Genomic DNA, 144,179 nt, shown 5'->3' with positions numbered 1-144,179 from the left:
GACGGATTTGTCCGGCGGCGCGAGGTGGAAGGAGGCTAGGGTTTGGACTGCGGGATTTCGGGGAGGAAGACATATTTATAGATAGAGGGAGCTAGGAGAGTCCAAATGAGGTGCGGTTTTCGGCCACGCGATCATGATCGAACGACCGAGAGCATGGAGGGGAGTTAGATGGGTTTTGGGCCACTTTGGAAGGGGTCTTGGGCTGCACACAAAAGAGGCCTCTACGGTTACCCGGTTAACCGTTGGAGTATCAAACGACCTCCAAATGGCACGAAACTTGATAGGCGGTCTACCGGTGCTATACCAAGGTCGCTTGGCAAACCTCGGGCCATTCCGAGAACGTTTAACACCCTCACAAGAGAAGAGGTCAAAAGGGACCGCCGGATGACATAGGAGTGTCGGATTGCAAAACGGACAACGGGGAAAAAGCTCGGATGCATGAAACGAACATGTATGCAAAATGAGATGCACATGATGACACAATATGAAATGCATATGATGACATGGCAAAGCGCAACACGCAAGCAAATGACATGGCAACGACGGCGAATAACTGGCAGACACCTGGCGCAACGAATCCGGGGCGTTACAACACTCCTCCACTAACAAGAGATCTCGTCCCGAGATCTTAGGACTAAGATGGAAGGGAAAGGGATTAGGTGAAACAAGAACTCAAGAGAAGCAGCAAAGAATCGGGAGCACTCGAGAAGAAGAGAGGAACGAGGAGAATGACGAGAATCAAAAGCTCACGGAATCAGAGAGACTATGAAATCACTCGTTCTAACCGGAGTGGTTAGAATGAGAAAAGAAACGAATAAGACTGAAACGATTTAGGAAGCACTCTGGCTGAAACATGGAAAGAATAGAACACGAGCTAGAGAGGATGGAATGAAACTTGATGACTTCTTGAAGAACGAATTGAATCACGAAGAACCACCATGAAGAACTCCGTTAACAAAAGGATGGTGAGGATAGAATGAAGGATGAAAGAATAAGATTAAATCTTACGATGATTTAGATAGAGGTTCCGACGAGATGGCCGAGGAAATTTGAACTCCAGAAAAGAAAAGATGAAATACTTGGAACTAGAATTTATTCATCAAGAACAAACTCCGAAGAAAAAGGATTACTCACTTGGATGAAATAAGAATAAGATTTATTGTATGCTTATCCTTCATCAAATTAAATTGATGACAAGCAATGGATTTAGCATACTACTTATTCTTCTTGAGAAAGGATTGAGAAGTGACATATCGCAAACTTGAGAAGGTCTTCATGAACCACCGGTAGGATAGAAAGAATGAATGAATTTAAATGATGATAAAGGAAAAAGAATCTGAATGAACCACTGTAAGAATTCAAAATGACTGATGAAATAGAATGAATCACCGGGAAGAATTAGAAGAACAAATGTGCTTGAGGGGATTTAGATGCAAAAGAACAAAGAGATCATGAGCTGATTGAAGAATACTTAAACGAAGCACCGGGATAAATAGAGAACGATAACTGGAATGATGGCCTCCGGTGAAAAAGAAACGGGAAAACAACTCCTGAAATACTCCAGATGGGTAAGAAAAGAATATCTGACAACCGGAATAATTCGAGAGGATAACATGAAGCTAGAACCACGAAACTTCGAGAGAACGGACAAGATTTAGAGGAAAAACTCTTCTTCGGTCTTCAAATGACGACGAGAAGCACCACCAAAAATTACTAAGATACTCCGGGAGAATGAGAATCGAAGAGGTTGAGCCAACAATGAAAAGAATTTGAAAGCGATCTTGGAGAAGGCATGTGACTGATGGAATCCATTCTTACGTCACACTTGAAAAGAATTGAGAATAACTCTGGGGGAATTAGAAGAGTCAGGTAAGATCCTGGGAAAAGACCTGTGAGTTAGGGCCCACTGAAGAGTACACCGTTGGAAAAGGATTGTTGAACAGATAGATGAAGCACCGGAACAATTGAAATATTCGAATGAGGTGACAACCTCGACTTAATTCGAACACAGACGAATCTTCTGAGATGTCTTGAACACTCTGGAAGGATAAACTGGCGAGAGGCGAACGAGCAGGGAGAACACTTGATCCGAGGAAAAGAATATAATCACTATCGAAAAACTTCAATTGAATCCACCGGAAAAGAAAAAGAGATGAAGAATGTCCACCGAGATGAGAATTCACCGGTTGAAATGATTGACACAAGATTGAAGAGGCTCCACACGAATGAAATAGATGGTCGAAAGAGACTCAGACTCCGGGAAGAAGAAAGGGTGGGAGGGCGGGAAAAACAAAGACAACTTGGAAGGGGAACCGACGAATATCTTGAAGACAAAACACCGGTTGAAATCATTGAGGAAGGAATGCAAAGACTTCGCACGAGTAGGATGGATACTCGATTACGGACTCCGGTTCCGAGAAGAAAAAGGGTGGGTGGGTGGGAAAGAAAACAACTGAGGATTGATCTCGCAAAAGACAAAGAGGTTCGAGTCCACGAGAAAAGCACCGGATCAAAAGAGCTGAGAACAACGATCAGAAAACCAACTGCGTGAACCTAAAGAAAATTTTGAATGGGAAGAGGAGTAATTCAAAACACCTACATCAAGATTCCTCACCAGAGCGATGAAGGGGCAGAGAAGTAAAAAGAATTCCTACTCTCCGATATAACTAGACTCAGAAATCAGTTTTCTTCTAGACTCAACAACGGCCAAACTACACGATCAATAAAGGGGGCTCCTAGGGTCGGTCGAGGCTCTAATACCAACTTTTCACGCCCAAGATGCGACCCTATCCTAAAGGAACTCGAAGGTCCCACCAAGGATAGAAGCGCATCTTGAAGACGCTTTTGCAAGGTGGATATCTTACATCAACATTACATAATAGTGGGGATACAACCGAGACATACAATGTCACAAGAATACAACAATACAACATACAAGAACAACATTCGACTACGGATGAATCATAAACAGAAACTCAAACAATATCCACCCTGCTAGCCCAGGCTGCCGACCTGGAACCTATCCCCTGATCGAAGAAGAAGCAGAAGAAGGACTCCAAAACAAGCAAACATCGCTCTCGCGTCATGATCATCGCATAAACCTGTACCTGCAACTGTTGTTGTAGTAATCTGTGAGCCACGAGGAATCAGCAATCCCATTACCATGGGTATCAAGACTAGCAATGCTTAATGGGAAAGGAAGGGGTAAAGTGGTGAGGTTGCAGCAGCGGCTAAGCAAGTATGGTGGCTAACATACGCAAATAAGAGCGAGAAGAGAAGCAAAGGAACGGTCGTGAAGCTAGCAATGATCAAGAGGTGATCCTGAACACCTACTTATGTCAAACATAACCCAGAAACCGTGTTCACTTTCTGGACTCCGCCGAAAAGAGACCATCACGGCTACACACATAGTTGATGCGTTTTAATTCAGATCTGGTGTCAAGTTATCTACAACCGGACATTAACAAATTCCCATCTGCCACATAACCGCGGGCATGGCTCTCGAAAGTTTATACCCTGCAGGGGTGTCCCAACTTAGCCCATGACAAGCTCTCACGATCAACGAAGGAATAGACCTTCTCCCAGGAAGACCCGATCAGTCTCGGAATCCCGGTTTACAAGACATTTCGACAATGGTAAAACAAGACCAGCAAAGCCGCCCGATGCGCCGACAATCCCGATAGGAGCTGCAGATATCTCGTTCTCAGGGCAACACCGGATGAGACATCCTACGAGTAAAACCAGACCTCGAGTTGCCTCGAGGGGGCCCCGCAGTCTACTCGGTTCGAACCAGCACTTAGACAAGCACTGGCCCGGGGGGGCTAAAATAAAGATGACCCTCGAGAGAGCGACTCCCAACGGAAAAAGTAGGTGGTGGTGAGGCAAATGGTAAAAACCAAGGTTGGGCCTTGCTGGACAAGTTTTATTCAAAGCGAACTGTCAGGGGGGTCCCACAAATCACCCGACCGCGTAAGGAACGCAAAATCCGGGAACATAATACCGGTATGACGGAAACTAGGGCGGCAAGAGTGGAACAAAACACCAGGCATAAGGCCGAGCCTTCCACCCTTTGCCAAATATATAGATGCATTAATAATATAAGAGATATTGTGATATCCCAACATAACCCTGTCCACCATGGAGAAATCTTCAACTTCACCTGCAACTAGCAACGCTATAAGAGGGGCTGAGCAAAGCGGTAACATAGCCAAACAACGGTTTGCATAGGAAAGGTGTCAAAGGTTAGAGGTTCATGGCAATTTGGGATGGCTTCATAAACAGGTAATAGGTAGCACAGCATAGCGATAGAACGAAGCAACTAGCATAGCAATGATAGTAGTGAGATCCAGGGTAGCGGTCATCTTGCCTGAAATCCCGCAAGGAAGAAGAACGAGTCCATGAAGAAGATGAAGCCACGAAGACGAACCACACGTAGACGAACGAATCCTCACGATCGCAACGAAACGGGAACTATCGAGAAGAAGCACACAACATAGTAAACACACCACACATGAACATGACATGATGCACAACAAGCATGATGCATGACAAAGCTACATGAAGCTACTCATGGCAATAGATGATGCAAACAAGAACAACACATCAAGGCAAGTTTAAATGAGGCCAGGAACAAAATATAACAATTCTGGTAAGTCCTCATACGCAAATTTCGAAATTGGTCCAGATCTGAATAAACATTATATTCAAGTTGTTAAACAGCAAATTAAGATGCACCAAGATGATCTACACGAAATTCTAGTCAAGTTACATATAAAGTTCATTAGGTTCGGAGCTACGGCCTAAAAGATATGAGCAAAACAAGTTAAACATGGCATTGATGCAAAATGCATACAAACATCAAACAAACACACCAAAACAAGGATGCAACATGATAATATGAAGCTACATGCAAAAACAAGCAAGTTTCATATAGAGCACACTCAAAACGGAGCAACGGTGCAACACATACACTCTATACAAGTCATAGCAACAATCTGTCCATAACAGCAACTAGGCATCTTACAAGCATCAAAACAATAAGCTACAGCAACCCAACGAAATAACAAAAGGCATGGGAATGAAGTACAGGTAAAGCATAACAAAACATGAACACTGAGCTATCTCCATAAACAAATAGAACATGCTCAAAAGACATGGAGATATTGCAAATTATAACAGTTCCAGACTTTGCAGAAATAACATCAGGTTGCAATGTTTAGAGCAAGCAAACAACATGTTTCAGGAAATTAACATGGCAAACAAAGGCATTGCATGAATCTAATAATTGCATAGATCAAAAGTCCCTTACTGACCATGAGCCAAAAAGGATCAGAAAATATGATGGCACCCACGTAAACATGGCAAGTTATATTACAGATTCATAACATGGCAGGAACAACAATAAGTAGGCATGTTCGTGAGCTTGAATCACTCACCACAGAGCAACACATGGCATGGCAAGGAAACCAACAGTAAGAATACATGATTATGAAGCTAAGCATGGCAAGAACAAGTTCATAGGGTGCATGGATCACTAGGAAACAATCATGGAAACATTGAACTTAATGTTAACAGGCTGACAGCAACATCATTTAGCAAACTTTAGAGCAAGATAACAACATGTTCCAGCAGGCTATGATTGCAACCAGCGGCATGAATGGATAGAGCAAGATGTGTAGATCAAGACATGTTTATAGAGCATCTCCACATTATGCATAGAACAACTAGTAGAAGCATGTTAACATAGCAACAAAATATAATAGAATCTGTCAGGAAAACAGCAACAGCAACTACCCTACTTAACAAGCTCGATTCACTCACCACAAGTCATTGCATGACAAGATAAGCATAGCATCATCAAGAAGACATGTTTATGAAACAAACCAAGTCAAGAACAAGTCCATATCATGCAAGACTACTCCATAATTGCAAACAAGGGCATGAATGGATAGACAATAACCATATGTTCAAAACACCCTTACTGAAGTATCACAAAAAATGCATGGATCTCTCTGTAGCATCAAGTTTACATGGCATCAAAATAACAGCAGAATAGGGACTAAAAACAGCAATATCACGAAGCCTAGTTTGCATGCTTGTGCTAGTCACCACATTGATCACAAAAATACATGACATACACCCCTGGAAAGATGGCATGGCATAGATCAAAACACATGAGACATCAACCTCATAGGATGCACACATCAATCATGGCAAAAATGACAAATGAGCATGTTATAACAGTTTCAGCAGATTAACATCAACATGCACTCTTCCAACAGCATTTCGGGCATCAAGATGAGCTCAAATGAAAATGATGCAATGGAACGAAATGAAGTACTCGTTGAGACGAACAATTTGACATATTACACGCACAAATTGGAGCTACGGATGCAGAGATGTGACATGTCAAGCATAGCATGATTATATGCAGAATCGGGGACTTAGAGGAAATATCGGGGTCAACCTCCAGTTTGCACGGTTCTCGAGGTTCGCCGGAGATTCCGCCGGTGAGCGACCGGGGAAGGTCGGAGGAGGCGGCCTCGGCCCGGATCTCGCCGGATCCGGCCGGTTGCGAGCAGCAGAGGCGGCGGGGCGACGAGGCGGAGTCGGGCGGCCGGCGAGGAGGCACTCCGGCGCGGCGGCCGAGGGCGGCGGAGGGAGCGCGCCGGCAGGGGCGGGTCGCCGGAGGACGGGGAGGCGCCCACGGGGCGGCGCGGCAGGACGGTGGAGGGCGGCACGGGCGTCGCTGGAGCGGCGCGCGGCCGGGCGGCGCACGGCGGCGGAGCAGCGGGTGCTCGGGGCGGCGGCGGCTCCGCCGGTGAGGCGGCGGAGGAGCGAGGCGGGGCGCGGGACGCGGCGGCGGCGCTCGGGCCCGAGGCGGCCCGGACGGGCCCGATCTGGGCCTCACGGGCCCGGCGGCGAAGTGGGGCGGCGCGCGGGTGACGTGTCGCGCTCTGAGTGGAGGGGAGCGGCGGCGGGGCGACGTGTCGCGACGGGATTGGCTGCAGCGACGTGGCTGGCGGACATGTCCGGCGCGGACGGATTTGTCCGGCAGCGCGAGGTGGAAGGAGGCTAGGGTTTGGACTGCGGGATTTTAGGGAGGAAGACATATTTATACATAGAGGGAGCTAGGAGAGTCCAAATGAGGTGCGGTTTTCGGCCACGCGATCGTGATCGAATGACCGAGAGCATGGAGGGGAGTTAGATGGGTTTTGGGCCACTTTGGAAGGGGTGTTGGGCTGCACACAAAAGAGGCCTCTACGGTTACCCGGTTAACCGTTGGAGTATCAAACGACCTCCAAATGGCACGAAACTTGACAGGCGGTCTACCGGTGCTATACCAAGGCCGCTTGGCAAACCTCGGGCCATTCCGAGAACGTTTAACACCCGCACAAGAGAATAGGTCAAAAGGGACCGCCGGATGACATAGGAGTGTCGGATTGCAAAACGGACAACGGGGAAAAAGCTCGGATGCATGAAACGAACATGTATGCAAAATGAGATGCACATGATGACACAATATGAAATGCATATGATGACATGGCAAAGTGCAACACGCAAGCAAATGACATGGCAACGACGGCGAATAACTGGCAGACACCTGGCGCAACGAATCCGGGGCGTTACAGGTGCGGTGATTGAAAAGATTCAGTCCGCTGAGAGTGGACTGAACGAATCTTGCCTTAGTCTTATAAAGGTCTTTGAGGTATGTTTTCTAAGAAACCTTTGAGGGATTGTCATAATATGAGTAGTAGCCCCTGATACACTGTCCAGCGAGGGAGAGAGAAAGCCGGACAGGGGATCAAATCATCCGCGTTGCAGGAGACTCAGTTAATGGCATGTAACCCTTTGTTTGAAAAACAGGCGTCTGCAGGGACGACCGCCGCTCATAATGCGGAGGTGTCCGAACTAAAGCAGCGTCTGTAACGGGCCAAAGAGGAACTTGGCCGCGTGAAGAAGCAGTTTGATGACAAACAAGGTATGTTGAAACCTTCTGCCAAGTTTGAGCACGAATTAGAAGTTGTGCCTGATTAAGATATCTTCATTGTATGCTCTAGGGGCGAGTGCCGAAATTGAGGCACTGAAGAAGGCTGTGGCCGAAGCCGATAGTAAGGCCGCCGCCGAACAGGCTCTTCGTTAGAAGCACGAGGCCATGGTCATTGAAGCTGAGCGAGAGCTCCTGGAGGCCGTGAAGAAAAGCGAGGGCTTGGAGCAGAGTCTAGTAGGGAAAGAATCTGAACTCGCCTAAGCTCTCCAAGCCGCGGAGGATGCTCGGGAAGACGCCCGAGGTGCCTTGAGGGACATTCAGGAGGCCCGGAAGGTTGCGGCTGGTAAGGCCTTTTGTATTCATGGCCATTTTTACATGATAATGGGACGAACTCTAAGCGATAAGCTGAATTCTTGTTTTTCCAGGGGCATTTGCGGATCTGCCTCGCAGCATATCCGATGCCGCCCAATTCCACCGGACCGAGGAGAAGAAGTCTATGGAGAGGGATTTCTGGTCGCAATATTTGATACCGAATTATCCGGTGCCCTTTATCGTTCAGCTGAAGCAGCTGGTCGAACTGCACCAGGTGGCCGAACTAGCCATGAAGGACTTGGTTGTCCGGCTGTGGCCTGCGGACCCAATTCGAAGCAGTTACTTCGAACTCGTGAAGCGGATTGTTGGCGCTTGCCCTCGGCTTGATGTCATTAAGCGATCGGTCTGTATAGAGGGTGCACGCATGGCATTTGCCCGTGCGAAGGTGCATTGGGGGAAGCTTGATGTTGAGAAGCTGATGACTTAGGGGCCACAGGAGGGTAAGGAGCATCGCAAGCCCGAGTTGTACTATGAAGGTGTACTAAAAGGAGCCCACCTTGTGGCAGATAAGTGTACCGAAGACATTGTATTTCCCTGAAGGCAGTCGTGCCATTCTTTGTAATGTGGGATAATGGCACTTTTATTATTTATTGCTTGTTTTGTTTGAACGTTTGTTCTTCCTGTGCGGCTGTGTAGTGCATGTAAATCTTGAGAGTTGGCTAGTCGTCGGCTTCTGCCCCCACGTAAAAAGTACGGGGGTGTTCGGGACATACCTGAACACTCTTTATCCCATTGTTGGGTCCTTTTAAGGAGGTGTTACTCACCACGAACCAGGCAATCAGACTATAGGGCTTTATCACTCTCACTTAGCCATAGGAATCCGAGTATGGTGGGCGCAGCCCCTAGTGTTCGGAAGGCCGAACTAGGGGCTCTATCGGCGCCTGATTGGAAGACTGATCCATCGCATTTTGCATTTAAAATGGCATTATGCGGAATAAATCTTTAAAGAGTTTACAACCTCTCGAACAGCTGACCAGCTCTCACTGTATCATGACAGTCAGTTTTCGGTTTTCTCTACTGAGGTGCTCGCTCGGAAGAACCGGGACACAATCGTAGTAGTTCTCCCAGCGCTATCTTAGTCGATGGGGCGGAACGTAAGGTACCAAAACATGGGAGCCGGGCAAACCCAACCAATGACCCAAGACCTGATTCGGAGCTGATGCATATAGTGCTATAAGTTCGGGGTGCCGAGCGACCAAAAAGGTGGTCGGACTGTATTATCGTACTATGAAGCCCCTGGCGTAATTGGGCATAACACAAGGCGTGGGTGCCATTTGTGACAAATTGGCGTCAATGAGAAACGATGGCCGGTAAGTGTTATTTAAGTCTACGCATTGTAGTAAAATGTCGTGCCTATGCATATGAGTGCGGTGTATGCTTATGAAAAGGAGTATTTTTGGCGGAACCTGTCGTGGACAGGCTGGAGGAGGCTGTGTGTGGATCTGAGGTGTATCTGGACTGCCTGCCTTGTGCGTTCGAGCTGATTCCGCGTTGCCAGTCCTGTTCTGCGCCAAAGTTAGTCTGTAAAGAAAAATGCTTAAAGGTAGCTTAATATACCGTTGTGGTTGAACCGCGGGTGCCTGAGCGGAGCCTGGCTGAACCATGTCGTAAAGTAGTTCGGATTCCTCAATTGGTGTCCGGGTGTTTGGATGCCAAATCAAAATTTGATAAACAGGCACGACTCGCTATTCCAGCGGCGGTATGATTTCCACTCTAATGGTGGGGTTCGACCTTGCCCATAGCTGTGAGTATGTCAAGCGGGACTGGCCTAATGTTGTACCTCATAGAATCTAGCCAACGTGGTTCGTCCCGGTAGTATGTGGTAATTACTATATAAGGGGATAATGCCAAAGACTTATTCTTCGGTGTGGCATTTGTTTGGTGATCCGAAGACAACCATTAGTATGGTGGGTCAGTTAAAACCTGGCCTTTGCACCTTGCATCTTTGAGGAGATGTTATTGATAGTTTTATGCCTGTAGGGGCTCATGTAAAATGGAGCCCCCAAGCTACTGGGTAGATAGTGAGTGCAATAAAATTGCTATGGCTGGTGTTATCCGGACAGTCGATGTGATTAGAGACGATCAGCCGTATTTTTGTACTGTGAGGGGATCTTCCTCACCATGTTTGACTGGTCCTTTGTTGTTCGAGACCTCCCTTCATTGTTTCCAGCGCAAGATCGGTCGTTTTGTTTGGAAGATCCTGCATTCTCTACTAGTATGATTGGCCGCCCTTCTGGGGGTACCATGAATTTCACATGGTTGATCGAGTATGCTGCCTGGGCCGGACGGGCCTAAGCTGTTCTTTTTCCGCTGACCGGACTGGGGACCGCTGAATTCGGCGCAAACTTCCCTGACTTGACATTTATGACGATTGCGCCGAGGCTTGAGGATGCCTCCTCGTGTATCCTTTGTATTGTCGTGGACCGTGGTGGTATGTTAACGTCAGGGTATGTGCCTGAGGTTCTCCTTCTTAGGTTGAGGTAGCAAATTATGTCGTGTGTGTCCTTTGTCGGGGCGGTCGAGTCCATATTCCTCGGTGGTCAGGACCTTGGTCCATCTGTCCACGCGCAAATCTTGGTTAGCTTTGAGCTATTGTTGCTTCCTTTGCAGGCTCCTCGCAGTGGCCATAAGTCGTCGCTTGAAGCGAATTTGTTCCACGGGATCCTCAGGTATGCCGAATTCGGCATCGTCGAGGCTTACCTCGTCTTCGGAGGGGGGCATATAGTTGTTCCTCTCCAAGTATCCGACCGTGCCCAGTCCGGCCTGCTTGAAGGCAGGCTGATCAGGGTTGTATTCATCTTTGGCACCATCCGGATTGTTTTTGTCTCCTGTGCCCGTATTGTTGTGGCGGGGCTTGGAGCGGCGTTGACGACGCCCATGCTTTGCTTTCTTCCCTGAGGGGTTATCCTCCATTGCCTCGTCGCCATTGGTTTCCTTCGGAGTGCCCACCATATATATATCCTATGAGGAGGTGGCTGTCCACCACCCTGTGAGCGGTGGTTCCTGTTCTTCTCCTGCATTGTCGTCCATACCGTCGACGTCTTCGGAGTTGAAGTCAAGCACATCAATTAAATCATCGACCCTGGCAATGAAGTGGGTGGTGGGTGGGCAACGAATTCCTTCATCGCCTGCTTCCCACTCGAGCCGGACATAGTTCGGCCAAGAGTCTCCTGACAAAGAGAGAGACTTTAACGAGTTCAGCACGTCGCCAAAGGGAGAGTGCTGGAAGATATCCGCATCGGTGAACTCCATTACAGGAGCCGAACCAGGTTCGGCGGGCTCAGCAGCGCGGACTGGAACCTACAGCCGGATACGAGTCCGGGGGTCCGGTGTCACAAGCGTATTTGGGGGAGAAGCCTGTGTTCGGCTCTACCACCGATGAGTGTGCGGCCCACGGGGCGGGGTCCATCCACCCGTCCTTGGGCAACGTAGTCTATTCCGGATTTAGGTTCAGGGCTACTGCAGGGGTGACATCCCGAGCATTGTCCGACAGCAGGTCTAAGCCGTGCTCATCGTGATTGTTCGGTGCTCCTGGCGCAGGCCCAAACCCGTTGAAGATCAAGTCTCTGTGGATACCGGCCATGTAATTTAGGTTTCCGAGCCTGATCTGGTGACCAGGGGCGTAGCTGTCGATCTGCTCCTGCTGGCCAAGCGAATTGGCCCGTAGTGCGAAGCCGCCAAACACGAAGATCTGTCCGGGGAGAAAACTCTCACCCTGGACCGTGCTATTGATGATTGAAGGAGCCATAAAGCCTTGCATCAACGACACAGAGGAACTCTCAATGAAAGCACCAATGTCGGTGTTAAAACCGGCGGATCTCGGGTAGGGGGTCCCGATCTGTGCGTCTTAGGCTAATAGTAACAGGAGACAAGGGACACAATGTTTACCTAGGTTCGGGCCCTCTCGATGGAGGTAAAACCCTAGTTCCTGCTTGATTGATATTGATGATATGAGTAGTACAAGAGTTGATCTACCACGAGATTGTAGAGGCTAAACCGTAGAAGCTAGCCAATTATGATTATGATTGTGATCGTCCCTCTAAGGACCAACCTCTCCGGTTTATATAGACACCGGAGAGGGCTAGGGTTTACATGAAGTCGGTTACAAAGAAGGAAATATAATATCCGGATTGCCAAGCTTGTCTTCCACGCAAAGGAGAGTCCCATCCGGACACGGGACGGAGTCTTGAGTCTTGTATCTTCATGCTCCAACAGTCCGGACAAAGTGTATAATCCGGCTATCCGGATACCCCCTAATCCAGGACTCCCTTAGGGAGTATGGCATATATTGTTACCTTCGGCCAGGCCATGGCTATCTGGGGACAACGACTAGAGAAGAGGCGGCGGGATGGGAATGAATGCAGCTACTGTTTGGGTTCACCGTCCGGCTTAAATAAATGCGCACCATCACATGTACCCGCGGGTGCACAAATTGTAACATACGGGTATGCTTAAGGGGGCGTGACGTAACTGGTATGTGTGTGAGATTCTGAGAGACAGAGTGCGTGTGTGTGACTCTACTCTTCTGACATGTACTCAACCTTTTGCATTGGGATATAAGTATAATGGTATTACACTTCAGCTAGTGATTTATGTGGCCATGTTAACATGGTTGTGTAAAAAAAATGTCAGTTCCTGCTCGTGATTTGCGTTATATAATTATGAGAAGTTTGCTAACTACAAAAGTAAAGTGGAATTTTTCCATGTTATACAAGTAAATTAAGGTGACTATTTATCATACGGGTAAGGTTGGACGAAGGGTGGTAGGAACAAATGAAGCACCTAGAGCATGTGTGTGAGATGGAGTCTTAGTGTGTGTGTGTGTGTGTGTGTATGTGTGTGTGTGTGAAGTGGATTCTTCGGTGGCGGAAGTAATTTAAGTGTGTGTGGCTTCATCGTAGAGAGGTGATGTGTATGGCAGAGGCCACCAACGAGGGGGTGCGAGAGAGAAGAGGGCCATAGAGAGGGAAGAGAAGTAGTGTGCGCATGAGAGGAGTCGGCATCGAGAGAATGTGTTTGTTCGAGAGACGCCGAGGAAGAATACTATATATTTATGGTGCATGTAGGCAGGAATTAAACGAAGGGATGGTCTTATTGGTTTCGGCGATATAGGGGAAGAGTGAGAGAGGGGGTAGCTAGAAGGAGATTGTTAAGTGTGGCTGTGTGTTTTACCCATCCAGTCGGAAGTTATGTGCACACAAGAAGAGAATGATTTGATGTGGGGTTAGGTCTGAGGGTAATTAACTACGTATGGAGACATAGGAGACCTTGGACGTGCATGTGCGAGAGTTATACATGTATACGTGGGATGAGTGTGTGTGTGCGCGCGCATGATCGAGATAAAAGAAAGAAGACATAAGTCATAAAATCAACAACATGGGAGAGACGGATCGGTATGACAATATGCATGCATGTGAGAGTGCAGGGAAGAAGGCCCGATAATTGAGGATGTGCTTTTGTCTTTAAGAGATAGTGGCGTGGGCTGGAGCATGCATCTATGGTGAGCAGAGGGAGCGAGACACAACGATTATGCAAAAGAGATCAACCTATAGATGCATGTATGGAGAGACATATATAGTGTGCGTGATAGGAAGCAAGAGAGCGTGCGAGAAAGAAATGTTGACGGAGAAACTACAGATAGATAGAGAGATAGAGATGCTAGCTAGAGGTACATCGGCTAGTTTGAGTGTTGGAGATGACCGCCGAGTGGTTCAGAGGGTGAAGTTATGTGTGTGTGAGAGAAAGATAAAAAGAGGGCACATGACTGCATGTAGAGAGAAACATATATAGTGTGCGTGATAGGAAGCAGGAGTGAGGGCGAAAAACAAGGTTGATGGAGAAACAGATAAATAGAAAGATAAAGATGCTAGCTAGTGTGTGTGTTAGAGATAAGAGTCGAGTGGATCAGAAGGCTGTGTTATGTGTGTATCTGAAAGAGATGGAGAGAGGGTGCATGTGAGTCACATACAAACAAATATCAGAGAGAAATGAGATCTCGAGAGATGGAGTTTTGTGTTTGAGAGAGAGAAAGATATTTCACAACGAGAGTGATAGCTAGAGAGACATATCAGGGAACACGTGATATCTCTAGGGAGATAGAGCGTGTGTGAGCGACATACAAGATAATGATGGAGAAAGAGACAAACTTTGTGTTCATGTGTGAGAAAGAAATATTTAAGAGGAAGATTCATAGCTTCTCGTACCTAAGGAGTGCAAGACATCTCTGTGTGAGAGAGGGTGTGCGAGCACTACAAAAAAATACACTTCCGTGATGATCCATGTTTGTCACAGTATGTCGCGTTTTTTGTCATGCATGTACATCCATGACGATTTTATGACAGAATCAAGATAGTCATACCCGTGCTGTCGTAGAAGTGTTCCATGACATTACCAAAATTATCATCACGGAAGTGTCCACTTCCATGATGATAAATCGCGCGTCACAGAAGTGCTTTCGTCAAGGGTGACCGACACGTGCATCCCCGGAACGCCGTTAAGCTATCGGGTCGGGTTTTGGATCCGATAACCCGTTAATAGCCCCGACCAATGGGGATTTTCCACGTGTAAAATCATCATTGGCTGGAGGAAACACGTGTCGGCTCATCGTTGGGACAGATGTCATCCACTCATTGGACAGAAGGCGCCTATGATACGTCGACACATGGCACGGCCAATCAAGTTTAAATGGGCTAGCCCAACTAAAGGCCCACAAGATTTTGGGGACCATAATGAGCCGACCCAGCTAAAGGCCCACGAGATTTTGCGGAACATAATGGGCTGGCCTAGCTAAAGGCCCACAAGATTTCGCGGGCCATAATGGGCCGGCCCGGGTAAAGTCCCACAAGATTTTTGTGTGCCATAATTGGCTGGCCCGGGTAAGTGGGAAGAACTACTTGGGTCAAGTCAAAGGACTTGACATGATTGAGTTGGGTTGAAGCCTACTCCCTTTATGTTGATATCTGTAAACAGTCCTTGTGGTTACTGGAATTCATATGATGCATGATTTACCAATTGTTGAACATGTCATAGCACAACAAAATTAGCTTCCTACAAAAATTCACCTATGTTATGCATTGTTGTATCTTGATCCAAAACATGGGTTGCTTGCGAGTACATTCAAAGTACTCATTGGCTTGCCACTGGTTATTTTATTGGCCAGGCATGAAAGACAAGATATATTGAAGAGTTCTTTGGTGACGATCGTGCGAGCTAGGACGCTTTCCCAGTCAGAATGCCTGTAGGGTTAAGGCAGATGGCATGGGTTCAAGTTAACGAAGATTTCTGCTGCGATGATATATTCAAGACTTGACCATAATGGTCACAATTGGTGTAAAATGGTATGTATGGATGTAAGGCTCTTGTTATTCATCTTCTGTGTGTTCAGTCAGCATTGATCTCTGGGATCACTGTACACGTGCATTCGATGATCATGACTTCCGAGTGGGGGTCCCCACAGAGCAGGTATCAGAACCATCCGGACTGTAGGAAGCCTTAGTTAACATGGTCGTTAGATAGGGTAAAACTATTTCCAAAGCTATTACTAATTTTCAAAACTATCTATACTTCTCTTCCCTTCTTAGTTTTTTGAAAACTAAGATAAACTTTCCTTATTGATCTCTTCCCCCTTCAAAAATTTTGGTCGCTAGAACCCTTATGCCCCTGACCACTGGATTCCTTGAAATCCTCGTGGATAGTCTAGAAGGAGGATGCCTTGTCAGACATTCACCCACATCTTCTAAACACAAGATTGGTAACACCACAACAAGACGATACCAACAGAAGAGACATCCTCGAGGAATGAGGACACGAAGACCAAGAAGATGGTGACACTGCCCCAAGATGATGCGACCTTAACCTATGATGCTCAGGGCATAGGAAATGAAAGATCATGATATACATCGCTAATGGAGCAACCATGTCCTCATAGTTGTTGCATCGGCAACCACCGGTGGATAAGAACCTAGCCATTTGGTCCGCCTCACTATAGTGAGCTGGAAAACGGTTCTCTTCATCCCTCGCTCTCGGTGACGATATTGTCAACAATGTGTTCTATTATGCCTTGTTAATGTCATTGCATAAAGGATTGTCACTTGGAACCGCCGACAACTTAAAAAGACAAAAAGGGATCATCATGATTAAGAAGACAACAGAAGACCGAGTCAATGCCTGCTACGAGGAGCCACCTATGCCCCATCACTTCAACAGGCAGGAAGTTGTTGAAGAATTTTCAGGCTCAACCCGGATTGTTTCATCAAACAACTACAAGAGACGTAGCAACACCTGAGGAAAACTCAGAAGACTGCACGAGCCACGGAGCAAAGCACGACTACTGAATCCGAGAACCCCTAGGGTAGGATGAGTCGTGTACCCCCCTATGCGCAGTCGAGTCCATATGATGGTTCGAATAGAACCATGATTGTGTGTTGCTTGTTTTTATTTGTTTGTGTTTTGATATAGGTCGCACTTTTGCCCTAGGCAACAAGTACGCGACTATATCACCTTCCTTGTTTTCTTTTGCTTGGCCAAATTTGCACCTGTTTGTTTGCATTGGCACTATAGAACCCCCTTCAGGCATCCCACCCCCTCTATGCTACTTTGCCCTCTCATCTCTCTCCTCAACCAAAGACCGGCAACACAAGGTACACCAAGGATTCTACTTCGACAACCAACTAGCGCGGAAGACTTTTGCTACAGCCTCCTCGACCAAGTGCAACCCCGTAGAGATATGTTTACTCCCCAAGATTAGAAACCCATCCCTAGACCCTTCGAGACTCCATGAGACACCCCAGCTCGAATCCTTAACCATGTGCTTAACCCGCAGAATTGCAAGAGAACCAGTTAAGCCTCCGTAACCATGCACAACAATGGGTTCATTATGGAACCAGTGGACATAGTGAACGAGCACATTATCATCCTAAGATAGTACCAGAACTGGCGATGCCATAGGGTAGACCAAATTGAGGGTATATGAACAGAGGACAAATGACTTGATGAGTTTATATCAATGACCTTGAGGGTTATGGAGACTTTGGTAGATCATGAGGCTTCCATGTTGGTAGATGAACTTGGTGGGATCAGTTAATAGAGTAGCGTAACTTTCAATGCCCCTGAGTAAATTGGATTTAATAGGACAATTATGATCGCAAGCTGAAGTTCTCGGAGGAATAGGGATTTGTCTTAGCCAGGGGATATTGATAGGAGATGTTGACATTACGAAAATGACTTGGGGGAAACGTGTACGAATTCTCGTAGGACATGAGATTTGGATTAATAGGTGATCCTTGTGGAGCAAAGATGCTGAGTAAGTCTACATGGTTTGGAGTAAATTGGATTTAGACTGAAAATCTCGATCATGATACCATGTTTCTCAGTGGACGATAAAACTAGGAGATTGGATTAATTGTCAGAGTTGATTTAGGGATCTATATACGCCTGACCTTGGAGTTTACTAGATCACAATAATGGGAATTGGTGGACTGACTATAGTAAGGTAGCTTTCAAGTATTTGGGGACTATAGGACATTAAGAGATCATGTGGAACACCATAGACATTGGATTTGGAGGATTAATGGATTGTGTAGTAATTAATGGAAGTTGATGGGCCGTTGGAGTTAATTCATAGTAAGGAAACAAGATTTTGGTGTGGCATACGACATGTTAATTTCCTTAGGACAGAGATGCTTTATCTTAGACCTTGGAAGAATAGGTTGAGCACTTGGATTGTCACGTTCAAGCTTAGTAGCTTGTATATTCTACCCATGGATTTTTAGGAGTAGACATACATATGAGTTTGGGGGTTGTAGACATATATGATTTTGTTAGACCTCCTCTCGAGAGTTATGAGGAATAATAATAGCATGAGTAATGATTGGAGCTGACCTACACGAGTTGGTACTTTCGGTTGTATAAGGTGATCTGTTTGGAGGACTAGATAGAACAATTGGCATCTCAGGAACTGTGCTCAAGGATGGGATGATAAACATTCACTCGCACACTAGAATCCTTGAAACCCTTACGTCTTACCAAGCCACATCATGGTCAGATCATGACCTTGGGCTTGACTCTAGGTCAAGAAGACCCTAACTAATACTCAACCGTGACCACCACCGATACCCCAACCTATACCCTGTGTACCATGTGGGCAACTCTTCACGGAGTACTCGAACCAACTGGATGTCATAGTTATTTGATGACATACTTGTCTACCCGAAGACGAAAGAAGAACCATTCAGCTGGTTAGGGGATTTCTGAAGACTGCCATGTCAAGGAGGAAGAACTATACCAGCCACCATCGTCAAGAAGTGAACTTCCTCATCGAAGACCGCGCGTATCTGCAAACCACTCCTATTAAAGAAACTGAGCATTTCCATGTCAAAAGGAAGCTCACACCAAGATTTACCGTCCCCCTTCGAGATCACTACAAGACGAAAAGTAGACAACTACCAGCTGGAGTCACCACCTGAGTTACCCACTGTGCGTAATGTTTCCACATGACACAACTCTAGAAGAGTTTTCGACTTCCTAACTAGCCCGATCACTAACAAGCACATCGATCACCGAGCCATCGACCTCCAGCCCTATCTAACCTACTGCAAGGAACCGGTTAGCAACCTGGATCAAGAAGAACGTTATACACGAAGCCACACCATCAAGTAATTCAAGTTCAATGGAGCACCACTCGGAAGTTGAGGCAGTATGAGGACACGAAGACTGCACCCCCCATCTAAGTTTCCGTATTCCTTTCCGCGCCCAGTTTGGGAATCTCAGGGACGAGATTCTTGTAAGGGGGTAGGTCTGTCACACCCTGATTTTCATGGCACAACACTTAAGATTATAAATCATGATAAACATTTCTGTCCATATATAGGAGTTTCAGCACATGGTCATGTTCAAAATATTGGTCAAATCCCTCAAAAACCCTATCTGGATATTTCAAGCTTTTGAAATATTTACAAAGGAAATATTCTCCAAAAATTCCATGAAAATTCTAGCATGTCACATATGACATGATTGATGATCTTGACAAGTATCATGTCATGGAGAATAGTATAACCCCATGAAATCCCCTCATAACCATTTCTGTCCATTTTGAAGTTTGAGCAACTTTACATTGCCAAACATGTCCAAATGTTCTCAACCCTTGCGAACATGCTCAAATGGTCTAATAAGTCATCTAGACCAAATGGCACAAGTTGGAGAAAATTTTATGTTGATCAAAGTGCCCCAAAACCCTTCCTGTCCACAACCAAATTTGAACAACTCTACATTGGCAACTTTCTCCTTTTGATCTCAACTTGTGTGGACATGTTCAGAACCTCAAATGATGACACTACACCAAGTGGTGCACCAAGGAGAACAAATTTGCATGACTAAATCTTGGAAAGTCCATTTCTGTTGATTTCTAGGGTTTACAAAAGTTGCATTGGCAACTTTGCACAAATGAATTCAATCTTGGTGGAACCACTTGATTTCTCATACCATTTGACCCTGTCAAGCCTCATGAAAAGGGAAGTCCATTTGCTTGCCCAAACCTCCATCAAACACCTTCTGGACGAAATCTAATATGCATGTTTTGTCCATTTCCACTAATCTCCATGAGCTCAACCTTTTCCCACAGACTCATCTGCTCCCCCTCTACCTCCTGCGTGCTCGGCTGCCCAAGGAGCAATGATTAAGGGGGGCAGAGACCCATTTTTCCCTCTCTAGACAGCAGCTTTCCTTCCATTTTCTCACCTCCCTCTCACTCCTGACAAGTGTCACAGCATCCAAGGCCTCCTCCCTTCTTGTTTATTCCTCCCGCATGCCTTTGACACAAGTGGACGCGCGAGTGCGCGCGGAAAAGCCGTGGATGCCGGCCATTTGCGCGCTCTGGAGCGTCTGGTAGAGCACTCGACCGTTGACGCCGCGCTCCCGTCCACCTCGAGCATCACACTCGCGCCAGTCGAGGTGCCTCGATGTCCTCAACACGCCACCGTGCTGGCCCCCTCCTCTCTCTTCCTCCTGTTGGCTCCTCTCGCACGTGCACCGGCCGCCCGAGGGCTCCAATGGGCAGCCTCACACGCGTGATGCCTCTGACCCGTCCCCGCTCCCTCTCTCTCTTCCTGGCGCCCTACTCCACCCCAACGAGAACCGCAAGCAACCCCTAGCTCTCTCCCCTTTCCGCCCAAGACGCTACCACGGCCACCCGTGCGCCGCGCCCATGGTGAGCCACGGGTCGGCTACTTAAGGCCACCCCAGAGCCCCCTCTCTACCCCTTTGGCTCTCTCCCCCTCCCGTGCACCCCTGGACCAGCCCACTCCCCTCCTCGTGCCCTCCATAGCCCTCCATGGCCGGAGAGCCGCCGCCGGCACCGAGCTAAATTCGCGACGCCCAAACACCGTCCCCTCCACCTATGTGTCGCAATCCATCTTCCCCGCCCCCCCGAAGCTCCCCCGCACTCCGGTTACTCCTCCCGGTGGTTGTAGTGCCATGCCCACCATCACCACTGGCCTCGCCGCCGCGGCCAACACCCTGCTCAGCCCGGTGCCCCTGGGCGATCGTGCCACCCATGGTTGGACGCGGCCGGGACCCCTGGGCACGCTGGTGAGCAAAGCATCGCCGGAGATGCCCTGTGGCGCCGGCAAGCCGCCGCTGACGCCGCCCCTTGCCTCTGCTCTGTTCGAGCGGGAGATTGGGGATGAACCCGACAGGTGGGCCCCGCGCGTCAGCGACCCAGCGGCTGGGGCCCTCCATTTAAGTGGAGACGGGCCGGGAGAAATGCGCCTTCGATGTCGCCCCTACCAACTGCGCAGCTGAGCCGCAGGGCCGGCCCATTGCTATCTCCTGCCTGTTCACAGGATAAGGGTAAAACCCCTTTTCCTTTTTCGTTTTCTTTTTCCAAAAACTTGTAAAATCTCCTAAATATTCATATTACCTCTAAATTTGATGATTCAAATTCCTAGTGACTCCATAAATTATGCTCTACCTGTTGGTGCAACATGCACATTTTTCCAGAAAACCTTCCTTCACACCTATTAATTAAAATCCCATTTTCCATTTTCTGTGATGAACTTTAGAAAATCACAGAGAGATCATCTTTGATCCAAATGCCATGATTCAAATTTCTAGATGCCTCTAAGTTCATAACTTAGGTTATGAACATTTTTATTAATACTTTCTGTGACACACAATAAATGAGACATTTCTTCATATTTGTCAACTTTGCAAATTCATAGGAATTTCATTTGAACTCAAATTCCAGTGAAACCAACTCCTAGATGCTTCTAAAATTATGATTTGTTAAATGGGTTCCTTTGCTCATTTTTTAAAAATATATTTGTGTACACTTCTTGCAAATCCACAAACCCCTTGATTCCATCATATTGAAATGTTAAGAAATATCCATCGATCAAATCCCAATGAAACCACCTTGGTCATTTCTCATATGACCAAATGTATCCAAAAAAGTCAAATTCATATTTTTAGAGCACTTTTATTTTTGCCTTGTTGTTATGCTTATTTTGATTGTTTCCGGCGTTAGTTGACGAAGTAGACGGAGTACTTGGAGAAGGACCAGAAGATTTTAAGACTCTGATGAACCAGGCAAGCAACCCTTTGACCATGTTTGAGTGCATGTATATAGCACTTCATTAATGTTCCATCGGAATCATGATGAGATGGTAACCACTTTGATGGGTTGCCTTCATTACTTCCTTGTTGACACTTGCAATGTGCATGACCCTACCTTCCTATGAGGGTTATGCCTGTGGGAGTAGATAGGATGCTAAAGTAGACGCTACGCAATATGCATGGTGATGAAAGCAAGATTGTTTTCAAAAACTTTTCGAAAACCCCATCGGGTGCAACTTATGCCCGAGGGAGATAATGAGTTGGGTAACCACTTTGTGACGAAGTGGTGTACCGAAGCCAGTGTGTGTGGTGCTTTCAAAACAGATTGGTTTAAGTTGCGACCGTTATTCCAACCTTACATGCACAACCACTCTACCCTTATATGGGAAAGGGCATTATTGATTACCTAGTCCAATACTAGCTTGGAGCCCGCATTACGAGTGACGGGGGAGAGTTGGTGCTATCTCTCGGGATGGGGTCGTGCCAGGTAGGGCGGCCATGACTGTTTTTATAGGGCGCCGAATACACCGTTGCGTCCCCTCTTGGATGTTACGATCTCGAGTGAGTCTCGTATGATGTACATCGTGAGGATACGGAACAACGAGTGGACTCCTTGTTAGTGTCGTCTAGGGAAAGATAGTGATCGGGTGCTTACCCCGGGTACTTGAGGTACCGCGGGTCGTGGATGACACGGAAGTTCCCCGGATCTTGTGGGTAAAGTGTGCAACCTCTGCAGAGTGTCAAACTATTCGAATAGCCGTGTCCACGGTCAGGGACAGTTGGGTAACCGCTCTTGGGCTACGTCCACTTGTTTACAAACCAGTGTGTGTTCTTGGTTAAGTGGGAAGAACTACTTGGGTCAAGTCAAAGGACTTGACATGATTGAGTTGGGTTGAAGCCCACTCCCTTTATGTTGATATCTGTAACCAGTCCCTATGGTTACTTGAATTCATATGATGCATGATTTACCAGTTGTTGAACATGTCATAGCACAACAAAATTAGCTTCCTTCAAAAATTCACCTATGTCATGCATTGTTGTATCTTGAGCCAAAACATGGGTTGCTTGCGAGTACATTCAAAGTACTCATTGGCTTGCCACTGGTTATTTTATTGGCCAGGCATGAAAGACAAGATATATTGAAGAGTTCTTTGGTGACGATCGTGCGAGCCAGGACGCTTTCCTAGTCAGAATGCCTGTCGGGTTACGGCAGATGGCATGGGTTCAAGTTAACGAAGATTTCCGCTGCGATGATATATTCAAGACATGACCATAATGGTCACAATTGGTGTAAAACGGTATGCATGCATGTAAGACTCTTGTTATTCAGCTTCTGTGTGTTTAGTGAGCATTGATCTCTGGGATCACTGTACACGTGCATTCGGTGATCACGACTTATGAGTCGGGGTCCCCACACGGCCATGTCAGTTAGACGCGGGCGTGGTGGTGGTATTGATTTTGAACCATTTCAGGTGTAGTACTAGTAGTTTGCAAAACTAGTCAATTATTCCACTCAGTTTCCTAAGAAATTGTGGTAAAAACGTTACTTGGAATGCATGCATGCATGCGTGACCAATTTAAATGACCAATAAAAAACTAGTATATGCATGCATTGATTTAGTGGACATTGTAATCTCAACATGTGATGGGGAGCTCTAAATATGAATTTGAAACTTATAAAACAAAAAAAATTCAAAACAAATAAACTGGAAGAGAGGGAGTATACCATAGATGTGTCCCATATGAAACAAGCCCCCTGGTTTGTCACCGCGAAGATGCGGCTAGAAAGGAGCACAGCGTCTTCGTACTCGTACAACAACAAATCGGCCGCAGACAGCATGGTACACCTTTGACCGCCATGTGTAGGGTTCGTGAAAGCAATCGAGATGTCGAACACCGTGATGAGAGTGTAATTTTGGTTGGCGGATGACCTTATCATGGCTTCCGGGATTGCTATCTTCTTCAATCCCACTGTGGTTCCATCGTACCAATTCAGGCGGTGGCCCGTTGCATGGCTGATCCTAATGTTGGACAAAGGTTCTACGGGAATGGTGTCACCATTGTAAATGTTGTGCAAATTGATGTTGGTCCCCTCCTGTACATATGCAAGCCAATCTCCACTGGCATCAAGCCTAACATGTGAAACAGTGGGCAGTGGGGGAATTAGGAAATGGACACGAAAGTAGTCTTTAGAATGCAGTTACCACATGATCAAACTCATCACTTACCTGCTCGTCAGAAAAAATCCGAGTGCCCCTCAATGTCAGCATCTCAAGGGGCATCAACTTGCAACTAGGGCCATGCCGTGCTGGAGAGACCCCCAAGGAAACATCCTCGTGCGTTGCACGTAACATCAAGATGCATTTGTATGAGTAGTTTATCTTGTGAGAGAAAAGGATGAACAAGGGAAGGCCTTATTGGCAAATGTGGAGAAGGGTGTGGGTATCTTTTGCAAAATTGCCATAGTTTTCTTCCTACCCGTCAGATATAAATCGGGTCGGACGGTGTATATTGTAGGATGGCAGGCACACCATCATCACCAACTCTGTTTTTATAAGATTAGTAGAAGAGAGATAGAGATAGATAGATATATTATTATTATTATTATTATTATTATTATTATTATTATTATTATTATTATTATTATTATTATAAGAGTGGAGATAGAGATTAGGGAGCTGGTAGGCGGTTGATTGTACGACACGTTCGCGTCCATCCACTATCCCGGAATAAAGCACGCCCGACATTTACAGCGACTGGGATTAGTTGTTTTTTGGGCGCATGGACCAACGCGTACTAGCAGACCTGGTCGCCCTTTTTCGAGCATGCCTTCGACAAGTACGTACGTGACATGCGTGCATGCAAATCTTGCGTGACCAAACTGTGCGAAGCGGAGCGGTAGGCTATCGAACTGCAGCCTGCATGTTGCGACCGTGTCATCCACACACAACCTAAAGGCCATTTATACTCCGCTGGACTATGCTATACAACTATGCATTGTTTGGCACGAACATTCCTTGGAGCTCGTGCTACAACTGGCGTACTCCACAGGCCGCTTCCCTTATCCTTCCTTTTCCACCGCCCGCGCACGTCCGCGGGAAGCGACCGATTAACCCTTATACAGAGTGCTAGCACAAAAAGATGCATGCATGACAACTAAAATTTCCTATCTCTTATCTCTATGAAATAAATGTGGTGGGAAACTCAAAGCCCTTTAAGTCTGAGTATAATGGAAATTGTCGTCCTCCTCCGGCTCCGCTTCGCCCGCGTTGTCGTCCTCCTATTCTAGCTCCGCGTCATCGTTCTCCTCCTCCAGCTCCGTCTGCTGCTCCGCCTCCAACGCCTCCTCGTCCGGCTCCGACTAGTCCGGACTCCTGAGGCAGAGGGGCTACGATCCGGGCTTCGCGCCGCCTCCAGATTAAAGCGCCACTCCGGAGGGAGTGTCGGTGTCAAAACCGGCGGATCTCGGGTAGGGGGTCCAATCTATGCGTCATAGGCTAATGGTAACAGGAGACAAGGGACACAATGTTTACCCAGGTTTGGGCCCTCTCGATGGAGGTAAAACCCTACTTCCTGCTTGATTGATATTGATGATATGAGTAGTACAAGAGTTGATCTACCACGAGATCGTAGAGGCTAAACCTTAGAAGCTAGCCTATGATGATTATGATTGTGATCGTCCCTCTAAGGACCAACCTCTCCGATTTATATAGACACTGGAGAGGGCTAGGGTTTACATGAAGTCGGTTACAAAGAAGGAAATATAATATCCGGATCGCCAAGCTTGTCTTCCACGGAAAGGAGAGTCCCATCCGGACACGGGACGGAGTCTTGAGTCTTGTATCTTCACGCTCCAACAGTCCGGACAAAGTATATAGTCTGGCTGTCCGGATACCCCCTAATTCAGGACTCCCTCTGTAGCCCCTAAACCAGGCTTCAATGACGATGAGTCCGGCGCATAGTTTTATCTTCGGCATTGCAAGGCGAGTTCCATCTCTGAATACTCCAAAATAATTATGGAACACTTAGACCGTGTCCGGATCTGCAAGATGATCCTCATACACCACCGTAGAGAGAATGATATTTCACAAATATAATCTGCTGACACCTTTAGACAAGGTGACATGACACCACGGTCGGGTTATTATTCGAACCGTTTTCGCACAACCAGCCTCAGCGCATATCACGAGGCGGTTTCCTCTGCACGTCTTGCCGAAGCAGAGATCATGTCCCCTTATTGCAGGATTCTCATCAATACGGGTTTGGTAACCCAAACGCACCGCTAATTGCGGCGAGTGGAGAACGATCCGGTTCTACCAGGAAAGTGGGGAGGCGCAAAAGCTTTTACCGCCCCTATAAAGAGATAAGATCTCTTCCTCTCTACCCACGCCTTTTCCCTCTGCTAATCCATTCCCCACTGCTCGAGCCCTAGCACCCAAGCACTCTTCTTCTCCACCAAAGAGAGGTTCTCCGAAGATGTCCAGATCTGGAGCAGGAGGCAAATGGATGGCCTCTACCATCCAGGAGAAGGATATCAAGAGGCTGCGAGAGGCCGGGTACCTGGCCAAAAAGATCGGCCACCGTCTTCCGCCGGCGGGACAGATCATCCCTACTCCGGATCCCCACGAGAGGGTTGTGTTACTTCCTCATTTTGTCCGCAGGCTCGGGTTTCCCCTTCACCCATTCATTCACGATATCATGTATTATTACGGGATTGACTTTCATGATCTGTCCCCCAATTCTTTCCTAAATATCTCGATGTTCATCATTGTGTGTGAGGCTTTTCTCCGAATTTCGCCTCACTTCGGCCCATGGCTGAAGATTTTCAATGTGAAGCCCAAGGTGGTTAGTGGAGAGCACGCCGAGTGCGGCGGCGCCATGGTGAGCAAGATGCCCAAGGTTATATGGCCGACAGGCGCCTTCAATGACTCCGTCAAGGAGTGGCAGCAGTAGTGGTTCTATATCATCGAACCGCGCGGCAAAAAGTTGGCTGGGGCTCCTGAGTTCAGATCCGGAGCCCCACTGCGGCTCACATCCTGGCCCAAGAAGGACCTGAACTGGTCCTCGTCCGATGAGCTGTCACTGCTCCAGACGCGCGTCCAGAGTATGGTCGACAAGGACGTCAAACTCGTCGACGTAGTCCAGGTGATGTTAGTTCGCCTAGTTCTCCCTTGCCAGCGTCGAGACTACAATTTGTGGGAATACGACCCAACCGAGCAATAGACCCTTCGGGATCTCTATGGTTCCTCCCACAAGGATATCTGGAAGGTGCTCTTTAAGTCCGGCAAATCATGGTCGGGCTCTGCAGAGGACCGTGGGTATCAATTATCCCATTCTGCAAGTTCGGTAAGTTATTGCTATGCTTTGTCCATCCATGCTTCAGTTGGCATGTCCTGAGGGAGATATTTTTGTCATGCTTTATCATAACCCCAGGGATGGATAAAAAAGGTGGAGCGGATACATTGTCCTGCCCCGGTGCCGGAGGAACCGGCTGGACCACTTCTGACGAAGATGCTGGTCCCAGCGCCTTACGAGGCGCCAAAGAAAGAGGCCTCCAAGAAGGTCAAAAAGACCCGGAGTGGCCTCCGTCGTTGCGATGCTTCGGATGCAAAATCCGAAGACTCCAGCGACCATCCTTCTTTTGAAGATGAAGAGGAGGAGGCGGAGGAAGACGAGCCTCCCGCAGGAGGTGGGAAGAAAAGGACGGCTTCCTCATCCCTGGAGGCCGAATCGCCCAAGAGGGGGAGAGGTTCCCTCCCAGAGGCATCCACCATGGCTGCCGATAGCAGCCCGGAGTGGGATCCCAAGGCCCAGCCCCTAGAAAAGTCGTAAGTATACGAAATCCGAACACGCATATGCATCCGGGGTTGTTTGGGTATAGTAGTTTTAACTGTCGCCATATTTCGTACAGCCCGGCGAGGTCCCATGCCGGACAGTCCCCATCGGAGGACTCGCTGAGCTCAGATGCCCTGGCGAGTGAGACGCCTCCAGAGGCCTCTTCCCCGAAGCCTAGGCGCGACCCCGAGGCGTCGTCTCGGCGGGACCTAGACCAGGGGGCATATCCCTGGGGCCAGACACACGGGAGCAGCGGCTCCCATGCGTTTCGATGGCGAGGGTGATCTTAGGTCCGGACCCCAGCCGGACACGGTCCTGGAGACCTTTAAAGCTCCAGGATCGGGTGAGCAGCCTCCTTTGGGAGGCTTGCCTACTCCGCCAGCGGCCTCTGTCCAAGCAGAGCTGCCGGGCGGCCTATCACAGTGCTAAGAAGCACGTCTATTGTCGATGAGCATCGTGCCCTCATGGGTGCTGTCACGCCCAAGATGCGACCCTATCCTAAAGGAACTCGAAGGTCCCACCAAGGATAGAAGCGCATCTTGAAGACGCTTTTGCAAGGTGGATATTATTACATCAACATTACATAATAGTGGGGATACATCCGAGACATACAATGTCACAAGAATACAACAATACAACATACAAGAACAACATCCGACTACGGATGAATCATAAACAGAAACTCAAACAATATCCACCCTGCTAGCCCAGGCTGCCGACCTGGAACCTATCCCATGTTCGAAGAAGAAGCAGAAGAAGGACTCCAAAACAAGCAAACATCGCTCTCGCATCATGATCATCGCATAAACGTGTACCTGCAACTGTTGTTGTAGTAATCTGTGAGCCACGAGGACTCAGCAATCCCATTACCATGGGTATCAAGACTAGCAAAGCTTAATGGGAAAGGAAGGGGTAAAGTGGCGAGGTTGCAGCAGCGGCTAAGCAAGTATGGTGGCTAACATACGCAAATAAGAGCGAGAAGAGAAGCAAAGGAACGGTCGTGAAGCTAGCAATGATCAAGAGGTGATCCTGAACACCTACTTACGTCAAACATAACCCAGAAACCGTGTTCACTTTCCGGACTCCGCCGAAAAGAGACCATCACGGCTACACACACGGTTGATGCGTTTTAATTTGGATCTAGTGTCAAGTTATCTACAACCGGACATTAACAAATTCCCATCTGCCACATAACCGCGGGCACGGCTCTCGAAAGTTTATACCCTGCAGGGGTTTCCCAACTTAGCCCATGACAAGCTCTCGCGATCAACGAAGGAATAGACCTTCTCCCAGGAAGACCCGATCAGTCTCGGAATCCCGGTTTACAAGACATTTCGACAATGGTAAAACAAGACCAGCAAAGCCGCCCGATGCGCCGACAATCCCGATAGGAGCTGCACATATCTCGTTCTCAGGGCAACACCGGATGAGACATTCTACGAGTAAAACCAGACCTCGAGTTGCCCCGAGGGTGCCCCGCAGTCTACTCGGTTCGAACCACCACTTAGACAAGCACTGGCCCGGGGGGGCTAAAATAAAGATGACCCTCGAGAGAGCGACTCCCAAGGGAAAAAGTAGGTGGTGGTGTGGCAAATGGTAAAAACCAAGGTTGGGCCTTGCTGGACAAGTTTTATTCAAAGCGAACTGTCAGGGGGGTCCCATAAATCACCCGACCGCATAAGGAACGCAAAATCTGGGAACATAATACCGGTATGACGGAAACTAGGGCGGCAAGAGTGGAACAAAACACCAGGCATAAGGCCGAGCCTTCCACCCTTTGCCAAATATATAGATGCATTAATAATATAAGAGATATTGTGATATCCCAACATAACCCTGTCCACCATGGAGAAATCTTCAACTTCACCTGCAACTAGCAATGCTATAAGAGGGGCTGAGCAAAGCGGTAACATAGCCAAACAACGTTTTGCATAGGAAAGGTGTCAAAGGTTAGAGGTTCATGGCAATTTGGGATGGCTTGATAAACAGGTAATAGGTAGCGCAGCATAGCGATAGAACGAAGCAACTAGCATAGCAATGATAGTAGTGAGATCCAGGGTAGCGGTCATCTTGCCTGAAATCCCGCAAGGAAGAAGAACGAGTCCATGAAGAAGATGAAGCCACGAAGACGAACCACACGTAGACGAACGAATCCTCACGATCGCAACGAAACGGGAACTATCGAGAAGAAGCACACAACATAGTAAACACACCACACATGAACATGACATGATGCACAACAAGCATGATGCATGACAAAGCTACATGAAGCTACTCATGGCAAGAGATGATGCAAACAAGAACAACACATCAAGGCAAGTTTAAATGAGGCCGGGAACAAAATATAACAATTCCGGTAAGTCCTCATATGCAAATTTCGAAATTGGTCCAGATCTGAATAAACATTATATTCAAGTTGTTAAACAGCAAATTAAGATGCACCAAGATGATCTACACGAAATTCTAGTCAAGTTACATATAAAGTTCATTAGGTTCGGAGCTACGGCCTAGAAGATATGAGCAAAACAAGTTAAACATGGCATTGATGCAAAATGCATACAAACATCAAACAAACACACCAAAACAAGGATGCAACATGATAATATGAAGCTACATGCAAAAACAAGCAAGTTTCATATAGAGCACACTCAAAACGGAGCAACGGTGCAACACACCACTCTATACAAGTCATAGCAACAATCTATCCATAACAGCAACTAGGCATCTTACAAGCATCAAAACAACAAGCTACAGCAACCCAACGAAATAACAAAAGGCATGGGAATGAAGTACAGGTAAAGCATAACAAAACATGAACACTGAGCTATCTCCAGAAACAACTAGAACATGCTCAAAAGACATGGAGATATTGCAAATTATAACAGTTCCAGACTTTGCAGAAATAACATCAGGTTGCAATGTTTAGAGCAAGCAAACAACATGTTTTAGGAAATTAACATGGCAAACAAAGGCATTGCATGAATCTAATAATTTCATAGATCAAAATTCCCTTACTGACCATGAGCCAAAAAGGATCAGAAAATACGATGGCACCCACGTAAACATGGCAAGTTATATTACATATTCATAACATGGCAGGAACAACAATAAGTAGGCATGTTCGTGAGCTTGAATCACTCACCACAGAGCAACACATGGCATGGCAAGGCAACCAACAGTAAGAAGACATGATTATGAAGCTAAGAATGGCAAGAACAAGTTCATAGGGTGCATGGATCACTAGGAAACAATCATGGAAACATTGAACTTAATGTTAACAGGCTGACAGCAACATCATTTAGCAAACTTTAGAGCAAGATAACAACATGTTCCAGCAGGCTATAATTGCAACCAGCGGCATGAATGGATAGAGCAAGACATGTAGATCAAGACATGTTTATAGAGCATCTCCAGATTATCCATAGAACAACTAGTAGAAGCATGTTAACATAGCAACAAAATATAACAGAATCTGTCAGGAAAACAGCAACAACAACTACCCTACTTAACAAGCTCGATTCACTCACCACAAGTCATTGCATGACAAGATAAGCATAGCATCATCAAGAAGACATGTTTATGAAACAAACCAAGTCAAGAACAAGTCCATATCTTGCAAGGATCAAATATAGCAACCTTGGCCAAATTGAATAACATGTAAACAATCTGCCAGGAAACATTTTGAAGCAAAAGTAGAGCACTCAAATGACATGCTAGACTACTCCATAATTGCAAACAAGGGCATTAATGGATAGACAATAACCATATGTTCAAAACACCCTTACTGAAGTATCTTAAAAAATGCATGGATCTCTCTGTAGCATCAAGTTTACATGGCATCAAAATAACAGCAGAACAGGGACTAAAAACAGCAATATCACGAAGCCTAGTTTGCATGCTTGTGCTAGTCACCACATTGATCACAAAAATACATGGCATATACCCCTGGAAAGATGGCATGGCATAGATCAAAACACATGAAGACATCAACCTCATAGGATGCACACATCAATCATGGCAAAAATGACAAATGAGCATGTTATAACAGTTTCAGCAGATTAACATCAACATGCACTCTTCGAACAGCATTTCGGACATCAAGATGAGCTCAAATGAAAATGATGCAATGGAATGAAATGAAGTACTCGTTGAGACGAACAATTTGACATATTACACGCACAAATTGGAGCTACGGATGCAAAGATATGACATGTCAAACATAGCATGATTATATGTAGAATCGGGGACTTGGAGGAAATATCGGGGTCAACCTCCAGTTTGCACGGTTCTCGAGGTTCGCCGGAGATTCCGCCGGAGAGCAACCGGGGAAGGTCGGAGGAGGCGGCCCCGGCCCGGATCTCGCCGGATCCGGCCGGTGGCGAGCAGCAGAGGCGGCGGGGCGACGAGGCGGAGTCGGGCGGCCGGCGAGGAGGCACTCCGGCGCGGCGGCCGAGGGCGGCGGAGGGAGCGCGCCGGCAGGGGCGGGTCGCCGGAGGACGGGGACGCGGGGGCGCGGGGAGGCGCCCACGGGGCGGCGCGGCAAGACGGTGGAGGGCGGCGCGGGCGTCGCCGGAGCGGCGCGCGGCCGGGCGGCGCACGACGGCGGAGCAGCGGGTGCTCGAGGCGGCGGCGGCTCCGGCCGGTAAGGCAGCGGAGGAGCGAGGCGGGGCGCGGTCCGCGGCGGCGGCGCTCGGGCCCGAGGCGGCCTGGGACGGGCCCGATCTGGGCCTCACGGGCCCGGCAGCGAAGTGGGGCGGCGCGCGGGTGACGTGTCGCGCTCTGAGTGGAGGGGAGCGGCAGCGGGGCGACGTGTCGCGACGGGATTGGCTGCAGCGACGTGGCTGGCGGACATGTCCGGCACGGACGGATTTGTCCGGCGGCGCGAGGTGGAAGGAGGCTAGGGTTTGGACTGCGGGATTTCGGGGAGGAAGACATATTTATAGATAGAGGGAGCTAGGAGAGTCCAAATGAGGTGCGGTTTTCGGCCACGCGATCGTGATCGAATGACCGAGAGCATGGAGGGGAGTTAGATGGGTTTTGGGCCACTTTGGAAGGGGTCTTGGGCTGCACACAAAAGAGGCCTCTACGGTTACCCGGTTAACCGTTGGAGTATCAAACGACCTCCAAATGGCACGAAACTTGATAGGCGGTCTACCGGTGCTATACCAAGGTCGCTTGGCAAACCTCGGGCCATTCCGAGAACGTTTAACACCCGCACAAGAGAAGAGGTCAAAAGGGACCGCCGGATGACATAGGAGTGTCGGATTGCAAAACGGACAACAGGGAAAAAGCTCGGATGCATGAAACGAACATGTATGCAAAATGAGATGCACATGATGACACAATATGAAATGCATATGATGACATGGCAAAGCGCAACACGCAAGCAAATGACATGGCAACGACGGCGAATAACTGGCAGACACCTGGCGCAACGAATCCGGGGCGTTACAACACTCCTCCACTAACAAGAGATCTCGTCCCGAGATCTTAGGACTAAGATGGAAGGGAAAGGGATTAGGTGAAACAAGAACTCAAGAGAAGCAGCAAAGAATCGAGAGCACTCGAGAAGAAGAGAGGAACGAGGAGAATGACGAGAATCAAAAGCTCACGGAATCAGAGAGACTATGAAATCACTCGTTCTAACCGGAGTGGTTAGAATGAGAAAAGAAACGAATAAGACTGAAACGATTTAGGAAGCACTCTGGCTGAAACATGGAAAGAATAGAACACGAGCTAGAGAGGATGGAATGAAACTTGATGACTTCTTGAAGAACGAATTGAATCACGAAGAACCACCATGAAGAACTCCGTTAACAAAAGGATGGTGAGGTAGAATGAAGGATGAAAGAATAAGATTAAATCTTACGATGATTTAGATAGAGGTTCCGACGAGATGGCCGAGGAAATTTGAATTCCAGAAAAGAAAAGATGAAATACTTGGAACTAGAATTTATTCATCAAGAACAAACTCCGAAGAAAAAGGATTACTCACTTGGATGAAATAAGAATAAGATTTATTGTATGCTTATCCTTCATAAAATTAAATTGATGACAAGCAATGGATTTAGCATACTACTTATTCTTCTTGAGAAAGGATTGAGAAGTGACATATCGCAAACTTGAGAAGGTCTTCATGAACCACCGGTAGGATAGAAAGAATGAATGAATTTAAATGATGATAAAGGAAAAAGAATCTGAATGAACCACTGTAAGAATTCAAAATGACTGATGAAATAGAATGAATCACCGGGAAGAATTAGAAGAACAAATGTGCTTGAGGGGATTTAGATGCAAAAGGACAAAGAGATCATGAGCAGATTGAAGAATACTTAAACGAAGCACCGGGATAAATAGAGAACGATAACTGGAATGATGGCCTCCGGTCAAAAAGAAACGGGAAAACAACTCCTGAAATACTCCGGATGGGTAAGAAAAGAATATCTGACAACCGGAATAATTCGAGAGGATAACATGAAGCTAGAACCACGAAACTTCGAGAGAACGGACAAGATTTAGAGGAAAAACTCTTCTTCGGTCTTCAAATGACGACGAGAAGCACCACCAAAAATTAGTAAGATACTCCGGGAGAATGAGAATCGAAGAGGTTGAGCCAACAATGAAAATAATTTGAAAGCGATCTTGGAGAAGGCATGTGACTGATGGAATCCATTCTTACGTCACACTTGAAAAGAATTGAGAATAACTCTGGGGGAATTAGAAGAGTCAGGTAAGATCCTGGGAAAAGACCTGTGAGTTAGGGCCCACTGAAGAGTACACCGTTGGAAAAGGATTGTTGAACAGATAGATGAAGCACCGGAACAATTGAAATATTCGAATGAGGTGACAACCTCGACTTAATTCGAACACAGACGAATCTCCTGAGATGTCTTGAACACTCCGGAAGGATAAACTGGCGAGAGGCGAACGAGCAGGGAAAGCACTTGAGCCGACGGAAAAGAATATAATCACTATCGAAAAACTTCAATTGAATCCACCGGAAAAGAAAAAGAGATGAAGAATGTCCACCGAGATGAGAATTCACCGGTTGAAATGATTGACACAAGATTGAAGAGGCTCCACACGAATGAAATAGATGGTCGAAAGAGACTCAGACTCCCGGAAGAAGAAAGGGTGGGAGGGCGGGAAAAACAAAGACAACTTGGAAGGGGAACCGACGAATATCTTGAAGACAAAACACCGGTTGAAATCATTGAGGAAGGAATGCAAAGACTTCGCACGAGTAGGATGGATACTCGATTACGGACTCCGGTTCCGAGAAGAAAAAGGGTGGGTGGGTGGGAAAGAAAACAACTGAGGATTGATCTCGCAAAAGACAAAGAGGTTCGAGTCCACGAGAAAAGCACCGGATCAAAAGAGCTGAGAACAACGATCAGAAAACCAACTGCGTGAACCTAAAGAAAATTTTGAATAGGAAGAGGAGTAATTCAAAACACCTACATCAAGATTCCTCACCAGAGCGACGAAGGGGCAGAGAAGTAAAAAGAATTCCTACTCTCCGATATAACTAGACTCAGAAATCAGTTTTCTTCTAGACTCAACAACGGCCAAACTACACGATCAATAAAGGGGGCTCCTAGGGTCGGTCGAGGCTCTAATACCAACTTTTCACGCCCAAGATGCGACCCTATCCTAAAGGAACTCGAAGGTCCCACCAAGGATAGAAGCGCATCTTGAAGACGCTTTTGCAAGGTGGATATCATTACATCAACATTACATAATAGTGGGGATACATCCGAGACATACAATGTCACAAGAATACAACAATACAACATACAAGAACAACATTCGACTACGGATGAATCATAAACAGAAACTCAAACAATATCCACCCTGCTAGCCCAGGCTGCCGACCTGGAACCTATCCCCTGATCGAAGAAGAAGCAGAAGAAGGACTCCAAAACAAGCAAACATCGCTCTCGCGTCATGATCATCGCATAAACCTGTACCTGCAACTGTTGTTGTAGTAATCTGTGAGCCACGAGGAATCAGCAATCCCATTACCATGGGTATCAAGACTAGCAATGCTTAATGGGAAAGGAAGGGGTAAAGTGGTGAGGTTGCAGCAGCGGCTAAGCAAGTATGGTGGCTAACATACGCAAATAAGAGCGAGAAGAGAAGCAAAGGAACGGTCGTGAAGCTAGCAATGATCAAGAGGTGATCCTGAACACCTACTTACGTCAAACATAAACCAGAAACCGTGTTCACTTTCCGGACTCCGCCGAAAAGAGACCATCACGGCTACACACACAGTTGATGCGTTTTAATTCAGATCTGGTGTCAAGTTATCTACAACCGGACATTAACAAATTCCCATCTGCCACATAACCGCGGGCATGGCTCTCGAAAGTTTATACCCTGCAGGGGTGTCCCAACTTAGCCCATGACAAGCTCTCACGATCAACGAAGGAATAGACCTTCTCCCAGGAAGACCCGATCAGTCTCGGAATCCCGGTTTACAAGACATTTCGACAATGGTAAAACAAGACCAGCAAAGCCGCCCGATGCACCGACAATCCCGATAGGAGCTGCAGATATCTCGTTCGCAGGGCAACACCGGATGAGACATCCTACGAGTAAAACCAGACCTCGAGTTGCCTCGAGGGGGCCCCGCAGTCTACTCGGTTCGAACCAGCACTTAGACAAGCACTGGCCCGGGGGGGCTAAAATAAAGATGACCCTCGAGAGAGCGACTCCCAACGGAAAAAGTAGGTGGTGGTGAGGCAAATGGTAAAAACCAAGGTTGGGCCTTGCTGGACAAGTTTTATTCAAAGCGAACTGTCAGGGGGGTCCCACAAATCACCCGACCGCGTAAGGAACGCAAAATCCGGGAACATAATACCGGTATGACAGAAACTAGGGCGGCAAGAGTGGAACAAAACACCAGGCATAAGGCCGAGCCTTCCACCCTTTGCCAAATATATAGATGCATTAATAATATAAGAGATATTGTGATATCCCAACATAACCCTGTCCACCATGGAGAAATCTTCAACTTCACCTGCAACTAGCAACGCTATAAGAGGGGCTGAGCAAAGCGGTAACATAGCCAAACAACGGTTTGCATAGGAAAGGTGTCAAAGGTTAGAGGTTCATGGCAATTTGGGATGGCTTCATAAACAGGTAATAGGTAGCACAGCATAGCGATAGAACGAAGCAACTAGCATAGCAATGATAGTAGTGAGATCCAGGGTAGCGGTCATCTTGCCTGAAATCCCGCAAGGAAGAAGAACGAGTCCATGAAGAAGATGAAGCCACGAAGACGAACCACACGTAGACGAACGAATCCTCACGATCGCAACGAAACGGGAACTATCGAGAAGAAGCACACAACATAGTAAACACACCACACATGAACATGACATGATGCACAACAAGCATGATGCATGACAAAGCTACATGAAGCTACTCATGGCAATAGATGATGCAAACAAGAACAACACATCAAGGCAAGTTTAAATGAGGCCAGGAACAAAATATAACAATTCTGGTAAGTCCTCATACGCAAATTTCGAAATTGGTCTAGATCTGAATAAACATTATATTCAAGTTGTTAAACAGCAAATTAAGATGCACCAAGATGATCTACACGAAATTCTAGTCAAGTTACATATAAAGTTCATTAGGTTCGGAGCTACGGCCTAGAAGATATGAGCAAAACAAGTTAAACATGGCATTGATGCAAAATGCATACAAACATCAAACAAACACACCAAAACAAGGATGCAACATGATAATATGAAGCTACATGCAAAAACAAGCAAGTTTCATATAGAGCACACTCAAAACGGAGCAACGGTGCAACACATACACTCTATACAAGTCATAGCAACAATCTGTCCATAACAGCAACTAGGCATCTTACAAGCATCAAAACAACAAGCTACAGCAACCCAACGAAATAACAAAATGCATGGGAATGAAGTACAGGTAAAGCATAACAAAACATGAACACTGAGCTATCTCCATAAACAAATAGAACATGCTCAAAAGACATGGAGATATTGCAAATTATAACAGTTCCAGACTTTGCAGAAATAACATCAGGTTGCAATGTTTAGAGCAAGCAAACAACATGTTTCAGGAAATTAACATGGCAAACAAAGGCATTGCATGAATCTAATAATTGCATAGATCAAAAGTCCCTTACTGACCATGAGCCAAAAAGGATCAGAAAATATGATGGCACCCACGTAAACATGGCAAGTTATATTACAGATTCATAACATGGCAGGAACAACAATAAGTAGGCATGTTCGTGAGCTTGAATCACTCACCACAGAGCAACACATGGCATGGCAAGGAAACCAACAGTAAGAATACATGATTATGAAGCTAAGCATGGCAAGAACAAGTTCATAGGGTGCATGGATCACTAGGAAACAATCATGGAAACATTGAACTTAATGTTAACAGGCTGACAGCAACATCATTTAGCAAACTTTAGAGCAAGATAACAACATGTTCCAGCAGGCTATGATTGCAACCAGCGGCATGAATTGATAGAGCAAGACGTGTAGATCAAGACATGTTTATAGAGCATCTCCAGATTATGCATAGAACAACTAGTAGAAGCATGTTAACATAGCAACAAAATATAACAGAATCTGTCAGGAAAACAGCAACAGCAACTACCCTACTTAACAAGCTCGATTCACTCACCACAAGTCATTGCATGACAAGATAAGCATAGCATCATCAAGAAGACATGTTTATGAAACAAACCAAGTCAAGAACAAGTTGGAGCCGCGCGCGGCCGGGATACATGACATACACCCCTGGAAAGATGGCATGGCATAGATCAAAACACATGAGACATCAACCTCATACGATGCACACATCAATCATGGCAAAAATGACAAATGAGCATGTTATAACAGTTTCAGCAGATTAACATCAACATGCACTCTTCCAACAGCATTTCGGGCATCAAGATGAGCTCAAATGAAAATGATGCAATGGAACGAAATGAAGTACTCGTTGAGACGAACAATTTGACATATTACACGCACAAATTGGAGCTACAGATGCAGAGATGTGACATGTCAAGCATAGCATGATTATATGCAGAATCGGGGACTTAGAGGAAATATCGGGGTCAACCTCCAGTTTGCACGGTTCTCGAGGTTCGCCGGAGATTCCGCCGGTGAGCGACCGGGGAAGGTCGGAGGAGGCGGCCTCGGCCCGGATCTCGCCGGATCCGGCCGGTGGCGAGCAGCAGAGGCGGCGGGGCGACGAGGCGGAGTCGGGCGGCCGGCGAGGAGGCACTCCGGCGCGGCGGCCGAGGGGGCGGAGGGAGCGCGCCGGCAGGGGCGGGTCGCCGGAGGACGGGGAGGCGTCCACGGGGCGGCGCGGCAGGACGGTGGAGGGCGGCACGGGCGTCGCTGGAGCGGCGCGCGGCCGGGCGGCGCACGGCGGCGGAGCAGCGGGTGCTCGGGGCGGCGGCGGCTCCGCCGGTGAGGCGGCGGAGGAGCGAGGCGGGGCGCGGGACGCGGCGGCGGCGCTCGGGCCCGAGGCGGCCCGGGACGGGCCCGGCGGCGAAGTGGGGCGGCGCGCGGGTGACGTGTCGCGCTCTGAGTGGAGGGGAGCGGCGGCGGGGCGACGTGTCGCGACGGGATTGGCTGCAGCGACGTGGCTGGCGGACATGTCCGGCGCGGACGGATTTGTCCGGCAGCGCGAGGTGGAAGGAGGCTAGGGTTTGGACTGCGGGATTTTGGGGAGGAAGACATATTTATACATAGAGGGAGCTAGGAGAGTCCAAATGAGGTGCGGTTTTCGGCCACGCGATCGTGATCGAATGACCGAGAGCATGGAGGGGAGTTAGATGGGTTTTGGGCCACTTTGGAAGGGGTGTTGGGCTGCACACAAAAGAGGCCTCTACGGTTACCCGGTTAACCGTTGGAGTATCAAACGACCTCCAAATGGCACGAAACTTGACAGGCGGTCTACCGGTGCTATACCAAGGCCGCTTGGCAAACCTCGGGCCATTCCGAGAACGTTTAACACCTGCACAATAGAAGAGGTCAAAAGGGACCGCCGGATGACATAGGAGTGTCGGATTGCAAAACGGACAACGGGGAAAAAGCTCGGATGCATGAAACGAACATGTATGCAAAATGAGATGCACATGATGACACAATATGAAATGCATATGATGACATGGCAAAGCGCAACACGCAAGCAAATGACATGGCAACGACGGCGAATAACTGGCAGACACCTGGCGCAACGAATCCGGGGCGTTACAGGTGCGGTGATTGAAAAGATTCAGTCCGCTGAGAGTGGACTGAACGAATCTTGCCTTAGTCTTATAAAGGTCTTTGAGGTATGTTTTCTGAGAAACCTTTGAGGGATTGTCATAATATGAGTAGTAGCCCCTGATACACTGTCCAGCGAGGGAGAGAGAAAGCCGGACAGGGGATGAAATCATCCGCGTTGCAGGAGACTCAGTTAATGGCATGTAACCCTTTGTTTGAAAAACAGGCGTCTGCAGGGACGACCGCCGCTCATAATGCGGAGGTGTCCGAACTAAAGCAGCGTCTGTAACGTGCCAAAGAGGAACTTGGCCGCGTGAAGAAGCAGTTTGATGACAAACAAGGTATGTTGAAACCTTGTGCCAAGTTTGAGCATGAATTAGAAGTTGTGCCTGATTAAGATATCTTCATTGTATGCTCTAGGGGCGAGTGCCGAAATTGAGGCACTGAAGAAGGTTGTGGCCGAAGCCGATAGTAAGGCCGCCGCCGAACAGGCTCTTCGTGAGAAGCACGAGGCCATGGTCATTGAAGCTGAGCGAGAGCTCCTGGAGGCCGTGAAGAAAAGCGAGGGCTTGGAGCAGAGTCTAGTAGGGAAAGAATCTGAACTCGCCTAAGCTCTCCAAGCCGCGGAGGATGCTCGGGAAGATGCCCGAGGTGCCTTGAGGGACATTCAGGAGGCCCGGAAGGTTGCGGCTGGTAAGGCCTTTTGTATTCATGGCCATTTTTACATGATAATGGGACGAACTCTAAGCGATAAGCTGAGTTCTTGTTTTTCCAGGGGCATTTGCGGATCTGCCTCGCAGCATATCCGATGCCGCCCAATTCCACCGGACCGAGGAGAAGAAGTCTATGGAGAGGGATTTCTGGTCGCAATATTTGATACCGAATTATCCGGTGCCCTTTATCGTTCAGCTGAAGCAGCTGGTCGAACTGCACCAGGTGGCCGAACTAGCCATGAAGGACTTGGTTGTCCGGCTGTGGCCTGCGGACCCAATTCGAAGCAGTTACTTCGGACTCGTGAAGCGGATTGTTGGCGCTTGCCCTCGGCTTGATGTCATTAAGCGATCGGTCTGTATAGAGGGTGCACGCATGGCATTTGCCCGTGCGAAGGTGCATTGGGGGAAGCTTGATGTTGAGAAGCTGATGACTGAGGGGCCGCAGGAGGGTAAGGAGCATCGCAAGCCCGAGTTGTACTATGAAGGTGTACTAAAAGGAGCCCGCCTTGTGGCAGATAAGTGTACCGAAGACATTGTATTTCCCTGAAGGCAGTCGTGCCATTCTTTGTAATGTGGGATAATGGCACTTTTATTATTTATTGCTTGTTTTGTTTGAACGTTTGTTCTTCCTGTGCGGCTGTGTAGTGCATGTAAATCTTGAGAGTTGGCTAGTCGTCGGCTTCTGCCCCCACGTAAAAAGTATGGGGGTGTTCGGGACATACCTGAACACTCTTTATCCCATTGTTGGGTCCTTTTAAGGAGGTGTTACTCACCACGAACCAGGCAATCAGACTATAGGTCTTTATCAGTCTCACTTAGCCATAGGAATCCGAGTATGGTGGGCGCAGCCCCTAGTGTTCGGAAGGCCGAACTAGGGGCTCTATCGGCGCCTGATTGGAAGACCGATCCATCGCATTTTGCATTTAAAATGGCATTATGCGGAATAAATCTTTAAAGAGTTTACAACCTCTCGAACAGCTGACCAGCTCTCACTGTATCATGACAGTCAGTTTTCGGTTTTCTCTACTGAGGTGCTCGCCCGGAAGAACCGGGACACAATCGCAGTAGTTCTCCCAGCGCTACCTTAGTCGATGGGGCAGAACGTAAGGTACCAAAACATGGGAGCCGGGCAAACCCAACCAATGACCCAAGACCTGATTCGGAGCTGATGCATATAGTGCTATAAGTTCGGGGTGCCGAGCGACCAAAAAGGTGGTCGGACTGTATTACCGTACTATGAAGCCCCTGGCGTAATTGGGCATAACACAAGGCGTGGGTGCCATTTGTGACAAATTGGCGTCAATGAGAAACGATGGCCGGTAAGTGTTATTTAAGTCTACGCATTGTAGTAAAATGTCGTGCCTATGCATATGAGTGCGGTGTATGCTTATGAAAAGGAGTATTTTTGGCGGAACCTGTCGTGGACAGGCTGGAGGAGGCTGTGTGTGGATCTGAGGTGTATCCGGACTGCCTGCCTTGTGCGTTCGAGCTGATTCCGCGTTGCCAGTCCTGTTCTGCGCCAAAGTTAGTCTGTAAAGAAAAATGCTTAAAGGTAGCTTAATATACCGTTGTGGTTGAACCGCGGGTGCCTGAGCGGAGCCTGGCTGAACCATGTCATAAAGTAGTTCGGATTCCTCAATTGGTGTCCGGGTGTTTGGCTGCCAAATCAAAATTTGATAAACAGGCACGACTCACTATTCCAGCGGCAGTATGATTTCCACTCTAATGGTGGGGTTCGACCTTGCCCATAGCTGTGAGTATGTCAAGTGGGACTGGCCTAATGTTGTACCTCGTAGAATCTAGCCAACGTGATTCGTCCCGGTAGTATGTGGTAATTACTATATAAGGGGATAATGCCAAAGACTTATTCTTCGGTGTGGCATTTGTTTGGTGATCCGAAGACAACCATTAGTATGGTGGGTCAGTTAAAACCTGGCCTTTGCACCTTGCATCTTTGAGGAGATGTTATTGATAGTTTTATGCCTGTAGGGGCTCGTGTAAAATGGAGCCCCCAAGCTACTTGGTAGATAGTGAGTGCAATAAAATTGCTATGGCTGGTGTTATCCGGACAGTCGATGTGATTAGAGACGATCAGCCGTATTTTTGTACTGTGAGGGGATCTTCCTCACCATGTTTGACTGGTCCTTTGTTGTTCGAGACCTCCCTTCATTGTTTCCAGCGCAAGATCGGTCGTTTTGTTTGGAAGATCCTGCATTCTCTACTAGTATGATTGGCCGCCCTTCTGGGGGTACCATGAATTTCACATGGTTGATCGAGTATGCTGCCTGGGCCGGACGGGCCTGAGCTGTTCTTTTTCCGCTGACCGGACAGGGGAACGCTGAATTCGGCGCAAACTTCCCTGACTTGACATTTATGACGATTGCACCGAGGCTTGAGGATGCCTCCTCGTGTATCCTTTGTATTGTCGTGGACCGTGGTGGTATGTTAACGTCAGGGTATGTGCCTGAGGTTCTCCTTCTTAGGTTGAGGTAGCAAATTATGTCGTGTGTGTCCTTTGTCGGGGCGGTCGAGTCCATATTCCTCGGTGGTCAGGACCTTGGTCCATCTGTCCACGCGCAAATCTTGGTTAGCTTTGAGCTATTGTTGCTTCCTTTGCAGGCTCCTCGCAGTGGCCATAAGTCGTCGCTTGAAGCGAATTTGTTCCACGGGATCCTCAGGTATGCCGAATTCGGCATCGTCGAGGCTTACCTCGTCTTCGGAGGGGGGCATATAGTTGTTCCTCTCCAAGTATCCGACCGTGCCCAGTCCGGCCTGCTTGAAGGCAGGCTGATCAGGGTTGTATTCATCTTTGGCACCATCCGGATTGTTTTTGTCTCCTGTGCCCGTATTGTTGTGGCGGGGCTTGGAGCGGCGTTGACGACGCCCATGCTTTGCTTTCTTCCCTGAGGGGTTATCCTCCATTGCCTCGTCGCCATTGGTTTCCTTCGGAGTGCCCACCATATATATATCCTATGAGGAGGTGGCTGTCCACCACCCTGTGAGCGGTGGTTCCTGTTCTTCTCCTGCAGTGTCGTCCATACCGTCGACGTCTTCGGAGTTGAAGTCAAGCACATCAGTTAAATCATCGACCCTGGCAATGAAGTGGGTGGTGGGTGGGCAACGAATTCCTTCATCGCCTGCTTCCCACTCGAGCCGGACATAGTTCGGCCAAGAGTCTCCTGACAAAGAGAGAGACTTTAACGAGTTTATCACGTCGCCAAAGGGAGAGTGCTGGAAGATATCCGCATCGGTGAACTCCATTACAGGAGCCGAACCAGGTTCGGCGGGCTCAGCAGCGCGGACTGGAACCTACAGCCGGATACGAGTCCGGGGGTCCGGTGTCACAAGCGTATTTGGGGGAGAAGCCTGTGTTCGACTCTACCACCGATGAGTGTGCGGCCCACGGGGCGGGGTCCATCCACCCGTCCTTGGGCAACATAGTCTATTCCGGATTTAGGTTCAGGGCTACTGCAGGGGTGACATCCCGAGCATTGTCCGACAGCAGGTCTAAGCCGTGCTCATCGTGATTGTCCGGTGCTCCTGGCGCAGGCCCAAACCCGTTGAAGATCAAGTCTCTGTGGATACCGGCCATGTAATTTAGGTTTCCGAGCCTGATCTGGTGACCAGGGGCGTAGCTGTCGATCTGCTCCTGCTGGCCAAGCGAATTGGCCCGTAGTGCGAAGCCGCCAAACACGAAGATCTGTCCGGGAAGAAAAGTCTCACCCTGGACCGTGCTATTGATGATTGAAGGAGCCATAAAGCCTTGCATCAACGATACAGAGGAACTCTCAATGAAAGCACCAATGTCGGTGTTAAAACCGGCGGATCTCGGGTAGGGGGTCCCGATCTGTGCGTCTTAGGCTAATAGTAACAGGAGACAAGGGACACAATGTTTACCTAGGTTCGGGCCCTCTCGATGGAGGTAAAACCCTAGTTCCTGCTTGATTGATATTGATGATATGAGTAGTACAAGAGTTGATCTACCACGAGATTGTAGAGGCTAAACCGTAGAAGCTAGCCAAATATGATTATGATTGTGATCGTCCCTCTAAGGACCAACCTCTCCGGTTTATATAGACACCGGAGAGGGCTAGGGTTTACATGAAGTCGGTTACAAAGAAGGAAATATAATATCCGGATTGCCAAGCTTGTCTTCCACGCAAAGGAGAGTCCCATCCGGACACGGGACGGAGTCTTGAGTCTTGTATCTTCATGCTCCAACAGTCCGGACAAAGTGTATAATCCGGCTATCCGGATACCCCCTAATCCAGGACTCCCTTAGGGAGTATGGCATATATTGTTACCTTCGGCCAGGCCATGGCTATCTGGGGACAACGACTAGAGAAGAGGCGGCGGGATGGGAATGAATGCAGCTACTGTTTGGGTTCACCGTCCGGCTTAAATAAATGCGCACCATCACATGTACCCGCGGGTGCACAAATTGTAACATACGGGTATGCTTAAGGGGGCGTGACGTAACTGGTATGTGTGTGAGATTCTGAGAGACAGAGTGCATGTGTGTGACTCTACTCTTCTGACATGTACTCAACCTTTTGCATTGGGATATAAGTATAATGGTATTACACTTCAGCTAGTGATTTATGTGGCCATGTTAACATGGTTGTGTAAAACAATGTCAGTTCCTGCTCGTCATTTGCGTTATATAATTATGAGAAGTTTGCTAACTACAAAAGTAAAGTGGAATTTTTCCATGTTATACAAGTAAATTAAGGTGACTGTTTATCATACGGGTAAGGTTGGACGAAGGGTGGTAGGAACAAATGATGCACCTAGAGCATGTGTGTGAGATGGAGTCTTAGTGTGTGTGTGTGTGTGTGTGTATGTGTGTGTGTGTGAAGTGGATTCTTCGGTGGCGGAAGTAATTTAAGTGTGTGTGGCTTCATCGTAGAGAGGTGATGTGTATGGCAGAGGCCACCAACGAGGGGGTGCGAGAGAGAAGAGGGCCATAGAGAGGGAAGAGAAGTAGTGTGCGCATGAGAGGAGTCGACATCGAGAGAACGTGTTTGTTCGAGAGACGCCGAGGAAGAATACTATATATTTATGGTGCATGTAGGCAGGAATTAAACGAAGGGATGGTCTTATTGGTTTCGGGGATATAGGGGAAGAGTGAGAGAGGGGTAGCTAGAAGGAGATTGTTAAGTGTGACTGTGTGTTTTACCCATCCAGTCGGAAGTTATGTGCACACAAGAAGAGAATGATTTGATGTGGGGTTAGGTCTGAGGGTAATTAACTACGTATGGAGACATAGGAGACCTTGGACGTGCATGTGCGAGAGTTATACATGTATACGTGGGATGAGTGTGTGTGTGCGCGCGCATGATCGAGATAAAAGAAAGAAGACATAAGTCATAAAATCAACAACATGGGAGAGACGGATCGGTATGACAATATGCATGCATGTGAGAGTGCAGGGAAGAAGGCCCGATAATTGAGGATGTGCTTTTGTCTTTAAGAGATAGTGGCGTGGGCTGGAGCATGCATCTATGGTGAGCAGAGGGAGCGAGACACAACGATTATGCAAAAGAGATCAACCTATAGATGCATGTATGGAGAGACATATATAGTGTGCGTGATAGGAAGCAAGAGAGCGTGCGAGAAAGAAATGTTGACGGAGAAACTACAGATAGATAGAGAGATAGAGATGCTAGCTAGAGGTACATCGGCTAGTTTGAGTGTTGGAGATGACCGCCGAGTGGTTCAGATGGTGAAGTTATGTGTGTGTGAGAGAAAGATAAAAAGAGGGCACATGACTGCATGTAGAGAGAAACATATATAGTGTGCGTGATAGGAAGCAGGAGTGAGGGCGAAAAACAAGGTTGATGGAGAAACAGATAAATAGAAAGATAAAGATGCTAGCTAGTGTGTGTGTTAGAGATAAGAGTCGAGTGGATCAGAAGGCTGTGTTATGTGTGTATCTGAAAGAGATGGAGAGAGGGTGCATGTGAGTCACATACAAACAAATATCAGAGAGAAATGAGATCTCGAGAGATGGAGTTTTGTGTTTCAGAGAGAGAAAGATATTTCACAACGAGAGTGATAGCTAGAGAGACATATCAGGGAACACGTGATATCTCTAGGGAGATAGAGCGTGTGTGAGCGACATACAAGATAATGATGGAGAAAGAGACAAACTTTGTGTTCATGTGTGAGAAAGAAATATTTAAGAGGAAGATTCATAGCTTCTCGTACCTAAGGAGTGCAAGACATCTCTGTGTGAGAGAGGGTGTGCGAGCACTACAAAAAAATACACTTCCGTGATGATCCATGTTTGTCACAGTATGTCGCGTTTTTTGTCATGCATGTACATCCATGACGATTTTATGACAGAATCAAGATAGTCATACCCGTGCTGTCGTAGAAGTGTTCCATGACATTACCAAAATTATCATCACGGAAGTGTCCACTTCCATGATGATAAATCGCGCGTCACAGAAGTGCTTTCGTCAAGGGTGACCGACACGTGACGGAACGCCGTTAAGCTATCGGGTCGGGTTTTGGATCCGATAACCCGTTAATAGCCCCGGCCAATGGGGATTTTCCACGTGTAAAATCATCATTGGCTGGAGGAAACACGTGTCGGCTCATCGTTGGGACAGATGTCATCCACTCATTGGATAGAAGGCGCCTATGATACGTCGACACATGGCACGGCCAATCAAGTTTAAATGGGCTAGCCCAACTAAAGGCCCACAAGATTTTGGGGACCATAATGAGCCGACCCAGCTAAAGGCCCACGAGATTTTGCGGAACATAATGGGCTGGCCTAGCTAAAGGCCCACAAGATTTCGCGGGCCATAATGGGCCGGCCCGGGTAAAGTCCCACAAGATTTTTGTGTGCCATAATTGGCTGGCCCGGGTAAGTGGGAAGAACTACTTGGATCAAGTCAAAGGACTTGACATGATTGAGTTGGGTTGAAGCCCACTCCCTTTATGTTGATATCTGTAAACAGTCCTTGTGGTTACTGGAATTCATATGATGCATGATTTACCAATTGTTGAACATGTCATAGCACAACAAAATTAGCTTCCTACAAAAATTCACCTATGTTATGCATTGTTGTATCTTGATCCAAAACATGGGTTGCTTGCGAGTACATTCAAAGTACTCATTGGCTTGCCACTGGTTATTTTATTGGCCAGGCATGAAAGACAAGATATATTGAAGAGTTCTTTGGTGACGATCGTGCGAGCTAGGACGCTTTCCCAGTCAGAATGCCTGTAGGGTTAAGGCAGATGGCATGGGTTCAAGTTAACGAAGATTTCTGCTGCGATGATATATTCAAGACTTGACCATAATGGTCACAATTGGTGTAAAATGGTATGTATGGATGTAAGGCTCTTGTTATTCATCTTCTGTGTGTTCAGTCAGCATTGATCTCTGGGATCACTGTACACGTGCATTCGATGATCATGACTTCCGAGTGGGGGTCCCCACAGAGCAGGTATCAGAACCATCCGGACTGTAGGAAGCCTTAGTTAACATGGTCGTTAGATAGGGTAAAACTATTTCCAAAGCTATTACTAATTTTCAAAACTATCTATACTTCTCTTCCCTTCTTAGTTTTTTGAAAACTAAGATAAACTTTCCTTATTGATCTCTTCCCCCTTCAAAAATTTTGGTCGCTAGAACCCTTATGCCCCTGACCACTGGATTCCTTGAAATCCTCGTGGATAGTCTAGAAGGAGGATGCCTTGTCAGACATTCACCCACATCTTCTAAACACAAGATTGGTAACACCACAACAAGACGATACCAACAGAAGAGACATCCTCGAGGAATGAGGACACGAAGACCAAGAAGATGGTGACACTGCCCCAAGATGATGCGACCTTAACCTATGATGCTCAGGGCATAGGAAATGAAAGATCATGATATACATCGCTAATGGAGCAACCATGTCCTCATAGTTGTTGCATCGGCAACCACCGGTGGATAAGAACCTAGCCATTTGGTCCGCCTCACTATAGTGAGCTGGAAAACGGTTCTCTTCATCCCTCGCTCTCGGTGACGATATTGTCAACAATGTGTTCTATTATGCCTTGTTAATGTCATTGCATAAAGGATTGTCACTTGGAACCGCCGACAACTTAAAAAGACAAAAAGGGATCATCATGATTAAGAAGACAACAGAAGACCGAGTCAATGCCTGCTACGAGGAGCCACCTATGCCCCATCACTTCAACAGGCAGGAAGTTGTTGAAGAATTTTCAGGCTCAACCCGGATTGTTTCATCAAACAACTACAAGAGACGTAGCAACACCTGAGGAAAACTCAGAAGACTGCACGAGCCACGGAGCAAAGCACGACTACTGAATCCGAGAACCCCTAGGGTAGGATGAGTCGTGTACCCCCCTATGCGCAGTCGAGTCCATATGATGGTTCGAATAGAACCATGATTGTGTGTTGCTTGTTTTTATTTGTTTGTGTTTTGATATAGGTCGCACTTTTGCCCTAGGCAACAAGTACGCGACTATATCACCTTCCTTGTTTTCTTTTGCTTGGCCAAATTTGCACCTGTTTGTTTGCATTGGCACTATAGAACCCCCTTCAGGCATCCCACCCCCTCTATGCTACTTTGCCCTCTCATCTCTCTCCTCAACCAAAGACCGGCAACACAAGGTACACCAAGGATTCTACTTCGACAACCAACTAGCGCGGAAGACTTTTGCTACAGCCTCCTCGACCAAGTGCAACCCCGTAGAGATATGTTTACTCCCCAAGATTAGAAACCCATCCCTAGACCCTTCGAGACTCCATGAGACACCCCAGCTCGAATCCTTAACCATGTGCTTAACCCGCAGAATTGCAAGAGAACCAGTTAAGCCTCCGTAACCATGCACAACAATGGGTTCATTATGGAACCAGTGGACATAGTGAACGAGCACATTATCATCCTAAGATAGTACCAGAACTGGCGATGCCATAGGGTAGACCAAATTGAGGGTATATGAACAGAGGACAAATGACTTGATGAGTTTATATCAATGACCTTGAGGGTTATGGAGACTTTGGTAGATCATGAGGCTTCCATGTTGGTAGATGAACTTGGTGGGATCAGTTAATAGAGTAGCGTAACTTTCAATGCCCCTGAGTAAATTGGATTTAATAGGACAATTATGATCGCAAGCTGAAGTTCTCGGAGGAATAGGGATTTGTCTTAGCCAGGGGATATTGATAGGAGATGTTGACATTACGAAAATGACTTGGGGGAAACGTGTACGAATTCTCGTAGGACATGAGATTTGGATTAATAGGTGATCCTTGTGGAGCAAAGATGCTGAGTAAGTCTACATGGTTTGGAGTAAATTGGATTTAGACTGAAAATCTCGATCATGATACCATGTTTCTCAGTGGACGATAAAACTAGGAGATTGGATTAATTGTCAGAGTTGATTTAGGGATCTATATACGCCTGACCTTGGAGTTTACTAGATCACAATAATGGGAATTGGTGGACTGACTATAGTAAGGTAGCTTTCAAGTATTTGGGGACTATAGGACATTAAGAGATCATGTGGAACACCATAGACATTGGATTTGGAGGATTAATGGATTGTGTAGTAATTAATGGAAGTTGATGGGCCGTTGGAGTTAATTCATAGTAAGGAAACAAGATTTTGGTGTGGCATACGACATGTTAATTTCCTTAGGACAGAGATGCTTTATCTTAGACCTTGGAAGAATAGGTTGAGCACTTGGATTGTCACGTTCAAGCTTAGTAGCTTGTATATTCTACCCATGGATTTTTAGGAGTAGACATACATATGAGTTTGGGGGTTGTAGACATATATGATTTTGTTAGACCTCCTCTCGAGAGTTATGAGGAATAATAATAGCATGAGTAATGATTGGAGCTGACCTACACGAGTTGGTACTTTCGGTTGTATAAGGTGATCTGTTTGGAGGACTAGATAGAACAATTGGCATCTCAGGAACTGTGCTCAAGGATGGGATGATAAACATTCACTCGCACACTAGAATCCTTGAAACCCTTACGTCTTACCAAGCCACATCATGGTCAGATCATGACCTTGGGCTTGACTCTAGGTCAAGAAGACCCTAACTAATACTCAACCGTGACCACCACCGATACCCCAACCTATACCCTGTGTACCATGTGGGCAACTCTTCACGGAGTACTCGAACCAACTGGATGTCATAGTTATTTGATGACATACTTGTCTACCCGAAGACGGAAGAAGAACCGTTCAGCTGGTTAGGGGATTTCTGAAGACTGCCATGTCAAGGAGGAAGAACTATACCAGCCACCATCGTCAAGAAGTGAACTTCCTCATCGAAGACCGCGCGTATCTGCAAACCACTCCTATTAAAGAAACTGAGCATTTCCATGTCAAAAGGAAGCTCACACCAAGATTTACCGTCCCCCTTCGAGATCACTACAAGACGAAAAGTAGACAACTACCAGCTGGAGTCACCACCTGAGTTACCCACTGTGCGTAATGTTTCCACATGACACAACTCTGGAAGAGTTTTCGACTTCCTAACTAGCCCGATCACTAACAAGCACATCGATCACCGAGCCATCGACCTCCAGCCCTATCTAACCTACTGCAAGGAACCGGTTAGCAACCTGGATCAAGAAGAACGTTATACACGAAGCCACACCATCAAGTAATTCAAGTTCAATGGAGCACCACTCGGAAGTTGAGGCAGTATGAGGACACGAAGACTGCACCCCCCATCTAAGTTTCCGTATTCCTTTCCGCGCCCAGTTTGGGAATCTCAGGGACGAGATTCTTGTAAGGGGGGTAGGTCTGTCACACCCTGATTTTCATGGCACAACACTTAAGATTATAAATCATGATAAACATTTCTGTCCATATATAGGAGTTTCAGCACATGGTCATGTTCAAAATATTGGTCAAATCCCTCAAAAACCCTATCTGGATATTTCAAGCTTTTGAAATATTTACAAAGGAAATATTCTCCAAAAATTCCATGAAAATTCTAGCATGTCACATATGACATGATTGATGATCTTGACAAGTATCATGTCATGGAGAATAGTATAACCCCATGAAATCCCCTCATAACCATTTCTGTCCATTTTGAAGTTTGAGCAACTTTACATTGCCAAACATGTCCAAATGTTCTCAACCCTTGCGAACATGCTCAAATGGTCTAATAAGTCATCTAGACCAAATGGCACAAGTTGGAGAAAATTTTATGTTGATCAAAGTGCCCCAAAACCCTTCCTGTCCACAACCAAATTTGAACAACTCTACATTGGCAACTTTCTCCTTTTGATCTCAACTTGTGTGGACATGTTCAGAACCTCAAATGATGACACTACACCAAGTGGTGCACCAAGGAGAACAAATTTGCATGACTAAATCTTGGAAAGTCCATTTCTGTTGATTTCTAGGGTTTACAAAAGTTGCATTGGCAACTTTGCACAAATGAATTCAATCTTGGTGGAACCACTTGATTTCTCATACCATTTGACCCTGTCAAGCCTCATGAAAAGGGAAGTCCATTTGCTTGCCCAAACCTCCATCAAACACCTTCTGGACGAAATCTAATATGCATGTTTTGTCCATTTCCACTAATCTCCATGAGCTCAACCTTTTCCCACAGACTCATCTGCTCCCCCTCTACCTCCTGCGTGCTCGGCTGCCCAAGGAGCAATGATTAAGGGGGGCAGAGACCCATTTTTCCCTCTCTAGACAGCAGCTTTCCTTCCATTTTCTCACCTCCCTCTCACTCCTGACAAGTGTCACAGCATCCAAGGCCTCCTCCCTTCTTGTTTATTCCTCCCGCATGCCTTTGACACAAGTGGACGCGCGAGTGCGCGCGGAAAAGCCGTGGATGCCGGCCATTTGCGCGCTCTGGAGCGTCTGGTAGAGCACTCGACCGTTGACGCCGCGCTCCCGTCCACCTCGAGCATCACACTCGCGCCAGTCGAGGTGCCTCGATGTCCTCAACACGCCACCGTGCTGGCCCCCTCCTCTCTCTTCCTCCTGTTGGCTCCTCTCGCACGTGCACCGGCCGCCCGAGGGCTCCAATGGGCAGCCTCACACGCGTGATGCCTCTGACCCGTCCCCGCTCCCTCTCTCTCTTCCTGGCGCCCTACTCCACCCCAACGAGAACCGCAAGCAACCCCTAGCTCTCTCCCCTTTCCGCCCAAGACGCTACCACGGCCACCCGTGCGCCGCGCCCACGGTGAGCCACGGGTCGGCTACTTAAGGCCACCCCAGAGCCCCTCTCTACCCCTTTGGCTCTCTCCCCCTCCCGTGCACCCTGGACCAGCCCACTCCCCTCCTCGTGCCCTCCATAGCCCTCCATGGCCGGAGAGCCGCCGCCGGCACCGAGCTAAATTCGCGACGCCCAAACACCGTCCCCTCCACCTATGCGTCGCAATCCATCTTCCCCGCCCCCCCGAAGCTCCCCCGCACTCCGGTTACTCCTCCCGGTGGTTGTAGTGCCATGCCCACCATCACCACTGGCCTCGCCGCCGCGGCCAACACCCTGCTCAGCCCGGTGCCCCTGGGCGATCGTGCCACCCATGGTTGGACGCGGCCGGGACCCCTGGGCACGCTGGTGAGCAGAGCATCACCGGAGACGCCCTGTGGCGCCGGCAAGCCGCCGCTGACGCCGCCCCTTGCCTCTGCTCTGTTCGAGCGGGAGATTGGGGATGAACCCGACAGGTGGGCCCCGCGCGTCAGCGACCCAGCGGCTGGGGCCCTCCATTTAAGTGGAGACGGGCCGGGAGAAATGCGCCTTCGATGTCGCCCCTACCAACTGCGCAACTGAGCCGCAGGGCCGGCCCACTGCTATCTCCTGCCTGTTCACAGGATAAGGGTAAAACCCCTTTTCCTTTTTCGTTTTCTTTTTCCAAAAACTTGTAAAATCTCCCAAATATTCATATTACCTCTAAATTTGATGATTCAAATTCCTAGTGACTCCATAAATTATGCTCTACCTGTTGGTGCAACATGCACATTTTTCCAGAAAACCTTCCTTCACACCTATTAATTAAAATCCCATTTTCCATTTTCTGTGATGCACTTTAGAAAATCACAGAGAGATCATCTTTGATCCAAATGCCATGATTCAAATTTCTAGATGCCTCTAAGTTCATAACTTAGGTTATGAACATTTTTATTAATACTTTCTGTGACACACAATAAATGAGACATTTCTTCATATTTGTCAACTTTGCAAATTCATAGGAATTTCATTTGAACTCAAATTCCAGTGAAACCAACTCCTAGATGCTTCTAAAATTATGATTTGTTAAATGGGTTCCTTTGCTCATTTTTTAAAAATATATTTGTGTACACTTCTTGCAAATCCACAAACCCCTTGATTCCATCATATTGAAATGTTAAGAAATATCCATTGATCAAATCCCAATGAAACCACCTTGGTCATTTCTCATATGACCAAATGTATCCAAAAAAGTCAAATTCATATTTTTAGAGCACTTTTATTTTTGCCTTGTTGTTATGCTTATTTTGATTGTTTCCGGCGTTAGTTGACGAAGTAGACGGAGTACTTGGAGAAGGACCAGAAGATTTTAAGACTCTGATGAACCAGGCAAGCAGCCCTTTGACCATGTTTGAGTGCATGTATATAGCACTTTATTAATGTTGCATCGGAATCATGATGAGATGGTAACCACTTTGATGGGTTGCCTTCATTACTTCCTTGTTGACACTTGCAATGTGCATGACCCTACCTTCCTATGAGGGTTATGCCTGTGGGAGTAGATAGGATGCTAAAGTAGACGCTACGCAATATGCATGGTGATGAAAGCAAGATTGTTTTCAAAAACTTTTCGAAAACCCCATCGGGTGCAACTTATGCCCGAGGGAGATAATGAGTTGGGTAACCACTTTGTGACGAAGTGGTGTACCGAAGCCAGTGTGTGTGGTGCTTTCAAAATGGATTGGTTTAAGTTGCGACCGTTATTCCAACCTTACATGCACAACCACTCTACCCTTATATGGGAAAGGGCATTATTGATTACCTAGTCCAATACTAGCTTGGAGCCCGCATTACGAGTGACGGGGGAGAGTTGGTGCTATCTCTCGGGACGGGGTCGTGCCAGGTAGGGCGGCCATGACTGTTTTTACAGGGCGCCGAATACACCGTTGCGTCCCCTCTTGGATGTTACGATCTCGAGTGAGTCTCGTATGATGTACATCGTGAGGATACGGAACAACGAGTGGACTCCTTGTTAGTTTCGTCTAGGGAAAGATAGTGATCGGGTGCTTACCCCGGGTACTTGAGGTACCGCGGGTCGTGGATGACACGGAAGTTCCCCGGATCTTGTGGGTAAAGTGTGCAACCTCTGCAGAGTGTCAAACTATTCGAATAGCCGTGTCCACGGTCAGGGACAGTTGGGTAACCGCTCTTGGGCTACGTCCACTTGTTTACAAACCAGTGTGTGTTCTTGGTTAAGTGGGAAGAACTACTTGGGTCAAGTCAAAGGACTTGACATGATTGAGTTGGGTTGAAGCCCACTCCCTTTATGTTGATATCTGTAACCAGTCCCTATGGTTACTTGAATTCATATGATGCATGATTTACCAGTTGTTGAACATGTCATAGCACAACAAAATTAGCTTCCTTCAAAAATTCACCTATGTCATGCATTGTTGTATCTTGAGCCAAAACATGGGTTGCTTGCGAGTACATTCAAAGTACTCATTGGCTTGCCACTGGTTATTTTATTGGCCAGGCATGAAAGACAAGATATATTGAAGAGTTCTTTGGTGACGATCGTGCGAGCCAGGACGCTTTCCTAGTCAGAATGCCTGTAGGGTTACGGCAGATGGCATGGGTTCAAGTTAACGAAGATTTCCGCTGCGATGATATATTCAAGACATGACCATAATGGTCACAATTGGTGTAAAACGGTATGCATGCATGTAAGACTCTTGTTATTCAGCTTCTGTGTGTTTAGTGAGCATTGATCTCTGGGATCACTGTACACGTGCATTCGGTGATCACGACTTATGAGTCGGGGTCCCCACACGGCCATGTCAGTTAGACGCGGGCGTGGTGGTGGTATTGATTTTGAACCATTTCAGGTGTAGTACTAGTAGTTTGCAAAACTAGTCAATTATTCCACTTAGTTTCCTAAGAAATTGTGGTAAAAACGTTACTTGGAATGCATGCATGCATGCATGACCAATTTAAATGACCAATAAAAAACTAGTATATGCATGCATTGATTTAGTGGACATTGTAATCTCAACATGTGATGGGGAGCTCTAAATATGAATTTGAAACTTATAAAACAAAAAAAAATTGAAAACAAATAAACTGGAAGAGAGGGAGTATACCATAGGATGTGTCCCATATGAAACAAGCCCCCTGGTTTGTCACCGCGAAGATGCGGCTAGAAAGGAGCACAACGTCTTCGTACTCGTACAACAACAAATCAGCCGCAGACAGAATGGTACACCTTTGACCGCCATGTGTAGGGTTCGTGAAAGCAATCGAGATGTCGAACACCGTGATGAGAGTGTAATTTTGGTTGCCGGATGACCTTATCATGGCTTCCGGGATTGCTATCTTCTTCAATCCCACTGTGGTTCCATCGTACCAATTCAGGCGGTGGCCCGTTGCATGGCTGATCCTAATGTTGGACAAAGGTTCTACGGGAATGGTGTCACCATTGTAAATGTTGTGCAAATTGATGTTGGTCCCCTCCTGTACATATGCAAGCCAATCTCCACTGGCATCAAGCCTAACATGTGAAACAGTGGGCAGTGGGGGAATTAGGAAATGGACACGAAAGTAGTCTTTAGAATGCAGTTACTACATGATCAAACTCATCACTTACCTGCTCGTCAGACAAAATCCGAGTGCCCCTCAATGTCAGCATCTCAAGGGGCATCAACTTGCAACTAGGGCCATGCCGTGCTGGAGAGACCCCCAAGGAAACATCCTCGTGCGTTGCACGTAACATCAAGATGCATTTGTATGAGTAGTTTATCTTGTGAGAGAAAAGGATGAACAAGGGAAGGCCTTATTGGCAAATGTGGAGAAGGGTGTGGGTATCTTTTGCAAAATTGCCATAGTTTTCTTCCTACCCGTCAGATATAAATCGGGTCGGACGGTGTATATTGTACGATGGCAGGCACACCATCATCACCAACTCTGTTTTTATAAGATTAGTAGAAGAGAGATAGAGATAGATAGATATATTATTATTATTATTATTATTATTATTATTATTATTATTATTATTATTATTATTATTATTATTATAAGAGTGGAGATAGAGATTAGGGAGCTGGTAGGCGGTTGATTGTACGACACGTTCGCGTCCATCCACTATCCTGGAATAAAGCACGCCCGACATTTACAGCGACTCGGATTAGTTGTTTTTTGGGCGCATGGACCAACGCGTACTAGCAGACCTGGTCGCCCTTTTTCGAGCATGCCTTCGACAAGTACGTGCGTGACATGCGTGCATGCAAATCTTGCGTGACCAAACTGTGCGAAGCGGAGCGGTAGGCTATCGAACTGCAGCCTGCATGTTGCGACCGTGTCGTCCACACACAACCTAAAGGCCATTTATACTCCGCTGGACTATACTATACAACTATGCATTGTTTGGCACGAACATTCCTTGGAGCTCGTGCTACAACTGGCGTACTCCACAGGCCGCTTCCCTTATCCTTCCTTTTCCACCGCCCGCGCACGTCCGCGGGAAGCGACCGATTAACCCTTATACAGAGTGCTAGCACAAAAAGATGCATGCATGACAACTAAAATTTCCTTTCTCTTATCTCTATGAAATAAATGTGGCGGGAAACTCAAAGCCCTTTAAGTCTGAGTATAATGGAAATCATCGTCCTCCTCTGGCTCCGCTTCGCCCGCGTTGTCGTCCTCCTATTCTAGCTCCGCGTCATTGTTCTCCTCCTCCAGCTCCGTCTGCTGCTCCGCCTCCAACGCCTCCTCGTCCGGCTCCGACTAGTCCGGACTTCTGAGGTAGAGGGGCTACGATCCGGGCTTCGCGCCGCCTCCAGATTAAAGCGCCACTCCGGAGGGAGTGTCGGTGTCAAAACCGGCGGATCTCGGGTAGGGGGTCCAATCTGTGCGTCATAGGCTAATGGTAACAGGAGACAAGGGACACAATGTTTACACAGGTTTGGGCCCTCTCGATGGAGGTAAAACCCTACTTCCTGCTTGATTGATATTGATGATATGAGTAGTACAAGAGTTGATCTACCACGAGATCGTAGAGGCTAAACCCTAGAAGCTAGCCTATGATGATTATGATTGTGATCGTCCCTCTAAGGACCAACCTCTCCGATTTATATAGACACTGGAGAGGGCTAGGGTTTACATGAAGTCGGTTACAAAGAAGGAAATATAATATCCGGATCGCCAAGCTTGTCTTCCACGGAAAAGAGAGTCCCATCCGGACACGGGACGGAGTCTTGAGTCTTGTATCTTCACGCTCCAACACTCCGGACAAAGTATATAGTCTGGCTGTCCGGATACCCCCTAATTCAGGACTCCCTCTGTAGCCCCTAAACCAGGCTTCAATGACGATGAGTCCGGCGCGCAGTTTTATCTTCGGCATTGCAAGGCGAGTTCCATCTCTGAATACTCCAAAATAATTATGGAACACTTAGACCGTGTCCGGATCTGCAAGATGATCCTCATACACCATCGTAGAGAGAATGATATTTCACAAATATAATCTGCTGACACCTTTAGACAAGGTGACATGACACCACGGTCGGGTTATTATTCGAACCATTTTCGCACAACCAGCCTCAGCGCATATCACGAGGCGGTTTCCTCTGCACGTCTTGCCGAAGCAGAGATCATGTCCCCTTATTGCAGGATTCTCATCAATACGGGTTTGGGTAACCCAAACGCACCGCTAATTGCGGCGAGTGGAGAACGATCGGGTTCTACCAGGCAAGTGGGGAGGCGCAAAAGCTTTTACCGCCCCTATAAAGAGATAAGATCTCTTGCTCTCTACCCACGCCTTTTCCCTCTGCTAATCCATTCCCCACTGCTCGAGCCCTAGCACCCAAGCACTCTTCTTCTCCACCAAAGAGAGGTTCTCCGAAGATGTCCAGATCTGGAGCAGGAGGCAAATGGATGGCCTCTACCGTCCAGGAGAAGGATATCAAGAGGCTGCGAGAGGCCGGGTACCTGGCCAAAAAGATCGGCCACCGTCTTCCGCCGGCGGGACAGATCATCCCTACTCCGGAGCCCCACGAGAGGGTTGTGTTACTTCCTCATTTTGTCCGCAGGCTCGGGTTTCCCCTTCACCCATTCATTCATGATATCATGTATTATTACGGGATTGACTTTCATGATCTGTCCCCCAATTCTTTCCTAAATATCTCGATGGTCATCATTGTGTGTGAGGCTTTTCTCCGAATTTCGCCTCACTTCGGCCCATGGCTGAAGATTTTCAATGTGAAGCCCAAGGTGGTTAGTGGAGAGCACGCCGAGTGCGGCGGCGCCATGGTGAGCAAGATGCCCAAGGTTATATGGCCGACAGGCGCCTTCAATGACTCCGTCAAGGAGTGGCAGCAGTAGTGGTTCTATATCATCGAACCGCGCGGCAAAAAGTTGGCTGGGGCTCCTGAGTTCAGATCCGGAGCCCCACTGCGGCTCACATCCTGGCCCAAGAAGGACCTGAACTGGTCCTCGTGCGATGAGCTTTCACTGCTCCAGACGCGCGTCCAGAGTATGGTCGACAAGGACGTCAAACTCGTCGACGTAGTCCAGGTGATGTTAGTTCGCCTGGTTCTCCCTTGCCAGCGTCGAGCCTACAATTTGTGGGAATACGACCCAACCGAGCAATAGACCCTTCGGGATCTCTATGGTTCCTCCCACAAGGATATCTGGAAGGTGCTCTTTAAGTCCGGCAAATCATGGTCGGGCTCTGCAGAGGACCGTGGGTATCAATTATCCCATTCTGCAAGTTCGGTAAGTTATTGCTATGCTTTGTCCATCCATGCTTCAGTTGGCATGTCCTGAGGGAGATACTTTTATCATGCTTTATCATAACCCCAGGGATGGATAAAAAAGGTGGAGCGGATACATTGTCCTGCCCCGGTGCCGGAGGAACCGGCCGGACCACTTCTGACGAAGATGCTGGTCCCAGCGCCTTACGAGGCGCCAAAGAAAGAGGCCTCCAAGAAGGTCAAAAAGACCCGGAGTGGCCTCCGTCGTTGCGATGCTTCGGACGCAAAATCCGAAGACTCCAGTGACCATCCTTCTTTTGAAGATGAAGAGGAAGAGGCGGAGGAAGACGAGCCTCCCGCAGGAGGTGGGAAGAAAAGGACGGCTTCCTCATCCCTGGAGGCCGAATCGCCCAAGAGGGGGAGAGGTTCCCTCCCAGAGGCATCCACCATGGCTGCCGATAGCAGCCCGGAGTGGGATCCCAAGGCCCAGCCCCTAGAAAAGTCGTAAGTATACGAAATCCGAACACGCATATGCGTCCGGGGTTGTTTGGGTATAGTAGTTTTAACTGTTGCCATATTTCGTACAGCCCGGCGAGGTCCCATGCCGGACAGTCCCCATTGGAGGACTCGCTGAGCTCAGATGCCCTGGCGAGTGAGACGCCTCCAGAGGCCTCTTCCCCGAAGCCTAGGCGCGACCCCGAGGCGTCGTCTCAGTGGGACCTAGACCAGGGGGCATATCCCTGGGGCCGGACACACGGGAGCAGCGGCTCCCATGCGTTTCGATGGCGAGGGTGATCTTAGGTCCGGACCCCAGCCGGACACGGTCCTGGAGACCTTTAAAGCTCCAGGATCGGGTGAGCAACCTCCTTTGGGAGGCTTGCCTACTCCGCCAGCGGCCTCTGTCCAAGCAGAGCTGCCGGGCGGCCTATCACAGTGCTAAGAAGCACGTCTATTGTCGATGAGCATCGTGCCCTCATGGGTGCTGTCACGCCCAAGATGCGACCCTATCCTAAAGGAACTCGAAGGTCCCACCAAGGATAGAAGCGCATCTTGAAGACGCTTTTGCAAGGTGGATATTATTACATCAACATTACATAATAGTGGGGATACATCCGAGACATACAATGTCACAAGAATACAACAATACAACATACAAGAACAACATCCGACTACGGATGAATCATAAACAAAAACTCAAACAATATCCACCCTGCTAGCCCAGGCTGCCGACCTGGAACATATCCCCTGATCGAAGAAGAAGCAGAAGAAGGACTCCAAAACAAGCAAACATCGCTCTTGCATCATGATCATCGCATAAACCTGTACCTGCAACTGTTGTTGTAGTAATCTGTGAGCCACGAGGACTCAGCAATCCCATTACCATGGGTATCAAGACTAGCAAAGCTTCATGGGAAAGGAAGGGGTAAAGTGGCGAGGTTGCAGCAGCGGCTAAGCAAGTATGGTGGCTAACATACGCAAATAAGAGCGAGAAGAGAAGCAAAGGAACGGTCGTGAAGCTAGCAATGATCAAGAGGTGATCCTGAACACCTACTTACGTCAAACATAACCCAGAAACCGTGTTCACTTTCCGGACTCCGCCGAAAAGAGACCATCACGGCTACACACACGGTTGATGCGTTTTAATTCGGATCTGGTGTCAAGTTATCTACAACCGGACATTAACAAATTCCCATCTGCCACATAACCGCGGGCACGGCTCTCGAAAGTTTATACCCTGCAGGGGTTTCCCAACTTAGCCCATGACAAGCTCTCGCGATCAACGAAGGAATAAACCTTCTCCCAGGAAGACCCGATCAGTCTCGGAATCCCGGTTTACAAGACATTTCGACAATGGTAAAACAAGACCAGCAAAGCCGCCCGATGCGCCGACAATCCCGATAGGAGCTGCACATATCTCGTTCTCAGGGCAACACCGGATGAGACATTCTACGAGTAAAACCAGACCTCGAGTTGCCCCGAGGGTGCCCCGCAGTCTACTCGGTTCGAACCACCACTTAGACAAGCACTGGCCCGGGGGGCTAAAATAAAGATGACCCTCGAGAGAGCGACTCCCAAGGGAAAAAGTAGGTGGTGGTGAGGCAAATGGTAAAAACCAAGGTTGGGCCTTGCTGGACAAGTTTTATTCAAAGCGAACTGTCAGGGGGGTCCCATAAATCACCCGACCGCATAAGGAACGCAAAATCCGGGAACATAATACCGGTATGACGGAAACTAGGGCGGCAAGAGTGGAACAAAACACCAGGCATAAGGCCGAGCCTTCCACCCTTTGCCAAATATATAGATGCATTAATAATATAAGAGATATTGTGATATCCCAACATAACCCTGTCCACCATGGAGAAATCTTCAACTTCACCTGCAACTAGCAATGCTATAAGAGGGGCTGAGCAAAGCGGTAACATAGCCAAACAACGTTTTGCATAGGAAAGGTGTCAAAGGTTAGAGGTTCATGGCAATTTGGGATGGCTTGATAAACAGGTAATAGGTAGCGCAGCATAGCGATAGAACGAAGCAACTAGCATAGCAATGATAGTAGTGAGATCCAAGGTAGCGGTCATCTTGCCTGAAATCCCGCAAGGAAGAAGAACGAGTCCATGAAGAAGATGAAGCCACGAAGACGAACCACACGTAGACGAACGAATCCTCACGATCGCAACGAAACGGGAACTATCGAGAAGAAGCACACAACATAGTAAACACACCACACATGAACATGACATGATGCACAACAAGCATGATGCATGATAAAGCTACATGAAGCTACTCATGGCAAGAGATGATGCAAACAAGAACAACACATCAAGGCAAGTTTAAATGAGGCCGGGAACAAAATATAACAATTCCGGTAAGTCCTCATATGAAAATTTCGAAATTGGTCCAGATCTGAATAAACATTATATTCAAGTTGTTAAACAGCAAATTAAGATGCACCAAGATGATCTACACGAAATTCTAGTCAAGTTACATATAAAGTTCATTAGGTTCGGAGCTACGGCCTAGAAGATATGAGCAAAACAAGTTAAACATGGCATTGATGCAAAATGCATACAAACATCAAACAAACACACCAAAACAAGGATGCAACATGATAATATGAAGCTACATGCAAAAACAAGCAAGTTTCATATAGAGCACACTCAAAACGGAGCAACGGTGCAACACACCCACTCTATACAAGTCATAGCAACAATCTGTCCATAACAGCAACTAGGCATCTTACAAGCATCAAAACAACAAGCTACAGCAACCCAACGAAATAACAAAAGGCATGGGAATGAAGTACAGGTAAAGCATAACAAAACATGAACACTGAGCTATCTCCAGAAACAACTACAACATGCTCAAAAGACATGGAGATATTGCAAATTATAACAGTTCCAGACTTTGCAGAAATAACATTAGGTTGCAATGTTTAGAGCAAGCAAACAACATGTTTTAGGAAATTAACATGGCAAACAAAGGCATTGCATGAATCTAATAATTGCATAGATCAAAAGTCCCTTACTGACCATGAGCCAAAAAGGATCAGAAAATATGATGGCACCCACGTAAACATGGCAAGTTATATTACATATTCATAACATGGCAGGAACAACAATAAGTAGGCATGTTCGTGAGCTTGAATCACTCACCACAGAGCAACACATGGCATGGCAAGGCAACCAACAGTAAGAAGACATGATTATGAAGCTAAGAATGGCAAGAACAAGTTCATAGGGTGCATGGATCACTAGGAAACAATCATGGAAACATTGAACTTAATGTTAACAGGCTGACAGCAACATCATTTAGCAAACTTTAGAGCAAGATAACAACATGTTCCAGCAGGCTATAATTGCAACCAGCGGCATGAATGGATAGAGCAAGACATGTAGATCAAGACATGTTTATAGAGCATCTCCAGATTATCCATAGAACAACTAGTAGAAGCATGTTAACATAGCAACAAAATATAACAGAATCTGTCAGGAAAACAGCAACAACAACTACCCTACTTAACAAGCTCGATTCACTCACCACAAGTCATTGCATGGACAAGATAAGCATAGCATCATCAAGAAGACATGTTTATGAAACAAACCAAGTCAAGAACAAGTCCATATCATGCAAGGATCAAATATAGCAACCTTGGCCAAATTGAATAACATGTAAACAATCTGCCAGGAAACATTTTGAAGCAAAAGTAGAGCACTCAAATGACATGCTAGACTACTCCATAATTGCAAACAAGGGCATTAATGGATAGACAATAACCATATGTTCAAAACACCCTTACTGAAGTATCTTAAAAAATGCATGGATCTCTCTGTAGCATCAAGTTTACATGGCATCAAAATAACAGCAGAACAGGGACTAAAAACAGCAATATCACGAAGCCTAGTTTGCATGCTTGTGCTAGTCACCACATTGATCACAAAAATACATGGCATATACCCCTGGAAAGATGGCATGGCATAGATCAAAACACATGAAGACATCAACCTCATAGGATGCACACATCAATCATGGCAAAAATGACAAATGAGCATGTTATAACAGTTTCAGCAGATTAACATCAACATGCACTCTTCCAACAGCATTTCGGACATCAAGATGAGCTCAAATGAAAATGATGCAATGGAATGAAATGAAGTACTCGTTGAGACGAACAATTTGACATATTACACGCACAAATTGGAGCTACGGATGCAAAGATATGACATGTCAAACATAGCATGATTATATGTAGAATCGGGGACTTGGAGGAAATATCGGGGTCAACCTCCAGTTTGCACGGTTCTCGAGGTTCGCCGGAGATTCCGCCGGAGAGCAACCGGGGAAGGTCGGAGGAGGCGGCCCCGGCCCGGATCTCGCCGGATCCGGCCGGTGGCGAGCAGCAGAGGCGGCGGGGGCGACGAGGCGGAGTCGGGCGGCCGGCGAGGAGGCACTCCGGCGCGGCGGCCGAGGGCGGCGGAGGGAGCGCGCCGGCAGGGCGGGTCGCCGGAGGACGGGGACGCGGGGGCGCGGGGAGGCGCCCACGGGGCGGCGCGGCAAGACGGTGGAGGGCGGCGCGGGCGTCGCCGGAGCGGCGCGCGGCCGGGCGGCGCACGACGGCGGAGCAGCGGGTGCTCGAGGCGGCGGCGGCTCCAGCCGGTGAGGCAGCGGAGGAGCGATGCGGGGCGCGGGCCGCGGCGGCGGCGCTCGGGCCCGAGGCGGCCTGGGACGGGCCCGATCTGGGCCTCACGGGCCCGGCAGCGAAGTGGGGCGGCGCGCGGGTGACGTGTCGCGCTCTGAGTGGAGGGGAGCGGCAGCGGGGCGACGTGTCGCGACGGGATTGGCTGCAGCGACGTGGCTGGCGGACATGTCCGGCACGGACGGATTTGTCCGGCGGCGCGAGGTGGAAGGAGGCTAGGGTTTGGACTGCGGGATTTCGGAGAGGAAGACATATTTATAGATAGAGGGAGCTAGGAGAGTCCAAATGAGGTGCGGTTTTCGGCCACGCGATCGTGATCGAATGACCGAGAGCATGGAGGGGAGTTAGATGGGTTTTGGGCCACTTTGGAAGGGGTCTTGGGCTGCACACAAAAGAGGCCTCTACGGTTACCCGGTTAACCGTTGGAGTATCAAACGACCTCCAATGGCACGAAACTTGATAGGCGGTCTACCGGTGCTATACCAAGGTCGCTTGGCAAACCTCGGGCCATTCCGAGAACGTTTAACACCCGCACAAGAGAAGAGGTCAAAAGGGACCGCCGGATGACATAGGAGTGTCGGATTGCAAAACGGACAACGGGGAAAAAGCTCGGATGCATGAAATGAACTTGTATGCAAAATGAGATGCACATGATGACACAATATGAAATGCATATGATGACATGGCAAAGCGCAACACGCAAGCAACATGGCAACAACGGCGAATAACTGGCAGACACCTGGCGCAACGAATCCGGGGCGTTACAACACTCCTCCACTAACAAGAGATCTCGTCCCGAGATCTTAGGACTAAGATGGAAGGGAAAGGGATTAGGTGAAACAAGAACTCAAGAGAAGCAGCAAAGAATCGAGAGCACTCGAGAAGAAGAGAGGAACGAGGAGAATGACGAGAATCAAAAGCTCACGGAATCAGAGAGACTATGAAATCACTCATTCTAACCGGAGTGGTTAGAATGAGAAAAGAAACGAATAAGACTGAAACGATTTAGGAAGCACTCTGGCTGAAACATGGAAAGAATAGAACACGAGCTAGAGAGGATGGAATGAAACTTGATGACTTCTTGAAGAACGAATTGAATCACGAAGAACCACCATGAAGAACTCCATTAACAAAAGGATGGTGAGATAGAATGAAGGATGAAAGAATAAGATTAAATCTTACGATGATTTAGATAGAGGTTCCGACGAGATGGCCGAGGAAATTTGAACTCCAGAAAAGAAAAGATGAAATACTTGGAACTAGAATTTATTCATCAAGAACAAACTCCGAAGAAAAAGGATTACTCACTTGGATGAAATAAGAATAAGATTTATTGTATGCTTATCCTTCATCAAATTAAATTGATGACAAGCAATGGATTTAGCATACTACTTATTCTTCTTGAGAAAGGATTGAGAAGTGACATATCGCAAACTTGAGAAGGTCTTCATGAACCACCGGTAGGATAGAAAGAATGAATGAATTTAAATGATGATAAACGAAAAAGAATCTGAATGAACCACTGTAAGAATTCAAAATGACTGATGAAATAGAATGAATCACCGGGAAGAATTAGAAGAACAAATGTGCTTGAGGGGATTTAGATGCAAAAGAACAAAGAGATCATGAGCTGATTGAAGAATACTTAAACGAAGCACCGGGATAAATAGAGAACGATAACTGGAATGATGGCCTCCGGTGAAAAAGAAACGGGGAAAACAACTCCTGAAATACTCCAGATGGGTAAGAAAAGAATATCTGACAACCGGAATAATTCGAGAGGATAACATGAAGCTAGAACCACGAAACTTCGAGAGAACGGACAAGATTTAGAGGAAAAACTCTTCTTCGGTCTTCAAATGACGACGAGAAGCACCACCAAAAATTACTAAGATACTCCGGGAGAATGAGAATCGAAGAGGTTGAGCCAACAATGAAAAGAATTTGAAAGCGATCTTGGAGAAGGCATGTGACTGATGGAATCCATTCTTACGTCACACTTGAAAAGAATTGAGAATAACTCTGGGGAATTAGAAGAGTCAGGTAAGATCCTGGGAAAAGACCTGTGAGTTAGGGCCCACTGAAGAGTACACCGTTGGAAAAGGATTGTTGAACAGATAGATGAAGCACCGGAACAATTGAAATATTCGAATGAGGTGACAACCTCGACTTAATTCGAACACAGACGAATCTCCTGAGATGTCTTGAACACTCCGGAAGGATAAACTGGCGAGAGGCGAACGAGCAGGGAAAGCACTTGAGCCGACGGAAAAGAATATAATCACTATCGAAAAACTTCAATTGAATCCACCGGAAAAGAAAAAGAGATGAAGAATGTCCACCGAGATGAGAATTCACCGGTTGAAATGATTGACACAAGATTGAAGAGGCTCCACACGAATGAAATAGATGGTCGAAAGAGACTCAGACTCCGGGAAGAAGAAAGGGTGGGAGGGCGGGAAAAACAAAGACAACTTGGAAGGGGAACCGACGAATATCTTGAAGACAAAACACCGGTTGAAATCATTGAGGAAGGAATGCAAAGACTTCGCACGAGTAGGATGGATACTCGATTACGGACTCCGGTTCCGAGAAGAAAAAGGGTGGGTGGGTGGGAAAGAAAACAACTGAGGATTGATCTCGCAAAAGACAAAGAGGTTCGAGTTCACGAGAAAAGCACCGGATCAAAAGAGCTGAGAACAACGATCAGAAAACCAACTGCGTGAACCTAAAGAAAATTTTGAATGGGAAGAGGAGTAATTCAAAACACCTACATCAAGATTCCTCACCAGAGCGACGAAGGGGCAGAGAAGTAAAAAGAATTCCTACTCTCCGATATAACTAGACTCAGAAATCAGTTTTCTTCTAGACTCAACAACGGCCAAACTACACGATCAATAAAGGGGGCTCCTAGGGTCGGTCGAGGCTCTAATACCAACTTTTCACGCCCAAGATGCGACCCTATCCTAAAGGAACTCGAAGGTCCCACCAAGGATAGAAGCGCATCTTGAAGACGCTTTTGCAAGGTGGATATCATTACATCAACATTACATAATAGTGGGGATACATCCGAGACATACAATGTCACAAGAATACAACAATACAACATACAAGAACAACATTCGACTACGGATGAATCATAAACAGAAACTCAAACAATATCCACCCTGCTAGCCCAGGCTGCCGACCTGGAACCTATCCCCTGATCGAAGAAGAAGCAGAAGAAGGACTCCAAACAAGCAAACATCGCTCTCGCGTCATGATCATCGCATAACCTGTACCTGCAACTGTTGTTGTAGTAATCTGTGAGCCACGAGGATCAGCAATCCCATTACCATGGGTATCAAGACTAGCAAAGCTTAATGGGAAAGGAAGGGGTAAAGTGGTGAGGTTGCAGCAGCGGCTAAGCAAGTATGGTGGCTAACATACGCAAATAAGAGCGAGAAGAGAAGCAAAGGAACGGTCGTGAAGCTAGCAATGATCAAGAGGTGATCCTGAACACCTACTTACGTCAAACATAACCCAGAAACCGTGTTCACTTCCGGACTCCGCCGAAAAGAGACCATCACGGCTACACACACGGTTGATGCGTTTTAATTCGGATCTGGTGTCAAGTTATCTACAACCGGACATTAACAAATTCCCATCTGCCACATAACCGCGGGCATGGCTCTCGAAAGTTTATACCCTGCAGGGGTGTCCCAACTTAGCCCATGACAAGCTCTCACGATCAACGAAGGAATAGACCTTCTCCCAGGAAGACCCGATCAGTCTCGGAATCCCGGTTTACAAGACATTTCGACAATGGTAAAACAAGACCAGCAAAGCCGCCCGATGCGCCGACAATCCCGATAGGAGCTGCAGATATCTCGTTCTCAGGGCAACACCGGATGAGACATCCTACGAGTAAAACCAGACCTCGAGTTGCCTCGAGGGGGCCCCGCAGTCTACTCGGTTCGAACCAGCACTTAGACAAGCACTGGCCCGGGGGGGCTAAAATAAAGATGACCCTCGAGAGAGCGACTCCCAACGGAAAAAGTAGGTGGTGGTGAGGCAAATGGTAAAAACCAAGGTTGGGCCTTGCTGGACAAGTTTTATTCAAAGCGAACTGTCAGGGGGGTCCCACAAATCACCCGACCGCGTAAGGAACGCAAAATCCGGGAACATAATACCGGTATGACGGAAACTAGGGCGGCAAGAGTGGAACAAAACACCAGGCATAAGGCCGAGCCTTCCACCCTTTGCCAAATATATAGATGCATTAATAATATAAGAGATATTGTGATATCCCAACATAACCCTGTCCACCATGGAGAAATCTTCAACTTCACCTGCAATTAGCAACGCTATAAGAGGGGCTGAGCAAAGCGGTAACATAGCCAAACAATGGTTTGCATAGGAAAGGTGTCAAAGGTTAGAGGTTCATGGCAATTTGGGATGGCTTCATAAACAGGTAATAGGTAGCACAGCATAGCGATAGAACGAAGCAACTAGCATAGCAATGATAGTAGTGAGATCCAGGGTAGCGGTCATCTTGCCTGAAATCCCGCAAGGAAGAAGAACGAGTCCATGAAGAAGATGAAGCCACGAAGACGAACCACACGTAGACGAACGAATCCTCACGATCGCAACGAAACGGGAACTATCGAGAAGAAGCACACAACATAGTAAACACACCACACATGAACATGACATGATGCACAACAAGCATGATGCATGACAAAGCTACATGAAGCTACTCATGGCAATAGATGATGCAAACAAAAACAACACATCAAGGCAAGTTTAAATGAGGCCAGGAACAAAATATAACAATTTTGGTAAGTCCTCATACGCAAATTTCGAAATTGGTCCAGATCTGAATAAACATTATATTCAAGTTGTTAAACAGCAAATTAAGATGCACCAAGATGATCTACACGAAATTCTAGTCAAGTTACATATAAAGTTCATTAGGTTCGGAGCTACGGCCTAGAAGATATGAGCAAAACAAGTTAAACATGGCATTGATGCAAAATGCATACAAACATCAAACAAACACACCAAAACAAGGATGCAACATGATAATATGAAGCTACATGCAAAAACAAGCAAGTTTCATATAGAGCACACTCAAAACGGAGCAACGGTGCAACACATACACTCTATACAAGTCATAGCAACAATCTGTCCATAACAGCAACTAGGCATCTTACAAGCATCAAAACAACAAGCTACAGCAACCCAACGAAATAACAAAAGGCATGGGAATGAAGTACAGGTAAAGCATAACAAAACATGAACACTGAGCTATCTCCATAAACAAATAGAACATGCTCAAAAGACATGGAGATATTGCAAATTATAACAGTTCCAGACTTTGCAGAAATAACATCAGGTTGCAATGTTTAGAGCAAGCAAACAACATGTTTCAGGAAATTAACATGGCAAACAAAGGCATTGCATGAATCTAATAATTGCATAGATCAAAAGTCCCTTACTGACCATGAGCCAAAAAGGATCAGAAAATATGATGGCACCCACATAAACATGGCAAGTTATATTACAGATTCATAACATGGCAGGAACAACAATAAGTAGGCATGTTCGTGAGCTTGAATCACTCACCACAGAGCAACACATGGCATGGCAAGGAAACCAACAGTAAGAATACATGATTATGAAGCTAAGCATGGCAAGAACAAGTTCATAGGGTGCATGGATCACTAGGAAACAATCATGGAAACATTGAACTTAATGTTAACAGGCTGATAGCAACATCATTTAGCAAACTTTAGAGCAAGATAACAACATGTTCCAGCAGGCTATGATTGCAACCAGCGGCATGAATGGATAGAGCAAGACGTGTAGATCATGACATGTTTATAGAGCATCTCTAGATTATGCATAGAACAACTAGTAGAAGCATGTTAACATAGCAACAAAATATAACAGAATCTGTCAGGAAAACAGCAACAGCAACTACCCTACTTAACAAGCTCAATTCACTCACCACAAGTCATTGCATGACAAGATAAGCATAGCATCATCAAGAAGACATGTTTATGAAACAAACCAAGTCAAGAACAAGTCCATATCATGCAAGACTACTCCATAATTGCAAACAAGGGCATGAATGGATAGACAATAACCATATGTTCAAAACACCCTTACTGAAGTATCACAAAAAATGCATGGATCTCTCTGTAGCATCAAGTTTACATGGCATCAAAATAACAGCAGAATAGGGACTAAAAACAGCAATATCACGAAGCCTAGTTTGCATGCTTGTGCTAGTCACCACATTGATCACAAAAATACATGGCATACACCCCTGGAAAGATGGCATGGCATAGATCAAAACACATGAGACATCAACCTCATAGGATGCACACATCAATCATGGCAAAAATGACAAATGAGCATGTTATAACAGTTTCAGCAGATTAACATCAACATGCACTCTTCCAACAGCATTTCGGGCATCAAGATGAGCTCAAATGAAAATGATGCAATGGAACGAAATGAAGTACTCGTTGAGACGAACAATTTGACATATTACACGCACAAATTGGAGCTACGGATGCAGAGATGTGACATGTCAAGCATAGCATGATTATATGCAGAATCGGGGACTTAGAGGAAATATCGGGGTCAACCTCCAGTTTGCACGGTTCTCGAGGTTCGCCGGAGATTCCGCCGGTCAGCGACCGGGGAAGGTCGGAGGAGGCGGCCTTGGCCCGGATCTCGCCGGATCCGGCCGGTGGCGAGCAGCAGAGGCGGCGGGGCGACGAGGCGGAGTCGGGCGGCCGGCGAGGAGGCACTCCGGCGCGGCGGCCGAGGGCGGCGGAGGGAGCGCGCCGGCAGGGGTGGGTCGCTGGAGGACGGGGAGACGCCCACGGGGCGGCGCGGCAGGACGGTGGAGGGCGGCACGGCGTCGCTGGAGCGGCGCGCGGCCGGCGGCGCACGGCGGCGGAGCAGCGGGTGCTCGGGGCGGCGGCGGCTCCGCCGGTGAGGCGGCGGAGGAGCGAGGCGGGGCGCGGGACGCGGCGGCGGCGCTCGGGCCCGAGGCGGCCCCTGACGGGCCCGATCTGGGCCTCACGGGCCCGGCGGCGAAGTGGGGCGGCGCGCGGGTGACATGTCGCGCTCTGAGTGGAGGGGAGCGGCGGCGGGGCGACGTGTCGCGACGGGATTGGCTGCAGCGACGTGGCTGCCGGACATGTCCGGCGCGGACGGATTTGTCCGGCAGCGCGAGGTGGAAGGAGGCTAGGGTTTGGACTGCGGGATTTTGGGGAGGAAGACATATTTATACATGGAGGGAGCTAGGTGAGTCCAAATGAGGTGCGGTTTTCGGCCACGCGATCGTGATCGAATGACCGAGAGCATGGAGGGGAGTTAGATGGGTTTTGGGCCACTTTGGAAGGGGTGTTGGGCTGCACACAAAAGAGGCCTCTACGGTTACCCGGTTAACCGTTGGAGTATCAAACGACCTCCAAATGGCACGAAACTTGACAGGCGGTCTACCGGTGCTATACCAAGGCCGCTTGGCAAACCTCGGGCCATTCCGAGAACGTTTAACACCCGCACAAGAGAAGAGGTCAAAAGGGACCGCCGGATGACATAGGAGTGTCGGATTGCAAAATGGACAACGGGGAAAAAGCTCGGATGCATGAAACGAACATGTATGCAAAATGAGATGCACATGATGACACAATATGAAATGCATATGATGACATGGCAAAGCGCAACACGCAAGCAAATGACATGGCAACAACGGCGAATAACTGGCAGACACCTGGCGCAACGAATCCGGGGCGTTACAGGTGCGGTGATTGAAAAGATTCAGTCCGCTGAGAGTGGACTGAACGAATCTTGCCTTAGTCTTATAAAGGTCTTTGAGGTATGTTTTCTAAGAAACCTTTGAGGGATTGTCATAATATGAGTAGTAGCCCCTGATACACTGTCCAGCGAGGGAGAGAGAAAGCCGGACAGGGGATCAAATCGTCCGCGTTGCAGGAGACTCAGTTAATGGCATGTAACCCTTTGTTTGAAAAACAGGCGTCTGCAGGGACGACCACCGCTCATAATGCGGAGGTGTCCGAACTAAAGCAGCGTCTGTAACGGGCCAAAGAGGAACTTGGCCGCGTGAAGAAGCAGTTTGATGACAAACAAGGTATGTTGAAACCTTGTGCCAAGTTTGAGCACGAATTAGAAGTTGTGCCTGATTAAGATATCTTCATTGTATGCTCTAGGGGCGAGTGCCGAAATTGAGGCACTGAAGAAGGCTGTGGCCGAAGCCGATAGTAAGGCTGCCGCCGAACAGGCTCTTCGTGAGAAGCACGAGGCCATGGTCATTGAAGCTGAGCGAGAGCTCCTGGAGGCCGTGAAGAAAAGCGAGGGCTTGGAGCAGAGTCTAGTAGGGAAAGAATCTGAACTCGCCTAAGCTCTCCAAGCCGCGGAGGATGCTCGGGAAGACGCCCGAGGTGCCTTGAGGGACATTCAGGAGGCCCGGAAGGTTGCGGCTGGTAAGGCCTTTTGTATTCATGGCCATTTTTACATGATAATGGGACGAACTCTAAGCGATAAGCTGAATTCTTGTTTTTCCAGGGGCATTTGTGGATCTGCCTCGCAGCATATCCGATGCCGCCCAATTCCACCGGACCGAGGAGAAGAAGTCTATGGAGAGGGATTTCTGGTCGCAATATTTGATACCGAATTATCCGGTGCCCTTTATCGTTCAGCTGAAGCAGCTGGTCGAACTGCACCAGGTGGCCGAACTAGCCATGAAGGACTTGGTTGTCCGACTGTGGCCTGCGGACCCAATTCGAAGCAGTTACTTCGGACTCGTGAAGCGGATTGTTGGCGCTTGCCCTCGGCTTGATGTCATTAAGCGATCGGTCTGTATAGAGGGTGCACGCATGGCATTTGCCCGTGCGAAGGTGCATTGGGGGAAGCTTGATGTTGAGAAGCTGATGACTGAGGGGCCGCAGGAGGGTAAGGAGCATCGCAAGCCCGAGTTGTACTATGAAGGTGTACTAAAAGGAGCCCGCCTTGTGGCAGATAAGTGTACCGAAGACATTGTATTTCCCTGAAGGCAGTCGTGCCATTCTTTGTAATGTGGGATAATGGCACTTTTATTATTTATTGCTTGTTTTGTTTGAACGTTTGTTCTTCCTGTGCGGCTGTGTAGTGCATGTAAATCTTGAGAGTTGGCTAGTCGTCGGCTTCTGCCCCCATGTAAAAAGTACGGGGGTGTTCGGGACATACCTGAACACTCTTTATCCCATTGTTGGGTCCTTTTAAGGAGGTGTTACTCACCACGAACCAGGCAATCAGACTATAGGGCTTTATCACTCTCACTTAGCCATAGGAATCCGAGTATGGTGGGCGCAGCCCCTAGTGTTTGGAAGGCCGGACTAGGGGCTCTATCGGCGCCTGATTGGAAGACCGATCCATCGCATTTTGCATTTAAAATGGCATTATGCGGAATAAATCTTTAAAGAGTTTACAACCTCTCAAACAGCTGACCAGCTCTCACTGTATCATGACAGTCAGTTTTCGGTTTTCTCTACTGAGGTGCTCGCCCGGAAGAACCGGGACACAATCGCAGTAGTCCTCCCAGCGCTACCTTAGTCGATGGGGCGGAACGTAAGGTACCAAAACATGGGAGCCGGGCAAACACAACCAATGACCCAAGACCTGATTCGGAGCTGATGCATATAGTGCTATAAGTTCGGGGTGCCGAGCGACCAAAAAGGTGGTCCGACTGTATTACCGTACTATGAAGCCCCTGGCGTAATTGGGCATAACACAAGGCGTGGGTGCCATTTGTGACAAATTGGCGTCAATGAGAAACGATGGCCGGTAAGTGTTATTTAAGTCTATGCATTGTAGTAAAATGTCGTGCCTATGCATATGAGTGCGGTGTATGCTTATGAAAAGGAGTATTTTTGGCGGAACCTGTCGTGGACAGGCTGGAGGAGGCTGTGTGTGGATCTGAGGTGTATCCAGACTGCCTGCCTTGTGCGTTCGAGCTGATTCCGCGTTGCCAGTCCTGTTCTGCGCCAAAGTTAGTCTGTAAAGAAAAATGCTTAAAGGTAGCTTAATATACCGTTGTGGTTGAACCGCGGGTGCCTGAGCGGAGCTTGGCTGAACCATGTCGTAAAGTAGTTCGGATTCCTCAATTGGTGTCCGGGTGTTTGGCTGCCAAATCAAAATTTGATAAACAGGCACGACTCGCTATTCCAGCGGCGGTATGATTTCCACTCTAATGGTGGGGTTCGACCTTGCCCATAGCTGTGAGTATGTCAAGCGGGACTGGCCTAATGTTGTACCTCGTAGAATCTAGCCAACGTGGTTCGTCCCGGTAGTATGTGGTAATTACTATATAAGGGGATAATGCCAAAGACTTATTCTTCGGTGTGGCATTTGTTTGGTGATCCGAAGACAACCATTAGTATGGTGGGTCAGTTAAAACCTGGCCTTTGCACCTTGCATCTTTGAGGAGATGTTATTGATAGTTTTATGCCTGTAGGGGCTCGTGTAAAATGGAGCCCCCAAGCTACTGGGTAGATAGTGAGTGCAATAAAATTGCTATGGCTGGTGTTATCCGGACAGTCGATGTGATTAGAGACGATCAGCCGTATTTTTGTACTGTGAGGGGATCTTCCTCACCATGTTTGACTGGTCCTTTGTTGTTCGAGACCTCCCTTCATTGTTTCCGGCGCAAGATCGGTCGTTTTGTTTGGAAGATCCTGCATTCTCTACTAGTATGATTGGCCGCCCTTCTGGGGGTACCATGAATTTCACATGGTTGATCGAGTATGCTGCCTGGGCCGGACGGGCCTGAGCTGTTCTTTTTCCGCTGACCGGACTGGGGACCGCTGAATTCGGCGCAAACTTCCCTGACTTGACATTTATGACGATTGCGCCGAGGCTTGAGGATGCCTCCTCGTGTATCCTTTGTATTGTCGTGGACCGCGGTGGTATGTTAACGTCAGGGTATGTGCCTGAGGTTCTCCTTCTTAGGTTGAGGTAGCAAATTATGTCGTGTGTGTCCTTTGTCGGGGCGGTCGAGTCCATATTCCTCGGTGGTCAGGACCTTGGTCCATCTGTCCACGCGCAAATCTTGGTTAGCTTTGAGCTATTGTTGCTTCCTTTGCAGGCTCCTCGCAGTGGCCATAAGTCGTCGCTTGAAGCGAATTTGTTCCACGGGATCCTCAGGTATGCCGAATTCGGCATCGTCGAGGCTTACCTCGTCTTCGGAGGGGGGCATATAGTTGTTCCTCTCCAAGTATCCGACCGTGCCCAGTCCGGCCTGCTTGAAGGCAGGCTGATCAGGGTTGTATTCATCTTTGGCACCATCCGGATTGTTTTTGTCTCCTGTGCCCGTATTGTTGTGGCGGGGCTTGGAGCGGCGTTGACGACGCCCATGCTTTGCTTTCTTCCCTGAGGGGTTATCCTCCATTGCCTCGTCGCCATTGGTTTCCTTCGGAGTGCCCACCATATATATCCTATGAGGAGGTGGCTGTCCACCACCCTGTGAGCGGTGGTTCCTGTTCTTCTCCTGCATTGTCGTCCATACCGTCGACGTCTTCGGAGTTGAAGTCAAGCACATCAGTTAAATCATCGACCCTGGCAATGAAGTGGGTGGTGGGTGGGCAACGAATTCCTTCATCGCCTGCTTCCCACTCGAGCCGGACATAGTTCGGCCAAGAGTCTCCTGACAAAGAGAGAGACTTTAACGAGTTCAGCACGTCGCCAAAGGGAGAGTGCTGGAAGATATCCGCATCGGTGAACTCCATTACAGGAGCCGAACCAGGTTCGGCGGGCTCAGCAGCACGGACTGGAACCTACAGCCGGATACGAGTCCGGGGGTCCGGTGTCACAAGCGTATTTGGGGGAGAAGCCTGTGTTCGGCTCTACCACCGATGAGTGTGCGGCCCACGGGGCGGGGTCCATCCACCCGTCCTTGGGCAACGTAGTCTATTCCGGATTTAGGTTCAGGGCTACTGCAGGGGTGACATCCCGAGCATTGTCCGACAGCAGGTCTAAGCCGTGCTCATCGTGATTGTCCGGTGCTCCTGGCGCAGGCCCAAACCCGTTGAAGATCAAGTCTCTGTGGATACCGGCCATGTAATTTAGGTTTCCGAGCCTGATCTGGTGACCAGGGGCGTAGCTGTCGATCTGCTCCTGCTGGCCAAGCGAATTGGCCTGTAGTGCGAAGCCGCCAAACACGAAGATCTGTCCGGGGAGAAAAGTCTCACCCTGGACCGAGCTATTGATGATTGAATGAGCCATAAAGCCTTGCATCAACGACACAGAGGAACTCTCAATGAAAGCACAAATGTCGGTGTTAAAACCGGCGGATCTCGGGTAGGGGGTCCCGATCTGTGCGTCTTAGGCTAATAGTAACAGGAGACAAGGGACACAATGTTTACCTAGGTTCGGGCCCTCTCGATGGAGGTAAAACCCTAGTTCCTGCTTGATTGATATTGATGATATGAGTAGTACAAGAGTTGATCTACCACGAGATTGTAGAGGCTAAACCGTAGAAGCTAGCCAATTATGATTATGATTGTGATCGTCCCTCTAAGGACCAACCTCTCCGGTTTATATAGACACCGGAGAGGGCTAGGGTTTACATGAAGTCGGTTACAAAGAAGGAAATATAATATCCGGATTGCCAAGCTTGTCTTCCACGCAAAGGAGAGTCCCATCCGGACACGGGACGGAGTCTTGAGTCTTGTATCTTCATGCTCCAACAGTCCGGACAAAGTGTATAATCCGGCTATCCGGATACCCCCTAATCCAGGACTCCCTTAGGGAGTATGGCATATATTGTTACCTTCGGCCAGGCCATGGCTATCTGGGGACAACGACTAGAGAAGAGGCGGCGGGATGGGAATGAATGCAGCTACTGTTTGGGTTCACCGTCCGGCTTAAATAAATGCGCACCATCACATGTACCCGCGGGTGCACAAATTGTAACATACGGGTATGCTTAAGGGGGCGTGACGTAACTGGTATGTGTGTGAGATTCTGAGAGACAGAGTGCGTGTGTGTGACTCTACTCTTCTGACATGTACTCAACCTTTTGCATTGGGATATAAGTATAATGGTATTACACTTCAGCTAGTGATTTATGTGGCCATGTTAACATGGTTGTGTAAAAAAAATGTCAGTATCTGCTCGTGATTTGTGTTATATAATTATGAGAAGTTTGCTAACTACAAAAGTAAAGTGGAATTTTTCCATGTTATACAAGTAAATTAAGGTGACTGTTTATCATACGGGTAAGGTTGGACGAAGGGTGGTAGGAACAAATGATGCACCTAGAGCATGTGTGTGAGATGGAGTCTTAGTGTGTGTGTGTGTGTGTGTATGTGTGTGTGTGTGAAGTGGATTCTTCGGTGGCGGAAGTAATTTAAGTGTGTGTGGCTTCATCGTAGAGAGGTGATGTGTATGGCAGAGGCCACCAACGAGGGGGTGCGAGAGAGAAGAGGGCCATAGAGAGGGAAGAGAAGTAGTGTGCGCATGAGAGGAGTCGACATCGAGAGAACGTGTTTGTTCGAGAGACGCCGAGGAAGAATACTATATATTTATGGTGCATGTAGGCAGGAATTAAACGAAGGGATGGTCTTGTTGGTTTCGGCGATATAGGGGAAGAGTGAGAGAGGGGGTAGCTAGAAGGAGATTGTTAAGTGTGACTGTTTGTTTTACCCATCCAGTCGGAAGTTATGTGCACACAAGAAGAGAATGATTTGATGTGGGGTTAGGTCTGAGGGTAATTAACTACGTATGGAGACATAGGAGACCTTGGACGTGCATGTGCGAGAGTTATACATGTATACGTGGGATGAGTGTGTGTGTGCGCGCGCATGATCGAGATAAAAGAAAGAAGACATAAGTCATAAAATCAACAACATGGGAGAGACGGATCGGTATGACAATATGCATGCATGTGAGAGTGCAGGGAAGAAGGCCCGATAATTGAGGATGTGCTTTTGTCTTTAAGAGATAGTGGCGTGGGCTGGAGCATGCATCTATGGTGAGCAGAGGGAGCGAGACACAACGATTATGCAAAAGAGATCAACCTATAGATGCATGTATGGAGAGACATATATAGTGTGCGTGATAGGAAGCAAGAGAGCGTGCGAGAAAGAAATGTTGACGGAGAAACTACAGATAGATAGAGAGATAGAGATGCTAGCTAGAGGTACATCGGCTAGTTTGAGTGGTGGAGATGACCGCCGAGTGGTTCAGAGGGTGAAGTTATGTGTGTGTGAGAGAAAGATAAAAAGAGGGCACATGACTGCATGTAGAGAGAAACATATATAGTGTGCGTGATAGGAAGCAGGAGTGAGGGCGAAAAACAAGGTTGATGGAGAAACAGATAAATAGAAAGATAAAGATGCTAGCTAGTGTGTGTGTTAGAGATAAGAGTCGAGTGGATCAGAAGGCTGTGTTATGTGTGTATCTGAAAGAGATGGAGAGAGGGTGCATGTGAGTCACATACAAACAAATATCAGAGAGAAATGAGATCTCGAGAGATGGAGTTTTGTGTTTGAGAGAGGGAAAGATATTTCACAACGAGAGTGATAGCTAGAGAGACATATCAGGGAACACGTGATATCTCTAGGGAGATAGAGCGTGTGTGAGCGACATACAAGATAATGATGGAGAAAGAGACAAACTTTGTGTTCATGTGTGAGAAAGAAATATTTAAGTGGAAGATTCATAGCTTCTCGTACCTAAGGAGTGCAAGACATCTCTGTGTGAGAGAGGGTGTGCGAGCACTACAAAAAAATACACTTCCGTGATGATCCATGTTTGTCACAGTATGTCGCGTTTTTTGTCATGCATGTACATCCATGACGATTTTATGACAGAATCAAGATAGTCATACCTGTGCTGTCGTAGAAGTGTTCCATGACATTACCAAAATTATCATCACGGAAGTGTCCACTTCCATGATGATAAATCGCGCGTCACAGAAGTGCTTTCGTCAAGGGTGACCGACACGTGGCATCCACCGTAACGGAACGCCGTTAAGCTATCGGGTCGGGTTTTGGATCCGATAACCCGTTAATAGCCCCGACCAATGGGGATTTTCCACGTGTAAAATCATCATTGGCTGGAGGAAACACGTGTCGGCTCATCGTTGGGACAGATGTCATCCACTCATTGGACAGAAGGCGCCTATGATACGTCGACACATGGCACGGCCAATCAAGTTTAAATGGGCTAGCCCAACTAAAGGCCCACAAGATTTTGCGGACCATAATGGGCCGGCCCAGCTAAAGGCCCACGAGATTTTGCGGACCATAATGGGCTGGCCCAGCTAAAGGCCCACAAGATTTCGCGGGCCATAATGGGCCGGCCCAGGTAAAGGCCCACAAGATTTTTGTGTGCCATAATGGGCCGGCCCAGGTAAAGGCCCACAAAATTCTTGCGGATCATAATGGGCCGGCCCAGCTAAAGGCCCATGAGATTTCGCCGACATTAATGGGCCGGCCCAGCTGTAGGCCCACAAGATTTTGAGGACCCTAGTAGGCCGGCCCATTAACTGGCTGCCATGTTTTGGGCCAAATGCCGGCCCATATTTGATCCGGTCCATTAATGGCCTGCCAGGTTCCGAGCCTAATAATGGCCCAAATGAGATCCGGCACGTTAAAAGCCTCCCACGTTCTGGGCCAAATCACGGCCAAGATCAGGTCCGGCCCTTTAAGAGGCTTTGGCCTCAATTATGGCCCATATCAGATTCGGCCCGTTAACTGGACGCTATGCTTTTGGGCCCACTTGCTAAAGGCCCATTTAGTAATTCGGCCTGATATTAGTTTCGGCCTGTTAAGGGCCGTTTAACATTTCGGCCCTATATTAATTTCGGCCTGTTAAAAGCCCGTCATATAGTTGGGCCTAACTACGGCCCGGTTTGCATCCGGCCTGCTCGCAGCCGATATCTGATTGGGCCAAACAAGGACCGAGACAATTTTGGCCTGTTAAAAGCCCGTGATTTGATTCGCACAATCATGGGCCGGGGTCCATTTCGGGCTGCTGCCGGCCCGTGAGCTATTCGGCACGTTTCAGGCCCAACCTACTTCTCAGCCTCCTAAAAGCCCATTGAGTTTTCTTGCGAAAAGAGGGCCGGGGGTTACTCGGCCTATTAAAGGCCCGAATCTACTAGTGGGCCAGTTTGACGGGCCCATGATGCGGATCATACATCATGATTGCATGACGGCCCGATTATGTACCGTAATTTTACGGTTTGGCCGGTTTACTGCGAAGACAGGATATATATAAAGTAAAATAACTGCAGCATCGTGAATAAGAAAAAACCTAGACTATACAATAAAGAAATTACGGCATATTACATCCACTGGGCATCAAAGTTCGCCACTATGATAATAAAGCACAAGCAGACAGCAGATTACATACACTGGGCATCAAAGATCGCCACCAGTGCAAATAAACACGCCGACAAAATAATATACAAAACCGACAGCACTTCAATAGAGTTCAAGAAAGGTTAGCCCTGCTGGCGAGCTGCAGCGCAAGCACCTGAGCAAGATGATGAGACTGCGCTTGTTCAACACTTATATCTTCCTCACTCTGAAAGATAAACAAGCAGACAGATGACAGGTTTTGCACATAAAAGTATCAGTGCTGACAATTCATCACATTTCTTACTGACGAATAAAGTGACACAGTTTAAAATTGCATTAACACAATATGGTATTGTTCAGGTCAAGACATGGCAGGAAATGACATTGTGAAGGAGTTGGCAGCTTCACGACACCACTGGATTACAGATCAAGAACTCATAAGTATCAATGGTTAGTGTGCTGTCAATTTATCCCATTTCAGATTGGCAAATAAAGAGACGGTTTAAATAATAGTAGAATGATATGACATTGTTCATAGTTAAGACATTGCAGAATATGACATTGTGCTGTAGTGGGTAGGTTCACCACACCACTGGATTACGGATGAAGAACAGAAGCATACATGCAGTGCAAAAGAAGATCACTTGCTCTGTATAGTTTAATTTACATGGTATGAAGAAGGAACTTGGTTGTACAACTGAAAACTTAAATTGAGAAGGACAAACTTTTGTTTATGAACTACATAATAAACTTTAAACATGCAATTTGATGCAAACACCAAAAATAAACAGCTGTTGCAGTCATGCCTAACCAAATATACACAACAAAGTTTGAAGGCTTGAGAAGGACAAACTTACATTACTGGTGAAGACAGGCTCTATAAAGCCCTTGTCCATGCTGATGGGGGGGGGCAATTCAAGAAGTTTACCACAGAATCTTCTTCATAAGCATTGCCTTTATTCTACATTTTGTTAAGAGTAAATATAGATGTGATAATATACGAAAAAATGGAGAATATTTAAGATAAGATGAAGAGTGATGCTACATAACCAAGTAGCTATAAATGTATGTGCAGCGATACAGGCAAAAGGCACAGCCAAGAGCAATGCACAGCTAAACTTCTTCAGTACCAACCTTATGGTAAGAGTAAATATAGATCTGATGTGTAGAAAATGGAGGGCAAAGGAAAATAAGCTGCAGAGTGATGGTACATGAACAACTACCTGTCAATATAAGTACACTGATAAAGGACAGCATGTACTTACAAGAACAATGCAGAGCTAAAAAATTCATTGGCATTGGATATATTCTACACTAATGTAACCATTCATACAGATCAGATAATTTGGAGCGAACAATTGATAAGCAAGCTATCATGCATACTGCTGTCACATAATGAACCAGGTATGTATGCAAGTACAGTGATACAGGACAACAGGTACTAACAAGAGCAAAGCAGCGGGCAGCATATTTGCGATATCCTGTCGTTCTTTTCAAACCGGAATTCTTCTTCGAGCAGATTTCCTGCAAAAAAGATCCGTAAGGCACATGCGGAAAAGTAGAAGTTCAAATTGTCATGTGATTTCATAGACAGTACCTCATCCTGGGAACGAGACCAGTGCATAACAAGGTTTTTCCATTCAATGTCTTCTAAATTTAGCACAGGAGACTTCACCGGAAATTCGTTTATAGACTTGCCATCAAAGTGTGATTTCCTCAGGTAACACCGATACTGCTGCAATGCTTCCTTGAAAAGCACAAGCAAGCTTTGCTCGTCATGACTATCCAGATTGACCCTCGCCTAGTTACAACAATGTAATGTAAATCATTGATGTGTTCGATCAGCAGAAAACAGGAAAATAATAACCATGAATAATAGCACTTACACGTAAGTTGGACAGGAAGATGTGAAAATGGTGTTTGTCTTCACTATAATCTTCCCATGATGGGAATATATGCACGTAGTCCCTAACAACATTGAAAGCATTGTCTTTTAAACTGGGAATAAATGGAATGGGGTTCCAATCTGCAGGAATTGGCCGTCTCTGCAGTTGGGATAGGTCTTCGGCCGGTGGACTTGCTGTACTTTTTGCTGGAGTGGGATTTTTCTGTGGTACGGCTGGTGCTATGGCAAATGAAATCGGTATACCTTTTGCTGGAGTGCAGGTCCTGTGTGGTGGGGCTAGTGGTGTGGCCAGTGAAGTATGGGTACAGTCTGCTGGAGTCGGTCCTACGTTTTGTGTCACTGGTTGTACAGCCAATATAAGTGGGGCGCTGTCTGATTTCTCCGGCACCACCACGTTTTTCAAGGACTTTGCTGGTGCTCCTTCAGGTTCGGCAATCACCCTCTTCCTTTTTGATGTCTGATGCACAAGAACAACATTTGAGTGGAAAAACATGGTATGATGACAGATGGAATATGTATTGATAATGGATGGGCATGGCATCTCGAGTTATATGATGAGTAAACTAAGCAGATGGCGGTGCAACAAAGTAGAAGAAATGCAAGACAACATATGCAAGATACGCGCAATCAATAAAACCTTGCCAAATTAGAACAGGCACCTTGATGGGTGAACAGGACAGGCCATCTGCCTTTGACTCCTCGAGGTTAGAATAGTCATTAGGATGATATTCTGAACAAGAATCAACAGGTGGGGAGCGTATGAGTTTCATTGCTTCCAGAATGGCACTCAATGCCTTGGTGCCAATTTTGTAAGTCATTGCAGTGTTCCACAATATTCTTCTGATGCGCGGATTCTGATATTCACTGTAATTGCGTATAATATCTGAGAACCATGAAAACATAAATAGTTGTGAGATTATCTTTGTAATGCAGATGATATTCTAATATAGGGGCGCCCCTGTAAACACTTGTGTGCTATCACTGGATTCTGATGAGAGAGCTCATGTGTGCTGTAATATGGTGCGTGCATTTATATAATCTGGCACAAGTACACAAAAAATAGGCTCCAGAAGTAAGGATAGCTGGCAGATGATAGGTTCATAATATACTGTATAGAGAGTTTATTGCCAAACCATGATAACAAGAGCACACAACAACTAGGCAGATCATAGTGTACATAACAGGGGTACACCATAACCACGATATATAAATCGGGAAAGTGGAACTGGCTTGAAAATACGGTGTTGTATTGCCGCTAGTAATTGAAAGCCTATCGATCACGTACAGGCCAGCTCTATCAGCTGTTGACTGCAGATGTCCTGCGCCCCTTCCTGACAAGGAACATACTGTACGTACTAAATACAGAATAAACAAAGAGGAACATGTTAAAGAACAGAAGAGGAAGCATATTCTTGAGGTTCCGCTTCATTGCATACAATGTTGGTTGCCCACTCATGATGAATCACAGCGCCCAAAGAAATGCAATTCCATGTTGTCTCTCTATATGTGGCAATTTTGAACAAGAGTCATTAGGATCATATTCTGAACAAGAGTCAACAGGTGGGGAGCGTATGAGTTTCATTGCATCCAGAATGGCACTCAATGCCTTGGTGCCAATTTTGTAAGTCATTGCAGTGTTTAGCTTCAAGAGTGGACTGCTGCTAGTGCGACACAAAGCAGCTACACAGATCATAGTGTAGATATAACGGGAAAACCTTAAGCATCAGAGTAAAATCAGCAAAGTGGAACTTGCTGGAATATATGTGCTAGTATTGCCGGTACGGCTAGAAAGGCTTCGGATACCAGCTCTCTTCAAGTGAAGGTGCGGTACTGTTAATATCAGTGTAACTCTCAAAGGCGACACAGCTCCCCGCATTTCCTTGCTATTCTTATAGGATTCAAGTGGGCAGGCCACTACAAATCCTATTCCTATGTTTACAAGATCCTACGAATCAAAGAGGCTCAAAGTGTCCATCACAACCGACCGTATAGACCTCTACACTGCAAATGTCCCTGCTCATCTTCAGTACAAGGAACATACTGTACTACTATCATACTCCCTCCGTTCCAAAATATAAGTCTTGGTAGAGATTTCCACTATGGATCACATACAGATGTATCCAGATACATTTTAGAGTGTAGATTCACTCATTTTGCTCCATATGTAGTCCATGGTGGAATCTATACAAAGACTTGTATTTAGGAACACGGAGAGTACACATTAAAGAAGAACGGAAGAGGAACATGGTAAAGAAGAGCAAACAGATTTTGGATAATAAAATGTTGGTTGCACAGTGCCCACACATGATGAACCAGAGCATATTAAGAATGCAACTCCCAGCTGTCTCTCGACCATTTCAGGCGGATGGATGAAGATCCTACGTCTCCTAACCCTTCTTCTTCCTCGGCTATGATTCTTCCCATACAGAACACAGCACGGGCCGCCGGCCGGACAACTGCCCCCCACCACCTGTGTTCCTCCGCCACCCCCACCCCCGCGCAAACCCCCACCGGCGATGAGTTTTCTTTGTTCGGCGAGGCCCCACAACCACCCAAGCCCCTTCGATCGCACTGGCGAACTCCAGCGAGCTCTGAAAAATAGACTGACCCAATTTTGAAATTTAGTCTACTATGATTTAACTAGTGTGGAATATAAAAGGGGAAAACCATAAGCATTGGGAGTATAGTGTTGAGCGTGCCATGGCGGATCTGAAGGTGCAAACCGGACAAAGGCAACTTCGCAACCAAGACAAGAAATCAGAGTAAAGCAGTGGCGATCTATTTTCTTGCTGCGATAAATAAGTTGAGCAGATACGAAAGAGTACCGCCTCTGGTGCGGCGCCATGTATGCATCTGCTAAGAATTTGACGGTGCTGCGGTAGCGATGGCTGTCGGCGGCGTGGAAGCAGATCTAGGAGGGTAGACGGTGGCGGCGGGGCGCGGTGGACGAGACGGTCGTAGGAGCGGCGCCGGCAAGGTGGACGATGGTGGGGATGAAGCGAGAGGACGGGATGCAAGGATCCCGGTCCGAAGCCGTGGATGAGAGAGGTCGATCTCTTGTAATGGACGGCGGCGTCGGGGTATCAGCTCCGGCATGGTGGAGGAGGACGGCGGTGGATGGGGTGGCGGACGGCGGCGGACGGAGGAGGGTGGGGTGGAGAGGGTGTTTTGGCGCCCACGGAGTACGAATGGGGAAAAGGGAGGTAGAGAGGAAGGGGGAACCATGTATTCAGGGCGCGCTTGTCTCAAATGCGAGGAAATTTACAAACTTAGCCCCCATTTCAAATTTCTACTACATCACAGCAACATTAGTCGGTTGGGGATAGGACGGTAATCTCGCATACACCGAATATTTGCCGACGAGAGTTTGTTTTTGGCGCCCACCGTGTATGAATATGAATCGGGGAGGGAGTCGATTTCGGCCGAGGACACACTGTGTTTTGGCGCCCACCGTGTATGAATCCGGGTGAGAGGCGGTTACGTCACGTTTGGGTGAAATTACAAACCTACCCCTATCGAAACCTATAGAAATCCAGCAGATAGGCTTTGCGTGGCAGGGATAGGCAGTAGTAATTTCCATCTCGCAGATTTTGGTTTCGGGCGGTTACTGCGACTTTCCCCGCTTCGTTCAAATTTTGCAGAGTGCACGTTTACCGTGCCAACACAATTCGAATCCCGTTTGTATTCTATTTTTTTCGGGCGGGATCCATTTTCAATTGGAATTACATTCTATATACATCATTTTTTATATATACTTTCAAAAGCACAACACCATTTATACATAAATATGGTTTACAAATGGCATGATCTCAGATTCATAAGGTTGTATCCATCAATTTGGATTTTCAAATATTTGAAACCACTTTATGTTGAAATCCAATGTATGCATTCCTCGCTAACTGTCTCCAATTAATGTGTGTTTCATGCGGGTTTTTTTACTTCTCAAACATGTATAATGTGTTTCACACACGCAACATATAGTGTAATCCCGTTTAGACATTAATTGCATATAAACCATGCATTGTTTGTAATTAAAGAATCTATGGATCACCAATATTGATAAACTATATAACATTACACGTGTGCCCAAATTCAAATGAATATGCATGTTTGATACACCAATTTGCGTTATGATATTATCGATGTCGTGATCTCCAGTTTAAATATTTGAATCCCCTTTAATCCAGATATTCGTCTCATATAGCTATCACTCATGCTTATATAGGACTATCTCTCTGGACCTATACGCGTTCATCGTCTCTCAGGTATCTCTCGTGCTACCTGTATGTCGACAATGATCTTTTATCTTCGTAACACACTGACGGTACTCTCTCCCTCGACCTTCATCACTCTATCTCTCTCTAAGTATATCTCGCTCCCTGCTATGTGTCTCTAACTATGATTCTCCATGTGGAATCTCTTTCTCTCACACAAACACAAAACTTTGTCTCCCGGGGTCTCATTTCTCTCTACTATTCCCATGTGTGCCACTCGCACACCCCTCATACAGAGATGTCTTTCGCTCCTTAGATATGAGAACCTACGACTCTTCCTCTTAAATATCTCTTTCTCACACACAAACACAAACTCTGTCTCCCAGGGTCTCATATTTCTCCATTGTTCTCTTGTATGTCGCTCACACACACTCTCTCTCCCTAGAGATATCTTGCGTTCCCTCATATGTCTCTCTAGCTATCACTCTCGTTGTGAAATATCTTTCTCTCTCGCAGACACAAAACTCCGTCTCTCTGGATCTCATTTCTCTCTGATATCTGTTTGTATGTGACTCACATGCACCCTCTCTCTATCTCTCTCACACCCACACACATAACTCAGCCTTCTGATCCACTCGACTCCTATCTCTAACGCACACTAGCTAGCATCTTTATCTTTCTATTTATCTGTTTCTCCATCAACCTTCTTTCTCGCCCTCACTCTTGATTCCTATCACGCACACTACATATGTTTCTCTCTACATGCAGTCAAGTGCCCTCTCACACACATATATAACTTCACCCTTTGAACCACCCGACGGTCATCTCCAACACCCAAACTAGCGGATGTCCCTCTAGCTAGCATCTCCATCTCTGTATCTATCTGTAGTTTCTCCGTCAACATTTCTTTCTCGCACGGAGTCTTGCTTCCTATCACCCACACTATATATGTCTCTCCATACATATGCATTTATAGGTTGATCTCTTTTGCACAATTGTTGCGCCTCACTCCCTCTACTCGCCATAGATGCATGCTCCAGCCCACGCCACTATCTCTTAAAGACAAAAACACATGCTCAATTGTCGGGCCTTCTTCCTTGCATTCTCACATGCATGCATATTGTCATACCGATCCATCTCTCCCATGTCGTTGATCTTATGACTTATGTCTTCTTTCTTTTATCTCGATCATGCGCGCACACACACACATCCCACTTATACATGTATACCTCTCACACATGCACGTTCAAGGTCACTATGTCTCCATATGTAGTTAATTACCCTCAATCCTAACGCCACATCGAATCGTTCTCCTCTTTTGTGCACATAACTTCCGCCTGGATGGGTAAAACACACACTCACACTTAACAATCTCCTTCACTCTTCCCCTATATCCCCGAAACCAATAAGACCATCCCTTTGTTTAATTCCCGCCTACATGCACCATCGATATATAGTAGTCTTCCTCGGTGTCTTTCGAATAAACACGTTCTCTCGATGTTGACTCCTCTCAAGCGCACACACCTTCTCTTCCCTCTCTACGGGAATTTTCTCTCTCGCACCCCATCGTTGGTGGCCTCTGCCATACACATCACCTCTCTATGATGAATCCATGCACACTTAAATTACATCCGCCACAGAGGACCCCGCGACACACACACACACACACCCTCACACACACACACACAGAGACTCCATCTCTCTCTCTCTCTCACACACTAAGACTCCATCTCTCTCTCTCTCTCTCACACACAAACACACACACGCACGCACGCACACCCCCCACACACACTCACTAAGACTCCATCTCTCTCTCTCTCTCTCTCTCTCTCACACACACACACACAAACTAAGACTCCATCTCTCTCTCTCTATCTCTCTCTCTCTTTCACACACACACACACACCCCACACACACACTAAGACTCCATCTCACACACACATGCTCTAGGCGGAGCATTTGTTCCTACTACCCTTCATCCAACCTTACCCGTATGATAAACAATCACCTTTATTTACTTGCATAACATGGACAAATTCAACTTTACTTTAGTAGTCAGCAAACTTATCATCTGTACCCTTCTAAAAAACGAGTTGGCGATGATGGTGTGCCTGCCATCTTGTAATACAGAACGTATGATCTATATTTGACGGATAGAAAGCAAACTATGATAATTTTACAAAAGATACCCGCACCTCTCTCCACATCATTATCTCCCGCAACCTCATTGCTCAGCAATTAAAAAAGGAATAAGTCTCTGGAACAATCTAGCATGCATGGTAGTCGCTGCCGCCTGCCGGCGCCGTCCATCCCCATGCCTCCTCCCATTTCGACCACCAGTCACCACCACGCTCCACTCCTCCTCGCCTTATCTCTCATCTTTCATTTTTTCGATGACATTCTCGAGATACCAGTTTTTCGACAAAATTCTCGAGATATCATTAGTTTTTACACATGGGATTACTCCTGCGTGGGTCAATCACAACAGGTGTTTTGTAAAAAAAAATGCATATTGAAGTTCCGTGCAACGCACGAGAATCTTGATTGTAATTATATAACGCAAATCACGAGCAGGAAGTGACATTTTTTTGACACAACCACGTTAACATGGCCACATAAATCACTAGCTAAAGTAAATACCATTATACTTATATCCCGATGCAAAAGGTTGAGTACATGTCCGAAGAGTAGAGTCGCACACACGCACTCTGTCTCTCAGAATCTCTCTCACACACACACACCAGTTACGTGACGCCCACTTAAGCAGACACGTATGTTACAATTTGTGCACCCGCGGGTACACGTGATGCTGCACATTTATTTAAGCTAGAAGGCGAACCCAAATAGTAGCTGCATTCATTCCCCTCCCGCCGCCTCTTCTCTGGTCGCCGTCGCCCGGTAGCCATGGGTCGGCCGAAGGTAACAACATATGCCATACTCCCGCCGGAGCGGCGCTTTAATATGGAAATTTTAGTGGTCATGCATGCATACTTTTGTGCTAGAACTCCTATATAAGGGTTGACCGGTCGCTTCCCACGGACGTGCGCGGGCGGTGGAAGACGAAGGAGAAGGGAAGCGGGCTGTGGAGTAACGTTTTTTACCACAATTTCTTAGGAAACTAAGTGCAATAGTTGAGTAATTTTGCAAACTACCAGTACTACACCTGAAACGGTTCAAAACCTATACTCCCTTGCCAGCGCGCGCTGCCGACGTGAAACGGTCAGCGTCGCCCTAGAGCATCAGTGCCGCATTAATTCCCGGCCAGAGCGGAGGCGACCTCTCACTGGCGCCAGCTTTGAAGTGGCGCGACGGCCGAGAGAGCGCCGCTTCCCGGTGCACGCGACTGCTCCGCGTCGAGACTGGCCATAGGCCCTGTTTGGATCCATGGGTTAGAGTTAGTTTGAGCTAGTTGGGGCTCAAATAGCCCTAAAGTATCCAAGCATGAGGGTTTAAATTGGAGCAAGTTGGACCGAACCCACCAAAAAAACTATCCCACCCAAGAGGTGCTAACTGGAGATAGTTCTCATTGGGACCACTGAAAAATCACTTTTGTCTCTCCATGAAGTGCATTTATTGTCAATCTAACCCTGTCACCCAAACACCTCTTTGGCTACAGTTAGTTCAGGGTTAGTCATGAGTTAGTCTAACCTCTAGCTAAGTTAGAGTATCAAACAGGAGCAGTATAGGACATGCAAGTTGCTCAAAGCATATAGGAAAATTCATACGTGAAAGGATTTTTTTTCTTTTTGAAAACGGAACGTGAAAGGAATTTTTTTAGAATGCTCTTGGCATGTCGCTAACATGTGATAGTTAACCGACCTCAATAGATGGCAGAAACGCCAGCCCGCCGCACTTTGATAGAGACGAGGAGGGAGAAGTGATACAGGATACTGGATTACTAGAGATAGGTGTCGAACGGAAGCCAAGAAATATGGTGATAGTGGGGGTTAGCCATGTACTAGTATGATGTAACTACACTGGGCTGCCGTGTTTCGTACTCTTCTAGTCTACTATGGAGATGATTGGTTAATTTTATATCGCTGAATAATATTAAATATTATGAGTGCAGACGCTCCACCACGAGGTTCCTTGCTCCTTCTCGGTCGTCCGGAATCTATGTTCTTCCACTCTATTTTTCTACATCAGCTTTGTTCATCCTTCTGCCAACACGCGAGACATCTAGCATCAAGGTGCACGTGTTATGCAAGGATTGTTCCATCTATATGAAGAACACGTGGGACTGGAATTACAAGACGGACATGTACCCAGGAGTGGATGTACGAACCTGAGTAATGTAGCACAGTAAGTGAAGTAGAAAGGCACAAATGGTATGAACATGCGTGGCATATAGGGTGTGTTTGGTTGCGTTCTCGTCTCAGCATAGTTGTTCCCTCTTCATGCATGCTCAACTCAACACCCCTCTTCATGCATGCTCTCTTCATGCATGCTTCTAGTGTATTTGTGCTAAACTAGTGTGGACTCATGCACCCTCCATACACTCTAACAAACACCCAAAAGTAGGTCGAGAAGGGAACTCTTGGGCGGCATTTGTCTCTTACTACGTACTACCACCAAATGTTGTATGTGCAATGCACGGTCATGTTATGGAGTACGTGCCTAAGTACTCTACTACTACTATATTAGTTGGAGGCACATATTAACTTTTATATTTTTTTACGTGTATGTCACGAGACCTTCCAACTAGACGTGTCTTTCTCTCCAGGTCGCACTTTGTATCGTTCATACCACTAAGTACTACTACGTGTGGTCTCCGACCCAGAAGTGGAAGAAGTGGAGACGCTCTACCATGCTGTTTTTTTTACGCTGGGCGCTACCATGCTGTTCATGTCCCACTCCTTTCGCTGACGTGTGGGACATCCATCACATGCCGTGTTTGGCACCCTTCGTCGTAAGAGTTGAAACGCTAGCATTCATCAGAAATAAAAAATAATTATAAATCGGCAGTGATAGTATTGTTTTGCGAACCAATCAGCAGTGATACTATACCATGCCGTTTCCTTGCTCCTCGATATCGAAAAGAATACTTCCGTTCGCCAACATGTGGGACGTCGACCATCCTGGTCCACTTGCCATGCACGCAGAACTCCAAGCGAGAGTCACCCAGGTCGTCGCGTCGTAGTAACAATGACTAATGAGCCGTCAAATCACAGGCCCACTTCCCACTTTGAAGTTGCTCGGACGAAGGAACCATCATGACTTTGTTGAATTCCGCTACTTGAAGAAAACTACTGTACCAGCAGTACTGCTAGCTACAGTAGTTACTCCAACAGAGGCCTCCTTTCGTTCATAGGATAGGAATATGAAAATCATAGGAAGTGAGATGACATGAATCTCAATTCCTATAGAGAAAGAGATGCCATTTGATGCATAGGATAGGAATTTTTCCATTTAGTCTAGGCTAATGTACTGGTAATTTGCTCTAAAAACTATAGTAGTAACTAGTAGTACTGGTACATGCTCGTACTCAGACACAGACACACACACTAACTACTAGTACTACTACTTCTCACATGCTGGCCAGACGCTGTCATTCTCCTTCCTGGCTTTGTCGGCGACACCCCACCGTGCTTGGATCTCCGCCGACCTCTCCGCAGCAGAGCGTGCGTCCTTTTCTTTCTTGCGGCGGCGGGTGATACGTCTCCAACGTATCTATAATTTTTGATTGTTCCATGCTATTATATTTCCCCTTTTGGATGTTTATGGGCTTTATTTTACACATTTATATCATTTTTGGGACTAACCTACTAACCGGAGGCCCATCCCATATTGTTGTTTTTTTGCCTATTTCAGTATTTCGAAGAAAAGGAATATCAAACGGAGTCCAAACGGAATGAAACCTTCGGGAGCGTGATTTTTGGAACGAACGTGATCCGGAGAGCTTGGAATGCAAGTCAAGAAGCTCCCGAGGAGCCCATGAGATAGGGGGCCGCGGACCCCCCCTGTAGGGCGCGTCCCCCTTGGGCGGCCACCGACGTACTTCTTCCTCCTATATATACCTACGTACCCCGAAAACATCCAGGGGCACCACGAAACAGAATTTCCACCATCGTAACCTTCTTTATCCGCGAGATCCCATCTTGGAGCCTTCGTCGGCACTCTGCCGGAGGGGGAATCGACCATGGAGGGCTTCTACATCAACATCCTTGCCCCTCCGATGAGTTGTGAGTAGTTTACCACAGACCTACGGGTCCATAGTTATTAGCTAGATGGCTTCTTCTCTCTTTTTGGATCTCAATACAATGTTCTCCCCCTCTCTTGTGGAGATCTATTCGATGTAAACTCTTTTTGCGGTGTGTTTGTCAAGATCCGATGAATTGTGGATTTATGATCAAGTTTATCTATGAATAATATTTGAATCTTCTCTGAATTCTTTTATGTATGATTGAGTTATCTTTGCAAGTCTCTTTGAATTATCAGTTTGGTTTGGCCTACTAGATTGATCTTTCTTGCCATGGGAGAAGTGCTTAGCTTTGTGTTCAATCTTGCGGTGTCCTTACCCAATGATAAAAAGGGCTGCAAGGCACGTATTGTATTGTTGCCGTCGAGGATAACAAGATGGGGTTTATATCATATTGCTTGAGTTTATCCCTCTACATCATGTCATCTTGCTTAATGCGTTACTCTGTTCTTATGAACTTAATACTCTAGATGCAGGCAGGAGTCAGTCGATGTGTGGAGTAATAGTAGTAGACGCAGGCAGGAGTCGGTCTACTTGTTATGGACGTGATGCCTATATACATGATCATGCCTAGATAATCTCATAACTATGCGCTTTTCTATCAATTGCTCGACAGTAATTTGTACACCCACTATAATACTTATGCTATCTTGAGAGAAGCCACTAGTGAAACCTATGGCCCCCGGGTCTATCTCTTATCATATTTGCTTTCAATCTACCTTTATTTGCATCTTTACTTTTTGCATCTATATTATAAAATACCTAAAATATATTTATCTTATCTTACTATCTTTATTAGAGATCACTTTCGCAAGTGGCCATGAATGGATTGACAACCCCTTTATTGCGTTGGTTGCGAGTCTCGGTTTGTTTGTGTAGGTGCGTGGGACTTTTGCGGAGCCTCCTACTGGATTGATACCTTGGTTCTCAAAATTGACGGAAATACTTACGCTACACTTGATGCATCACCGTCTCCTCTTCGAGGAAAACCAATGCAAGCTCAAGACGTAGCAGCGGGCCTCTCTTTTCTTGAGTGCTTTCTGACTTATCCACTCCCTCTGTGCGGCTTTGGCCGCCTCTTGCTCTACCGCCCATTTGGCCTTGGCACCTTCAAATTCCTCCCACATAGTTGTGAGGTCGCGAGCGGCGATGAACTCGGCACGGCGGGGTGCCATCGCTTCCCTACCATTTTGTGTGCGGTCGTGGGCGGCGAGGAACTCGGCGTGGCGGGATGCCATCGCTGCCTTACCGGTTAGTGTGTGGGGCGGTGGCATGAACGATGCTTGGTGAGAGCTCTCGAGTGGAGTGGCCGGACAACCGTATAGTGCATTGGTTTGTCAAGAGCTCAAGGACAGAAGACGAAGCAAATTTGGATTACCCTTCAATCCTAGTCATTTATTACCGATTAAAATGCATTAGCGATCATCGAACTTGTCTTGATAGCTCACTTTGATCATTGTATACGAGATATGGTGATTATACGATCACTGGCTCAGCGTATAGCTCCGTATTTGTCTGGTTGACCAGTCAAACAGTCCGCATGCGCCTCATCAGCTCCTGTTCTTTATCTATCTACGCGGGCCTAACTGTCAATGGAGAAAGAAATACTGTAAAAACCAAAATTATGCGTATGTGGGGAATCAAACCACGGACTCATCGCTGCAACGCACCCTCGTCAGCCAAATGAAAATGAAATACCTCGCGTCAGACACGCACGCTCGTGCTGTCAAAGCATGCTAATGCATGCACGTCGCCCTCTAAATCAAAGTCCTTCTCATGGCGCAATGCAAACGGCGAGCCCATCACCTGCGCGCCCCGGCGGTGCCTGACATTACTGTTTAGACGTTTGATGGAGGCCTACGCGAATGCCGAGCATGTATTCACCTGGCTCAACACCAACGGTCATACTCGGACTTCCTTGCTCATGTATATCGTCCATCACAATGAAAATCTATAAAACAGCCTATCTAGAGAGGGTACTATGGTAGTATGGTACGGAGTATGTACTATCGTGAGCGACAGATCTTAGTGCCACTGCACCGAAACAACTTCCATCACTAGCGCGCGCTTCCCACCTGAAACGGTCACCGTCTCTCCAGAATGTCAATGTCGCATTCGCCGGACTTAACTGCAGGTGCAATTGGTGTGTCACTGACATGCGGGCCAGATGCCCGTTGGGCCCACATGTCAGTAACCCAAATGCATCTGGAGTTAAGTCACTAAAGCAGCGTCCGCATTCACGCCCGACGAACCTACTCTGGCGCCAGTTGTCCATCCGTCTGTCGTGGCTCATTGCCATTCACCCGCTATATTAACTTGAGCCCCAGCTCCCAGCCATAGCCAAAGACCCACACTTATTCTCCTCCGGCCCCTTCCTTATGTCGGCACCACTCCAACCATGGCCTCCTGGCGCTCCAAAGCTCTCTTGGACGTACTGTCGCAGAAGCAGACGAGGGACATCGGCGGCTCTGCTCCGGGCGCGCTCCAAAGCTCTCTTCGATGTACTGTCACAGGAGCAAACGAAGGAGATCGCCGGCACCCCCCCCCGGCCGCCCTCCGCCGCCACGACTGAGGGAGTCCTGGATTAGGTGGTATGCGGACAGCCGGACTATATACTTTGGCCGGACTGTTGGACCGTGAAGATACAAGACTCAAGACTTCATCCCGTGTCCGGATGGGACTCTCCTTAGCGTGGAAGACAAGCTTGGCGATCCGGATATTATATTTCCTTCTTTGTAACCGACTCCATGTAAACCCTAGCCCTCTCTGGTGTCTATATAAACTGGAGGGTTTAGTCCTTAGAGACAGAATCATAATCATCATAGGCTAGCTTCCAGGGTTTAGCCTCTACGATCTCGTGGTAGATCAACTCTTGTAACACTCATATCATCAATATCAATCAAGCAGGAAGTAGTGTTTTACCTCCATCGAGAGGGACCGAACCTGGGTAAACATTGTGTCCCTTGCCTCCTGTTACCATTAGCCTAAGACGCACAGATCGGGACCCCCTACCCGAGATCCGCTGGTTTTGACACCGACATTGGTGCTTTCATTGAGAGCTCCTTTGTGTCGTCGCTGCAAGGCTTGATGGCTCCTTCAATCATCAACAACACGGTCCAGGGTGAGACTTTTCTCCCCGGACAGATCTTCATGTTCGGAGGCTTTGCACTGCAGGCCAATTCGCTTGGCCAACAGGAGCAGATCGACAGCTATGCCCCTGGCCACCAGGTCAGGTTCGGAAACCTGAACTACACGACCAATATCCGCAGAGACTTGATCTTCAACGGGTTCGGGCCTGCGCCAGGAGTGCCCGACAATGACGATGAGCACGACTTAGACCTGCTGTCAGACAATGCTTGGGATATCGCCCCTACAGGAGCCCCGGACCTAAATCCGGAGCAGATTGCATTGCCCAAGGACGGGTGGATGGACCCCGCCCCGTAGGCCGCACACTCATCGTCGGTAGAGCCAAACACAGGCCTCACCACAAAAGAAGCCTGTGACACCGGACCCCAGGACTCGTATCTGGCTGTAGGTTCCAGTCCGCGCGCTCCCGAGCCCGCCAAACCTGGTTGGGCTCGGGTAATGTAGTTCACCGTTGCGGATATCTTCCAGCAGTCGCCCTTTGGTGACGTGCTGAACTCGTTAAAATCTATCTCATTGTCAGGAGACTCTTGGCAGAACTATGTCCGGCTCGAGCGGGAAGCAAGCGACGAAGGAATTCGTTGCCCACCCACCACCCACTTCATTGCCACAGTCGATGATTTAACCTACCTGCTTAACTTTGACTCCAAAGACATCGATAGTATGGACGAAGATGCAGGAGAAGAACAGGAACCACCGCTCACGGGGCAGTGGACAGCCACCTCCTCATATGATATATATATGGTGGACACTCCGAAAGAAACCAATGGCGATGAGGCAATGGAGGATAACCCCTCAGGGAAGAAAGCAAAGCATGGGCATTGTCGGCGCCGCTCCAAGCCCCGCCACAACAATACCGGCACAGGAGACAAAAACGATCCGGATGGTGCCGAAGATGAATACAACCCCAATCAGCCTGCCTTCGAGCTGGCCGAGCAGGAAGACGGGTAGGCTAGCCCAGACGAATAGGCGACGGACGGATATCCGAAGGAGGACAACTACATGCCCCCCTCCGAAGACGAGATTAGCCTCGGCGACGACGAGTTCGGCGTGCCTGAGGACCCCATGGAGCAGGAGCGCTTCAAGCGCCGGCTTATGGCCACTGCGAGAAGCCTAAAAAAGAAGCAGCAGCAGCAGCTCCAAGCTGATCAAGACCTGCTCACAGACAGATGGACTAAAGTCTTGTCAGCTGAGGAATATGGACTCGAGCGTGATACGTCGGCAACGTATCTATAGTTTTTGATTGTTCCATGCTACTATATTACCCCTTTGGATGTTTGTGGGCTTTATTTTACACATTTATATCATTTTTGGGACTAACCTACTAACCAGAGGCCCAGCCCATATTGCTGTTTTTTTTTGCCTATTTCAGTATTTCGAAGAAAAGGAATATCAAACGGAGTCCAAACGGAATGAAACCTTTGGGAGCGTTATTTTTGGAACAAATCTGATCCGGAGAGCCTGGAGTGCAAGTCAAGAAAGCTCCAAGGGCCCCACGAGATAGGAGGGCCCCCCTATAGGGCGCGCCCCCTGTCTCGTGGGCCCCTCGGGCGGCCACCGACGTACTTCTTCCTCCTATATATACCTACGTACCCCGAAAACATCAAGGAGCACCACGAAACACAATTTCCACCGCCATAACCTTCTGTATCCGCGAGATCCCATCTTGGAGCCTTGCCGGCACTCTGCCGGAGGGGGAAGCAACCACGGAGGGCCTCTACATCAACATCCTTGCCCCTCTGATGAGTTGTGAGTAGTTTACCACAGACCTACGGGTCCATAGTTATTAGCTAGATGGCTTCTTCTCTCTTTTTGGATCTCAATACAATGTTCTCCCCCTCTCTTGTGGAGATCTATTCGATGTAAACTCTTTTTGCGGTGTGTTTGTCGAGATCCGATGAATTGTGGGTTTATGATCAAGTTTATCTATGAATAATATTTGAATCTTCTCTGAATTCTTTTATGTATGATTGAGTTATCTTTGCAAGTCTCTTCGAATTATCAGTTTGGTTTGGCCTACTAGATTGATCTTTCTTGCCATGGGAGAAGTGCTTAGCTTTGGGTTCAATCTTGCGGTGTTCTTACCCAATGACAGAAAGGGTTGCAAGACACGTATTGTATTGTTGCCGTCAAGGTTAACAAGATGGGGTTTATATCATATTGCATGTGTTTATCCCTCTACATCGTGTCATCTTGCTTAATGCGTTACTCAGTTCTTATGAACTTAATACTCTAGATGTAGGCAGGAGTCAGTCGATGTGTGGAGTAATAGTAGTAGATGCAGGCAGGAGTCGATATACTTGTTATGGACGTGATGCCTATATACATGATCATGCCTAGATAATCTCATAACTATGCGCTTTTCTATCAATTGCTCGACAGTAATTTGTTCACCCACCGTATACTTATGCTACCTTGAGAGAAGCCTCTAGTGAAACCTATGGCCCCCGGGTCTATCTCTTATCATATTTGCTTTCCATCTACTTTATTTGCATCTTTACTTTTTGCATCCATATTACAAAATACCAAAAATATATTTATCTTGACTTACTATCTTTATTAGATCTCACTTTCGCAAGTGGCCGTGAAGGGATTGACAACCCCTTTATTGTGTTGGTTGCGAGTTCTCAGTTTGTTTGTGTAGGTGCGTTGGACTTTTGAGGAGCCTCCTACTGGATTGATACCTTGGTTCTCAAAACTGAGGGAAATACTTACGCTACACTTTGCTGCATCACCCTCTCCTCTTCGAGGAAAACCAACGCAAGATTAAGACGTAGCAAGAAGGATTTCTGGCGCCGTTGCCGGGGAGGTCTTCGCTCAAGTCAAGACATACCAAGTACCCATCACAAATCCATCTCCCTCTCATTTACATTATTTGCCATTTGCCTGTCGTTTTCCTCTCCCCCACTTCACGCTTGCCGTTTTACTCGCCTCTCTTTCCCAATCTCCTCCTCTCTTTTTCGCTTGCCTTCTTTTGTGTGCTTGTTTGCTTGTTTGACCTCATGGCTGCGCCCAAGGGTCCTGACCACCTTCTCAGAAGGATGGATGAGATTGAATCAAATATTAGAAGCTTTATGAATTTGCAATTTGAGCATAATAATTTCTTTAGAAAGATGCTTAAGGAACAAAAGAGTTTTTTGGGTTTTATGAATAAACAGCTTGATGATATGAATAAACAATTCTATCTAGTTAATGCTCAAATTACCCGGCTTGAAAATTCTATAGCCAAAATTTCTAACATGCAAGCCACCTTAGTCAATAAGATGGCCGCTAAACCAGAAAAATTACGTTAAAATAATGATGAGGATCTTAAAGTTATTGATGTGTCTCCGGTTAGATCTATGTTTTGCAATATGAATTTTGATGATTATGGGAGTGATGATGAATCAACTTTGCCTAGAAGGCGTCCCAAAAATTCGGAGTCTTTAGATCTTGATGCAAAAATTGGTATACGTGAGATTGGACAATCCTCTACTTCTAATAATGTTGAACTTACTATCTCAGATTTCAACAAATTTGATTGTGATAATTGCTCTTTAAAAGGTTGTATTTCCTTGTTGCAATCCGTTGTTAATTCTCCTCATGCTTATAGTCAAAATAAATCTTTTAACAAACATAATGTTGATGCCTTGATGCAATATTATGATGAAAAACTTAACTTGGAAGTTTCTATACCTAGAAAAGTTAATGATGAGTGGGAACCTACTATAAAGATTAGAATTAAAGATTATGCGTGTTTTGCTTTGTATGATTTGGGTGCTAGTGTTTCCACAATTCCGAAAACTTTATGTGATATTCTAGGTTTCCATGATCTTGATGATTGCTCTTTAAATTTGCACCTTGCGGATTCCACCATTAAGAAGCCTATGGGAAGGATCAATGATGTTCTCATTGTTGCAAATAGAAATTTGGCGCCCGTAGATTTTATCGTTCTTGATATAGATTGCAATCTTTCTTGCCCTATTATTCTTGGTAGACCTTTCCTTAGAACGATTGGTGCGATTATTGATATGAAGGAAGGGAATATTAGATTCCAATTTCCATTAAAGAAAAGCATGGAGCACTTTCCAAGAAAGGAAGTCAAATTACCTTATGAATCTATCATGCGTGCTACTTATGAGTTTAGTGCCAAAGATGGCACTCGTTAGATCTATCTTTGTTTTTATGCCTAGCTAGGGGCGTTAAACAATAGCGCTAGTTGGGAGGCAACCCAATTTTCTTTATGTTTTTTGTTTTTGCTCCTGTTTAGTAATAAATATTGAATCTACCTTCTGTTTAGATGTGTTTTTATCTTTTAATTAGTGTTTGTGCCAAGTAGAACCTATAGGATAACCTACGATGATAGTTGATTTGATTCTGCTGAAAAACAGAAACTTTGCACGCATGAATATAATTTTTTTAAATCACAGGAACGTGATTTTGCGTTGATTCTTTTTGCTTCTGTTCAATAGGCAAATTCTCACGGACTTCCTATTTTGGTAGGATTTTTAGAGTTCCATAAGTTTGCGTTAGTTGCAGATTTCTACAGACTGTTCTGTTTTTGACAGATTCTGTTTTTCATGTGTTGTTTGCTTATTTCAATGCATCTATGGGTAGCAAATTAGTTTATAAACCATAAAGAAGTTGGAATACAGTAGGTTTAACACCAGATTAAATAAAGAATGAGTTCATTGTAGTACCTTATGTGGTGGTTTTGTTTTCTTTCACTAACGGAGCTTATAAGATTTCCTGTTGAGTTTTGTGTTGTGAAGTTTTCAAGTTTTGGGTAAAGCTTTTATGGACTATGGAATAAAGGGTGGCAAGAGCCTAAGCTTTGGGATGCCCATGGCACCCCAAGATATTCAAGAGTATCCAAAAGCCAAAGCTTGGGGATGCCCCGGGAAGGCATCCCCTCTTTCGTCTTCGTTCATTGGTAACTTTACTTGGAGCTATATTTTTATTCGCCACATGATATGTGTTTTGCTTGGAGCGCCGTGTATTATATTAGTATTTTCTTTTTAGTTTAACACAATAATCCTTGATTTACACATCTTTTGGGAGAAGCCTATTTGATTAGAATTTGCTACAATACTCTATGTGCTTCACTTATATCTTTTGAGCTTGATAGTTTTTGCTCTAGTGCTTCACTTATATCTTTTTAGAGCACGGTGGTGTCTTAATTTTGAAGAAATTGCTAGTATCTCATGCTTCACTTATATCATTTTGAGAGTCTTTAGAACAGCATGGTATGTGCTATGATCATAAAGTTTGTCCTAGAATGATGACCGTCCAAGTTGGGTATAATAAAAACTATCATACAAAGTGAATTGGATGCTATGATCAATTTGATGCTTGATAATTGTTTTGAGATATGGAGGTAGTGATATTAAAGTCATGCTAGTTGGGTGATTATGAATTTAAAGAATGCTTGTGTTGAAGCTTGTGATTCCTGTAGCATGCACGTATGGTGAAACGCTTTGTGATGAAGTTGGAGCACAATTTTATTTATTGATTGTCTTCCTTATGAGTGGTAGTTGGGGACGAGCAATGGTCTTTTCATACCAATCTATCCCCCTAGGAGCATGCGCGTAGTACTTTGGTTTTTGATGACTTCTAAATTTTTGCAACAAGTATATGAGTTCTTTTGATTAATGTTGAGTCCATGGATCATACGCACTCTTTTCACCCTTCCACCATTGCTAGCCTCTCTTGTACCGTGCAACTTTCGCCGGTACCATACACCCACCATTTACCTTCCTCAAAACAGCCACCATACCTACCTATTATGGCATTTTCATAGCCATTCCGAGATATATTGCCATGCAACTTTCCACCGTTCCGTTCATATGACACACATTACTTTTGTCATATTGCTTTTTGCATGATCATGTAGTTGACATTGTATTTGTGGCAAGGCCACCTTCATAATTTTCATACATGTCGCTCTTGATTCATTGCACATCCCGGTACACCGCCGGAGGCACTCATATAGAGTCATATCTTGTTCTAGCTTTGAGTTGTAAATGCATAACAGTGTGATGATCTTCATTATTAGAGCATTGTCCTAGTGAGGAAAGGATGATGAAGACTATGATTCCCCCACAAGTCGGGATGAGACTTCAGACTTTACAGAAAGAAAAAAAGAAAAGGAAAAAAAAGAGAAAGGCCAAAAAGAAAAAAAAGAGAAGGCCAAAGAAAAGAAAGGAAAAAAGAAGAAAAAGAAAAGAAAAAAATAAAATGAGAGAAAAAGAGAGAAGGGACAATGCTACTATCTCTTTTTCCACACTTGTGCTTCAAAATAGCACCATGATCTTCATGTTAGAGAGTCTCATATGTTGTCACTTTCATATACTAGTGGGAATTTTTCATTATAGAACTTGGCTTGTATATTCCAATGATGGGCTTCCTCAAAAGTGCCCTAGGTCTTCATGAGCAAGCAAGTTGGATGCACCCCACTTTGTTTCTTTTGTTGAGCTTTCATATATTTATAGCTCTAGTGCATCCATTGCATGGCAATCCCTACTCACTCACATTGATATCTATTAATGGGCATCTCCATAGCCCGTTGATACGCCTAGTTGATGTGAGACTATCTTCTCCTTGTTTTTGTCTTCTCCACAACCACCCTTCTATTCCACATATAGTGCTATGTCCATGGCTCACGCTCATGTATTGCGTCAAAGTTGAAAAAGTTTGAGATTATTAAAGTATGAAAAAATTGCTTGGCTTGTCATCGGGGTTGTGCTTGATTAAATACTTTGTGTGATGAAGATAGAGCAACAGCCATACTATATGATTTTGTAGGGATAACTTTCTTTAGCCATGTTATTTTGAGAAGACATGATTACTTTGATTAGTATGCTTGAAGTATTACTATTTCTTATGTCAATATGAACTTTTATTTTGTATTCATTTGGATCTGAACATTCATGCCACAAAAAAGAAAATTACATTATAAATTATGCTAGGTAGCATTCCACATCAAAAATTTCTTTTTTATCATTTACCTACTCGAGGACGAGCAGGAATTAAGCTTGGGGATGCTTGATACGTCTCCAACGTATCTATAATTTTTGATTGTTCCATGCTATTATATTACCCCTTTTGGATGTTTATGGGCTTTATTTTACACATTTATATCATTTTTGGGACTAACCTACTAATCGGAGGCCCAGCACATATTGTTGTTATTTTTGCCTATTTCAGTATTTCAAAGAGAAGGAATATCAAACGGAGTCCAAACGGAATGAAACCTTCGAGAAGGTTATTTTTGGAACAAATCTGATCCGGAGAGCCTGGAGTGCAAGTCAAGAAAGCTCCGAGGGCCCCACGAGATAGGAGTGTGCGCCCCCCATGTAGGGCACGCCCCCTGTCTCGTGGGCCCCTCGGGCGGCCACCGACATACTTCTTCCTCCTATATATACCTACGTACCCCCAAAAACTTCCAGGAGCACCATGAAACACAATTTCCACAGTCGTAACCTTCTGTATCCGTGAGATCCCATCTTGGAGCCCTTGCCGGCACTCTGCCGGAGGGGGAAGCAACCTCGAAGGGTCTCTACATCAACATCCTTGCCCCTCCGATGAGTTGTGAGTAGTTTACCACAGACCTACGGGTCCATAGTTATTAGCTAGATAGCTTCTTCTCTCTTTTTGGATCTCAATACTAAAGGAAATATGCCCTAGAGGCAATAATAAAGTTATTATTTATTTCCTTATTTCATGATAAATGTTTATTATTCATGCTAGAATTGTATTAACCGGAAACATGATACATGTGTGAATACATAGACAAACATATAGTCACTAGTATGCCTCTACTTGACTAGCTCATTAATCAAAGATGGTTATGTTTCCTAACCATAGGCATGTGTTGTCATTTGATTAATGGGATCACATAATTAGGAGAATGATGTGATTGACATGACCCATTCCGTTAGCCTAGCACTTGATTGTTTAGTATATTGCTATTGCTTTCTTCATGACTTATACATGTTCCTGTAACTATGAGATTATGCAACTCCCGTTTACCGGAGGAACACTTTGGGTGCTACCAAACGTCACAACATAACTGGGTGATTATAAAGGAGTACTACAGGTGTCTCCGAAGGTACATGTTGGGTTGGCGTATTTCGAGATTAGGTTTTGTCACTCCGATTGTCGGAGAGGTATCTCTAGGCTTCTCGGTAATGCACATCACTATAAGCCTTGCAAGCAATGTAGCTAATGAGTTAGTTACGGAATGATGCATTACGTAACGAGTAAAGAGACTTGCCGGTAACGAGATTGAACTAGGTATTGGATACCGACGATCGAATCTCGGACAAGTAACATACCGATGACAAAGGGAACACCGTATGTTGTTATGCGGTTTGACCGATAAAGATCTTCGTAGAATATGTAAGAGCCAACATGGGCATCCAGGTTCCGCTATTGGTTATTGACCGAGAATAGTTCTAGGTCATGTCTACATAGTTCTCGAACCCGTAGGGTCCGCACGCTTAACATTACGATGACAATTTTATTATGAGTTTATAAATTTTGATGTACCGAAGGAGTTCGGAGTCCCGGATGAGATAGGAGACATGACGAGGAGTCTCGAAATGGTCGAGACGTAAATATCGATATATTGGACGACTATATTCGGAGTTCGGAAAGGTTCCGAGTGATTCGGGTATTTTTCGGAGTACCGGAGAGTTACGGGAATTCGCCGGGGAGTATATGGGCCTTATTGGGCTTTAGGGGAAAGAGAGAGGAGAGGTTGGGCGCCCCCCCCCCCAAGGCCTAGTCCGAATTGGACTAGGGGGAGGGGCTGCGCCCCCTCCTTCCTTTTCTTCTCTTCCCCCTTTCCTTGACTCCTACTCCTACTACTTGGAAGGGGGGGAATCCTACTCACGGTGGGAGTAGGACTCCTCCTTGGTGCGCCTCCTCCTAGGTCGGCCACCCCCTCCCTTGCTCCTTTATATACGGGGGCAGGGGGCATCCCATGACACACAAGTTGATCTTCAAGATCGTTCCTAGGCCGTGTGCGGTGCCCCCCTCCACCATATTCCACCTCAATCATATCGTCGCTGAGTTTAGGCGAAGCCCTGCGCCGGTAGAACATCATCATTGTCACCACGCCGTCGTGCTGACGGAACTCATCCCCGACACTTTGCTGGATCGGGGTCTGGGGATCGTCATTGAGCTGAATGTGTGCTGAACTCGGAGGTGCCGTACGTTCGGTACTTGGATCGGTCGGATCGTAAAGACGTACGACTATATCAACCGCGTTGTCATAACGCTTCCGCTTATGATCTATGAGGGTACGTGGACAATACTCTCCCCTCTCGTTGCTATGCATCACCATGATCTTGCGTGTGCGTAGGAGAATTTGTGAAATTACTACGTTCCCCAACAAATACAATGTTCTCCCCCTCTCTTGTGGAGATCTATTCGATGTAAACTCTTTTTGCGGTGTGCTTGTCGAGATCCGATGAATTGTGGGTTTATGATCAAGTTTATCTATGAATAATATTTGAATCTTCTCTGAATTCTTTTATGTATGATTGAGTTATCTTTGCAAGTCTCTTCGAATTATCAGTTTGGTTTGGCCTACTAGATTAATCTTTCTTGCCATGGGAGAAGTGCTTAGCTTTGGGTTCAATCTTGCGGTGTTCTTACCCGGTGATAGAAAGGGTTGCAAGACACGTATTGTATTGTTGCCATCAAGGATAACAAGATGGGGTTTATATCATATTGCATGTGTTTATCCCTCTACATCATGTCATCTTGCTTAATGCATTACTCTGTTCTTATGAACTTAATACTCTAGATGCAGGTAGGAGTCGGGCGATGTGTGGAGTAATAGTAGTAGATGCAGGCAGGAGCCGGTCTACTTGTTATGGACGTGATGCCTATATATATGATCATGCCTAGATAATCTCATAACTATGCGCTTTTCTATCAATTGCTCGACAGTAATTTGTTCACCCACCGTAATACTTATGCTATCTTGAGAGAAGCCTCTAGTGAAACCTATGGCCCCCGGGTCTATCTCTTATCATATTTGCTTTCCATCTACTTTATTTGCATCTTTACTTTTTGCATCCATATTACAAAATACAAAAAATATATTTATCTTATCTTACTATCTTTATTAGATCTCACTTTCGCAAGTGGCCGTGAAGGGATTGACAACCCCTTTATTGCGTTGGTTGCGAGTTCTCAGTTTGTTTGTGTAGGTGTGTGGGACTTTTGAGGAGCCTCCTACTGGATTGATACCTTGGTTCTCAAAACTGAGGGAATACTTACGCTACACTTTCCTGCATCATCCTCTCTTCTTCGAGGAAAACCAACGCAAGCTCAAGACGTAGCAGAGCGCCACACGGCTGACCGGCCACCTCGTGGCCGGGATAAAATGGCATATCAGCCCGAATACCAGCCCGCACCCCCACGCCAATGCACTACGGCCCGGGGCAATAGGCAAGACCTGCAAGATATACTGGAAAACAAAGCAGGATAGCCAAGCTCAATCTACGGATCGCGGGGGCGTGCCCCAACACGCGACGATGATCGTCATGCCGGATACACTATGAACATGTCCGGCCGGGCCAAATACAGCCACCCAGACTCATTCAAACTACGTAGCCACATAGCCCAGCATAGAGGCGCCGCACACCCCCTCTGCTTCACTAACGAAGTGATGGATCATGAATTCCCAGAAGGGTTTAAACCCGAAAACATCGAATCATACGATGGCACAATAGACCCCGCAGTATGGATCGAAGATTTCCTTCTCCACATTCACATGGCCCGCGAAGACGATCTACACGCCATCAAATATCTTCCCCTTAAGCTCAAAGGACCTGCCCAGCACTGGCTAAATAGCCTGCCGGCAAATTCCAATGGCAGTTGGGAAAACCTGGAAGACGCGTTCCTTGACAACTTCCAGGGCACATACGTGCGACCACCAGACGCCGATGACTTGAGCCACATTACTCAACAGCCCGGAGAGTCAGACAGGGAATTCTGGACTCGGTTCCTAACTAAAAAGAACCAAATAGTCGACTGTCCGGACGCCGAAGCCCTGGCGGCCTTTAAGCATAATATTCGTGACGAGTGGCTCACCCGACACCTCGGCCAGGAAAAATCCAAGTCCATGGCGGCCCTCACGACACTGATGACCCGCTTTTGCGTGGGCGAGAACAGCTGGTTGGCTCGCAGTAGCACCACGCCACATTCCGGCCCCTCGGATGTCCGCGACAATAAAGGCAAGCCACGGTGAAACAGACATAAGCGACGGAACAACGGCGACAACACTGAAGACACGGCAGTCAACGCCGGATTGAGCGGATCCAAATCCAGTCAGCGGAAAAAGCCGTTCAAAAGAAACAATCAGGGACCGTCCAGTCTGGACCGCATACTTGAACGCTCATGCCAAATTCATGGCAACCCGGACAAGCCAGCAAACCACACTAATAGAGACTGCTGGGTGTTCAAACAGGCCGACAAAATAAACGCCAAAAACAAGGACAAGGGGCTGCACAACAATGATGACGAGGAGCCCCGGCGTCCGAACACAGGAGGACAGAAGAAATTTCCTCCCCAGGTGAAAACGGGCAACATGATCTACGCCACCCATATTCCCTAACGGGAACGGAAGCGAGCACTACAGGACGTCTATGCGATGGAGCCAGTCGCCCCAAAATTCAACCCATGGTCAGCTTGTCCGATCACCTTCGATCGTAGGGATCACCCTACCAGCATCCGTCACGGCGGTTCAGTCGCATTGGTCCTAGACCCAATCATCGACGGATTCCACCTCACGAGAGTCCTTATGCATGGCGGCAGCAGCCTGAACCTGCTTTATCAGCACACAATGCGCAAAATGGGCATCGAGCCTTCAAGGCTCAAGCCCACCAAAACCACCTTCAAAGGTGTAATTCCAGGAGTAGAGGCCCGTTGCACGGGCTCTATAACATTGGAAGTGGTCTTCGGATCTCTGGATAACTTCCGAAGCGAAGAGTTAATCTTTGATATCGTCCCTTTCCGTAGTGGTTACCACACACTGCTTGGACGATCCGCATTCGCTAGATTCAATGTGGTACCACACTATGCATACCTCAAGCTCAAGATGCCAGGACCTCGTGGGGTCATATTAGTCAACGGAAACATGGACCGCTCTCTCTGTACAGAAGAACATACTGCAGCCCTCGCGGCGGAAGTACAATGCGGCCTTCTCCGACAAACCACCAATCCGGCGACGACAACCCCGAACACCGTCAAGCGAGTCCGGAGCACCCCAAAACCACCAATGAGCGCGACTAGTAGTCCGGCCTCCGCTCAAGCCCCATCAAAGCAGCATTTGTGTCGTGCGCACACAATTACGCACTCAAAATACCATGGGCATAGGCGGAGGCGCAACAGTGACTCAGTCAACAGTGCGGTATAACCGCAACATACTTTAATAACCCCCCCCCCCTTATCTTTTAGGACATTGCTTTAGGCAGCCTCTTCAGAAAAGCTGGATTGTCGGACTTACACAGGAGAGAAAACCAAGGAGGCAACAGGCTTTGCGCACAAAGGAAATACCTAGGTGGAATATGTTCACGATCGTTATACATGTTTTATATACCTACATGCAGCCCGCCCTTGGATAGGACATGTTAAATAGTACTATTTACTTCTGCTTAAACGCACTCATTGTAAACATACGCTTAAACGTATTATTCATCAATGGGAGATAATATATAGCATCAGCTTATTCTTCCTATTTGCACATTTTTCCTATAAATGTTTATTTAATATTGCATCCGTACACCTTGGTACGTTCAGTTTGCTAGGGGCTTCTTATGTCGCCCCACAATATGGCAAAACAAGTCCGAACACTTTAAACAGTGCGGCACCCCGAGCTTATAGCATTATATGCATCAGATCCGAATAATGTCTTCGGTCAATAGTTGGGTCTGCCCGGCTCCCTTGTTTTGGTACCTTACGTTCTGTTATATCGGCTAAGGTAGCGCAGGGACAACTACTGCGATTGTGTCCCGGTTCTTCCGGATGAGAACCTCAGTAGAGAAAGCCAAAAACTGACCGGCATGATGCGGTGAGAGCTGGTCGCTGTTCGAGAGGTCTTAAAATCCTTAAAGATTTTTCCGCTTTAGGCGAGGAATTGGCTTCGTTCGATTTAGGCGTATATAGCGCCCCAATTCGGCTATCCGAATTCTAGGGGCTTTGCCGAAATTTAAAATTGTAGACTTCTATGGCTAAGTGAAAGTTATAAAGCCGCATAATCTGATTGCCTTGTTCGCTGCGCCAGACACCTCCTTCGGGGACCAAACATTTGGATAAAGAGTGTCTGGGTTTTTCCAGGAACACCACGGTACTAGTTACGTGGGGGCGGAAGCCGACGACTGGCCTACTTTCAGAATTTTATAAACAGCCGCACAGAAGGTAATATCTTAAATCACAGTGCTATATAGCGCAAGTAACTTCGTCTTTATATTACAACAACGACAGAAGTACATTTATCGGCCACGAGACGAGCGCCTTTCATAACGCCATCATAATATTTTTCGGGACAGCGATGCGCCTTGCCCTCCAGCAGCCCGTCCTTCACCAGCTTCTCCGCATCCAGCTTACCCCAATAAACCTTCGCACGGGCAAAGGCCCAGCGGGCACCCTCAATGCAAATGGATCACTTGATCACTTCAAGCCACGGACAGGCATTCACCATCCGCTTTATCGGGCCGAAGTAGCTAGCGGGCAGGGGCTCACCAGGCCACATCCAGACTATGAAATCTTTCATAGCCACTTCGGCCGCCCTATGGAGTTCAACCAACTGCTTCAGTTGGTCAATCAGAGGCACTGGGTGTTCGGCTCCAGCATACTGGGACCAGAACAGCTTCTCCGTTGAGCTCCCCTCCTCGGCACGGTAGAACTCCGCAGCATCAGATACGCTGCATGGCAGATCTGCGAATGCCCTTGGAGAGCTCCGAATCCGGGTAAGTAAAATAAATGTCTCCTCCACATGCTTGCTTTGCATAAAGAATGTCTTACCCGCCGCTATCTTCTTGGCCGCCTGGATTTCCTGCTGTGCCTTTTCGGCTTCGGCCTTGGCGTCTTTCATACTCACAAGGGCCCTCGCAAGCTCAGACTCTTTCATCTTGAGATCATGCTCCAAGGACTCAAACTTCTTGCCGAACTCCTGGAGCTCTTGCTGTACCTCGCCCACTCTAGCATCTTGCTTCTCGCGCTTTTTGCGCTCCATGGCCGCCTTGTCCTCGGCCTCAGACAGCGCTTTCTTCAGGGACGCCACTTCGATGGTGGCCCCTATTACAAAGTCATGACGCTTTGTCGTTAGAATAACCAATTTTGTCTATTCTTCATGATATGCGAACGGGGAATCACAAACCTTTGTTCTCTTCGAGCTGCCTCTTCGTGAGGTCGAGCTCTCCATGTGCTTGCTCCAGATCCAGTTTGAGTCTGGCGACCTCGGCCGTGCGTGCAGCAGCGGCAAGCAACACTGCCTGCTTATTCACATGCGCACCTACTATTAGACTCCTGCGAATTTTAATTGACCCTCCGTTTGGCTTTTCTTTCCGAACACCAAATAGAGTATCAGGGGCTACTACCTATCGGGTGATAATTTCACACATTTTTATTACTTACCTCAAAGCCTGTCAGGAGGCTCGTGCAGGCTTCGGTTAGTCCGCTCTTGGCAGACAGAACCTTCTGAATCACCGCACTCATAAGAGTGCGGTGCCATTCATCCATGGATTCGCCGCGAAGCGCTTCCAGCAGACTATCCGACGCCTCTGGCATAACGGACGGCTTGATAATCTATTTGGCATGGACGGCTCGCCCTCCCTAGCGAGGGGCCGCCTGCCCGAATCCGGAACCATTGGAGGTTCTGGCACAGTATTCGGCTGAGATCCCGGCTTGATGCGGCTCTCGTCGGCACAATCCACGGGGATCTTATACCCCGTGTGCCCGGCGTCTGGAATCTCGCCTTCAGGCGTCTCCAGAGTCACCTCCCCCTACTATGGGAGCCTTTGGGAGAACACCTCCGTGTCATCCGTAGGCCGAGGAGTAGTGGCCGTCGGGAGCGAGTTCATCGCTGAATCACTCAAGGACCCATCCGAAGATGATACCTCGGGATGGACCCTGGCCGGACTGCATATACGTGTTCGGCGTTATAACAAACTATGAAGCGAAGTCGCAGAGTGCGGATACTTACGATCTCACTAGGGGCTTCCCCCTGGGCAGCCATTCCTCCTCGCTATAGGCGGCCGTGGTGGAGTAATCCGGAAGGGACGCCTTTCCCTTCTTGGGCGTCCTAGCCTCCCACTCCGGGGCGGCTTTCCTCTTCTTCTCCTCCCCAGTGCAGGGAGGCAGAGTTTCTTCATGTTTCCCCCCGCCTCCGTGGGAGGAATCTGCCTCGTCGTCTTCGGGCGATGAGGGTATGACGGCCTTGCGCCGGGGACCCTTCCCGGTCCCCTGGCCCGCCTTCTTAGGCCCCCCATCCTCTCCGGATGGGGCGGCCCCTTCCTCTTCTTCCTCCCCTTCGGGGGAGGAGTGTGCCTCGTTGTCTTCGGACGAGGCGTCCGGTACGACCTTACGCTGGAGACCCTTCCTGGTCCCCGGGGCCTTCTTTTCGGCCTTTTTCTTCGGCGCCTTGTAGGGCGCCGAGACTAGCATCTGCTGGACCTTCTGGTAGTGGAGACGAACAGTCAATCCACTCCGCCGTCTCCACATACTCCTAATTAAATACACACAATGACTTAAGATTCCCTCATGAGTGCATTGGGAAAAACTGCATCCGGTGGTAATCAGAAAACTCACCGGATGGGGGAGCCGCGTGGCATGAAGTCCGCGGTCCTCGGATGTGAGAGGAGGTATTTCGGAGGCCTTGAACAGCGCCTTCCATGCGCCCTTGTGCGTCATGCCATAGAGCTTTTGAAGCATCTGGTGTTCGTCCGGGACAAACTCCCATAGATTAAAAGCCCACCTTTGGCACGGAAGAATCCGGCGGACGAGCAAGACTTGGACCATGTTGACAATCTTGATTTTCTTGTCCTTCATATTCTTGATGCAGTTTTGGAGTTCGGTTAGCTCCGCAGGCTCGCTCCAGGCCAGACCCTTCTTTTCCCAGGAGGTGAGCCACATGGGGATTCTGGATCGGAACTCGGGGGCCGCCGCCCAGTTGGCGTCGCATGGCTCGGTGATGTAGAACCACCCCGATTGCCACCCTTTCACGGTCTCCGCAAAGGAGCCATCAAGCTAGGTAACGTTGGGAATCTTGCCCACCATGGCGCCTCCGCACTCCGCTTGTTGGCCGCTCATGATCTACGGATTCACGCAGAAGATTTGTAGCCACAAGCCGAAGTGAGGCTTGATGCGGAGGAAGGCCTCGCACACGACGATAAACACTGAGATGTTGAGGACGAAATTTGGGGCTAGATCATGGAAATCTAGCCCGTAATAGAACATGATCCAGAAGGGATGAAGTGGAAATCCTAGTCCATGGACAAAGTGGGCGAGAAATATGACCCTCTCGTGGGGTTCCGGAGTTGGAATGATCTGCCCTTCGTCCGGCAGCCGGTGCGTGATGTCTGCGGCCAAGTATCCGGCCGCCCGGAACTTCGCAATATGCTCCTCCTTCACGATGGAGGCCACCCACTTGCCTCCTGCTCCGGACATGTTTGGTTGTGCGGAGAAAGCGTGAACTAGGGCGCTGGAGCTCGAGGGTGTGAGAATGGATAAGCAGAGGAGGAAAAAGGCGTGGGTGAAAATGGGGAACCCTTATCCCTTTATAGAGGCGACGAAAGCGGTGTGCCTCCCCACTTGCCTGTTGAGAATCGCTTATTTCCAAGCGCCACGATTGATGGCGCGGTTGGGTTACCCATACCCATATTGATGGAAATCCCGTAATAAGGGGACATGATCTCTGCTGTGACAAGATGTGCCAAGGAAACTGCCTTGCAATGTGCGCTATGGCTGGTTGTGGGAAAACGGTTCGAATAATGACCCGACCGTAGTGTCATATCACTTTGTCTAAAGTTGTCAGCAGATTATATTTGTGAAATATCATTCTCTCTACGGTGGTGTATGAAGATCATCTTGCAGATCCGGACACGATCCAAGTGTTCGATAATTGTTTTTGAGTATTCGGAGAAGGAACCCGCCTTGCAATGCCGAAGACAAACTGCGAGCCGGACTCATCGTCATTGAAGCCTGGTTCAGGGGTTACTGAGGGAGTTCTAGATTAGGGGGTATCCGGACAGCCGGACTATATGCTTTGGCCGGACTGTTGGACCGTGAAGATACAAGACTCAAGACTTCGTCCCGTGTCCGGATGGGACTCGCCTTTGCGTGGAAGACAAGCTTGGCGATCCGGATATTATATTTCCTTCTTTGTAACCGACACCATGTAAACCCTAGCCCTCTCCGGTGTCTATATAAACTGGAGGGTTTGGTCCTTAGAGACAGAATCATAATCATCATAGTCGAGCTTCTAGGGTTTAGCCTCCATGATCTCGTGGTAGATCAACTCTTGTAACACTCATATCATCAATATCAATCAAGCAGGAAGTAGGGTTTTACCTCCATCGAGAGGGCCCGAACCTGGGTAAACATTGTGTCCCTTGCCTCCTGTTACCATTAGCCTAAGATGCACGATCGGGACCCCCTACCCGGGATCCGCTGGTTTTGACACCGACAACGACCACGAAGTCAGCGCGCGTGCGCGAGCGCAGCCGGCAGCGAGGAAGAGTAGTACACTGTAGGTCGCCGCCTCTCTGGTCCCGGGAAGGCCATCGCTACTCCACTCAGTCGACGCCAAGCTTGGTGGGGTAAACATCGACGGCCAATTAGCCGCTTGACGGTGACATGGAGGCGGAAATCTTCAGAACCTTGTGCTCCGGAGGAGGAGGTTATCGAGGCGGATGAGGAGGAGGCAAAGGCAATGGTCGGCTTTCTCGGGTTCATGGCCAGACAATGTGGTCGGGCGCTGGAGATCGTTTAGATTAGGTTTACAGTAGGTTTTAGTATGGTTTGTGCGAAATATGTAATGAATTTCGTCCAGTTTTAGGAAAAGTTTTCGAAATGTAATGAATTTCATTCGGTTAATTTGAAATTTGCTTTGTTTGCACGAATTTCGTCCGGTTAGTTCATATAGTTGTCGAAAGGTATGCGGGCAGCATCAGATGGCATCCATCACTGTCCTTGGACAGATGCCGGTGTAAATTTGTGGGCCAGCGCTGGAGATGCCCTAACTATCATGCTATAATCGCTAACAATCCTCCATTATTTGGCAGGGAACAGTTATCCCTCGATCAAAATCAGAACCGTGGTGTTTCGCACTCCTCCCGCGTAAGAGTGTAAACTCTTGCTTACATAAAAATGGAGGAAGTGGACGGCACTGTAGCACGTCATATCACTCGAACTAGCCCGCCAAATGAGCGATAAAGCACCGCCCTCGTCATTTTGTTCTGGATTTCTATCGATCGATCGCATGAAATGTTATGCTTCGCAAGTTCTAAAGTAAAAGGCGGCACACTTACGACTCATATGTGTCGCAACCCCGACAGTCCGGCTCGCACGCTGCTCACCAGAGGGAACACGCGTTGTCTTGCAATTTCACTAACATGTGGGACCGTAATTGAATAAACCATCGATAGCAGAAATCTAAACGCTCAGCGGGCGTCGGCTGAGAAGAGAGAAATGGGAGAGGGAGAAGAGATTGCCCGCCCGCCATGCACGGACTCCAAGAAATATATGGTGATAATGTGAGGTGGGCCATGCTGGAGTCCGGACCGCTTCCGGAGCCCGCTCTCACCGCCTTGGCCCCTCAAGACGCCAGCTGCCCGCCGCATGCATGCATAGCAAGTAGTACTCCTTATGTGGAGGAGAGAGAGGCATTGACAAAGTCAAGGAGTGGGCTCTGCAAGAGCCCATCTCTACACGTGCTCCTAGGTATAAAAATAATAATTCTAAAAAAGGCATAAAAAACAATTGTGTCTTAAAAAAAGAAAGGTAAAAAACATTTGAGAGGAAATAGATAGAGAGAAAGTGAGAAAAAGTTGTAACATGGGCATTACATGAGGAAGGAGGGAGTGGTGCACATGCCAAGTTCACTGGGCTGCCGTGTTTCACACTCCTCCGTCGTAATAGTGGAGACAATAGCTTTCGTCAAAAATAAACAATGAATACTCGTTGCTCGTCCTCTATATCGGAAAGAATACTTTCATTCGCCGACATGTGGGATGTCGACCATCCTGGTCCACCTGCCATGCACAAAATTATCCTGGTCTACCCCGGTCGTATCGCATGCCCAACCTTTCCCACTGTAAGTTGTTCGAACGAAGGAACCATCATGCCTTCGTTGAATTCCGCTTCTTCAAGAGAACTTACTGTACCCGCAATACTGCTACCACACGCGAAGACTGGACGGCACTGTACCACGTCATATCACTGAAACCCACTAGGCCAAACTAGCCCGCCTAGGTCATCTATTTTGGAACGGAGGGAGTACGTCTCTACACTGCTATGATTTTGTGTTGCACGTTCTCTATACTTTTCCTATGATTTTCCTACCCTATGAACCAAATGAGGCCTAAATGTATGTCGACTATTGTCTGATCGATCGCTAAGCCTACAATTGTAGGAGCTAGGGCTATTGGTCGATCGACGAGGGATAAGTATAAGTGTACCACGAGCTCATCAGCCCCAATGCTTCTCTTTGGTGAGTGCTTTGCAAGTACTATAGCTCGCACAGTAGCTAGCCTACTAACACCAAGAATCACCAAACAAGCCCTGCTGATATGATAAACAGTTCAAACTTACATCTAAGCATGCCATATATTACATCAAAAGCTGGCGAGGATACATCTGTTTCCATAACTCAGAGAGGGTTCACATGATTCATTGCATGATTTACTATGAAACGAAAGTAGCAAGATCCACCCACACAAGACAGTGCACTAGCCCTAAGATGGTTTGATAACACGCATCGTTCTAGTAATTAAACACAGGGCAATGCAAACTACCCTGAAGGATTAGCGCGACCAACTATTTCTTGTCATCGATCTCTCGGACAATGACCACAGCGCGGACAGCGGCATGGGAATCAATTTCTGGGGTGATGTCCACAGGACTAACCGCGACATCAGAATCGATCTCTGGGGTGATGTCCACTGGAAGGACAGCGTCATCGGAATCGATCTCTGGGGCAATGCCAATAGGACGAGCCACGACATCAAAATCATCAAGGTCGTCCACCGGCACCTACACAACCCTAACATATTAGTATGCACATTGCAAATAATCAAAAACCACAACTATGGTAATAAGCCATTATTTTTTACCTTGTGTAGCTCACCGGGGGATCTCATCCCTCCGGGGGCCATCTCCTCATCCTCGATGGGGGCCATCACCTTGCCAGGGGAATAATGCTTCTCAACGGCGACTATCTCCTCAAACTCGGTCTTGAGCCTCACATAGGTGGCAACCAGAGTTCCTGGGGTAGGCACGGTGGGGTCCTCGCTGTTCTTCCAACTTTCTTTGAGAAGTTCATCCGCCAACGTCCTCAACTCTTTAGCCAATGCTTGTTTCTTGGAGTTCTTCGTCTCCATGGGTTGGCCCGCCAACATGGTCAACTCGTTGGTCAGTGCTCGCTTCCTGGAGATCGCTGTCTCCAGTGGGTTTTCCGCCGACAACTCTTTGCCTAGTGCTCCAGGATCCATCAATGAACTGACAAACAAAAAGCAATCGAAAGGAAACCATAATCGCAATGAAAATGGGAAAAGAATAGGATGTGAGAATCGGTCGGTGCTTCGCAAAAAGAAGATTCTTGGAATGAAAATATAGTAGCATAACTGATTCGCCCACCTTTCCTTCGTCGGTACAGAAGAAAAATGCCAGAAGTGAGTAGCCTGGAGTGAGGTTTTCTTCAAGAAAGGGCTTGAACGAGCGTTCCAGTGAAATGATGGCTGCTTCGTCCAGTCCAACTTGGAGGCCACCTTACCACTGCTGGTAAAGGTGTGGGTTTTGTGATATGACGGGTCATGACGGCCACACCGGGGTGACAGGTGAGTCTCTACTGTAGCACCTCACTGTGATTTGGTGGATGGCACGCGGGCCCAGATGCTTTGAAATGTCCTGCATGTAGATAGAGCGGCTAGTCATATAGGACTGCTCAATATTGTGCACCGTGACCAAGGCGGAGAGGAAAACGAGAGAACTACATAATTAATGCATGAGTTTAATTAGGGTAGTTTTGTAAAGTTTGAGATACATTCCTCCAATCACAAAATGCCTTGGTTCATGAGATTTGAGATTTGAGCCCTGTAAGGCTGGCCATAGTGGGGTAACATAACTAGTATCATGTACTTGGGACTCGCAAACATGCTTATGTGGCAGTCAATTAAAGAAGACAGAGAGGGTAGTAGTAACATAGGTAGATACCGTAACATAATAAATGTTATAATACTATGTGTCATGCATGGCAATAAATGAGACCATCTATGATACTACTTTATGATACTATGCACTATAGATGTAGTATCATACACTAGTATCATATGCATGATACTAGTATATGTTACTCTCCACTATGACCAGCCTAAACCGGAAGGGAGGGAGTACTGCACACGGTGTAGTCTAGTCACTTGTTGAAATCTCTAGAAAGGCAAATACTCCTTTCCGGTTTACAGGGCTATACTACTCCCTCCGTCTAGGTGTGTAAGTCATCTTTCGAAAACCAAATAGTAGTCCCAAAACACTTAGGCGCGGTGCATTAACTTCTACCTTGTTTCTTGTTTCTTGACATATCAACCAATAAGAGATGAGAGGTGTGCATGCTTTTAATGACTTGCAATGGCTAGTTAATTGCATGCAATGCTATTAATTAGCAAATAAACATTGGTGACCCCAGGGGGAAACGGTGCTAAGCACGTGGACCTATGCAGAATGAGTATCAACCAATGGATAATGGAGTTTAATTGTTAAACAATAGCAATTTTGTCTCATCCAAGAGCCTGGCTAGTATATGCGTGCTCCAAGGAACCGCACCACACGAGCGTTCGCAACTGCCATGTTCGGGTTGTGCTTGGCTCTTTGCCTCTTCGAGAAGACGAACAATGATGTTACTCCTACTTCCACAGTTTATCGAATCCACTGCTGCATGTCCGTCCACCTCGTGTGGGAGGGATAGCGTGTAGCGAAAGCTTCTACTTACTGCTCCTGCCTTTGCGTCTATGACATGTGGGCCCAACAGGTGGTTGGCCCTCCTATCATCCAGCCAAAGGCAGGTGCAGTTAAGGCACCGAAGCTCAGTCCGCGAGGGAGAGGCAGTTGTAGTAATCAAATTTCTCGGTCTTGTACGAGTTGACGCGACACATCAAAGCACTGCACTCGATATAAGTCTTTTTACACATTTCAAATCGGCTACTTCGTATGTAGACATATTCTACTTTGTATGTAGTCACTTGTTGCAATCTCTAAAAAGAATTATATTTCAAAACGGAGGGAGTACTACGCATGAATGCATGCCGTGACTTTCCTTTTGATACTTGCATGTGTTGATTTGATGCACCTTGCCAAATTTTGACTATAAATTTAACTAACCAAATTTTCATGCATGTCACAAAAAATTACGGGGCTTTTTGGATTGTGACTATGTTTGTCTTATGTTGCCACATTATTTTTCCCACACTTGCCACACTTGCCTAACCTGAGTTGCTCAAATTATTAGACACACTTTGGCTTGCCTAAGGGAATCTTGCCACAATTGTTGTGTCTATGACATGTGGGGTTCACTGCTAATAAAAAAATTCTTGTCTTAGGTGTGGCTAATAAAAAAGACTTATATTTAGGAACAGAGGGAGTAGAAAATATAAATAATAATGCATGTTGGGGCAACCCACGTTTCCGCTAATTTTAGCCGTGGGCTTGTTAACAATTTTTATGGTTGTTCATTTAATGGAGGGACTTGTAGTACCAGACTTGAACGATACAAAGTGCGACCTGGCACACCATAACACCACTTGGAACAAGCGGGTAGCTATCTCAAAAAACAATCAACAACTAAAAAAACCGCAACCTGGCATGTAGTAGTACACAATTTTAAACGATTGTTTTGATGGAGTGAAAAAGGAAAACTACCCCACTATGTATATATAGGCCGGAGCCTCCACACTTGCTTGCTAGGGTTGCTCTATTCACACACTCTCATCCTCTCCAGATCTAAACAAGATAGGGGTAGTAACACTGTCTTTCTCCCTTCAAAAAACACTGGCTTTCTATCCTCACCGTTGGTTACAGATCCAGACGTATCCCCCTCCGCCGGTGAAGGGTAGGAGGGGCAGCGTTTAGGCCGTCGTCGACAGTGAGGGACGAGACCCACTGCCAGCTGTACCATTGTCTCTGGCCGAGCGCCCGCGCGGGAGGTCCTCCTATCCCTTCGTCATTGCCTGTGGGCGGATCCGGCCTCCCGCCGCCCACCTATCCACATCCCGACGACCTTCAGGTATATCTTTGTTTGAAACCGCCTTAGCTCTACTTCCCCAGCTCGCTACGTCGCTGCATGTGCATCATTTTCTACCTCTCAGCCCCTCTCGATCGGATGGTCCAACGTCACCTATTTTTCTTCTTCTATTGTTAGAGGTAAAGCTACTTCATAGAGTCGAATCTTGTACTCCCTCCGTCCGAAAATACTTGTCATTGAAATGGATGTATCTAGATGTATTTTAGTTCTAGACACATCCATTTTGATGACAAGTTATTCCGAGCGGAGGGAGTACTTGGTTGAAACAAGAAATAAAGTGGGGGTGGGGGAATTTAGTATGTACATCAGACTTGGTACAAACAGGAAGGAAAGGGGGTGAAAGTAGTACAGACTGGTCATCCAACCAGTCTCTTGGTCGAAAAGGGAAATATAGGGGTAATGTTGTACAAATTGGTATGACCAGGACTAGATTTGCTATCCACACATAGGAGTAGGTGGCTAGAGAACAAAAATGGGACCAACCCAGATATGTTTCTTGGATGTTTGTTTCTCGGGGCAACAAACTATGAATCACCACTTTATGCCCTTGTTTACGTACATGGTGCTGGACTGCTGGTGCACCCACTGTCCCATGCCCTTATACCAAATATTTAGGCTCCGTTCGGAATAAAGGGGCAGAAAACATAGGTCTTGATGAAAATAGAGGAATGGGAAAGGAATGTAGGTATAAAACTGTGGAACAACGAACTGGAGGAAACTCTCAAGAGAATGTGTTCGGATGGACTACGAAATGTACAGATTTGTTTTTTTAGAGTAGCATGCTTGGCAGTATGGGATGCTATTTGTTTATTCAGCTGCATAGTGACTACTCTTGTCCTCACCTCACGTAACACACATAGGTTGATTTTTTTATTCCGGCAAGCACAGCACAGCAACCTGTCTAACGCATGGCAGCGAGCGCCTGCCTCGGGCTTCCGTCCAAACAATGAGCAGCGCGTGGATGTTTCTAATCCTATGGAATCAGTACTACCAGACCAGCTTTCCTATGAAACACTATTCACCTTTCCCGTGTTCCGAATGGTTGGAAGGGAAAGAATACCGTAGGAATTGTGTTCCTACGAAAATCCTGCACCAAACCTGTGAACAGAACGTAGCCTTAGTTGTTCTTAATCTAATGTACCTAGTAAAAATGAAGCCATGCCACTGTTATAAGCCATTACAAGTTTAGCCAAATGTTTTTTCCTGTAATTGTTTGAGACTCTGACTATTTCCTCTGTACCTTTTTGTGCAAACAGGGATATCCAATTCACCTGGTTGCTGTTGTGACCTTTTGGTGCACTGCACAAAACTCTTCTTAAAAGAAGTGACTTTTGTGTTGTTTAACTAGAATGTCAGAATGGAACAGTTGGTTCATTTCGGTGGAACTGCACAAAGGGAGATCTGTGTTCCAATCTTCATCATCCATATTGGCACCATAACCTTCCTTTAGGTAAGAATGATATTTAATGCATGTGTTCATCTCTATTTTCCGACTGCCATGAGAAAATAATACTATTTTTTACTAGTACACTTGTACTCCCTCACTAACAAAACCAATTATGAATTAGAAGGCCAATCATGTACTTGGTGTCACCAACTGGTGAGGGGAAAGACAAACAGAGCATGAAGAGGAAGAATAAGAAGAATAAACAGTGCCAAGGCGATCTTGTTGAAGCCAGAGGCCTCAGTCGAGGCCATTCAAGGGCTTCGACAATGACTACCTTACATGTGAGATGATCCTCCAGGGAGCCCTTCCACTTCTGCTGTCTCATTTAATTAATTAGCAGTACTTAAGTACCACTAATTTATTACTGCCTAATTTTCCTGTTGGAGTTAAACAAATCTTTAGTAGGACCCTATGATGAATCATGTACGTGTGTATGTTTGTCTATGGAGGTGAATCATGTGGTGGAGCAGGGAGGGAATATTATTAGTGTCATGACATAATAGTGCTAATGTTTTGCATGTCAATTTATTGCCATTGGTTCAATGAGGCAATGTTTTGCATATTGTCCATCATGAATTTGATGCTACTGTTTGAGTAATATGCTAATGTCTTCCTATCCTTTCTCACTAAGCTAATGAAGGTTTCACCTCGTTCCTACTTGTGCAAACAGGGATCATGTTGTGCCAATCATACATTTTAGTGGAACTACACAAGACAATACAATGAACTGTATCCCAGCCAGTGTTTTAACTCTGCTGGAAGTTCTTGATAATCTTTCAATATAATCTCAGCACTGGTAAACAAGAGTGATTTCAACCATACATTTGAAGTGCACAAAAATATATACTATTGTGTGATTCCAGTGAGTGCTTTATCATCTCTTATGGTACTACATGAGTAAGCTTTTTTTCTCAGGTTGGTACGGGCCTAAGGCCTTCATCCATATTAGTTTGCTGCCATCTCTATTTGTATCGTGTTGCTGTCATGAGAAACTCCTTTATCTTTGCATGTTAAAGTTTTTCAACCTATGATAAATGGCAATGCTTTGAGTGTTGAGTTGAGCTAATTGGCACTGATTAAATAAACTAATACCTCTCTTTAAGCAAGACTACTATGTTGCTAACTTTACCCATTAAGATAATGAGGGTGCTTCTATTTGTTGGTGTATGTTTCATCAACTAGTCCCACTATTAAAGTAATCTCACTCTCTCAATATATGTGCCAACAGGGATGCTCGATTTTGGTGGAACTACACAAAAACTTTGGGTGCTTCATTGCCTCGACAGCTTCCGTCCTTTCCTGTCAGTCACTAATCTCCGCTTGCTTTCTTCCTTTGCTGTCAGTCGCTTGGTTTATCTCGGCTTCCAGTCAAAGGAAATAGTAATTGATATGCTACCTCACACAGGCTGGTACTGGTATTTATCCTGATTATTGTGTCTGTCATATGTATTGGTAATTTGGTATTGTGCTACTGTTTGCCGATTTCATAAAGGAGTAATTTGGAGCCTGAACTCGCAGGCAAATCATTACATCGGGTGATTTCAGTAGAACTGCACAAAATGATCAGATGGACAGGTACTTATGCTGCTGCTATGTACTCCAAATTTCACTCAGACAAGCATTGATGTTGACAAGAAGTGCCTATATTCATTTGAGTATCAACCAGCGTCAACCAATTGTCAAACTCCAAGTATTAGGAGAGTGAACGCCAAAAATATTGCTTGGTGCATAGCCCAGAAAAACGCAGTCCAGGCTTTGGTCCCAACTTGTGCCTTTTGGTTATCGGCACATATGGTAGCGAACTATATGGAATGGAGTCTAAAGATTCCAAACAAGTTGGTTAACGCGTATATTCATCTGGCACTTAATGGATGCTCCATTTCAGTTGAACTGCACAAAAAATTTGGGTGGTTCATTTTCTCAACCGCCTCCTTTCTCGTCTGCAATGTAGAATTTTGGTGATATACAGGGCCAAGATGGGCCAGTAAACTAGTTGGATGAAAGTAGTGGCCAAGTTGCTCAAACCTCCCTCGGCACGAGGCCACTATTTGTGGATAAACCTACAAGCAAAGTTCAGATTTTCTGTGCTGCCTCTTATGTACTCGAAAGTTTACTCGTACAAGAACTAATTTTAGCAAGAAGTACCTCCGATTGAACACCATTTACCAGTCTGTACCCTAGGTAATTAAAGTTCTTCCATGGATCATATTGTCTGTGATCTCAATCATTTGGATGCATAAACATATTGAACAAGTGTATATATGAATCTTTTTGTGAATTATGTATGAATATTGTCGCGTGATCTATCAATCATTTGGATGCATAGATATGCTGAGCTTGTGTATATATGAATCTTTTGAGTTGTTGATAGTGAATGTTGGCTATGGATATGAACGTGTCCTATGAACCTGAGTTTGATATGAATGTTTACCTTTTCTGTTGTATTTGTGTGTGAACTTGTTAGTATGCCTACTGTGGGGTATAAAACGCAGGTCTATTATAAAAGTAATGATGTGTCCAATTTATGTTTTCCCTTCTAACCACATTATATATATTTATATTATTACTATTATCGTATATTTTATAGAGACTTATATACACATTATAAAAACATCCCACGTGTTATTAACTTATAAAAGTAAATGTTTAACAGAAGCTGGCAAGGAAAATCCTGGTTGTTTTTGACTCACAGGCAAGGAAAATCCTGGTGATTGCGTACAAAAGCTTGCGAAGATTTTAAGGACCAATTTAATAATAACGCGCTCATTTTTATTTTGAGCAATAACTCGCTAATTTGTTAATTATATATATATATAATGTGCCTCTCCGGTTTATTCTTTGATATTAATTGCTCCTTCTAACATAATATTATATATATAACGAGCCCACCTAATAAGTGTATTTCAAGGAAGTGCAAATGGGCTAGGATTTCTTGGAAAATATAATTGGGCCTGATTGACATGAAATTATTTGTTCACCCAGCCCAGCAAATGGACTGTACATTCTAGAAAACATGGGTTAAATATATGCCACATTTTTGCAGGCTGACATGTGGGCCAATAGGTCGAAGCCTACGCAGGGCTTTGTCAACTTGGTCAACAAATGATTGTGTCATCCACAACCATTGGATTTATATCCAATGGCCGGCATGCACCTTCAATCTCCCGTCTTCTTCCTCCAGCGCTGCTGGGACCGCTTGGTCCGGCCTCCGATGGCTAGCGGCTCTGCTTAGCACGCATCACTGCGAAGCGCTACCCCACCGCCGGTCAGGCTATCCCTCCACCCCTCGACACCTCCTGTTATTCTCCACAGACTACAGCCCCAGGCCGCAACAGAACAAGTTATAACCCTTCTCCTCCTCTCAATCTGCGACTCCACTGCCACGTTTTCCCATCTCCGAGTCGTTCCCATCCGGGGCCTCGCCGTCGTCCACCGCCTCGCTACGCTCAGTGCGGCGTGGTCAACAAACGAGAGTCATCGGAAGAGGACCATACATGGAGAGCCTGACGGCTGGGACCCACGAGGTCCATGGTCGCACGCAAGGAAAGTTCCTCCTTATTAAGCTGAAAAAATGTTTCCTCCACCTGATAGCTGGGACCCACCGGCTGTATCTTTGCACGGAAGGAAGTGCCTCCTTGTTTTGCGAAAAAATTATTCATCCCGTTGACTGCTGGGACCCGTCAGATTTGGTAACTAACTTGTGGGCCTAATAAGCAGACGTGTACGCACGGCTTTGTCAACTTAATCAACAAATGATTCTAGCAGCTGGACCGTTGGATGTTAATTCAACAGCCGTACTCCTTCTTCAACCTCTGTTCTTGCTCCTGTCTCCCGTCGGCGGCACGACGGCTGTGCTGCCGCGCACCTGAACCAGTGAAGTTTCCCACTCCTCTCCATCTGCGACTCCACTGCCCCGTCTTCGTGTCACAACCCTAGACTTTGCTTGTATTAGTTGCATTTGAGAGCATCTTGCATCATGTCTAAATTTCTGAAACTTGAATTGAGGAATTTTGAAAGCCTCAAAATTTAAATAAAAGTAGGGCAAAACCCCTAAAATCTCATTCATTGTTTCCAAAATGCTCCTCATAGATGTTTGATATTTTTGGCAAGGGTTTTATCCCAACCAAAAATAATGAACATTTTTAAAGGATTTATTTTTGGGAATTTGAATTTAAATTAATAGCTATTTGAATTTGAATTATATTCATATAATTAGAATATAATTTCAAATACCCTGAAATGTTTTATGAGCTTTTGGAAAAGTCCTTATAGCAAAATAAAAATATTCAGAGGAGTTTTTGACATTGTTTGTATTTGTTTAAATTCAAAATAGTGGCAAAAGATATTAATAAAAGAAAACAGAACAGAAAAAAATAAAAAAAGAGCAGTAACTCACCTGGCCTACCTGTAGCCCAACACTGTTCTGGCCGAGCTGCAGTCTAGCCCGCTAGGGGCAAGGTTGTCTACAACCTTGTGCCTATTGGCAAGCCAGCGCGATGCCCTGGTCCTCATCCTCTATCTCCCTTGAGCGCTCTCCCCTCCTCTGTACTTTCACGCGCAGCCAACGAGCACCGCTGTCGCCGCCGTCCACTACCACCGCAGCCACCGCCGTCATTTCGCCCTGCTAGAGAGTCCAACGGCTCCGCCTCCTCACGCTTGTCACCTCCACCAACGGACTTGAGCAGACGAGCCTCAAGACGACGCCATCGATCCCTTCTTCGACCTCCACCCGCCGAGATCGCCGGCAACCCCACGCTCGCCTCGTTGCCTCCTCGAGGCTCATGAGCTCCTCTTCTGGACCGCTATGAGCTCCTACCCCTTCCTACCTTGCTCTCCCCCTCCGTTCCCGTCCTCCATCTTGTCTTCCCGCCACAAACCGAAGCTCGCCGCCGCCGTGGCTCCTCGCCGCCATGGCCAGGGCACCCAAAGCTTGCGTCTGAGCACATGGTTGTGCTCCTTCTGGTCCGTAGCTGCCGCCCCGCTACTTAACTTGCTCCACCACATGCTCTAGCTACAGCTGCCGCACACACCGAACTCCAGCGGCCACCCAATTGCTCGTTGTCGGCGAACCAGGCCACCCTGCGACCTTCTGACACCTCCCCTTGATGCGGGAGAGCACGAGCTTGCCTCCCGTGCCCTCGATGCATCTAGCCATGGCCAGAAACTGTCGGCCGGTGATCGCCGCCGCGCCAGATTAGCACCGTCGGTTAGCCGCTGGTTAACCCCAGCGTTAGCACTAACTAACCCACTAGTAGACGCTGATGCGTGGGCCCCGTGGGGGGGGGGGGTTAAATCCTAGTTAACAGTGAGCCAATGACATGTGGGTCCCAACCATCAGGTTTGACCCTGTTGACCTTGCTGATGTCACCCTGACGTATTGCTGATGTAGTAATACATTTTCTGGATTAAGTTTATTTTAGAATAACCAGGAAATTCCAGAAAATGCCCTAGCCTTTTAAAAAATCATAGAAATTCAATCGTAGCTCATAATGAAATAATTTATATATGAAAAATTATCAGAAAAATCCAAAGAATCTGTTTATGACATTTGCATGCATGTTAGAGCAACTTATGTCCACTGTTTAGGACAATTCAATTAAATGGCATTTAAGAAAACACATATGGAGTTTGAATTTGAACCTAGTGTTCAAACCAACTTCATTTAACTTGTTGTTAGTTGCATTAGCTTAATCAACAGCATATTGCCATGTCACATTCATGTATCATATTGTTGCATTGCATTGATTGTGTTCCCTCTCTGTTGCCAGTAATTGTTCCCCTTCAGTAGACGTGTTCCGGTGATGAGTTCGATGACACCGATGAAGAATTATACTATCTTCAGAAGTGCCAAGCAAGCAAAATCCCCTTGTTCATTCTGATACAATCCCACTCTCTCGCTCCTGCTCTCTTTTACTGCATTACGACAACAACGATTCAACTGTTACATGCTGCGGTAGTTGAACCCCTTTCCTCTGCATGACCTGTCATTGCCACAATAAATAGATGAAACCCACTAGCATGAGTAGGAGTTGTTTGAGCCCTGATGTGCCTACTCATTCATGCTTGTTTGTCATGCATGCTACTGCTTAGAGTTGAGTCAGGTCTGATTCATCGGGGATGAATTGGAGGTGTGTGAACATGTCCTACTGTGCGTGAGCTAAGTGTGTGAACACGATTTGGTAAAGGTAGCGGTTGAGAGGCCATGTAGGAGTACATGGTGGGTTGTATCATTGAAACCGTCCTCAGGAACTGAGTTCTGTGTTTGTTATCCATGAACAGTTGCTACCACACATTGGGTTCCGGTAACTCGACCCCTCTCGACTTATTAATCAACTCGATCTCTGTCTAGGAGTTACAACTAGTTTTTGGTGTTTGTAGGTAGTGCTAGTAGTCTACCAAGTAGCACCTGGTACAGGTGGGCTTGGGACAGACTAGGTGCAGTGGCACGGTGTACAAAGTGGCACCCGGATGGTGGGCTTGGTAACCCTGCTCACATCGTTTGGGGCCGTGAGCGACACCCCGATCGGATCTCCTTGCGGATGGAACCCAAATAGGCGATAAACCTGGACTAGAGACTTGTGTGGTTAGTCAGGTCGTGACCGACTCCCTCGCCAGGCTTCCGCTTGAAGGTTGCCGAGATACACGACGTGTACATGGTGGTAAGTGGCAAGAGCATGTGTGAAGAAGTACACCCCTGCAGGGTTAACATCATCTATTTGAATAGCCGTGTCCGTGGTAAAGGACTTCTGGGTTGCATGTATAGTTCATAGACAAGTGAAAGGGGATACTCTAACATGCGCAAGATAAGCGTGATTGCTATGGATGGCGTTCTCGTAAGAAGACGGGAGCGGATCCATAGTGGTGTATTGAAATGGTGAATATGTGGACTCGTGTGCGCCACCTCAAAAGAGTTACGTGCAGTCGTAGTTCAGGATAGCCACCGAGTTCTGCCTTGCTGCACTTAAACCCCACCACCCCTTTGTTGATAATGGTGCATATGTAGTTAGTTCTGATGTAAGTCTTGCTGGGTACATTCGTACTCACGTTGCTTAATTTATGTTTTTGCAGAGAGACTTCAGTCTCACTAGTAGTTTCACGTGGACTTCGACGTTTAGCTTGTTACCTCAGCTACGATTGTGTGCCCTCGGCAGGATCTGGTAGATAGTTAGGCATCTCAGCCTTTTTCATTTGTAGATGTCTATACTCAGACATGTTAAGCTTCCTCTTGTGCTTTGACTTGTATACTCTGAATGTTGGGTCATGAAACCCATGTTTGTAATATCTCATTCCTCGGAGCCTTTTGGATAAATATTTGAGTTGTAGAGTCATGTTGTGATGCCATGTTGTATTTGCACATATCGAGCAGATTGTGTGTATGTTATTGAAATGCTTGGTATGTGTGGGATCTGACTATCTAGTTGTTTATCCTTGGTAGCCTCTCTTACGGGGAATGTCTCCTTGTGCTTCCACTGAGCCTTGGTAGCTTGCTACTGCTCTGGAACACTTAGGCTGGCCGGCATGTGTCCTTCTATGTTCCTGTGTCCGTCCCTTCGGGAAAATGTCACGCGGTGACTACCGGAGTCCTGTTATCCTGCTACAGCCTGGTTTATCGGAGTCCTACTAGCCCAGTTGCTACAGCCCGGATTCACTCGCTGATGACCGCACGTTCGTTGCTGGGTCATGTATGCATGACCCTGTAAGTTAGTGCCACTTTGGGTTCACGACTAGCCATGTCAGCCCCGGCTCCTTATCATATGGATGCTAGCGACACTATCATATATGTGTGCCAAAAGGTGCAAACGGTCCCGGGCCTAGTAAGGCGACACCCGTGGGACTACTGAGCGTGAGGCCGCAAAGTGATATGAGGTGTTCCATGCTAGATCGGTGTGCCATTGAGTCGGGGTCCTGATAGCTTCGGTATCAGAGCTTGACAGCCTGTAGGATTACCAAGCCAAACTGGTCGAAGATGAGTCTAGAAATTCTTTAGTTATGTAAGGAAATTGATTGTGGTTGGGAACGTAAGGTTCTTTTTACTCCTTATACCTTATGCCTTCTGATCTGAGTCGTCTTATCTTTCCTACGGGGTTAAGGAACTAGGCTTTCTCTTCTTTCTATCAGGATCACGTGTTACTAATCCGTAGACTTATAGGATTGATGGATTCAAGCCTCAGTTCAGTTATTACTACTTCCGTGCATTCATACCTGGCCTCGGATTCTTGATATTGTGATGATCAAGTGGTTATGCCACCATTTTGCAGCTCAAATCTTTTGAGCATTTACAGTCGTTATGTTGTCCGAGTCATCCCAGGTTTCTAAATAGTCTGATGCATTTGCAAATCCTTTCCCTCTGGTTTCGATGTTCTTTTAGGCCAGGTTAATCACACTAATTGCTGAGCTGAGGTACTCTATTGCCTCGACATATATGTTGGAGTTATTATTATGACCCTATGTGTATTAGAGTATCACCTAGTAATCTGGCCATGTTTTGTGGTCCCAGTGTGATAATTCTGGCCGTTAATCTCGAAAGCATCCCGTGATGCCATTTAATAGTAGGTATTCTACTCCTGGGTTTTGAGCTCAAGATTCCCCCTACCTACTTCGTGTTGATAGTGTTTGTTCGTTCCTTTAGGTTATTAGTAACCTTTGCATTAGTCCTCGAGGTCCGTGGTATTTCCTTCTTCCAAATACTACGAACCGTTTATGGCAGAAGTTCTTTGAACCAAAAGATCACAACCAGAGTGCTCTTGACGAGTTCTCGATGCTAAGCCATGACTCTGCCAGTTCTACCTTCTCTGCAAGGGTTATCCGGAAGAAATGTTGAGCTTTGCTCGACATACTAATCAGTGCATCCACAACTCAGAAAATCAATGTTCCTTGGAGTTGTCCCTATTTAGTGGTATTCTGATCCTCGTCTATAAATTGAAAGTAAGGAGTAGTTGTGCAATCGTGTTTATCGATGCCTATTACTCTTGTGGTCCATCAAGCCATTCTATTCTAGAATGACTAGGAGAAACAAACTCCAGAACCTCATCCATGTCCAGGATTGGGTCAAAGTAGTTGTATTTCGCAGATCAAATGCCAATCCAGGTTTTGATTCTGTTTTACCTTGGAGTATTTCCATCTTTATATCAAGAATGTCATGGGAATTGCACACCGGCCTACAAACTCTTGATACAGTGATACTTCTCGCCCTCATTATTCATTTCTCGGTCCCCGTGTTGTTGCAACCGAAACACCGACAAGTGAATCATGATGTGTGAAATCTATGCTCCTAGCAACTCCGTTGCTTGGTAGTTAAATGAACAGTAACCTCATTCTTAGTGTGTTGATTACTGAATCATCACCCTAAGGTTGATCGTGCTACCTAGTCCTTATTCCGGTGCACTCTTCAATCAATGAGTTAGAATTGTGTCAGTCCCTCGCTCTTTTGATCATATCGTCCTGCCCTGAAAGGCAAGATTGTTCTCGAGCTTAGTAACATATCGGTGGTTCGTGATTTTTTCGACTATCTTCTCAGAAGTATTACCAGGTTGTCCCTTGACCATTATGTTGAGCTCGTGATCAAGTTGGTTCTTTGTAACCACCCCCTTCTCCAAGAATCTATGTTGGATACCCCTGAGCTAGTTGGTTAAGCTAAACAACAACTTGGAGAGTTGGAAGATGAAAACTTGTCCGACTTAGTTCATCCCAAAGGTATATCTTGTATGTGTGTTGAGGAAGATGGTATTATCATTGATTGACCCTTGTGATCAGTTAATGGACCTATCATATTATCCCATCTTTGATTTGAGCATGGGCTATTGCCAAGTCAAATTAGAACCAACGATATTCGTAATGTTGTCTTACTTGTGGTTGATCCCTCGAGCATACACCATTACATCCTTGGATCTGACCAATGATATCACCTTGTTCGCATAATTGTGGAATTCCATCTTCTTGGAAACCTAGATGAATTGTTGTTGAGCCCATTGACAACATTGTCATCTTGTCCATGATTCATGTTGAACATCTAAGCTAGTGTTGGCAACTTTATAAGCATTATCTTCATGCCCGTTCATGAAGCATATGTTTGGATGAAAGAAGTGACTTCCTCTAATTCATGTGCATTTGGTGCGAGTTGCCGCCGTGAATTCGGGAAAGTTAGTTTTGCTTCCTCTGGAATCATCCCAAGTCAGTCATGCATATGTGCGAAGTATTCTATATGTATCCTTAGCACACCAAGCCACTAATTGAATTGTTCAAGATAAAGAAGTCTGTACTTAAGTGAATACTTTAGACTTCCACGCGGAGACTTTGATATCATTAATGATGGTTCCCCACCTGAACTCGGTAGTGTTTTATTATAAGACTACTACGTGGTCATGCTTGTTTGCGACAGTGTGTTCACATGTGTGTAGCAGAACCAGCTCATGTTTTGGAGCTCGCTATCGTAGTTCATTCCCCAAGAATCATGCAATGTCATCTCGTCGATTTGTATTGCAAACTTTCATTTTTCTTTCTAGACTTAAAGAGCCTAGAATATCCTTACACCAACTAGATCTGAATCTCAGGCAGATGTGATGGTTGGAACGTTTCCCAAGAACTATAATTTTGCTCTCTCTGTAACCGGTAAAGTGGATGTCATGGCCAACACACCAGCCGTAAGATCTATTATTGTAGTAACTTGATTGAGAAAGTTGGCCACCTCCCCATAAGGATTTCGTAGGGTTTACTTCAGCAGTTGTTCCTTATGGATTCTTGAGTTCCCGAAGTCCGACCTGTTACTTGATGTTCTAGATACCAAACCATATCAATAGATGGGTTATGCTAGCACATCAAGGAGAACATTAGAAGCGGAGTGCTAAATGTCTCTCGGTCGATCATCCAGATTTTGTTTCCTTGGCCTCGCTATGGTGAAGTCTGAGAAGATGATATCTTCCTTTACATCTGCATCCTCCACTAATATTCATCATGGTAGTATGTTGTGTTGCCGGGATCCTTGTCACGGATGTTGGTAAGACCTTGATGAATGTGGAAATGCTCAAGTTTTTGAGAGCACGCTCAGTAACTGGGTTATATCCTCGGTAACAATGGAATGTGCCTTCCATTGCCGAGTTGTCTCGAAACCCTAGCTCTCATTTCAAACTAGGCATGCCATTTCTTAGAACTCCTTCAATCGATCGTTTGTGAATTGCCTTAGCCTGGTATGAAGAGTTTCAATGATCCTTTCCGATAGAGTTTCTCTCCGACGTCATTGTGTTGGATGAAGATCTCGAAAGCAAAGACGTCAAGATCAATATGAGGCAATGAATGAACATCTATGAGAATGATAGTTGGATCGTGAAGATCATATTAGCTTTGTATCCCCTCTGTCTCTTACCTCACGTCTTGAATCTCGGGACGAGATTCTTGTTTAGTGGGGGTGAGTTGTCACAACCCTAGACATTGCTTGTATTAGTTGCATTTGAGAGCATCTTGCATCATGTCTAAATTTCTAAAACTTGAATTGAGGAATTTTGAAAGCCTCAAATTTTAAATAAAAGTAGGGCAAAACCCCTAAAATCTCATTCATTGTTTCCAAAATGCTCCTCATAGATGTTTGAAATTTTTGTCAAGGGTTTTATCCAATCCAAAAATAATGAACATTTTTAAAGGACTTATTTTTGGGACTTTGAATTTGAATTAATAGCTATTTGAATTTGAATTATATTCATATAATTAGAATATAATTTCAAATACCCCTGAAATGTTTTATGAGCTTTTGGAGAAGTCCTTATAGCAAAATAAAAATATTCAGAGGCGTTTTTAACATTGTTTGAATTTGTTTAAATTCAAAACAGTGGCAAAAGATATTAATAAAAGAAAACATAACAGAAAAAGTAAAAAAAGAGCAAAAACTCACCTGGCCTACCTGTAGCCCAACAATGTTCTAGCCCAGCTGCAGTCCAGCCTACCAGGGGCAAGGTTGTCTTCAACCTTGTGCCCACTGGCAAGCCAGTGCTCGCGCGGCCGAGCCCCACCTCCTACTTCGCGGTGGCAAGGCCTCGGGCATTCTCTCCACGCCAGCACGACGCCCTGGTCCTCATACTCTATCTCCCTCGAGCGCTCTCCCCTCCTCTGTTCTTTCACGTGCAGCCACCGAGCACGGCCATCGCCGCCTTCCACTACCACCGCAGCCATCGCTGTTGTTTCGCCCTGCTAGAGAGTCCAATGGCTCCGCCTCCTCACGCTTGTCACCTCCACCAACGGACTCGAGCAGACGAGCCTCAAGACGACGCCATCGATCCCTTCTTCGACCTCCACCCTCCGAGATTGCCGATGACCCCATGCTCGCCTCGTTGCCTCCCCGAGGCTCATGAGCTCCTCTTCTGGACCGCTGTGAGCTCCTACCCCTTCCTCCCTCTCTCTCCCCCTGCGTTCCAGTCCTCCAGCTTGCCTCTCCACCGCAAACCGAAGCCCACCGCCGCCGTGGCCAGGGCACCCAAAGCTTGCATCTAGGCACATGGTTGTGCTCCTTCTGGTCCGTAGCTGCCGCCCCGCTGCTTAACTTGTTGTCCCACATGCGCTAGCCGCAGCTGCCGCACACACCGAACTCCGGCGGCTGCCCAAGTGCTTGCTGTCAGCGAACCAGGCCACCCCGCAACCTTCTGACACCTCCCCTAGATGCGGGAGAGCACGAGCTTGCCTCCCGTGCCCTCAGTGCGTCCAGCCCTGGCCGGAAACGGTCGGCCGGCGACCGCTGCTGCGCCGGATTAGTGCCATCGGTTAGCCGCTGGTTAACCCCAGCGTTAGCACTAACTAACCCCCTAGCAGACGCTGACGTGCGGGGCCCATGGTGGGTCAAATCCCATTCAACACGGGGTTAATCCCTAGTTAACAGTGAGCCAATGACATGCGGGTCCCAACCGTTAGGTTTGACCTTGTTGACCCTGCTGACGTCACCCTGACGTATTGTTGATGCAGTAATACATTTTTTGGATTAAGTTTATTTTAGAATAACCAGGAAATTCCAGAAAATGCCCTAAACTTCTAAAAATCATAGAAATTCAATCGTAGCTCAGAATGAAATAATTGATATATGAAAAATTATCAGAAAATCCAAAGAATCTATTTATGACATTTGCATGCATGTTAGAGCAACTTATGTCCATTGTTTAGGACAATTCAGTTAAATGGCATTTAAGAAATCACATATGGAGTTTGAATTTGAACCTAGTGTTCAAACCAAATTTCATGCATCATATTGTTGCATTGCATTGATTCTGTTCCCTCTCTGTTGCCAGTAATTGTTCCCCTTCTGTAGACGTGTTCCGGCGATGAGTTCGATGACACCGATGAAGAACTATACTATATTCAGAAGTGCCAGGCAAGCAAAACCCCCTTGTTCATTCCGATACAATCCCATTCTCTCGTTCCTGCTCTCTTTTACTGCATTAGGACAACAACGATTCAACTGTTACATGTTGCGGTAGTTGAACCCCTTTCCTCTACATGACCTGTCATTGCCATAATAAATAGATGAAACCCACTAGCATGAGTAGGAGTTGTTTGAGCCCTGATGTGCCTACTCATTCATGCTTGTTTGTCATGCCTGCTACTGCTTAGAGTTGAGTCAGGTCTGATTCATCGGGGATGAATTGGAGGTGTGTGAACATGTCCTACTGTGTGTGAGCTAAGTGTGTGAACACAATTTGGTAAAGGTAATGGTGAGAGGCCATGTAGGAGTACATGGTGGGTTGTCTCATTGAAACCGTCCTCAGGAACTGAGTTCTGTGTTTGTGATCCATGAACAGTTGCTACCACACAATGGGTTCCGGTAACTCGACCCCTCTCGACTTATTAATCAGCTCGATCTTTGTCCAGGAGTTGCAACTAGTTTCTGATGTTTGTAGGTAGTGCTAGTAGTCTACCAAGTGGCACCCGGTACAGGTGGGCTTGGGACAGACTAGGTGCAGTGGCACGGTGTACCAAGTGGCACCCGGATGGTGGGCTTGGGAACCCTGCTAACATCGTTTGGGGCCCTGAGCGACCCCCGGTCGGATCTCCTTGCGGATGGAACCTGAATAGGCGATAAACCTGGACTAGAGACTTGTTTGGTTAGTCAGGTCGTGGCCGACTCCCTCGCCAGGCTTCCGCTTGATGGTTGCCGAGATACACGACGTGTACATGGTGGTAAGTGGCAAGAGTGTGTGTGAAGAATTACACCCCTGGAGGGTTAACATCATCTATTCGAATAGCCGTGTCCGCGGTAAAGGACTTATGGGTTGCCTGTACAGTTCATAGACAAGTGAAAGAGGATACTCTAAAATGCGCAAGATAAGCGTGAGTTCTATGGATGGCGTTCTCGTAGGAAGACGGGAGCGGATCCATAGTGGTGTATTGAAATCATGAATATGTGGACTCGTGTGCGCCACCTCAAAAGAGTTACGTGCAGTCGTAGTTCAGGATAGCCACCGAGTCAAAGATGGCTTGCTACATTTAAACCCCACCACCTCTTTGTTGATAATGGTGCATATGTAGTTAGTTCTGATGTAAGTCTTGCTGGGTACATTTGTACTCACGTTGCTTAATTTATGTTTTTGCAGAGAGACTTCAGTCTCGCTAGTAGTTTCACGTGGACTTCGACGTTTAGCTTGTTACCTCAGCTACGATTTTGTGCCCTCGGCAGGATCTGGTAGATAGTCAGGCTTCTCAGCCTTTTTCATTTGTAGATGTCTGTACCCAGACATGTTAAGCTTCCGCTTGTGCTTTGACTTGTGTACTCTGAATGTTGGGTCATGAAACCCATGTTTGTAATATCTCGTTCCTTGGAGCCTATTGAATAAATACTTGAGTTGTAGAGTCGTGTTGTGATGCCATGTTGTATTTGCACATATCGAGCATGTTGTGTGTATGTTATTGTAATGCTTGGTATGTGTGGGGTCTTACTATCTAGTTGTTTATCCTTTGTAGCCTCTCTTACCGGGGAATGTCTCCTAGTGCTTCCACTGAGCCTTGGTAGCTTGCTACTGCTCCGGAACACTTAGGCTGGCCGGCATGTGTCCTTCTATGTTGCCGTGTCTGTCCCTTCGGGGAAATGTCACGCGGTGACTACCAGAGTCCTGTTAGCCTGGTACAGCCCGGTTTGCCGGAGTCCTGCTAGCCCAGTTGCTATAGCCCGGATTCACTCGCTGATGACTGACACGTTCGTTGTTGGGTCATGTATGCCTCTCCCTGTAAGTTAGTGCCACTTTGGGTTCACGACTAGCCATGCCAGCCCGAGCTCCTTGTCATATGAATGCTAGCGACACTATCATATACATGTGCCAAAAGGCACAAACGGTCCCGGTCCTGGTAAGGCGACACCCGTGGGAATACCGTGCGTGAGGCCGCAAAGTGATATAAGGTGTTACATGCTAGATCGGTGTGCCATTGAGTCGGGGTCCTGACACTTCCCCATCTCCGGGTCGTTCCAGTCTGGGTGCGCTCGGCATGGTGTGGTCAACGTGGTCAACAACCGAGAGTCATCGGAAGATGACTGTACGTGAGAGGCTGACAGTGCGGATGCACCATGCCCATGGACGCATGCATGCAACGCAATGCGGCGAGGTCAACGTGGTCAAGGAACGACTTCCATCGGAAGTATACTGTACGTGGAGAGTCTCAGCTGGGTCCACGGCCGCAGCAAGTAAGTGCCTCCTTATTACACGAAAAATAATGATTCCTCCAACTGACAGTAGGGACCCACTGGACGGGCCATTGTATTTTGTAAAACGTTTGCCCCCTGACTGCTGGGACCCGCCTGACGGGCCACCTAATTTCGCGAAAAAACGGTCCCCCCACTGTCAACTTGCACCCACCGGAAGTGCCTCCTTATTAAGCAGAAAAAACTGAATACTCGCCCTGCTAGCTGGGACCCACCTTGGTGGGAGGCTGACTTGTGGGCCAACTAAGTTGACGGGGACGGAGGGCTTTATCAATTTAGTAAAATATGAACGATTCTAGCTGCAGTGACCGTACGATGTCCATCCAACGGCCATCGTGCTTCTTCAACCTCTGGTCTTCTTGCTCCAGCCGCCCAAAGCAGCGCCAATTGTGCCGCCTGCTCCTGCCTCCCGTGGCCGGCTGTGATGCCGCGAAGGCCTCACCGCCCCCTACTACTCCCACCGCTGGCCAGGCCATCCCTCCACTCACCCACTCCCCCTGTTATTCTGCGGCGATGGCAACCTCACACGTAGCCGAACGAGTGAACCCTCATACTCCTCTATGCATGGCATCCACTGTCGCGTCTTCCCCGGCTCCGCATCGTCCCCCTCCTAGGCCTCGCCGTCGTCCACCACCGTGGTGCTCTCGGTGCGGCGTGGTCAATGTGGTCAACGGCTGAATTCCATCGGAAGAGTACTGTACATGGAGAGGCTGACAGTTGGGTCCACGGCAGCCGCAAGGAAGTGCCTCCTTATTACGCGGAAAATATTTATTCCTCACCCTGACAGCGAGGACCCACCGTACAGGCCACCAGTATTTTGTGAAAAAACGTTCCCCCCTGACTGCTGGGACCCACCGAACGGGCCACCGTATTTCGTGAAAAAAACGTTCCCCCCGCTGTCAGCTCAAACCCACCGGAAGTGCCTCCTTATTACGCAAAAAAAAATGAATACTCCCCTGGCTACTTGAGACCCACCTTGGTGGGAGGCTGACTTGTGGGCCTACTAAGTTGACGGGGATGAAGGGCTTTGTCAACTTAGTCAATATGAACGATTCTAGCTCCAGTGACCGTACGATGTCCATCCAATGGCCGTAATTCTTCTTCAACCTCTGGTCTTCTTGCTCCAGCCACCCAAAGCAGCGTCGGTCGTGCCGCATGCTCCTGCCTCCCGTGCCCTGCTGTGCTGCCGTGGAGGCCTCACCGCCCCTACTATTCCCACCGCTAGTCAGGCCCTGCGGTGACGGCAGCCTCACACCACAGCCGAACCAGTGAACCCTGGCTCCGCTGCCGCGTCTTCCCTGGCACCGCGTCGTCCCCTTCCTAGGCCTCGCCATCGTCCATCGCCGTGGTGCTCTCCACGTGGCGTGCTCAACGTGGTCAAGGAACGACTTCCGTCGGAAGAGTACTGTACGTGGAGAGGCTGACAGATGGGTCCATGGCCACAACCCAGTTTTTTTGTGATTCACCAAGTAAGTCGCTTTGTGAGGCCTGTTGGGCTGCAAATCTTTCAAGACGAGGAGAGAATTCATTCGGCTGGCCGAGAAAATGGCCCATCAGTAATGAGAAATGGGTTGTACATTTTTAAAACACATCAAACCGGCAATTAGTTTCAAATATCTTTTTTTCATTTCGAGATTTTAAATTACATTAATTTTTATGCGTGGAGAATTTGTTGGATTTTATATTGATATACATTTATTTTTAAAATTAGTTTGAATGTGAGTCGAAATTTCGGGATTAAAAACAGTTCGGACCGCACCGAAATATGCAAAATTTCATATAATTTTTTAACCATGGCCACAATATGGGTTGTAATGCTAACAAAAAGAATATTGGCTAAAAAAACCTTAAGAATTAGCAAATGGGTTGTAAATTGTTAGAAATAATGGCAGATGGGTTGTATGCTATTTTCCACAGATTTGAGGCTTTCATACAAAAACGGTTGATGCACAAGCAGTGACTGTTGGATGTCACTCAAACAAGCGCTGGCGGGACTCCCTGCTCCCTCCTCCCCGCGGCCGGCTGTGCTGCCGCGCAGGCCTCACGGCCCCACCGTACTCCCATCGCTGGCCTAGCCATCCCTCTACTCACCCACACCTGCTGTTATTCTCCGGCGATGGCAGACGAACCAGTAAACCCTCGTACAGTCGTACTCCTCTCCACGTGGGAAACAACTGCCGAGTGTTCCCTGCCTCCGTGTCATTCCCTTCCTAGGCCTCGCCGTCGTCCACCGCCCTGGTGCCCTCGGCATGGCCTGGTCAACGTGGTCAACGACCGACATGCATCTGAAGTGAACTGTACATGGAGAGGCAGACTGCCGGGTCCATGGCCGCACGCAAGGAAATTCCTCCTTATTACGCGCAAAATAATGATTCCTCCACCTGACATCTGGGACCCACCGAAAGGACCTCTGTATTTCGTGGAAAAAACGTTACCGCCGCTGACAGCTTGGACCCACTAGCTATATCTTCGCACGCAAGGAAGTGCCTCCTTATTACGCAAAAAATGAATACTCCCCCTGCTAGATGAAACTCATTGCAAAAGAGGGTAAATCGGCCACTTTAAGATTACCATCTGGGGAGGTCCGTTTAGTATCCCAAAACTGCTTAGCAACAGTCGGACAAGTGGGTAATGTTGGGGTGGGACCCATCATAGTGGCAGGGTGACTTGTGGGCCAACTAAGTTGACGGGGACGGAGTGCTGTGTCAACTTAGTCAATACTCCAGTGACCGTACGATGTCTATCCAACGGCTGTACTGCTTCTTCAACCTCTGGTCTTCGTTCTCCAGCCGCCCAAAGCAGCGCCGGTCGTGCCGCATGCTCCTGCCTCCCGTGGCCAGCTGTGATACCGCAGAGGCCTCACCGCCCCCTACTAATCCCACCGCTAGCCAGGCCATCCCTCTACTCACCCACACCCCTTGTTATTCTGTGGCAACCGCAGCCTCACACCGCAGTCGAACTAGTGAACCCTTGTACTCCTCTTCACGTGGGCATCCACTGCTGCGTCTTCCCCAGCTCCGCGTCGTCCCCTTTCTAGGCCTCGCTGTCATCCACTGCCGTGGTGCTCTCGGCGCGGCCTGGTCAATGTGGTCAACGACCAACTTCCATCGAAAGAGTACTGTGCGTGGAGAGGCTGACAGTTGGGTCCACGGCGGCCCCAAGGAAGTGCCTCCTTATTACGCGCAAAATAATTATTCCTCCACCTGACAGCTGGGACCCACCGAACGGGCCACCGTATTTCGCAAAAAAAACGTTTCCCCCCTGACTGCTGGGACCCACCAGCTACACCTTCACACGCAAGGAAGTGCATCCAGGCAAAAAAACGATTCGCCCCCCTGACTGCTGGGACCCACCAGCTACATCTTCGCATGCAAGGAAGTGCGTCCGGGCAAAAAATAAAAAATTGATTCGCCCCCCTGACTGCTGGGACCCACCAGTGACATGTTCGCATGCAAGGAAGTGCCTGACAGTCGGGACCCACCTGGTCGAAGCGTACGTAGGGTTGTCATTCTTGTCGCGAACGCGTACGTACATATATACTGGTGGATGTAGAGGCGCGCACGTGTCGTATTAGAGGCGCGCACGTAGCATGTACACGTACATACAGCGGTCAGGGTGCAAGAAAGAAAATACGGCCACGTATGTGTACATACGGGCGGGGTCTCGAATGCCTACTCGCACATATGTACGGCAAGGGCTCGTGTACATGGCTGGGTCTGAACAGAAAAACAGCATCGTCGTCATGTTCATGGGGAGGCAACAGAATGCGTCGTGTTCGTAGGGAGGCAACGGAATGCGCCGTGTTCATCGGGAGGCAACGGAACGCGTGGGAGCCAACTGGCCGGGTCGGAACGGAATGCGTGGTCGTGTTCGTCGGGAGGGCTTGGACGGAACATGCGATGGAAACAAGGCCTGGCGTACCGCACAACGGACGAAACGGACCACCTATGGTCGAAACGGGGGTCCTGCTGATCGGGAGGGGTGTGGCGTACCGCAAAATGGAGGAAACGGACCTCCTACGGTCGAAAGGGGGGTCATGTTGATCGGGAGGGGTGTGGCGTACCGCAAAACGGACGAAACTGACCTCCTACGGTCGAAACGGGGGTCCTGTTGATCAGGAGGGGTGTGGCGTACCGCAAAATGGACGAAACAGACTTGTGTTGGAGCACTACAGTCGAAACGGGGGTCCTATTCATCGGGAGGGGTGTGGCGTACCGCAAAACGGGACTCCACGGGATACTGTTCATCTCCACCGTCGACCTCCTCCAGCCTCCACGGGCTACCGTCGACCTCCTCTAGCCTCCATGGGCTCCTGTTCATCCAGCCTCCACCGCGCGCTACTCCACCGGCTACTGTTTAACCACCCCTCCACGGGCACCCCTCCACCGTCTACTGTTCATCCATCCCTCCACACCACAGGGTCCTATTCATCCAGAGGCAACGCCACCGCTCACTGTTCATCCAAACTCCCCCCCCCCCGCAACGCTCACTGTTCATCCCAGAGACAGCATCGATCAACTTCAGTTAGCAGCAGTAGCGAAGGAATCGCTCAATCGGGTTCAGTTAACAGCCATCGATCGATCGCTCGATTGCAGTAATGTGTAGCCTGCAGTGCAGTCGCTCGGGTTCAGTTAGAGCCCAACGCCTCGCTCGGGTTCAGTTAGAGCCAATGCCTCGCACACACGCGCGTACGTGTACGAGAGAAACGCGCATCGCTCGGCCCCCGACCTCCCACCGTAACCGGGAACTCCCTGCAATTTTCCTCTCCCTCGCTTCTACCACGGTTTTTTACGTCACGGACGGCCCAAAGAATGTCATGCAGCTGCGTCTCCGGCCCGCCCAGGACGAAAAGCCCATTTTCTGTCATGATTTTTTGTCATAGAAGTAGGAGCCCACCACATCTATGATGATACTGGGTTTGTCACAATTATCGTCATAGAAGTGTCATATGTATGACAGAAAAAAAAATCGTCCGGCCCAAAATGTCACGGATGTGTCTTTTTTTTGTAGGGGAGTGGCACACAGGGGAATAGTAGAGAGAAATGAGGCCCCAGGAGACGAAGTTTGTGTTTGTGTGAGGGAAAGAGATTTCATAGGGAGAATCATAGTTTGAGATACATAGCAGGGAGCGAGATATACTTAGAGAGATATAGAGTGAAGGTCGAGGGACAGAGTATCGTCAGTGTGTTACCAAGATAAAACATCATTGTCGACATACAAGTAGCATGAGAGATACCTAAGAGACGATGAAGGTGTATAGGTCTAGAGATATATATATAAGCATGAGTGATAGCTATATGATACCAATATCTAGATTAAAGGGGATTCAAATATTTAAACTATAGATCACGACATTGATAATATCATGACGAAAATTTGTGTATCAAACATGCATATTCATTTAAATTTGGCGACACGTGTAATGTTATATAGTTTATCAATATTAGTGATCCGTATGTTCTTTAATTAGAGACAAAGCATGGTTTATATGCAATTAATGTCTAAACGGGATTATACTATATGTTATGTGTGTGAAACACATTATACATGTATGAGAAGTAAAAAAACCTCATAAACACACATTAATTGAAGACAGTTAGCGAGGAATGCATACATTGGGTTTCAACATAAAGTGGTTTCAAATATTTAAAATCCAAATTAAGATGGATCCAGCCTTATGAATCTGAAATCATGCCATTTGTAAACCATATTTATGTATAAAGGGTGTTGTGCTTTTGAAAGTATATATAAAAAATGATGCATATATATTTGTATTCGAATAGAAAATGGATCCTGCCAGAAAAATACAAACTAGATTCGAATTGAGTTGGCATGGTAAACGTGCACTCTTTCTCTGCAAAAATTTGAACGAAGCAGGGAAAGTCGCAGTAACCGCCCGAAACCAAAATCCACGAGATGGACATTACTGCTTATCCCTGACATGCAAAGACTATCGGCTCAATTTCTATAGGTTTTGATAGGGGTAGGCTTGTAATTTCACTCAAACGTGACATAACCGCATCCGCCTCTCACCTCCCCGGATTCATACACGGTGGGCGCCAAACCACAGCTTCTCCTCGGCCGAAATCACCTTCCTCCCCGATTCATACACGGTGGGCCCCAATACAAACTCTTGTCAGCCGAAATCTCCGTCGGCAAATATTTGGTGTATGTGATATTACCATCCTATCCCCAAACTGACTAATATTGTTGTGATGTAGGAAATTTAAAATGGGGCTAAGTTTGTAAATTTCCTCGCATTTGAGACAAGCACGCCTTCAAGACATGGTTCCCCCTTCCTCTCTCCCTCCATTTCCCCATTCGTACTCCGTGGGCGCCAAAACAGCCTCTCCACCCCAGCCTCCTCCGTCCGCCACACCATCCACCACCATCCTCCTCCACCATGCCGAAGCTGATACCCCAACGCTGGCATCTATTACAAGACATTGACCTCTCTCATCCACGGCTTCGGACCAAGATCCTTGCATCCTGTCCTCTCGCTTCATCCCAGCCGTCGTCCACCTTGCCGGCGCTGCTCCTACGACCGCCTCGTCCACCACACCGTGACATTCCCCCCCCCCCACCATCTACCTTGCTAGATCTGCTTCCACACCATCGACAACCATCGCTACCGCAACACCGTCAAATTCTCAGCAGATGCATACACGACACCGCACCCGAGGTGGTGCTCTTTTGCATCTGCTCAACTTATTTATCACAACAAGAAAATAGATCACCGTTGTTGTACTATGATTTCTTGTCCATCACTTAGGATCTTACTTGTTAGTTGAAAGCAAACATGGGTT

This window comes from Triticum aestivum, chromosome 3B, assembly GCF_018294505.1.
Source record: "Triticum aestivum cultivar Chinese Spring chromosome 3B, IWGSC CS RefSeq v2.1, whole genome shotgun sequence".
In the NCBI taxonomy this organism is placed as follows: Eukaryota; Viridiplantae; Streptophyta; class Magnoliopsida; order Poales; family Poaceae; genus Triticum; species Triticum aestivum.
The sequence above is the reverse complement of the archived record's forward strand: the minus strand, read 5'-3'. Positions refer to the sequence as shown.